The 140,612-nt window shown below is 55.3% G+C and overlaps 1 protein-coding gene and 1 long non-coding RNA gene across 13 annotated transcripts; one reads left to right on the plus strand and one right to left on the minus strand.

Moving 5' to 3' along the window:
- Window positions 1–636: 636 nt before the first annotated feature.
- PCDH1 (protocadherin 1) lies at window positions 637–52,328 on the plus strand. 12 transcript variants are annotated; one of them, XM_080555930.1, is made up of 6 exons: window positions 637–785; window positions 991–2,883; window positions 9,241–10,055; window positions 11,421–13,613; window positions 27,332–27,551; window positions 48,399–52,328. In XM_080555930.1, the coding sequence occupies exons 2-6, from the start codon at window positions 2,667–2,669 to the stop codon at window positions 48,782–48,784; spliced, it is 3,831 nt and encodes a 1,276-aa protein (XP_080412056.1). In that variant the 5' UTR covers window positions 637–785; window positions 991–2,666; the 3' UTR covers window positions 48,785–52,328. The 12 variants fall into 12 exon arrangements, with proteins under 12 accessions (XP_080412056.1, XP_080412057.1, XP_080412058.1 ...); XM_080555931.1 differs by lacking the exon at window positions 637–785 and adding an exon at window positions 4,451–4,541 and having other exon boundaries at window positions 2,850–2,883; XM_080555932.1 differs by lacking the exons at window positions 637–785; window positions 991–2,883; window positions 48,399–52,328 and adding exons at window positions 4,162–4,541; window positions 28,448–28,574; window positions 29,826–33,195.
- Window positions 49,031–53,414, minus strand: LOC308178023. The gene is made up of 2 exons (XR_013939531.1): window positions 53,272–53,414; window positions 49,031–53,181 (listed from the first exon to the last, which is right to left on the minus strand). It is a non-coding gene; the product is annotated as an uncharacterized lncRNA (long non-coding RNA).
- Window positions 53,415–140,612: the final 87,198 nt, after the last annotated feature.

The raw sequence follows: 140,612 nt of genomic DNA on the forward strand, positions 1-140,612 counted from the left end.
CAGGGCACTGCGGACAGCCTGCTGGCCACGGCCTGTGAGGGGCAGGGTGAGGTGGAGGCCCATCCCCACGCTGGCCTCGGAGGTGCCTCCAGAAGCTGGATTAAATGGTTCTTTTCTCTAAAAGAGACCTGATCTCTATACAAAAGCTGGAGCAATGCTGTGAGCCCATCGGCTCCCTAAGAAAAGCTCTTCTAATGTTCAGGTGCCTCCAGCTTTCAATTCAAGGTTGAACATGCCTCTCTTCAGCTCCTGGTCTCCTCACAGCCTTCTGCAGGAACCAGTGGGGCTTTTCCAGGTGGGAGGACATCCTCCGATCACCAGGCTTGCGCTGCTCCCCAGCCCTCCCCACGGCCATGGGCGCCCACAGCTGGCTGCTCCCGGCTCATTTTGGGGAAACTGCTCATGCTGGCCCCAAATTCCTCTTCTGTGAGCAAACCTGCCTGGCCAGGCACGGCAGATGGCCCTGGGAGGGCTTCAGGTGAGCTGCCTTGGTTAAAGCCCTCTCCACCCGGTGCAGGCACGCCCACGGTCCTGGCTTTCCAAAATCCAGCCCGCAGGCTTAATGCCCAGCCTTCGTATCCATATATATCCCTGTGTTTATCTGTATTCAAATGCACCCTGACCATTGAACCAGGTGATTCAGCAGGAAACCGTCCTCCTTCCTCTCTGTCTCATCACTCCTGGTGTCATTTTCAAGCTTTACCAGCAAAGATTTCATATCTTCATCTACATCATTGATAAAAATGTTTAATAGCGGTGGACAAAGAAGTGCTCCCTGGGGGGAGGTAGGTAAAATCGTGCTCCGCGCGGATATCTGCCCATTAACGACTACCTCCGAGATCTGCCGGGGAAGCAGTTTTAATCCATCTAATATGTGCCCTGTTAATTCCTTATAATGCAAGTTTTAATCAAAATGTCAGGTGGAAGTAAGTCAAATGCCTGGGAGAAATCCGGGCGTACTATATCAACACAATTGCCTTTCTCGAGCAGCCCGGTAATCCTGTCGGAAAGAGACAACAGGTCTGCGTGACAAGCCGTCGCCGCGCCGGCTGCGATGCCAGGACGTGGGGACCTCGCGTCACTGCCGCTTCCTGCACCCCGGGGTCCACGCGAGGAGCGGAAAAACCACCAGTGACCAGGCAAGCCCCTGGGCCAGCACCCTTCCTGCAGCTGGAGCCCTGTTTCTCCCAGTTTTCAGGGACGTTTTTGGGGGGAGGAGGCCCCCAGGAAGGGGGATGAGTTCTGGAGGCCGGACGAAGAGGTGTGCGGTGCTCAGCCCCAAGGACCTGGCCCGGCACGGTGACGGTGGAGGCCAGGATGAGGCCGGGGCCGAGCGCCGTGGGAGGCCGAGAGCTCGTGGGCTTCCCCGGCTTGCAGGATCCTTCGCCCTCCGTCACCGCAAAGCCGGGGCCAGCTCTGTCTGCATTTGCAGCAGCCCACAGAAGCTGCTTCTGTTGTCTTATTTTTGTTATTTTTCAGAGGATATTTTAGCGCTGAGCACATTCCCTCCTGTTGCCATGGCAGCCGTGACAGGGGTTATATACCGTGAGAAAAATACCAAAATTAATGAGTGAGCGAAAGTGCAGCCGAGAGAAAAACAAGGTTAAAAAAAGAGTTAAAACAGTAATAAAAACAATCTCGCAATAATTCGGCAGCAAGCGTCCCGCAGGCATGAGAGGCGCCGACCATCCGAGTTGCTCAGCCCCTGCGCTGTGCCCGGCCGCTCTGGCATCGCAGCTCAGTCCAGGGATGCTCCTCTCCGGCAGCATCCCACGTGTGCTCCGGGTCGGGCCGAAACCGAGCCCCTTCCTCCGCAAACCCGCAGCCCTTCATTACGCGGCAGGCACGCGGAGGAGAAGTTCTTTAATGTGCTCATTTCCGCGCTTTTGGCTTTGGAGGATCTTTTGTTTTTAATTGTAGAAACAAGCGAATTGTCAGAACATCTGTGTTATTAGCATTTGCTGCCCAAATCCGCGCTGCTGCTTCTCCTGCAGAGCCCTGCGCTGATGAGAGAGAGAACAGAGGAGCCTTTGAACTCCTTGCAGCAGACGGCAGCCAGGTTGCTGCGTGCATGTGTCGGGGAGGGGGATTTAGTCTCTTGTAAGGTTCATTTGCTCTCTGTGTTTCCCTTTCTTCTTGCTTTCCCGGAGATTTAGCTGGATGCTCTTCCCTCGCGGGCTTTGTTCTCCTGACGATGCCCACTGGCACCGCGAAGCAGCTGTCTCCGCGCGGCCAGGCTGGGTACCGTGGTGCAGCACCGCCGGGGGCGGTGGCACCGGCACCGCCGGGTGGGACCTGGCTGGTGTCACGAAATACCTCGGGACAAGGCTGCTGCGGCCAAAGCGGTGGTGGGATGCTTCCCCCTTGCTCAGGCAGGCTCTGCTTTTTGGGAAACAGGGAGGCCAAGGCCCAGGCCAGTGACGTGCATTAATGCACAGGGAACAGCGATGCTGGTGGCAGGACTCCTGGTATCCGGAGGGCATGGGACTGTCCGGGAGGATCCAGGTAGCGGGCCAGGCAGAGAGGTCGAGGCAGACAAACCCCATACTCCCACAACTCCTATGACACCCCCAAAGTGTGCCTGAGCAGATGATGCATCTTGCAAACCCCGTGTGTGCCCGGCCTCTGCAGTAAGGAGCGCACTGACTGCCTGCGTCTCGTGTGAAATGGAAGCCTCTGGTCACAAGCGCTCTCTGAAGTTTGCCTTCTCCCCCCCCGCTGCCCTGGGTGCACAGGGTCAGGGCTTGCTCGGCTCCTCCCGTTGCTCCAGCTCTCCTCCCTCCCCGGGGGACTGCCAGAGCCGAGAAGTCAAACCTCCTGTTGTCCCCAGGGAGTTTTGTTCCCACTCCCTATCCGGATCCTGGTTCACGCTGTCTCAGCAGGGTAAGCCCTGACAAACCCGCAGCTCCTTTCCCCACCCTTCCACGGTGGGCTTTGACCTTCCCTGGGCTCTCGCTTTGTATCCTCTGCTAAATTAGCTTCGGGAGAATTGCAGCCTGGAAAAAAACCCACGCGTACAGACGTGGCGAAGCCAACGGCACTGATTAGGAGCTGAGATGGCCCCGCTGCGGGGAAGCCTGGGTTTTCCACCCAGCAGGGTCACTCCCCAGCCCCTGCCCAGCTGGGAGAAGCCCTGCCGGGGGCTGAGCTGCCTTCTTGTGGGGGAGATTTGGGGCTGAGACGGAGCCAGGGCTGCTCGGAGCCAGCCGGCGCAGCCTCTAGATGGTGCAGTCATCGCAGCCGAGCTGAGCATGTGTGCAGCGAAGGGAGCTGCGCAACAGGTTGCCGTAGCTCAGCGGGAAGCTGCTCCCATCCCCACGCTGCGGAGGAGAGGAAAGGACTTCTCCAGCATCCCGGCTGCAGTCCCGCAGGGCCATCGGAGCAGGAGGGTGCCGCTGGGCGAGGGGCCCCGAGGGTGCCTGGCCGTGCTGGGTGCTGGCGGCCACCCCAGCAGCTCCGGCTGCGAGCAGCGAGGCCTTCAGCAGGGCCAGGCTGCACATCCCCTGCGGGGACACGGGGGCAGCGAGAGCGGGGACACCCCCGGACCACGCTGCCCCCAAGCCCCGGCCACGTTTGGGGCTCACACTCGCCCACCCCACATCCCATGGGGGGCAACGGGTGGGGTGGTATGGCTTCGTGCAGGCATTGCAAGGGCGGCAGGCAGGTGCTCGCTGCTCCCCAGCCCTGAGAGCCTGCAATAAAGGCGTGATTCACCCAGGTGGGGCGGGAGGGGATGGCTGATCCTGCAGGCCTCACCCAGGCAGGGCTGGAGGGGGGGGGATGCGAGGAGCCCTGCCCTTAGCACTGCTGGGTGCGCCCCCCGCACACCCCTTCCCTGAGAGGGCGCGAATGAAACGAATGAATGAAGAAATTCAGGAAGAAATGAATGGGTCTAGCAGGGACCGAGCGGGACGCTCCCCCTACACCTGAGACCCAGGGGCGAGAGGGGCCAAGCCGGGGGCGGGTAGGGGGTGCTCCGTGGGGGGATGCTGCGACCCCCGCGAGGGGTTGGGACCGGGATCGGGCCCGCTCGGCCCGGCCGGGCTCGGGCTCGGGATCAGATAAGGAGCCGGAGCTCCACCTCCCCGTGGCGGCGGCGGGAGGCGGAGGCAGCGGGGACGGAGAGCGGGGGGGGACGGGCGGGCAAGGAGGGGGGGAAAGGGGCCGTGCCTGCGCTGCGCTTCCCTTGCACATCCTCACACACACCGAGGGACGGAGGCGGGCACGGACGGAGCTGCCCACCGGGGCTGCCGCCAGCCCTGCCGCCGCCGCTCCGCCGGAGGAGCCGCAGCCCCGGCCCGGGGGAGAGGAGGGGGGGCGGTTCCCACGGGGAAACACACATAGAAATATATATATATATATTTTTTTTTTCCACCCCCCATTTCCTTTTTTTTTTTTTTTTTCCCCCTTTTTAAAATTTGATTTTTCATCCGTGGATAACGAACCGGAGGAGCCGGGGGGGTGGGGGGAGCCCGGTCCCGGCGGGGAGGAGGCGATGCAGACGCCGCTGGATCAGCGCTCCGGGGACCGGCCGCATCCAAGTAAGAGCTGCGGCAGGGCCGGGAGCCCCCACGCGCAACCGTGGGGCTGCCCCGGGGCCGTGGGAAAGGGGGGGAACGGGGGGGGGGACAGCGGGGGCGCGGGGCTGGGCGCTTCTCGCCCCGCTCCCGGTATTGCCGGGGCTGGCTGGGGCGGGCGCTGCCACTTGTTGTGCGGCACGGAGCCGTGCACCCGCGTGGGTGCGTGGCTGGGCGGGGGGGGCGCAGCGTGGGGGTGTTTTTTTCCCCGTCTGGGTGCGTATTTGGGTGCCGGGGGATCGGGGCGTGTGTCTCCCCCCCTCCCACGTCGGGGGTGGCTGTGGGTGTGGGCAGCGGGGGTGAGAGCGGTGCGTGGGAGAAGTTGCGGGTGGGCAGCGGGGCCGTGTCCGTGTGTCCGTGGGGGTCGCGGGGGGGGGGTGATGGCAGGTGTGTTTGGTGGCCGTGGGCACGCCTGTGGCACCCGCGGCGTGTCCCCGTCCGTGTGCGTGTCGCCGGGGTGCGCGGCTGGTGCGCGGAGGAGCGTGTCCGTGGGGCGGGTGCGTGTGAGCGCGCGTGGCAGCGGGCTGCGTGTGCGTGCGCCGTGGGAAAGCCGCGTTCGCTGCGTGGGCGCCGGGCTGAGCGTGAGAGCGGGGCCGGCGGAGCGGCTCCCGTGGGTTTCCCACGGGTGTCCGCGCAACGGGCACGCGTGTGCGCAGCGATGCGGGTGTGCGCGGAGCCGGCCCCCGGTCCTAGCGGAGAGCCGCTGCCACCAGCTCCTGCGGAGGAGGCTGCTCCGGGCCCGCCACGGCACCACCCGCCCCCGGAGCCGGTGGGATGGTGCTGGGGGGGCGCAGGAGCCCGCAGCATCCCGGAGAGGCTCGGGGGGGGCCGGGAGGGAGGACGGAGGCTGCCCCCCGGGAGGCTCTGACAGGTCTCTGTTTCATCGCCCGGCCGAGTTGCAGCGGCGGGGAGCAGGAGGAAGGAGAGCCCTGGGCTTCGCCCTCTTCTCTTTCTCCGTGTGGCTCCCGAAAGATGGTTTTGGGGTGAAGCTGTCGGAAGCGAGCGGTGCTGGGTGCTCGGCTTGGGGTGCCTGGGCCCAGCCCGCATCGATGCCGAGCAGCCGCAGTGGCTGGAGCCGAAGGAAGCGGCGCGTTGGGCATGGGACGTGCTGCAAAAAGCCGAGGGTTTGGCCCATCCGCGCCTCGGGTGTAAGAGTGAACATCGGTGGCTGTTTTTTGGGAAATATTGTCCTTAATCTCATCGCTGTGCTGCCGGCTGGGATGTCGCTCCAGCTCGGAGCACCGCAGCAGGGCTCGGGGAGGCCGGGGGGCTCGGTGCGTGCGTGCCCAGCGCAGCGTCTGGGTGGATTTGTGAGCAGGGCTCGGAGCGACGCCGCCAGCCTTCGGGAGCAGGGAGAGGGTGGACTTTGGTGCCCGTTCCCTTTTGGTGCTGCCGGCTGTGGAACGGGGCCAAGAGGCTGTGGGAATCACAGGCAGAGAAGGCTTGTTTGAGCAGTTGCTTGAATTCGCAGTGCTTTGTAACCTCTCCCTCATTAGGGCTTGGTATTTGGGGGGGAATGACTGAATTCTGTCAGATTTTGCATGCCACTGTCCTCTGAGAGCTTCCCAGTCATGCATTAAGCAGCGTGACTAACGCCTCTCTCATGTGGTTCGGGCTTTCTCGCGCTCTCCCCGTAGGGAGAATTGTGTGTGCAGAGGAATAGTTGTTTTGGGAGGGGTTTTTATTTTTAAGTGCTCTGTATTCTGCCAGCAGGTCGGAAAAAGGTGGCTGGCACCAGAGAAGAAAGTGTGGGATGGTCCTTAGATCCCATGGGAAAATAGCCCGCTGCTGTGCACTGGCCCCTGGGAAGCCTCCGTCTCCTGCACAGACGTGCTTTTCCCCGACGGTGGAGCTTCCACCTCCTCCTCACACCCTGCTCCGGGCTCTCTACGTCGGCGCTGTGTCATCCCCACCCCAAGCACCCGGCAGGATTTGTTCCCCCTGTGGATCTGAGCGCCCGGCTCCCCCCTGCCTCTGCTTGGGGTGACGGTCTCGCCCTGCCTCCAGCCTCCCCGCTTCAGAGGCTCCCTCCACCTGCGGGAACTTGGGCTTCGGGCTGCGGCCCCTTTCCCGGAGCAGATCGCGTGGCTGCCGGGCACCCTCGGTGACTCCCTCCCTGCCCCAGGCTCCTGGCACGGCCCCGCTGCTGGGTCCGTGGTGCTGGTGAGTCAGGGCCGTGTGACGGCAGAGCCGTGGCCCCACGCAGGGACTTTCACCTTTAGCTGAGATCCTCGCGCCCAGGCTTAGTCAGGAGGCTACGTCACCGGCAGCGGCCTCGTGCAAACAGTGCCGTGCCAGGTGCCTTTCCCGGACGGGGCACATTTCAGGTCCCCGTTCTCCTGCTCCCTTCTCCCCACCCCTCCTGCACGGCCGAAGCGATGAGGTGATGATGCTCAGCGTGGGTCCGGACCCACACCCACGGGTGCAGATCCCCCACGCAGGGTGACATCACACCAGCGCACAGCCCGCGGTGACGGGGGCACACGCACGCTGCTCCCCCCGCGCAGGCACACGCGGTGCTCCCTGCACGCACACGTGCGTGTGGTGCAGCAACGCGAGCCCCGATCCGCTGCGCACACTCAGCCGGTGCGGGCACGGATGTGCACACGTGTGCACACCCTGCTCGTGCACACGTGCTTTTTTCCTGCTTTGTGTGGGTGCGCGAATGGATGCATCACACTCTGTGCACACGCGTGTACATGTACACTCACTGCCGGGGCTTGCTTGGATCGATCCAAAGCTGTGTCGTGCTCCTGCTCAGCTTCCTACCTCCATCCCTGGCCCCGTGCAGGGTGGGGACGGCTGCTTTTTCTCCTCCCTTCCACCTGGGACATGCCTTCGGGCGGCTGTGCGTGCCCTCAGCAGGGTGGGAATGTCTGTTCCCTTGCAGGAAGGATGTTTGTAGGATGAGGGAGCAGAGCGGAGCTAGGCTTTGGGGCTATAGCTTTGTCTCCAGAAGCAGAGCTGCCTTCCCTCCTGCCGAGGGAGAGCTCCCCACTTCTTCATCCAGCAGACGCGTGTCCGTGGGTGAGCGCAGGGACAGAGGGGCTGTGAGCTGCTGGCTTGCAGGAGGCAGGCAGCAGGGTGGACAGTGCCGGATGCTCCACTTGTTGAGAGTCCACCCGATGCTGGGGCGAGCAGGAGCTTGGCACCAGCCGTGTGCACTGCACAGGGGTGATGCCAGAGGAGCACCCACCCATCCCACAGGCTGGGTGCAGCGTGCAGAGAGGAGCAATGGGAGTGGCGAGAGTGGGTCGCCGCCGCGGGGCCGTGGCAGATGTTGCAGATGCTGATTTTTGGGCACGCAGTGAGGCCAGTGTGTCCGTTCCCAGCCAGGGAAGCAGGGGGCAGGGAAGCTGGTGGCCACGCACAGCACCGAAGCGTGTGGCTCGGCACAGAAGGGGGCAGTCCTCGTGGGGCTGGTGCTGCCCCTGCAGCTTTGGCACACTGGGAGGAGGTTTCCAGTGGCCGGGCGCCTGCAGTGCAGCGTGCAGTGTGCGTCTGCAATGCAGGGGGGCAGCGCTTCGGGCGCCGTCTCTGCAGCGGGCAGCGTGGGCACTGGCACCCGAGGGCACCCCACTGCGTGCGGGCATCATCCCAGCCTGGAGCGGGCAGCACCGGGAAGGAGGAGCGCTCCTGCAGCGAGCGCAGGGGATGTTTTGGGGCTGGCGCAGGGTGCGGGGTTGCCTAGTGACCGCGCAGCAGCGGGGAGATGCTGTGCCGACCGGCGCGGTGTGCAGGGGCTGTGCGGTGCCGCTGCGCCGCGGGGAGGCTCAGGGGCTGCGTGCGGGGCGGGCAGCGGGGCTGCATCCCTCAGGCCCTGCGCTGGGCACTGCCCCTGATCCTGTGGGGCCGTGGGCAGGGGGCAGTGCCCCGCATGCAGTGTGGGGTGGGTGATGTGCGGGGCTCCTGCACCCCTGCAGCACCGGATGGGTGGTGCCTTTGTAGTGCGAAGCCTGTCCCGTGCCGCTCTGTCCCTGCTGTGGCAGTGCCCTGTGTCCCTGCAGTGCTAGGCTCGTGGTGTTTCTGCAGGGCAAGCAGTGCCCCGTGCCCCTACGGTGCCAGAGGGGTGGCATCCCTGCAGTGCAATCGGTGCCCCATGCACCTGCAGTACCCCACAGGTGTCATCCCTGCATCCCAGGCACAGCCCCTGTCCCTTTGCTGCTGCCACCACGCAGTGCTGGCAGGGCACACAGTGCCCTGTGCCCCCAGGGTGCGTGGCAGGCAGTGTCCCCGCAGCTTGTGGCACGCAGTGTCCCCATGTCTCTGCGGTGAGAGGCTGTGTCCCAGCCCAGCCAGCTCCCGTCGGGTCGCTGGCAGCAGGCTGCGTGCAGCCTGCCCCGTCAGCGTGCCTGGCTGGCTGTAATTACAGCTTGCATGCTGACGAAGAGGGTGGACGGTGGCAGGAGTGGCTTCCTGTCCCTTGCAGGAAGGGCCAGGGTTGCAATGACGGGGTTGCTCACTCGGGCAGGGTGGTGCAGGAACTTGGTAGACCGGGACCAGTCCTCCCGGGCACTCGTCTGTGGGGGCTGGGGCCGGGCGGTCCCCTGGCGCCCCTTCCCCTTGGGGACACAGCTTTGGGACCACGTCCAGTCCCACCGGCTGCACCCGAAGCTGCTGGGGCTCGCGCCGCTTAACCCACAGTGTCTGTGTCTCCTTGCAGCTCCCCTGCGGCGCAGGATGAGGCCCCTCGCCTCCTGCCTGGGCCTGTGGCTCCTCTGCCAGCTGCCTGCCCTGGTCTGCGGGACACGGGTGGTCTACAAAGTGCAGGAGGAGCAACCCCCCAACACGCTCATCGGCAGCCTGGCCTCTGACTACGGCTTCCCAGACGTGGGGCACCTCTACAAGCTGGAAGTGGGGGCCCCGTACCTGCGTGTGGACGGCAAGACTGGGGACATCTACACCACAGAGACCTCCATCGACCGGGAGAGCTTGCGTGAGTGCCAGCACCTCCTGCCCGGCGAGCCCTGCTACCTGGAGTTTGAGGTGTCCATCACTGACCTGATCATGAACAGCAGCCCACGCCTGCTGGAGGGGCAGATAGAGGTGCTCGATATCAATGACAACACGCCCAACTTCGCCTCGCCCGTTCTCACCCTGACCATCCCCGAGAACACCAACATCGGGGCTCTCTTCTCCATACCCCCGGCCATGGACCGCGACTCGGGTCCCAACGGCGTTGCCTCCTACGAGCTGATGGCTGGCCCCGAGGCGCAGGAGCTCTTTGGGCTGCAGGTGGCCGAGGACCAGGACGAGAAGCAGCCGCAGCTGATCGTCATGGGGAACCTGGACCGGGAGCAGTGGGACTCCTATGACCTGACCATCAAGGTGCAGGACGGGGGCAGCCCGCCGCGGGCGAGCAGTGCCCTGCTGCGCATCACCATCGTGGACATGAATGACAATGCGCCCAAGTTTGAGAAGGCCCTCTACGAGGCAGAGCTGTCCGAAAACAGCCCCGTGGGGCACTCTGTCCTCCAGGTGGGTTTGCGGGGGCTTTCTTCTCCTCCCCAGCTCTCCTTGCAGGGACAACCTGGGGGCTTCTCTATGGCCACGTGCTGCCTTGGGAGGGGGAGCTCAGAGGGCTGCATGCCGCAGGAGCCGGCAGCGTCACCCTGGGATGTCACCTCTGCTGAAAAACGTTGGGACAAGATGCTCGGGAAGCTGCAGCCGGGGCAGGGGCTGCAAGACCACAACTTAGAAGCAGCAGCAAGGCTGGCGGGTCTGCAGGAGCACAGCTGCAGGTTTCGGGGAGGGCTGGGACTCACGGTCCGTAGAAGAGCCTGGCTTCATGCCTGGCTGGTACAAATGCTGTCCGCAGACAGGACATTGACCCATTTGCAAGTCACATTCCCATGGCTGCTCCCTGGAAACTCAGGAGACTGGGGGTACCGTCTGCAGATCCGGGGGTGCTTTGCTGTGCGTGGGGCTCTGCCCCATCACGGGGGGGTCTGGGGGGGGTTGGCAATGAGATAGCAGCCGACATCTGTTTATCTGCAGCTGCCATCTTAATAAGCGGAGCGTGGCCAGCTCTCATCTGCTAATTCTGATGTGGATTTTTAAGAATTCATTTTTCACTGTTAAGAGAATGGAAGTTGGAAGCAGATAAGGGAGCCACGCGGCCGGGAGGAGAATGGGCTGAGCCGCTGCCGCTGCCATTGCTCAGCTTTTATCTTTCGGGGAAAATGACTTCCGCCTTTTTTTGTGAGTGGAGGTAAAAGGTGGAATTTACATTTAACAACTTTCGTTCTCCATCCAAATCTGCTGAGCAAGATAACGGCAGAGCAGCAAATGGTGCAGAGAAGAGGCTGCTCGGAGAGCCGATTAGGGAGGCAAATGTTAGACAAACCTCATCTTCTTTAGAAAGCAAATAATAGGCAGGTTTATGCGAACGCAGAGCTGCTGGCTGGTGGGCTGGTGCACCCCTGCAAGCAGGGAGGGAGCTGCGGTGGCTCTGTGCAGCATTGCCATCCTCAGCACCATCCTCACTGGGGCCAGGCGGCTGCTCAAGCCCCCCACTGTTGCTGCGGGGTGGTGGGAAGGGAGGGTCTGGGGGTGCAGGGGCAGCCAGGGCTGTACCTCCCCGATGCTGCCTGGGTCTGGCAGTGCTGCTTCCTGGAGGATTCCCTGCATGCTGGAGTGGGCTGGGAGGGGAGCTCTGCCCGACCGGCACAGCCGGTTTCTCTGGAAGAGCGAGGGACAGCCTCCGTGCCGGAGAGCCACTCCCAGCCGTCCTGCCGGTCTCAGGCTCTTTGCCCCATAGGTCTTGGCCCTAGAAGAGGAAATCCAGGTTTTTCCCCCCGGCCTGGCCTCTCCTGCTCACCATCTTCTCCCTCTGTCCCACAGGTGAAGGCCAACGACTCGGACCAGGGCGCTAACGCCGAGATCGACTACTCGTTCCACCAGGCCTCAGACATGGTGCGCCGGCTGCTGCGCCTCGACCGCGCCACGGGGCTCATCACCGTCCAGGGACCCATTGACCGCGAGGACGTCAGCATCCTCAAGTTCTCCGTCATGGCCAAGGACAAGGGGGCCAACCCCAAGAGTGCCCGCACCCAGGTGGTGGTCACCATCAAGGACATGAACGACAACGCGCCCTCCATTGAGATTCGGGGCATCGGGTTGGTCACGCACCAGGATGGCATGGCAAATATCTCGGAGGACGTGCCAGTAGAGACAGCAGTAGCTCTGGTGCAGGTGTCCGACCGAGATGAGGGCGAGAACGCCGTGGTGACATGCGTGGTGGCTGGTGATGTCCCATTCCAGCTGCGGCAGGCAAGTGAAACTGGGAGCGACAGCAAGAAGAAATACTTCCTGCAGACCACCACGCCACTGGACTACGAGTCGGTGAAGGACTACACGATTGAGATCGTTGCGGTGGACTCGGGGAACCCGCCCCTCTCCAGCACCAACTCGCTGAAGGTACAGGTGGTGGACGTGAATGACAACGCGCCTGTCTTCAGCCAGAGCTTCACCGAGGTGGCCTTCCCCGAGAACAACGAGCCCGATGACCTGGTGATGGAGGTAAGCGCCAGCGATGCGGACAGCGGCTCCAACGCCAAGCTGGTTTACTCGCTGGTGACAGACCCCTCGTCCAAGGGCTCCTTCACTATTGACCCCGACTCTGGGGAGATCCGAGTGAAGGCGGTGCTGGACCGCGAGCAGCGGGAGCGCTACGAGTTCTTGGTGGTGGCGGCAGACAAGGGCAGCCCCAGCCTCAAGGGCACAGCATCTGTGGCCATCAACGTCATGGACAGGAATGACAACGACCCCAAGTTCATGCTGAGCGGCTACAACTTCTCGGTGATGGAGAACATGCCGCCCCTCAGCCCTGTGGGCATGGTGACGGTGATCGATGCTGACAAAGGAGAAAACGCCCGCATTCAGCTGTCGGTGGAGCAAGACAATGGGGATTTTGTCATCCAGAATGGCACTGGCACCATCCTCTCCAGCATCTCTTTTGACCGGGAGCAGCAGAGTACGTACACTTTCCGGCTCAAGGCAGTGGATGGTGGGGATCCTCCCAGGTCTGCATACGTGGGGGTGACCATCAATGTCTTGGATGAGAATGACAATGCCCCCTTCATCACTTCGCCCTCCAATGCCACCTACAAGCACATCCTGCCCCACACGAGCCCTGGCCAGCAGGTGAGCAAGGTCAAGGCAGAAGACATTGACTCCGGCGTCAACGCGGAGCTGACCTACAGCATCACGGGAGGCAACCCCTTCGAGCTCTTCCAGATCTCCCCGCACAGCGGAGACATCACGCTGGAGAAGGAGATCCTGCGCAAGCACCACGGCCTGCACCGCTTGGTTGTGCGCGTCAACGACAAGGGCAAGCCCTCAAGGCACGGCACGGCGCTGGTGCACTTCTACGTCAACGAGACGTTGGCCAACCGCACGCTGCTGGACACACTGGTGGGGCACAGCCTGGACACGCCGCTCGACATAGACATCGCTGGAGACCCCGAATACGAGCGCAGCAAACAGCGAAGCAATATCCTCTTTGGAGTCATCGCTGGCATCGTGGCAGTCACCTTGGTCATAGTGCTGGTCGTGCTGGTGCGCTACTGCCGACAGCGGGAGGCCAAGAGTGGCTACCAGGCAGGCAAGAAGGAGACCAAGGACCTGTACGCACCCAAGCAGGCCAGCAAGAGCGGTAAGAGCAAGAACAAGGTGAAGAAGAGCAAGTCCCCAAAGCCGCCCAAGCCCACGGAGGACGAGGAGGAGACGGGGCTGCAGAAATCGCTCAAGTTCAACCTCATGAATGACTCCGTCAGCGACAGCCCTCGCATCCACCTGCCCCTCAACTACCCACCGGGCAGCCCAGACCTGGGGCGCCACTACCGCTCCAACTCGCCCCTGCCCTCCATCCAGCTGCAGCCTCAGTCGCCCTCTGCCTCCAAGAAGCACCAGGTGGTGCAGGACCTGCCGGCCACCAACACCTTTGTTGGCACCGGGGACAACAACTCGACGGGCTCCGAGCAGTACTCGGACTACAGCTACCGCACCAACCCCCAGAAATACACCAACAAGCAGGTAGGAGAGCTCATCCTGAGGCCGGCAGCGGCCCCCCCGCTGCACCGGGGAGCCATCTGGACCGAGGTGTGGGAGTGAGCCTGGACTGGCCCCCGGCGCACGTGGCCGGGGGAGGCTGGCGGAGGACGGCCACCATGGGGAGGGGACAGGGAAGGGGACAGAAAAATATCACAGCCCTCGTCACGGCGCCCGGGGCTGGGACCTGGGTGGCGGTGATATGAAGGGCGCTGCATGCCTGTGCCTCTGCATGGGGAGCACTGGGGGAGGGAAGCCCACCTGCCTAGGTCCCCTCTGGGGATCGGCACCCAGCAGGGCGATGCCACCCCAGGGAGCATGGAGCGAGGCGCTTGCTGTGGCCAGCTCCCTGTGCAAAGCATCCCGAAAAAGGGAGCTCCATGGCTGCCCGGGCAGGCGGGGCTGGGCTGGGGAGCAAAGCGCTGCCTTTTTCCCAGGCTCGGGTTCTGCCTTCCCCAGGGCTTGGGCCCTCTGCCATAAGCTGGCGCGGTGAAAATCCGCCTCGGTGCGAGCAGCAGAGCCTGGCGGCTTTTCTCCACGCAGGGCTCCTCGCTGGTGGCACGGGGCCGGCAGGGGAGGGTGGCCGAGGAGCGGGGCACCGGGGTCTCTGCTGCGTGCTGCGGTCGGGTCACTGCTCTCCGTCTGGCCAGGGACTTCTGCGGGGCAGGGCGGAGGAAGGACTTGGCTGCCGAGCGGGAAGGGCTGCTGGCTGGTGTGCTTGGAGGTCGCGGGAGGACCGCAGGGGTCCGGAGCTTGCGGGACCTTCTCTCCTTGGGCTGTCTGGCCAGTTGGCTTGCACCACGTTTCTGCTTTGGCGCCTGTCGGGTCTGTCCTTAGCGAGCTAGGGAGGGAGATCGGGGACGGGTGCCTCTGGCTTCACCTGTTCCCGGCCCCATGGGTGAGGACCGCCTGCTCCGCCCCACACCGTGCTGTACCCCGTGTGCCCCGTCGGCGGCAGGCTGGGCTCCTGCCGTGGGGCTGAGCTCTGCTGCCCTGTTGGATTTGACTTCAATAAAGTTTTCTATTTTTGACCACTTGTGCCTTATTTTCCGTGCTGCCCCTGAGGCTGCTCTGGCTCACGGCCATTTCCCAGGCAGCCTTCCCCTAGCCCCAGCACCCAGAAGAGATGCGAGTGTGGGCCAACCTTCCCCTCTGCCCCCAGCGTGGCCCCCACAGAGGTCTCAGTGTGACACCATCTGTGGGGGCCATCTGTGTAGGCCCCCTTGCTCTACATCTCCCATCTCCAGCCCTCTAAGAGGAGACGCCTTCCCCAGGACGCGGTGCACCATGCACACACCCCAACACCCCTTGGCTGTGCTCATCCCCACATCCACTTGAGACCCCCCATCTCCCCAGGCCAGCACGTGGAGGAGCGGAGCCCTGCCTGGGTAGCATGACCCAAATCCTGCCGCAGTGCCGCAATGAGGACGCGGATGCAGATGGAGCCTGGGTGCGTCAGCAGCGCCGGGGGGGCACCCGACGCAAGGCACTCCCCGCCCTGCCATGCAGCGGGCACCCTTGCAGTGGAGGAGATGTCCTCCCAAGCAGGCCTGCAATGGGGCAAGGTGACCAAGCTCCCCTAAGACCATAGTCCCTCCCTGGCCACCCCCTCCTCATTCTCAGGGTTTTTGGTTCAAATGCGGGCGTGGGGAGGTACCGGATTCACCTCTTCCCCAGGGGCTCCAACCGGCCCTACCAGCCCGCTGGAGGAGAGGAGGTCTGGTGCTTGGAGAGATTAGATCATCCGGGGAAACCAGTGCTTCTGGCTCTGGTGGTTTCAGCCCGGTGCCAGCCTTGGCTCTCCCAACCTCCTCGTTTGTTTTGCTAACAGTGTAAGGTTTTATCTCGAACCGCTCAGGAAGCGTCTGGGCCTCCTGGGCAGGCACGGCTGGGCCCCGCGGGGTGATGTGGTGGCTGCAGAAGAGGAAAAGAGACAGCAGCACCCACCTCCAGCCCAGCCCCTGCAGGGCTGGGCCGGGCAGGCTGGGGACCTGGCTCGGCGCTGCTATCTGCATCCCTTTGGGAACCGTCTGAAAGCCATTTCCCTTCCTTCCCTGCCCTCAGCAGCTCTTTGATGAACCTGGAGCGAGAACGCAACCTCTCAGGTGCTCAAGTTCTTCTGCCTATCTCCCAGGCTCCATCCTTTGGGGCATTTTTTGTACTTTTTTTTTTTCTCTCCTTTATCCTCTCACCGCTGCACAGAGCCGGGGCTGCCCCAGGTCACTGCAGCCCCCCACTGCTCCAGAAGCCGGCTGGAGTGATGTTGGCTTGGGCGTGCTGCTGCGAGCTCAGCAGAGGCACCTGCACCTGCCTGCAGGCTCAGGAGCACGGCGCAGCATTAATTACTCTCCGCGGGTGAGGGGGAATAGGAGGAATATTGTAGCTGTAATGGACAGAAATGAAATTGTCTTGTTGTAGAATTTCGCTTAGAGTCTCCATAAATTGCAGGTTTAGGTGTTGGCAGATGTTTGGGAAAGTCTCCTGCTGTCCTGGGTCAGTGGATTTTCTCAAGGTCGCTCACGTGGAATGAGCTGATAAATGGATCCAGCGCCGAGCTGCAGATGGAGCAGAGGGTTCAGGGGGGACCTGCCCTGTTTTCTTCTGCTCCGGAAAGATTTCCCAGTCTGCAGATCAGCTCCTGCTCCCCACATCATTTGGGACTGGTGCAGATTCAGCACACTTGTGGGCACTGGGGATGCAGTGCAGGGGACCCTGAGCATCCGTGGGGAGCATGAAAGGGGCGAGGAGCGGGGCAGGTTGGGGTGCTCGCAGCCTGTAGCTCCCGGCCACAGGCTGGGGTGCGAATGGGGTGCAGCCTGCATCCCCTGCAGGAGGAGGTGGCACGGGAATGGGAACCATGCTGTCCCAGGAGGAGGTGGCGGGGGGTTGCATGCAGGCCGTACGACACGGAGAGGTGACAGTGGAGCGTGCGGAGCACGGTGACTCCTCAGTGTGCATCCAAGGGGGCCGTGGTGCTGACCTGGTGCTGACTGTCCACATCCCGCTGGGGAGAGCATCGGGTTTCTCCTGACTGAGGCCCCTGGCCCCGTTGCCACTGGGGACCTCACCCTTTGCTCCTCTGATGGCTTGCAAGGAATAACTTTAATCTCTTCCTCTGCATGGAGCCCCTGTGCCCTGCGCTCTCCTCGCCGTTGCTGCATGACGGGCTGCCTGGGGGGCTCTCAGCTCCCCAGACCCTCCAGCTGCGGCCGGTTCCTCCTTCCCACCCTGCTGAGCCAGGTGCTGGCCTGCTCCCCCCTCTTCCCTTTGCTTCTCAGTCCCACCCCCCACCGGCTCTCACATTTACGCCTGCCCCTTCCTTCCCTCTCCCCTGCTCTCTCCCCCTTCCTCCTGCTCCACCCAGGCAGCGATCTCCCCCTTCCCGGTTGCTTTCCCCTCCCCAAACCCCGAGGGATGCTGAGCCCTGCTGAGTCCCTGCTGGCTCCAGCAGGTCCCCAGCGCGATGAAAGCACTGGCTGTGGCCAAGGCGCACTGATTGATATTCCCGGCACCGCTCTGCCCGCTCGGCCGGGCTCTCAGCTGCAGTGCTGCTCCCGGACCCGCCTGGAGCAGGGCCCAAGCCTGCAGCCTGTTTAATCAGGCACCCTGACTGGGGAGGGGGGGGAAGAGATTTCTGCAATTCCAGCATGTGTCCCTGGGCATTTTTTCATCCCTCTGCAAGGGGGGAGAGATGAGGATGCATCTTTGGGGTGGGATGCAGCAGCAGGAGCAGAAGGAAGGGTGTGGAGGGTGGGGTGAGGACAGGGCCGGGACATTTTGGGAGGGGACGGAGCGGAGGCTGGGGTAATGCGAGGGTTGGCGATGTAGGGCAGGATGGGGTGGGGTGGTTGGGGAAGGTGCGTGGAGCAAAGCAGGCAGCTGTGGGTGGGGAGGGCAGCCCCACGGCAGCACGGGGCAGCAGGGGCGAGGTGACCGCTGGGTGCTCGTGTCCGCCCCAAGGCACGGCGAGCAGGGGCTGCCCTTCATGGCTGGTGGGCTCCAGGGCACTCAGGGGCCCTGTGCGACCCCACCAAACCCCTCTTTTATGTTCTTTTGAAAGACAGCTCCGGACCTGAGCCCTAAGGCAAGCCCAAAGCGTTTCCTCCCTCCCCGCCTTCCATGCCCACACACACTGGCCATGCCCACGAATCCCAGGCTCAGCCCCTCTCCGGGCAGAGCCGCATTCCTGGCCGGTGCCCTGCCAGCTGGGCCCTCCCGGCTGCACTTGCACAACCCCGGTGCTGCTCCTGGGAGGCACCGAGGTGGTTGGCGATTGCTGCAGACAGGACTTCCCACGGCCCCCCTCTCCCAAGAAGCAGGTGCTGTCCTCGGCCGGGATGGTTTGACTTGGCTGGGGCAGGGCAGGGTTGAGCTCAGTGGCGTTTGTGCCCTCTGCTTCCCCCACAATGGGGCGAAAAGCCCTCGGCTTCTTGTCACCTCGAGCTCTGGTGTCCATCAGGTCTGCCTGGTGTCACCTCTGTGAGCCAGCGTCAGGCCCCTCAGCCCCCCCACAGCGGGTTTCCCATCGACCCCGTCTCCTCTCCAACTTTCTGGAGGATTTGGGAGGCCTCAGTCTTCACCCTGGAGGCCCTTGAGAAAGAAAACTCTCCAAGATCCCTTAAAAACTCATGGTTATTTTACACCGATGGCTTCCACGGTGGGAGCTGCCTCAGTCCTTCGGATGCTCGCAGGATACGGGGTGGGGGAGAGCAGCGACCTGCAGGAGGGCAGGGCAAAGCCCACACATCAGCCCCTAACTTACAGCCCGCTTCAGCGCTCATAGCCATGCCCCGAGGATCCTGCCTGGAGACCACAAAAGGTGCCCCCCATTAGCAAAACCCCCTTCTGAGCCCCTCCTCACCGGCACGGTGCCTGCTCTGCCATCGAGGCACAGCACCGCTGGGCAGCCGTGCACCTCGGCAGGATTCATCAAAGCCATCTTTAGGGCCGTCATTTTGGGAGGGCAGCAATTCGCCACCTCTCCCACAGGACCGATCCTGCTCCATCGCAACCAAGTCGGAGCAGAGTGCCCTGATTCGGCTCCTCTGAGAGATCTCTGAAGGCCCAAGCAACCTGAAAGCCTGGAGCTATTTTGCTCCCACATGGCCTGGTTTTTCACATGCTCCCAACTCCCCCATGCTCTTGAGCATCTGCAAAGCTGCTGCCAGGGAGGATCTGACAGATATCAGTCCCTGCTGCGGGGGTACGGCTTGTCTGAACTCAGACTGCAATCCTGCTTTAAACATCTTGCTAATATGATGTCTGATGTTCCCTTACACTAATCTGTTAATCTTTCTGCTTTTTCATCAAATGTGCTCAAGCCCACTAGAAGGGAAATCAGTATTTCAGATGTCTGAAGAGCCCTCCTTTGTTGTTCAAGGCTGGGTGAGACCTTTCAGGGTGTTGTAACACTGATTTAAGGTGCCTGGAGGGGCTCAGGCTGCTTTTCCCCAGGATTTCAAGAATATGACAGTTTATTAGGGAACATCTCTTGCACAGAGAGTGGAGCTCAAGAACCTTTATTGTCCAGGAATTTTTTCAAGAGCCACGGTCTGCAAGGTCTGGACCAGAACCTAACAGGATTTGAGAACTGGATCAGAGATTAAATTAAGGACAGCAGATCTGCAATACCATTAGGGTGTAGCTGGGATGTTTCTGACTCTCTCACTCACCTGGGAAGATTGTTGTGGGCTCTGCACAGGAAAGAAGTGAAGCAGAAGCTGGTCCTTTGAGATGTGCTCCACAGCCTGGATCCTTCCACTCACTGCTCTTTAGAACTGCGGTTTTACAGGGGAATGGAGAGGGGCAGGCACTTGGGACATCCTCAGGGAGCAAAAAGGACTCTGAAGTTGTGGCCTACAAGAGCCTCATGCTGAGAGATCCTGACACTGGGCAAGACACATTTATTTCACAAGTGTCCACACCCAGCTGGCTCCCTTTGGTGTGACTCCCCTTGCTCTTCTTGCCAGTCATGCCAGAGACAACACTGCAACAGGCTTTGCACCTTACACCTTCCCTCTTGAGTGGCCTCCTTCAAAATTCCTGCCTATAATGGGCAGTCAAACCTCTCTTGTCCAACCACACCTCCATCTCTCATGTTGGGAACCAGCTCAGGCATGAGACGCAATGCTGGGCAGGATCCTCATTGCCATCAGGCACACGTGGGTGCAGCACACAACCCAGGGCATGACAAGGGCGCTTCCCTTCTGCCCACACTTTTCGGGTGCAGCCTCCCTTCTGCCCCAGATCCCCCTGAGGCCCCTTCGGCTCCCTGCCCTGTAGCCCTCCTGACTTCCTCCACCATCCCCACTGCCCATCACCATGCGGGTGCTCCCCGAGGCAAAACAGCTCCCTGCTCACCCATACGTATCCCATGGTAGCAAGAGATGCCAGATATAAGGGGACCGAAGCCTGGCCATGTTGCTTGTCTCACCTTTTTGACCGCTCCAAATGAGGGCAATAGCTCATGTCCTACCCTGCATCATCACCAGGCGCAGCTGGCTGCAGAGCACCAACGTCAGGGCTCTGCTGAGGTCCAGAGCTGCAGGGCACAGGCTCGTGGATCAGACACGATTCCTCGAACAACCAGGAGAAGCTTCTGCCCTTTACCGGTGGAAACAGAGTTGGTTAGGAAACAGGCTTGCCATTGGGGAGAATTTTGCACTTAAAAACAAACCAGAAAGAATTGATAATCGTTTTGCTCATTTTAGCTCAAATCAGTCAACAGAAAATAGATAGGTAGGTAGATAGATAGATAGATACACAGAGAGGTAGGTAGAAAGATAGATAGTGAGATAGATAGTGAGATAGATAGTGAGATAGATAGTGAGATAGATAGATAGATAGATAGATAGATAGATAGATAGATAGATAGATAGATTTCCTCATAATTTATAGAGGCAAAATTTCTGGCTGACTTTTTAATTTAATTTTGTAACGAGTACTAGGCTTGAATTCCGAAGTGAAAATTACCTCTACAAGAGCATCATTTTTTTTCCTTTTTACACTCCCCCTGCCCCGGCTTTGAAACGAGAAGCCCATTTGCAAGATCTGATTTCAGCAAATTGACGTGTTCTCCAAGCAGAGTCTTCCGCTGAAGCATCCCTGGTTCTCTCTTTAAGAGGCCTGAGTCTACTGCTGGGGACCCCCTGCTCTCCTCAGAGCCCTCTGTGCTATCTGTCAGCTCCACTGGGTGCAACTGGGAGCCAGATTAGCTCATTATTTTCCCAGCATTATTTTCCCACTTGGCAGCTGTTGGACTCCTTGAGGGCTTTGTTCAAGTGTTTCTCCCAGTCCTGGAACCTTTTCCTCCCTGGGATCTTCAGATGGTTTTAATGCGATGATGAGACCTCCCTCTGTGTCCCAAGCGATTTCTGCTCTGTACCAACCATCTACAGCATGTCTTTATTATCAGCTTGAAGGTGATAGACATTTCAGGACACCATGGTCAGTACAATTTAGACATTATTCCATAAAGATTATGACCCCTTTAGATTTTACGATTCACCCTTCAGATGATTTATTTCCATATTTTCCTTTCCAGTTCTCATTTCAAACAAAGAAAAGCCAAATTGCACATCCTTGATGGGCTCGGAGCTCTGATAGGCTGAGAGGTTAGGCAATCTCTGTCCCGAGGCTGTCTAAATGGGTTTCTAATTGCGTTAGATCTTGCTATGAGTTAGATAAATTCGATCTGACCAGGCAGGTTGGCACCGGGCTTTGGCGGCTTCTTTGAGCAGCATGCAAATTTTGGGAGGCTTCAGGGCACCTATGCGGAGTCAGCCCACATTTTACCCAGACTTATTCATTAAACAGTGCCTCAGCCTCTGATGTCCATTTCAGGACGGCTGTTCTGCTATCATTATTTCAGCAGGAATGGTAACACCTCTCCCCTGAATGCAAGGTCAGCACTTGCTAATTGCCAGAAGTGGAAGCCATGCGAGCAGTCACGCAGAAGATCGAGCAGGTGCTTCTCAAATAATGCCTGCTTTTGGGAAGTGCGATCCGCGTGGATTCCTGTGTCTTCCTTGCAGTTGTGGGTTCCTTCTGTGGCCTCCTCTGTCCATGGCCAAGGAGTTAGAGGGTTGTTGGGAAAAACCTCACTTCAGACACAGGGAAACGGGTGGGCACGAGGAGCAGAGCAGAGCCACCAGCCAAAACCTCGTGGACCAGAGGGGGACCAGAGCTGGCGGCCCCATTGCTAACGCTCCTTGTGCAACCATGGTAGATATGGCAGAGGTGGCCCCAGCAAACCGCCCGCGGGGAGGCCAGACGGGTAGATCAGGAGCAGGGAAGGGCTGTCCGCCCCATGCAGAACACCAGCAGGCACACCCACAGCTGCTCGGACGAGCTGTAAAGCAGTCAGCTACTGATGGCCACGAGCTGAGCTTGGGTCCTGTTTCCTCACACTAGAGCCTAGCCCTGAACTGTTTTTGGCAGTTATGGTCCTGCTTTCCTAGAGCCTCTGGATTTGGTTTCCATATTCCCCTCAGCATCCTGCTCCGGAGCCTGCGTTGCATTACAGCGGAGCTTCCAGGCACAACACTAACAAATAAAATAATTCCTGCATGCAGCAAAGCCTCTGTATGCAAAAAGTTGGAGCTCTGTGGTTTTGCGCACAGTCCCTGTACTTATCTTCTTATTTTTTACTGTAACCAGGGACGTTGCAGAGCTCCAGGTTGCTTTTAAAGGCAAGAGGAGGTTCGTGAATTAATCTGAAGTTGGCTAACTCCTGGGCCACAATGGCTCCCTTGTCACTTATTTTTATATTCTGGGCATCGGGTCTGACATTGCCTTTCACTCGCAGCCCTGTGAGTTGCTGCATTGTGGCGGCGGCCGGGGAAGCAAGCTCCTTTGGCAGAGGGCTGAGAGGCTGGGGAGGCTGAGAGGCCGGGGAGGCGCGGGAGCGGGCGGAGGCTGCTGGACCAGCCCCAGTCCCGCTGGCGGGGCAGCAGCGAAGGGGTTAACAATTTTGACGTTTCCACGGCTCCAGCATTAATCCACGCCCGCACAGCTCCCGTCGGCAGGAAAAGGGCGCCTGGGGCGGGTTTTAAGGTTCCTTTTGTGCAAATTGGGATTTCTGGGATTTCTGGGTCCGTGCCGCAGCACGCGGGAGGCGCGGTGTGACGGGGCGATACATGCAGTTGGGGTGCAGCATGCCCCAACCCTGCTCCCTTGTATCCCATTGCCGCTGGTTTGCAAGCAGAATCTGCTTGGTGCATGCCCTGCTGCGAGCTGGAGATGTTTGCAATGAAGCCGAGAGGTGGGGGGGAGCAGAAAGGGTCTCCTGGGTACCCTCCAGCAGCGGTGGTCTGTCCTGGGGACCCTCATGATGGAGAACAGTATGAAGGAGCCCCTTGGTGGGGCTGTACGAGGGGGTTGTTGCTGCAGGATGCCGTGGGGGCTATTCTAGAGCTGTAGCAAAGTGGAGGCAGCAGTTAGAAACAGAAAAGCAATAAATACCAGCAAACAAAGGGGGGGGGGGGGGAAGCATATAACAATTAGTAGAAATGAGTAGTTTTGGAGTGTAAAAAATTGACAAGGAAAGCCAAAAAACATTGGGGGAAAATCAATTTTGACAAGCTGAACACAATAAGGAGCACTTTAAAAATGCACTAGGAGGAGGCAGCACCAGCAATTGTCATTTCCAAATGGAGACTGCAAAATTGTTAATTATGTAGAAAAATGCAAAAGTATTCAGTAAATAGTTCTAGTAATTTGGACCGAGACAGAACAAGGCAGGATGCGGTACCTGCCAATGCGCTGATAGCAGAGAAAGACATCCAAAATACCATTTCCTTGGAACAGCAATAGTTGGAATAATGCCATGGGCCGACTGGAGCAGCGAGGGGACGCTGGGTGCGACCGTGCCGCCTGGGAAGGGCTGGGTTAACAGCCCCGGCGGGGGACTCGGTGATGGAAACAGAGCTGACGCCAGTCAGTGCAGTGTGATGGGAAAGGATGCCGGGCAGCGTCCTTGCATGCTGGGTCCAGCTCCTGAGCCTCTCCTTAGGCATCTGCTCCTGGCCACCGTGAGGAGCAGGATCCGTGCCAGACGTGCTGGCGGGGCCACGGCGGCAGGGCTCCAGTAGGGAGCTTCGTGCTCATGCAAGATTACAGCGTGCAGCCGATCGCCCCGGAGTTTGATGAAGACGCTGAGTTGATAATGCTTTATGTTATTATTATTATTATTTTGAATTAACACTATTCATTAAATGTGAGGCATTGTCAGCTAGATGAAGATCTGGTTTATCAGCAGCTTTGGGGAGAAAAGCAGGCGCTGGCTGGGAGTCCTGGTGGAACCAGGTTCTCCTGGAGGAGCTCTTCGGCAGCACGATGGTGCCTGCTGCCATTCAATGTTGCAATCAACGATCTGGAAATAAATATAAAATCACCGCTGATAAAATTTGCAGCTGACATGGAGATTGGTGGAGTGGGAGATCATGATGAGGATAGAGCAGTCATGCAGAGCGATCCAGATTGCTTGGTAAACCGGGCCCATTTAAACAAAGTGCATTTTAACACAGCCAAATGCAAAGCTGTATGTTGAGAAACAGGGAATGCTGCTGCGTACCCTGGAAAGCACCAGCTCTAAAATGAATTAAGGGTCACACAGCACGAGGAGCTCTGCATGGACCAAAGGGCTAACGTTGCCCTCGGGGGAAGAAACCGAGAGGTGGGAGCTGAGGGAAAGCCCTGGTGAGGTGGGCTCCCCGTCACAGGGATCACCCCAATGAGGAATGGAGGGCAAGCCAGGATGAGGGCCACAAAATGGACTTACTGGCTCAAAAACTGCCTTGCAGGTTGAGGCTTATGGAAGCCGGTTTGTTTAACTTCACAGCAGAAGATCGAGGGGTGCCTTGGTTGCCCTGCACAAGCAGCTTCTTGTGTGGAGAGCACTGCTGGCTGAAAGGCTCTTTAACCTCGCAGAGAAGGGTCAGACAAAACCCAATTTCTGCAAGTCCGTGCCAGACAAATGGAGCCAGTGTCTTTCTGCGACTCCAGAACAAGGCTCTCCGGGCAGAGAGATTCAGCCAGACACAAGCTGCTATTATTGTGGCAGCGCACTGGTCACAGCATGGTGGGGCCCTGAGCCCGGCCGTGCCACGCTGGCTCGGCCCTGCAGCAAGGAGCAGAGCCCGTGCAGGGCCTCCAGGCAGGATCTGGCCTCCGCAAGAGGTGTCCTGCAGGTAGAAGCCATGCCCCTCGGAAGGAGGCCTACAGGGGCCAGGGCTCCACAAGGTGTTTGCTTTACTGCACACACCCCACGGAGCCCTCGTGGTTTGTCTGGGGCTTTATGGCACAGTGAGAGTGGAGGGTTCGGACTGGGGGGGAGGGGGGGGTCATGGTGCCAGCATGACTGGGGTTGGAGGAGGGAGCGGTGGGGCAGCACGGCCGGGCACGGCCTGGAAGGCTCCGGTGGGCCTTGAGAGCTGTGTGTGATGAGCTTGGCTCCTGAGTGGCACACGGAGACCTCCTCGGGGGAACTCAATCCCACTCGGGAAGGGTGACACCATCTGCTTGGGCAGCACTTGTCAACACCTCCCAGGGCAGTCCTGTCGTGGGGAGCCCTGGCCTCCCTCGCTGCAGGTGCAGGCCGCTCCACCTTGCTTACATGCAGCCGAAAGCAGCAGTCCACCCTGTGCAGAAGGCCGTATGAGCCCCACAGCTGCTGCCTTTGGGCCCCCTCAGCTTCCTCCTCCCCAGCCTCCTTCCCTCAGCCTTCCCTGGCTTATTGGGACTTTTCTCCTCGTTCCTGTCCCTGTGCCTCTTCACCTCACTGGCACACGCGGCCTTGAGCGCGGTGTCCCAAAGGCACTTCTGCTGCAGCCCCGCTGGAGCCCAGCAGCGCAGACAGGTCCCTGGGTGACCTCAAGACAAACATCCTGCTTGTGCATCCCGATATAGACACATTTTTTGTGAGGCTTTGATGCTGCTGATGGATCGTCGACCCATGATCTGCTGTAACCCCCAATCCTTCAGCTAGCCTGCTGCTTCTGTGGTGATTATTTTTCCCAAGTGTGCAAATGTGACAGATATATTCCACATCTGTCATCCGAGCAGTTAATGAAAATACAGGCTAGCAATGGACTCGGGACACAACCCGAAGAATTTCATTTGATACATCGTCCCAGCTGAAAGACCTGTCTTCAGTAATTACTTTCTGAATACGACTTTCTAAATGCTTTGCATCCACCCTGCAGCGAAATGCACTATATTACCGAAGCAGAGAAGTACTATGCTGCACCTACACTATTTTCCTGCATTACTTATGAGAATATCATCTAAAATAGTGTCAGAAAACTTCCTAAAGCCAAGACATAACATTTACTGCTCCTCCTCCATCCACGAGGCCTGATGTCTTTTCAAAGGAAGAAGTTCAATGCCTTGACATGTTTGTTTGTGACAAACCTACAGTGGCTGTTACTCATTTCCTTGTTATCTTGTAGGTACTTACAAAGAGTTCTTTTATCTGTTTCAGTATTTTTCCAGGAACTGAAATTAAGCTAACTGTTTTATAATTCTCCAGCTCTTCTTTTTTCTCATCTTTATAGACAGGCGCTATTTTAGCTCTCTTCCAGTCTTCTGGAGCCTCCCTCATTTTCTACAAATTCTTAGGAAAAAAAAAATTTAAAAAAAAAAAAAAGAGAGAAAAAAAAAGCCCTAACAGCTCTGAAGTTACTTAAATCAGGTCTCTAAGCACCTGGGGTGAATTTAATCAGGCCCAACCAACCTAAAAGCAGCTAGCTCATTTAAATGCTCCCTGTGTGTTCCTTCCCTTGGTTAGGTTTGATTCCTTTCCCTTCCTCGTTGGTGCTAGCTGTGTGGGATGCCTGATTGCCACTCGATCTTAGTAAAGGCTGCAGCAGAAAAGGTATTTAGCCTAAATCGTGCTGTCTTTCAGTGTGTTGGCTCCTCTGCCTCCCCACCACGTTCTGGTCCCGTCGAGCAGCTCCTTCCCATGTTGATTTTGTGTGTCATTCTCTCTCGGTGTTTGTGTTCTCATCATCCTGCTTTTGCCCTGTGAACTCGAGCTACCCTTTCTGCTCCTCGGTAATCATGACAAAGAGGGATTTTCTGGAAGGATTTGAGGAGGCTGATGATGCAGCTTAATGGCTGTTTGCAATGAGCTCCTCCCTAGCATGAGGCAAGGCTGGGGAGAGCAAGCGTGAAGTAGGGCTTTGAAATGTTTAACGAGCAGACAAAAGAAGCGATTGTGACCCTTGATGGGGAGTCTGTTGCAATGAGAGATGGCGGAGGCTGGGTCAGAGGCTGGAAGGTGAGGAGGGTGTCACCGGAGGCCTTGTGCTGAGCACTGATCCCATTAGAGAGGCTCTCGGCAGAGGTGGGTCTCCGAGAGCATCAAGGGTGTGTGGGAGGTCTGCAGGCAAGGTGAGGGCGCCTGATGAGGGTGGGGTGGGGGCCAGCCCAGCACCGGAGGCTCAGTGCCACCGGGGAGCCTGCCTGGGGTCTTTGTGTCCTCCGTGGGTGGCAATGGAGGCTGGGGCTGGAGGAGCCGCTGGGCTAAGGCGCGCAGGGGGTGCTCCCAGCCGGGATGGAGCCTGCAGCCCTGGCAGGGGGCTGGTGCTGCTCCCTGCTGCTGCCAGGAGCTCTGCCTCCATTTTGGGGTCAGAACTGCTGACCCCCTGCCCTGTATCACCGCCTGCTGCCTGGCTGACACGTGGGCTTATCTCTTCTTCCAGTTACCTCATCGCCGAGTGACGTTCTCTGCGGCCAGCCAGGCCCAGGACCTGCAGGACCCCTCCCAGCACAGCTACTATGACAGCGGGCTGGAGGAGTCGGAGACCCCGAGCAGCAAATCATCGTCGGGACCCCGCATCGGGCCGCTGGCCCTGCCCGAGGACCACTATGAGCGCACCACGCCCGACGGCAGCATTGGGGAGATGGAGCACCCCGAGAACGGTAGGTGCCGGCGGCATGCGGCTCTGCACCCTTCCTGGGGACCTCCTTCGGCCTTAACGCCTCGAGGCCCGGGTCAGGACAGGCTCACCCTGTGTAGTCTGGTGGGGCTGGGGGGCTGGAGCAGAGGCGAGGCTGAAAGCAAGGGAGCAGCAAGGATGTGGTGGGGTGGGGAGAGGGGTGAGGGCAAGGAGGTCTGGGAGGAGGCCAGGAGATGAAGGGGGAGCAAAGGCTTGGCACAACGTGGAGAGAGGGGTCCCAGAAAGCTGCTCTGAGATGGCAGCGAGGAGGCTGTAGCCCAGCCAGTGGTGAGGTTGCAGCCGGGGGTCCTGTGGGTGCCAGCTCCCACGGCAAAGCAGGGGGCAGGGGAAGCCCTGCAGCTCCAAGCCCCCAGGGAGCAGAGGGAGAGGAGGTTCAACGGTGTAGGGAATGCATGGAGTGAAGGATCCAAGAGCAGGGGTGGAAGAGCTGAGGGTGACAAGTCCTGTCTTTGAAAGCCTTCGGGTCCCCTCTGGCTCGGGTCCCTCTGCAGCTGAGAACCCCCCTGGCAGTGCCAGCAGCCTCAAGGTGGGACAGCCGGCTTTCCCCTGCTCTGGCACAGCTTTGCCCCCTGTTCTGCTCCTTGTGCTGCCTCTGTGCTGCCTGCCTGGCTACCCACAACCAGCCCACTCCCTGAGCTATCTTCTCTGGCCAGCTTAAGTTGCTTCCTTGGACTTGGCTCTGGCTGTGCACATAACATCTACTTTCCTGTACCTGCTGCCTTCTGTGCTCTTGTACTGAGGGGGAGCTTGCAGTGGAGCTGGCAATTTCAAAGGAACCTCTGGGAGGGGAAGGAGAGGTAGTGTGAAGGGTCTTCCCGATGTCTCCTACTTCTGGGAGTATCCTTGACTTTGGGACAGGGCTGGGAGTGTGTTCAGATGGTCTCAGAGCTGGAAATCTGCTGGGTCCCCTTCCTGAGGAATGTGATGTGCCCAGAGCAATTTGTGGTCTTGAAGGTCTAGCAGAGCATCTGCCCCTTCTCCCCAGGTGAGTTCCTAGGGGAATGCTGGAATTCCTGTGCTGTGATTGCTGAAGCAATGCAAGATGGTGCCAGGTCTGGCAGGACTCCCAAATCCATGCGTTGCTCTGGCAATATGAGGCACCCTCCTATCTAGGAGCGTGTTACAGACCCCTTTCTTCCCTAAAGTACCTGCCAGCCTGCTGGGAAGAGCAATGTGGAGACTTTCCTGGAACCCTGCTGCAGGACAGTGGTTGCGGGCTCCTCAGGTGTCCTTGGGTACCAGGCATGTGCATGCGGGAGGCTGAAGGCAGGCATGCAGAGAGCTGCAGGTGGCTGTCCTGATGGGTGTGGGAGGAGTGGTGGTGGCTGTGGGGCTGGGAGAGGAAGGCTGGAGCCTTTGAAGGGGAAGGGTGACCCGGAGAAGACAAGGGAGGTGCAAGGTGAGAGAGGAGAACCTGGAGGGGCTGTGGCAGAAAACAGAGGGTAGGCAGTCTGTAGTTACTGCAGTGTTCGGTGCCTCCCTGAGGGGATAGCATGGGGATAACGGACCTGTGGGTGTTCAGAGGACAGGAGTCACCACACCCCACCACGAACAAAGCCAGGCAGGACAGAGGTGTGCACAGGCTCCTAGGGACGTCCCTAACCTGTTCTGCTCCCTGCATGTGGCAGCCGTTGGCTGCTCTGGTGCTGCCAGCAGCCGTCCTGCCCTCCACAAACCCAGCTTCACGCAGAGGCCGTGGCAGGGCACGGCTCTGGGGATTAACCCTGTAGTCCTGGTGCACTGCAGATAATCTGGCAGAGGCAGCTCAATGACTGCAAGGGGGTGGGGTCAGGGCTTTGAGGGCAGCCTGGCGCTGGGCTGTGCAGTTTGGCCATCATGAGGTACCCGTTGTGTCGTGTTGGTTTGTTGGGGCTGTTTCCCATAGCCTGCCCCAGACCTTGCTGCAATGTGGGATGTGTCTCCTTTGCCAAGGGAAGGGTTAGGCCTTGCCCCCCAGCAGCAGTGGTGTGGGACCATCGTGGTCCCGTGGGGAGAATCTCGCTGTGCTCCTGGAGCCACTCGAGCAGCAGCAGCCCCACCGGGGGGGCCAGGCCCTGTTCTCGTGGCGCTGGGGAGACTAAGCTGCTCTTGACCTTATATTAAACCGAAGAGACTAATTGGATCCCACACACCCTATCTCGCGGCACGAGCTCAAGACTGACACGACTGTGCATTTTCTAGGCTTTCATCTAGTTATAAATATCCAACATAACAGGGCTTCCATTGCTTTCTCCAGGAGATTATCCCTGCAGCCGAACCAATCTGATAAGCAAGTATGCAAGGCTATTTATAGCTCTTCAACTGGAAGACAGATCCATGCCTCTTCTTTGTAGATGGTTCTTCACTTGATTAACACACAAATCAGTGTCCTCCTTTTTTGGACACCTTTTACTCTGCAGACTGCAGGAAAATGCTGTATTGCAGGGGCTGAGCCAGGTCCTTTTCAGGAGGAATTATGATGTTACTGATGGAGACTTCTCCAGTATCTTGGCACTGACATGCCAGCTCCCCAGTCATCACTGGCATTTGTCATCCCTGCTATTTTATCTAGCTGCCCACTGCTTCCTCCCCTGCATTTTGCCACTCTGTTGCCCACTCCTGTGAGGATGCTGGGCTTGGTCTCCCACTTGGCTACCAGCTGCCTTCCCTAAGGATGGCTGCTCCTGCTGCCTGGCTAAAAGGGAGCCTTCGGTAAGGAGCTTGGGAGCGATTCTGTGCCACAAAAAATCTGCCCCATCGTAGCACACGTGGAGACTGGATGATGCAGGTGTTGCACTCGTTCCTTTCTCCTGTGGTGTGCACTTGGTAAGACTGCAGGACCAAACTGCAATTTAGGAAGCATTACATGAAAGCTGCTAGATGTTACCTGAAGGCTGTTTCTCTCCATTGTGTGGTGCGGAGGTACCTGAGATGACAATATAGTGGTTGAAGCATTCCTGAGTCGTGTTCTCTAGCTCACAGAACAGGGGAAATGTTGAATTTGTTTTATCCCCGTTATTTAAAGTGGGGACCCCATGCCACTCTTAATGCATGCCATTACAACCCCGCACTGAATCTGTAATTATCAATCATCCCGTGAGCTTTTGCAATGCACTTAGTGCAGTAGTATCTGTACTTCACAGATGTTAACGAGCTGATCCTCACAGCTCCCCTTCTGGGGAGGAAATTCCACCATGGGTGGGGGGTGATGCACAAAATGATAATTTGCATTTCCTGGGAGGTTTGCTTGGGCTGCATGCTCGGCCCCGCTCTGAAGGCACCTCAGCTCAGCCCGAGTGAATCAAAACACCATTCCCAGGGCTTGGCTGCTGGGCTTAATAAGACCCTTTAGGTTTGGATTTCTTTCTTTTGAGAACGATTGGTGGGTTGATGGCAAAGGCAGGAGGAGCAGCTCGTCCAGCTTGCCTGTGATGCAGGTCATACAGTTTGACCCTGTGACTTTGGCAGCGTGCCGTGGCTGAGTGGGAGCGCTGCTTTGAACAGATCCGGCTGTGACAGCAGGCTGGTGGTGAACGTGTGAGAGCCCCGGTGAGCTATTCCAGCTGCGGGTCCTCTCTGCCCCCAATTTCACAAGCCTGTACTTAAAATTCCACTTGAGCAGCTCTAGCTTCCATTTCTTTCCATTGAACCTGACAGTATCAGAAGATGTCTCACTTCATGCATGCTTGTAGATCACGTGCAAGCAAGTCAACATCTAAAGTTCTTTTTGATACACTCGAGCTGAGTGAAGTCTCTTCCTGCGAGCAGAGCCAAGGCAAGACGTTTTGGCAGCTGGGTCCCTCTTCCTTTCCTCCCACCCTTCCTCTGGTTCTTCCCAGCCACGGCCATCTGCTCACGATGCCACCGTGGCCCTGCAGCCCCATTCCTGGGCAGCAGCAACATCTGGCAGGGCTTGGATGTACGTGCTGCTTGCTGGCAGCCCTTCCAGGCAGCCTGGGGAGATTTTTCCTCCTGCTCCCCTTTGCTACACGTCTGATTGTAGCTCATGTCTTCCTTTCCATCATATAATTTCTGTCTCTGCATGACCTCCCATTTGCCAACAACCTCTTATCGGTGTGGATGCAGCCAGATGATGGCCCACAGCTTCCCAGCACCACCTGTAGCACCACCGGGCGCAGACGTAACGTGGCGGCTGGCATTTATCCTCTTGCCTTTGAGCACAAACTGAGCTGCTTCTGGTGGTGCTGGGCTGCGTGTGCCCCATCTGCCCTGGGTGAGCACAGGTGGCTCAGGAGAGCCCTCCCCATGCTTGTGGTGCTGAGATGTTTTTTGCAGAATTGGGCAGCTGCTCTCCCCCATCTTCTGTTTAGTTTCAGCCTGGTCATGAGCTTCTCCTTAAGCGCCTTGCTATTATTGTTGTTCTGTTCCTTCCAGCCAGCAGATGGGACAAAAAAAAAATTACTTTGTCTCCTCCAACACAGATCTGCCAGAATGAAGCCTCTACATCTTAAAACCTATTCTTCTTTTTTGCATTATCTTTAAATGTCCCTTTTGTCTCGCAGAAAGTGTTCCAAGCACATGTTCAGTCTGCGGATTTTTTCAACCGTACCCTGCAGCATTTCTGCTTTGTTGCAGAGCGCTGAGGAATGCTTTTGACTGGGCTCCCTGCTTGGCTGTGGGATTCCAGCTGGCTCTGTGCTGCTCCCAGCCAAGCACCAGTGAGCCTGGCTAGGACATCTGGGGCACCGAGACCTTTCTGTAGCAGAAGTCTCACCTTGTTGGATGTGGGTGGGACCGGGTCAATGCTGCTGTCTGTAGAGCGAAGAAACGTGGTCTCTGGCTGGCACTGCATGCCTGTGTCCCCTCTGCTGGGGGCCACAAGGTCACCTCTGACCACTGGCTTGGGTCTGGCTGGTGCTTGGACTCTGTAGCTGAGATTTCTTGAGATTTATGTCTTACCAATCTGTAGCCTCCTGCTTTTTAGCACTCAGTGACATCAGGGTTGGAGCTGCCCATTGTAGGTGTTTCACTGTTACGAGTGGTTTCCAAGCCCTGCTCTTGTTTGTTTAGGGTATGTGTTACGAAGGGCTCCCTATGACCATCTTCCACATCTCATCTGCTTCTACAAATTATATCTGGGTTTCTCAGCGGTCCTCTGGTCTGCAGACATCTGCACTTCTTTATAAGAAATCATGAGCTTCTCTGCTTTCTTCACCTAATGTTGGTTCATCCCAAAAGATAGCGTCTGATTTTCCTAATAGCTCCTTAAGAGTGGTGTGGGAAAAGATTCTTATCGTGAGAGACAGTCTGAGAGATGGCTAATGGTCATGGATTACATCATCCTGGTTTCAACATGCCATTTCTGTCTGAGCTATTACTTCAAACTCGTTCTCACCCTATTTCTTCTTTTCCATATTTTCCAGCACCCTTGTCTGGGTAAAGCGGCTCTTACGAAAGAGTCATTCAGGTCAGAGCAGCCGTGGCATGCCACACCACCCGTGTCACCTTCCTTAATTGTACTGAGGATCCCAGGGGGAACAGTACAGCTGTTTTTTCTTCCCCCGACTCAATAACAAATACATCGCTACCAGCTACAGAGAATGCCTTTAATCCTCTCAAGACCTTCTGAGGAGGATGCCACTTGCTTCAGAGGCTGTCCAAAATAGCTTTAATAATTTATTTGACATTCTCTTTTTGTCTCACAGGATTATGTGGTAATGCACATGTAAGATTGTCCTGAAGTTCTCCAAAGATCCTTGGCAGATCCTGGACATCTCCAGAGGGGTTATTTGAAGGAGCCAAATTTCCCTGCTGGATTCTGATGACTTTTTTCACCCTTTCTGTCCCTGAACTGTGGCTGCAGCTTATGAGAAATCTGGGCAGGACAGTTGCTCTGAGTCAGTGCCCCAGAGACAAAAGCTTCATATTTCAGTAGGAAGGTGCCTTCTCTTGGAGAATATATCAGTCCCTGTGGCTGTGTGTGTGTCTCCTGCATTTAGAATGGGATTCCTGAGATTTCTGTTATTCTTTCCAGCCCTGTGCTGGGCTGTGGCATCTTCCATTCCCTCGTGCTCTCTGTGGGAGGACGATGGATAAATGTCATCTCCCTTCTCTTATGTCCTTTGCATTCTTCCTGCTCTGAACTTAACCAGGTGGAGCAAGTCCCATCATTTTTCTTACATCTATTCTTTCTTCCATTTGGAAGCATTTCAAAATTTTAGCTTATTAAACCAAAACAAATGAACAGGGAAGAGCAGTTTTGGAGCCACCAAGCTCAGTCAGCTCCACAGTGATTGCTGAGACTTTTCGGAGAGGAGCCTACTGCAAACGGATGGGAGGAGACAGTTGTTATCTAGGACCTATAAATGAGCTTATGCAGGGGAGAAGACTCCTGCTGTCCCAGACGAGGGAGGATTTCCCAGCCCACCAGGCGATGCCACGTCCCTGGTCTGGGGCAGGAATGCTTTCCTCCACCATGGCATCCCAGTGGGGCTGGCTCCCAGCTCTCACCTGTCTAGGCACATGCTCTGGCAGCTCTCTGGCATTAAAACGGGGAACTCTTCACCTGCACAGTGTCAGCTGCAAGGGGAGGTGTAGGTTACAGCCACTCAGCCCACGCAGGGGTTAGGTTCTTTGCTATTGCCTGGCAATGGCTGCAAATGCCAAAGTGTACCAGTCATCAGTAGCTATTCTTATCTGCACCATATCTAAGCACCCTTTCTTCAGTACCAAGTCTATTTGCCAAATAATAGGTTGTCATCCCCAAACTATTTGCGGATTTGGGGCCAGGGGCCAGGTCGTTTAGCTTTGTTATTGGAAGAAGCTTAGAATCAAGTCTACAGCAGGGACAAGAGCATGGGTCTTGTCCCTTCTTCCTTTTCCAGCGTGTTGCTCCTCCAGAGAGGACATTGCTCAGAATGAAAGGTTGGATGAAGCTCCTTCAGGCTCCTTGTTTGCGTTTTCTGTAATACTTTGAAATACGCATTTGAACAGGGCTTGAGACCCATTGTCCTGTATTTGTTCAGACAGGTGGTCCGGAGCAGTTGCAGATGGTCCATGTGACATCTACAGGAGATGGAGAGGCAGCCAGCACCTGAGTTAGGTGCGTTTTGGTTGCCAAACCTGCTCATCACAGCCAGAATCCTGTGTGTTTTGTTAGCAAGGGTGCCAGAACAGGCAGCTCCCTTCCTCTGTTGCATTTTGCCCATGCCTGTCCCTGAGCTGTGTTGCGCTGGCACGGCTGTCCGGCCGGCTGCCTGGCAAACTGGATGGGGGAGCGGAGCAGGTTGGTGTCCTGCTGGATTCCTTTCTGCTGTTTTGGCTACTGTGGGGCTCCTCTGGGAGCTGAACTTGCAGGAAGCAGGGCTTCTGCAGAAGAGCAATGAGCAGCCGGGTGAGGTCGGAGCTCAGATTTAGAATATGTCTAAACCAGAATAAGCAACGGAGAGTAAAAGCAATAGACAACTAGGATCCCTCAGCAGTCCCAGACTATTTGTTGTTTTCAAAGAGCTGCTCCCTTAGAAAGCTCCTTTTGAAGTAATTTGACATGCCATTTCCAGCTCCTCTATGATCTAACTCGGTTATTTCCCCTTTATCTTTCTCCGAATGCACCTGAGCATCTCTATAAGCCTGCCTGCCTGCCAGCGCCTCCTCCCATGTAAAGGGACCTGCATTAGTGTGGGATTTAAACTTAATGCCCGAGAAGCTTATGAACTCTCCTATTTGAGCTTCTTGAGGACTTCACACTGCATTTTTTTCTCATAAAAATAGCATGTGCCTGAGTTTGAAGGATCGGTCAGCTGTAGATCCCTCAAATGGAAAATCCCTCTTGTCGGCGTGAGATAGAGGATAAAGGATTCATTCCTGTCCCCAGTGAAATCAACGTGAGCTTTGCTATTGAGACAGGTCAAATGTCAGTCTCAGTTGTTCGCTCTTCCCCAGGATTTTATCCTTTGTGCTCTCACTATCAATGAATCTCTCTTCCTGTCTCCTTCCCACAAGCTCTCATCCATCCTGATTTGAAGTCACCTCCATTAAGTGGTTGTAACGCTAGCTCTTTGCTTTACTTGCAGAGAGGACACTCCATAAATCTAACATTAGTCATGGCATCTGGCGAGAGCTACCAAGGATAGGCTGCTTTGACTCAGAGGTTATCTAACCGTATCGGCCCCTGCGTTTGCCTTTCCTCTAAGGAAGCCGAGGCTCCCCGGCAGGATCTAGGGCTCATTTCATGTGAGCTGATGCAGCCCTGCAGCCTGCTCGGGGCCGGGGCCCACGTGGCCGCTGAGCGGTCAGCTCTGTGTCTGGGCTCCCTCTCCATCCCCTCTGCCTGCTCTGAGCAGCACAACGAGCTCCTACAAGCACCTGCAGCCCCTTGTGTGCTTTGCTTGTTTCGCTGCCTGTGCGTGTTTGCTGTGCCTGGGGATCGTGGGGCTGCGGGCATGGGGCTTCCCAGATAGCCTGCGGCGGGTGAGCCAGCAGAAGTGCTACAAGTCAGGAATAAAGCAGCTCAGCTGGCACGTATGTGTGCCTCTGGTTGAGGCTGGCTGCAGCCATTTACTTATTCAGGTTGTAAAAAGCAAAATGGTCTTTTGCGGATGGCCGTCGTCCCTCTGCAGGGGGGAGGCTAGGGAATGGGATGGGAGAGAAAAGCAGGATGCTGGAGCTGCATGGGCACGGGTGCACGACAGCAGCAGTTCTCCATCAGTTACGTGACCGTGTCTGTTTTAAAATGCCCTTGCTCGGAAGTGAACAAGCGAGGAGGCAGCGAGAGCAGGGAGAGGGTTAGGGTCTGATCTTTGCTCAGGGATGCGTCAGAACAGCATGTTGTGTTGTTTTATAGCTGCTGAGGAAAGAGAAGATGGAGTAGGGAATGTAAAATGACAGAGTGAGTAGACATGGTATTTGCCTGATGTATTTTGCTAGTAATTAGTATAACACCAATTAAACATAAGTCAACTTTTTTTTTCTTCAGCGATATAAGTTATTGCTTGAAAATATGCCAGCTAAAACCAAGATATTAAACTTTGAGGGATATGGAGATCTCTGTTCCTTGAGGATCTCTAGATGAAATTACCCAGCCAACAGGGATCTTGACAAAAGCAAGACTTATTATTATCTAGAAGGAAAATGAATAAAAGCAAAAGAAATTGTGTATTCCACGTCTAGCGTCTTGCTGCTCATTACACACTCAGGAAGGGGCACCCACAGAGATGCAGATACATCAGTGAGCGAAAGCAAATATCTCACTTTCCCGAAGACAAAGCTGCTTTGCCAGCATTGTTCCCCACATTGTTTCCCTCTGCTTGCCCGCCTTTGGGCTCTTCTCCACAGCACTTCTGCAGGCAAACCCTGCTGCCCGCATGCATTTTGCTTTTTTGTTCTCCCAGCCCTGTTTTCCCTCTCTGCTAACCCATGTCATGAGACTCGGGACGGCTTGCCTCTCGGTCACTTGGCACATAAACCTCCTTAATGATGATTAATAGCTTCTTCCTGAGGGTCAATTGCTGATCTTATACATCTCAAATTGCAGATGCTTTTGAGCTCTCTACCTGGCCAGGTCGGGGCTGCTCTTTCCAACAGGTTTGCTGCTGCTTCGCTCAGTGCTACACACTGATTTTTTTACTGAACTGTAAGAGCTGCTGCTATTATCGTCTCCTTTTTGAAAAATAACCTGAACAAATCTTGCCCTTGGACCCATTTGGGAAGTTCTCATCTATCTCTGGTGGACCATGAAATCAAAATCTCCTCCTGATAGTCCTGCTGTTCCCTCGTGCCGTGCATTGGGGGTGATGGAGCTGGCAAATCCCTTCGGCTAGCTTGCCTCAAGTGTGAGATGAGGATGTGTCCCTCACGCCTTGCTAGGTGTAATCCTTGCTCCTTCGTTAAGCATGTGGTATTCATTCAGTGCCTGGCAGCCCTCCTTACAAGGGTGCAGGCTTTGTGGTGTCCGACCCGCAGCCAGCAAGCTGCAGCACCCAGGGGTGGGAAGGCTGGCATTCCCCCTCAGAGGGGAGATTTCCCTTCCCATTCCCGCTCTCCTATGAGGCTGACTTTCTGCCATCCTAACAGCAAGCATAGGGCAGAGCAGTTTCCATCAGTGTCAGATGAAGGTTGATGAATTTTTTTTCTTTCCCTAAACAAACCGCAGTCTGCTCTTTTTCCCATTCCTAAACCTCCCTGTTTTCAGAGATGAGCTGATGTCCTCCTGTGCTTGCTCACCTTTAGCAAGCTGCAGTGGCGTTGACGCCTCCTATTTTTCCAGGAGATGAGATCTCCCCAGTCACGGCCATCAGCTGCAAAGTTCCCCGTGCCTCCGTGGGGAATCATGCCAGCACGATGGCAAGCCGTTTAATTCAGAATCGTTAACCACCTGGGCTGATTCCTTGGCAGGAATTTTGGCTGCACTGCGGGAGGATTTGGCCAGTGTGCTTGCTGCTTCTGCCGTGCGCCAGCCACAAAAATCTTTACCATTTACCATCCGCTGCGGACTTCCAACCTGTGAGCGTGTGGCTGTTGGGGAGCGAAGGACGTGCGTTTTCAGCCGGCCTCAGTGCCTGGTTCGCGCTCTCCCCCAGGGGCTGCTCCTCACCTTCCAGCAGCTGGCAGCCTGACACCCTCCTCTGGTGCCGGGGTGTTCCTCCTGGTTTCTTGGCTGTGTTTTCAGGGAGGGCTATCTGTTTGTGGTTGAGCACATCCTACCCCATCCTCTCCTCATTCCAAACCCTTTCTCATTTTCGCTGTGACAGCCCCCAGCTGAAGCCGTGTGCGGGGTCTCAGCTTCAGGGCCATGTCCCTGCCTTAATGCTCACCCAAACTGGTGCATGCTGCATTTCACCTGCGCTGGGCTCTCAGGCTGGACGTGGTGCTGGGTGCCCACACCCTGTGGTGCCCAAGAGCATCAGGCTGGGTCTAGTGCCCATCCCTTGGCCCTCCAAATGCCCGCTGCTCGCTGCTGGAGCCCTGCGGGGACCTGCTCTCTGCTTTTCTCCCTTCTCAGGGTCTGCGATACTGTGCAGGGAACCAGCAGGCTGTTACAGGCAGACTGCAAAAAAGGTGAAACAACAGGAGCCTGTGCTCTCTTTGCTCTTAAGCATCCCAGGAAAGATCCTGGAAAGGAAACAAAGCACCAGCACACAAATCTATACTGCTGATTCCTCTCCAAGCTTCCTTGGGGCTTAGGCTTGAGCCCCTTCCAGGGGCGGCTTCTCCTCCTCCCCCTGCTCCGCGTCTCCCCCTTGTGCTCTGGGGTTCCTTTGTCTGCAGCCCCCCCCCGGCTGAGGCCAGCCCTTTTCATAAAGTTGTGATTTCTTTTGTCACTTAAACACCTATGTGACTTCAAAGGCCTTGAGCAGTGCTTTGCTGCACGGCTCCTGGCCCCCCTGCAAGAACAATTTCCCCTGATTCATTGTCCTGCTAGTGAAAGATTATTAAATTGTTGATGGAGCTTAACAATGGTTTTGTTCAAAGGCAGACACACGTATGCCAGTTCTTTTCTCCTTGACACAAGAGCCGCAATACAAGCGTACAATGAAAGGCAGCCACCGAGGAGCAAGCGCGGAGCGCTCGTAAAGCCGGCGTGGTGTCCCACGTCCTGGTGCACCTCGCGGTCACCTCCTGGGCTGGCACGCGGCTGTCCAACGCCAGCCTCTAGGTGAGGTCCAAAACCCACTGCAAAAAGACTTTTTTTTTTTTTTCCCCTGTATTAATTCTCACTCATATGCTTAGGGGGCTGGGAGGGCCGAGGAGCCAGGAGGCGAGCAGCACTGGAAGGAGCACGGCACGGTCACCCCCTTCCTCCCCTCGGAGCGCGCTGGGTGTGCGCCCGCATCTCCCCTCACAACCTGCGGTGGGGATCATTATATAGACCGTGCAGCCCCGGGCTGCCTGACATTTTGCATTATACAGACTTATTTTCAATTGCTTATCACTTCAGCAGATTTCCAACACTAAAGCTTAAATTTTCCATGCTGGGTTTCCCTCAGGTTGATTTCTTTTTCTTTCTTTCTTAAGTTTTAGCTAAGGCATTCCAGCTGTTTTCTGAGAACAAGACATGCTGTCTCAGCCGTGCTAACAAACTGGTTATAAAAATTTCCTTTCAAGACACATTAGCTTAACTATGCTTTGGAAGAGAGGTGTGGAATTTGGCACAGAAGCTGTCAGCATCGGCTGGGGGTTGTTTACCCCAAAAGGCTGAGGTTTGCACCGAAGGGATGCCAGCACGCATCCCCCACGTAGCTGCGCCCACACGCCCTGGTGCAGCCTTCAAGCAGCACTTGGGGGGGGGGGGGTCACAGTTTTTTTCTGGGGGGCTGGTGCTGCATGGCATGGGCTGCTGCTTGCCTGGAGTGGGGCTGAGAGCAGCTTGCCCAAAGGGAGTGCCCTTCTGTCGGCTTCTCCCTTTTTTTGGCATTCCCAGGGCATGTTTCCTGCCCTTCTCCCGCTTCCCACCGAGGCTGCCGCAAGCTCCAGTGCCCTCCCTGATGAGCTGCTGCCAGGAAGGGAAGCACGGCTGCAGCTTTAATTAAATGATAAGGGCAGAGCCCCGGAAGTGGGGAGATAAGTGCAGCGGTGTCTGCCACCGCACTTGCCTGGGCTCTTTCTAATTAGCTCGCAGAAGCTCCGATGAGGAGAGTTAACCCTTAGAGGGAGGCTGGCTGCAGCGGCAGGAGGGTGCCAAGGCTGGCCCCAGGGGTAGGATGCTGCAGTTCCCATGGGAGCTGGGGGGGACCCCTGTGTGTCCCCCACCCTGTGCCACAGCAGCAGGATTAGACCTCCGCCTTTCACAGGCAAAGTAAAGCTCTGGGATTAGCCGGCCAGGTTCCTTCTGTTTGAATCATTTGCTGCTTTAACGCATCCTGTGCCTGGTGGGTGGCCTGGGGCTGCCATGCTGCTGCGTTCGTCCCCTCCTGGGGACAGTGGCAGGGGTGCGGGGCACGATCCTGCCCCAGGAGCCATGGGAGAGGTCTGTGGGAGCTCTGGGAGGGGAGGAAGGAGATGGGGTAAGAGGACTGCTGTATGTGGGGAGATGTCAGCAACCCATAATAATAAGGACCGGGAGCTTGCCAGGGCCTGGTGCTACAACAGCATGGCCGCTGCTCTGCTGCTGGTCACTCAGACGCGGGGCTGCAGAGTGCATTGCTTCAGAGGGCCAGTGGCTCCTTGGCTGTAGGGCAGCAGGTAGCTGGAGCTCTTGGTGGCCTGGCTCCTTCTGGTCACCTTGTCCCATCAGCTGGAGTCCCTGGACCATGCTTCCATGCGTCCCCAGAGAGCCCTGGTGGGACAGGGGGACAGGTCAGCCCCACGGACACAGGCTGGGGGGCGTCTGGGAAGAATCCTGTGCGCAGGAGGCGTTGGCAAAGGCGAGGTGGGAATGTGCACGCAGCATTTGTGTCAGTATTTGGGCAGCAGGAATGCGCATACGAGGCATGCATGAGCTGACAGCCCCTGGGGACGGCAGGTGTTGTTCCTCTGCGGATTTACATAACCATCATTAGCTCCAGCTAGAGAGGACGATGCAAAAGGCAGAAGGGGAAGAGTGGCTGAGGAACCAGCTGGAAGCTCCTTGTCCAGACCTCTGTGTGTTCCAAAAGGTGTCCCAGGGGTTGGTGCTCCCCTGGGTACTGCAGGGGCGAACCATGAGACCAGGAAGGTGATTTGGGTACGGCACGGTTTGGTTTGGTTACTGCGTGGCTGCCCGACCTTCCGGGTGGTCTTTTGTTGAAGGTCTGTCTTTTGTAGGAGTCATGAGGAGTTCTTGGCTGTCCAGAGGACAGTGTTTGGGTGTTATAGGCAGTGGGGTTTCATCTCAGAGGGAGACTTGTCACTCTGTTTTATAGAGCGTAGGTGAGGAGGGGTGCCCAGTAATGCCTATTATTGGGCTCTTTACGTTGTTTGGAGTTTTGGCAAACCTGAATGACAAGGAAATGGTTTTTCATGGTGGATGTCTGTGGCTTACCAAGTATTTTGAAAAGTGTTGTTGAAACCTGCCCAGATATCTTGCTTCCAAAAGGAGATAGGGAAGGAAATGGCTGGGCTTACTCCATAGTAAAAGAATCCCGCTGCCCCCCAGCCCCAAGCTTTGAAGATGCAATTTGCTGTGATTTCCTGACCCTTTCATTGTGCCGTCTCTGGTTTCCACAGCCTGTGGGGTGGAGTCTCACTGGCAAAGGCCCTTGCCCCTCCCCAAAAAGCCCCGTGCATCTCCCAGGTTTTCCTGTCCTCTCCCCTGCAGCCCCAAAAGACCCCAGGGGAAATATTTTCCACCAGACAGTGCCTCTGGTCTGCCTCACGAAGCAGACTTTCAAGAAGTGAATTAAGACTGCAGGGACAATCCTAATTTTGGCATTTCCTAACCTTTGAACCCCCTAATCCTATTAAGGTAGTTCTTAATGTAATTATTCTGTAATTTAATGTAATAATTCTGCTTTTTATAGCCCAGAGAAGGTTGAAGCCCCGTGGTGCCAGGGTAGGAGATCATCCAGGCAGCACCACAAGTGCAGAATCTGTTACAGGGGATGGGATTTGCTTCCCTGAGTACTGCAGGGATTGCGGTGAAGTCGGGGGGCAGGTGATTTTGGAGGTCTTCCTCTGAGCCTCAGGAGCATGATCAGGACCCAGAGCCTTCGGTCTGGATGCTTCCGGTGCCAGCGGTGCGACCCACATCCCTTTGCCGCGGCGATGGCTGCAGGATGCTGGTGTGTCACAGCCACCCGCGGGCTGCAGGCGCAGCGGCGGCGGGGACGTGGCCCCTGCAGCCCCAGCAGCAAGGGAAGGAGGTGGAAGATGTCCCCTGGGAGCCTGGGCTCGGGCCCTCACTGCCGAGGCCTGTGACAAAGCGTTTTAGCGTTACGCTACCTGTGCTGGTGATGCTGAGGCTGGTGGGTGCATCTGTCCCCATTAATTACACACTGGTTCTGCTGTGATACCCTTGGCAGGATCTGGGAAGTCGTTTGCTTCGGTGCTGCAGTTAGTATATGCTGCTGTAATATACTCCAGGGGCCATGGTTTGATCCGTGTGTGCATCTGGGGGCTGACAGGCCATTAACTTTGGAGCGAGCTGTCTGCACTGGTGTTTAGACACCATTGTTCAGCGTTAGGGGAGCGCTGCTCGCCGCTGCAGGGTCTGGGGGAGAAGGCTGCGTGCGCTGTATCTGTTGACTTTGGTGCCCAGGAGAGATCCACCTGTGTGCTGACATCAGAGCCGGATCTTTCTCAGTATTTATTGCGAGCGCTGGTGATGCTCACCATGGCCCAAGATCTGTAGGTGTGGCGTGGAGCTGCAGTAACCACCTTGATGGGCACTGTAGGGTCGCTCCCAGACACCGGCAGCCATCTGTCTGCGTGCTGTCACGACGGTGTTAAGTTTGGAAAGCCATCTGCCTGGGTGTTGTCGTGCTAGAATTGGTCCCCGAAGCCGTCTGTCTGGGTGTTGTAGTGCGAGGAGTGGTCCTGCAAACCGTCTGCCCGGGTGTTGTGGGGATGGCATGAGCTCATTCTAGGAAAAATAGGGACTGACGTGGATGGCGGGGAGCGCGCCGCTTGTGCGCTCAGCTTCTGATATTTCTCTGCTCATTGATCTCTGGAGCATCGCTGTGGAAATGGGCATCGGTCCAGCCGCCTCCCCCAAGGCCTGGAAAGAGAAATTGGTGTCACGCTGGTGCTGCTCTGGAGGCAGAGGGCTTGCGCTGGTGGCCACGTGCAGTGTGGGAACCAGGGACCAGAGGGGTTGGTGGGGGACTGCAGGAGGTGAGCTTGGTGCTCCGGTCCCCCCGTGTCCAGAAGGCGAGCATCCACTTGTCGTGCCCACCTCGTCTGGGGGCCTTGAAGGGGAGGGCCTGGTGTCGCGGCTCTGCAAAGCAGCACAGGGCTCTGCAGCCACCTGCAGCATGGCTCCCCCCTCCCAAAAGCTCTCTGAAGGGGAAGGGGCATTGGGGCAGAGCCCCTGCGCTCCTGTGCACCAAAGAAAGCTCACGCCAAGTCAGGGGACGAGCAGGGGACGGGCTGTTGAGCATCTCCTGCTGCCAGAGGTGCGGGAGAAAGGCACGGAGAAGGGTGCGTCGAGGGGAGGGATGGTACAGGGAACACATCCCTGCAGCACCGGGGTGTGAAGACATGGAGAGCACTGGGGCTGCAGCATACAAAACCAGGATTTTGGGGCGCTACCCAACCGGCTGCACTGTGAGGGAGCAGCCCATGCAGCAGTGGTGCCTGGAGCAAGCGGCACCGCAGGGGAGAGGTATCTGGAGGGAACAGCGCTGTGAAACATGGCACCTGGGGGACGTGGTGGCACCGCGGGGGACCGGTACCTGTAGGCATCAGCGCTGTGGGGGAACGGTGCTCGCCGGGAGCGGCGCGGAGAGGGGATGGCACCTGTAGGGGGGAACGCGGCAGGGGAGTGCTGCCTGGAGGTAGGCTCTTGTAGGGGAGTGGTGCCTGGGGAGAGCAGGAGAATGGTACCTGGCAGCGGGAGCATGCGGGGGAATGGGGCCCGCTGGGGGAAGCCTGCAGGTGCTGGTGCCTGTAGGTGCGAGAGCTTTGGGGGTGGGACATGGAGGGAGTGATGGTGCAGGAATGGCCCCAGTGAGCTAGGATGGAGCTGGGGAATGGCACCAATTTGAGGGAGGTGTGCTGTAGGGAGAGAGCAACACCAGGGAGGAGCTGTTCCCATGGCAGGGAGGACGGTCCTGCTGGGACAGGGTGCCGTGGAAGGTCACCACCGTAAGGGACGTCCCAGCAATGCTCTGCAGAGCCCCGAGGGCTTGGTGCAGGAGGAGTGGTGTTGCCAGGTGTCCACACCAGGGAGCAGAGTTGGTGAAGCAGCCCATGCTAGGAGCAGTGTCCTGCCTCGGCCAAAAGCCAGCAGTTTGGAGAGCAATTCCTGGCTTCCCCATCCCAGGTGGGATGGCCTGGGAGAGGAGCAGTGCTGTTGGGCTCTGAGCAGGAGGGGCTGGTTGAAGTCAGGGTCTGATGTTCTCCATGCCATCAGGTAGGGAAGACAAGTCTTTCCAATCTAACACGTCAGGAATGCATCCTGCTTTGCCTCCCAGCTGCTCTCCCAATCTCCCCGTAGCCCTGAGCCTCCCCACTCCCTCCTTGCATGCTCTGCTTCCCTCTTCCCCCTCCTGGGCTTCTCTGCATCCTCTGCTGTGCCCTGCTGTCTCACACCCCCAGCCCCATGTTCCTCCTTCCCAGAGCTGCTCCTCTGCATCCCCTCGCCCCTAAATACCTGTCCCCGTGTGCTGCAGCATCCCCCCTCCCCCAGCCCTGAGCACCATGCCTATGGTACTGATGACGTCTGACACGAGTGGAAGAACCAAACCAGAGCGTGCACGTTGGAGATGGTGGCAAAAAGCTGTGGTCCGGGCTGGCTGTCAGCCTGTGCTTGAAGATACCTGGCTTGTAGTGGGCGAGGGAGCCCCAGCCCATCTACTGCAGGAGATGGAAGTGCCTGCTGAGTGATGCTGCCTGCTTTTGTCTCCTGTCTAATGGCACTCAAGTGCACTGTTGAAATCTCCCACGAAGAGCAATAACGCTACTAGAGGAGCCCTTGCAAGTGGGATATAGAGAGATAATTAGCAGCGGCACCAATATATGCCTCTAAGGAGACCGCCCGGCACAAGACTCCTTCCCAAAGAGCAGAGGTGCCCTGGATGCCGGAAGAAAGGGGGGGAGAACAGGGCTGCTGCTCAGGGAGCTTCCCCTCTTCCAGCCAGGGCCGGACTCAGAGCATCTCTGAATGCATGTCCCATAAAAGCCCCCTTTTCATCTGAAAAGTTCAAAGGGATGCGACTTTTACTGCCCCGGCTCATTCCTATGCAATGAGGCCGAGCAGCCCCCAGGCAACCGGAGAGAGCCAAGCAATAGAATAGAAAGGGGGGAACCAGTGGGCTGCAGATGCCCAAACAAGCACGCATCCCTCCGGGCAGGGACGCTCAGCCTTCTGGCACGGAGATGCTGATAACAGGATGGGCTGACCCCTCCGGCGTGCAGTGAACAGGCAAAGCTCTGGGAAACGCAGCGTCTGCATGGACCTCGCACCCAGAATTGGCCCTTTGTGGGCAGGATTCCCACCGGCGCTTACCCCCAAAGATTTGTGCTTGTCTGTGGTGGCACATTGAACTCCAGCCCACCGGCATGTGCTGAGAATTAGGCCGTGGGGTCGTGTTTGCTGTAAATTGGGGCTATTCAGGAATTGCACCCTGCCCCGTTCCTGGGCTCTGGAAGCGGAGCTGGTTGTGCTCGCAGCACATAATGCGCTCCTTTAGCGGAGAGCGCGGGTGCCAGCATCTCACTGCAAGAGACAACGCTGGAAAACGGCTTTCGTGCCAGAAACAGACAATGGGAAAAGCAGAATAAAAGACCCTGAACACCGAGTTCCTGCTTGACCCTGCGATTTCTCAGCTGCTATTGGCGCAAGGAAATCTCCATAGCTTTGTTCCCTGGAGAGGTGGCTTTATTTCAGCCCTGCCGGCACCCTCGGCAGAGCACCTTCCCTTGGAGCAGGAAGTGGGGGCACCCAGGACTCCCTGTTGCATGAGTGAGCAGCACCCAGGCTTTCTGGATGCGGAAATGATGACAAGCTGTCCAAATTTTGCATTGGGAAAGGAGATGACAGGAGATGGAGACGTTGCTTCTTGAACAGAAGTGAAAGGCAACACAACATGGTCAGCAGCTACCAGAGCATCCTGTTAGTCCTGAGCGGTGAAAACTGAGGTGTCCCACCTCTGGCTTTGAGTATTTCTCTCTACCTGTGGCTCAGAAAAATAAATGAGGCAACTCTGCATGTGCTCAGGGTAGGACAGTTCATCCATGGCTCTGAGAATGATCCCAAAGCCCTGTGCAGTCAAGCTGAGCTCTCACGGTGGCATGTGGGGGCACCTTGGTCCCCGTGATGCTTGGTCCCCTGCTGTTGCACCCTGCAGCATGAGCATGGCTGTCCCCTGCGCGCGGGTTCCTCTGCGTGTGCCCACCTGAGCGCCCACGGAAACACGTCCAGTTGGGTCGTAGCAGTGTGCCTGTGCGCGCATCTGCCTGCAGGGCTTGGGCCACCACAAGCCGGGTGGCCACAGGCTCTGTGAGCCCTGCAAGGGCCAGCTGGGAGGCTAGGGTGAGGCTGGAGAAACCAGTGAGAGCTTGGCAGCGGTGGCCAAGCAGCCTGAAGGAGGCTGGAGCGGGGCCAGGAGAGGCCAAGGGACTCCTTGGAGGCAGTGGGTACCGCGAGGACATTTTGGGTTTTGGTGCAATGCAATGCGGGGGGCTGGTGGAGGCTGGGGCTGTGCACTGATGTGACCCTCTCGTCCTTTTTCTGCTCCTCATTAGAGTCCCCTGAGCGGAGCAGGCTGTGAAGGGGGTCTGCACGGAGGTATGTCCTTGTGGCGTCTGCCAGGATATCACAGCTAACATGTGCGCCAGCGGACGGGACAATTTGGGATGCAGTGGGGGTTGTTTTAGGGCAAGATACGTTCCCACACTGGTTCACTGCTAACCGTGCCCCCTCATCCACGCCTGTCACTTTAGCTCTCACTTTTGACCCTTTCCAACCGTTCCCAGCATTGTACAGAGCCTTCTCCTGCAGCGACCTCGTTGCAACCACGGTGGTGCCTGTGTGTGAAAGCTGTGCGGGGTGACTTGGGGACACACGTGTCCTCGAGCCCCAAGCTGGTGGCAGGAGGGACGTGCTGCAGGGACAGAGCCTCAGCACGCTACAAAGGGCTCTGGTTTGCTCCCTCCCAGGGCCAGGGGTCCTGAGCAGCCTGCCCTTCTGTCCTAGCATCGGCACCAGCCTTGAGCTGCCAGCAGGCGCCTGTGGCAGTGAAGTGTCCTGGCGGTGGCAGAGGGGGGGCTGTGTTGGTGCCCTGAGGGGGCTGATGGCAAGGGATGGCTTGTGTCTGGGACGGCTCCTGAAGGGTCGCTCACCTCCACCTGGAAATGCCACACTGGGGCCTCTGCAGACCTGTGAAGGGCACTCCCTGTGGCCAGGACATGTGGCCAGGGCACAACAAGGCCTCAAAATGTCTGGGACGGAGAGTGGCCGGTGCCTGAGGACACCAGCCCACGACGCGGTGCAGCTGGTGGCCACTTTCCAGCAAGCAGGGAGCTGTGATGCCCTCAGATATCCAGCGCTCTCACGGGCAGGTGTTTGGCACAGAGAAGTTTGGACACACCTGGGACAGGGATCCACGCGTATCAGAAATGTCCAGCCACTCTAGGGTGGCCGTGGGCTCGCCCAGGTGTGCTTCGCCATGTTCTCAGACTCTGGGAGACCAGGAGAGGTCCGAGGACCTCTGGCTGGTTTCGGGGAGGAACCTCCAATTGGTACTTAGGCTGGCCGGTGGCAAGCAGGGCAGGATGGCCCACGGCTGGTGCTCAGGAGACCTGGCTGTACCTCAGGGCAGTGAAAAGCCTGGCTTAGTTTGGGGCAGTTCCCTGAGGACTCCTGTCCACGCATGACGAAGCTTTTGGGGTGTCCAAGGGTGCGGGACCAGAGGGATTCCTGGGCCCTAGGGTGGGCGCAGGGAGCTCTGCCTCGCCATTGTCCCACCCGCACCCACTGCAGGGGTTTATTGTCCATGGGGCGCTGGGCTGAGCTTGGCAGGAGGCATCGGCTGCCAGGAGCCTTGGGCTCCCCGCCCAGCTCTGCCTCCATTCCCCGGGTGGCCGCGGGTCTGTCCGTCCCCGTCCCCCCGCTGCAGGAGGGCAGAGGCCTCCCAGCCCTGCTCCTCCTCCCAAGGAGTCGTGGGGTCCCCCTCTGGCCTGGGAGCCCGGCTCTCTTGGTCACCCCATGGGTGCTGGGGGGACCTCCAGCCTCACGCCACCGACCTGGCGGGTCCCGGCCGTGCCTAACAATGCTCTCCCTTGCTTCTTGCAGATCTCCGGCCTCTGCCCGATGTAGCCATGACTGGGACCTGTACCCGGGAGTGCACAGAGTTCGGCCACTCCGACACCTGCTGGATGCCCGGCCAATCCTCCCCCAGCCGCAGGCCCAAGAACGCCCTCAAACTCTCCACTTTTGTGCCTTACCAAGACAGAGGGAGTCAAGAGCAAGTCGGGAATGGCAGCCCCAGACTCTCAGAAGAGCGCAGCACCAAAATGGCCAACCTCCGCCTGCTCCCCACGTACAGTGCCTTCTCCAATAGTAGCCATGAGCCCTGCAAGGACTCTCCCATGGAGGAAATTCCTCTCACCCAGACCTCGGACTTCCAGCCAGCCACCACCCCCTCATCCCAGACCACCAAGAGGGAGATATACCTGTGAGGCTGGCCCGAGGGGCTGGGAGCAGACGTGCTTCTGAGGCCAGCGTCCAGAGGAACATTTGAAACTTCGATGCTTTACGGGCTCCTGTGGCCGGGTCTCCTCCGGGTGGTGGTTGAGGTGCCCAGGGGCTGTGAGGACAGCAGGGCAGGGCAAGGCAGGGATGGAAGGAGCGCCTTTATAACCCATTTTCCGGGGCGGGTGGGAGGGGTGAAGGCATTCAAAACCCGATTTCTGAGCACTTGCGGGTGCATGCCTCTGAACTGCGTGGTCGGGGAGGGCTGGGCAGGCTTCTGGTGCGGAGGGCACGGCCGGGGAGAAGGGCTGACGTACCAAAGGTCCGCGCAGAGCTGGTGGAGTTCCTGGGGCTTAGGACGAGGGGTGTCCCCGCGCACAGGGAGCGAGCTGCCCGGCTCTTTGCTGTAGACTCCTGTAAATACGAACCTTAGGAATGACATTCAAGTCCTGCCTGATCGAAACTTTTTATTGTCCTTGAAACAAAAGACATTTAAACGAACACACACACACACAATCCCAATCCACAGGGAGCAAGTTCCAGCTTTGAATGGTTTGCTGTGTGGAAGAGCCCGCGGGAGCGCAGCGTCCGGCCCACACTCGTGTTCTATATTGTAAATAGAGATGTGACCAGTCCCTGAAACAGCAGCTGGGGAGCTGGAGGAGAGGGGCAGCCCTAGCCGGACTGTAGGGACTTGACTATTTTTCAGCCTGGATCTCTTTCGGAACGTTGTCACTGTGCCCACAAGCTGCAGGGTCCCTAGGGACTGCCCGGTGCCATAGGCGGGGGCCGCGCTGGGGGTGTCCCTGGTGGCCCTGTGCCCCGTGGCCAGAGGAGGGACGGGGAAGTCCCCAGGCAAGGGACCGGCTGGGTCCGGAGAAGCCCTCAGTCCCACTCTGCTGGCAGGGAGGTCGGCATCGGCTGTGGCGTCTCAGCCCATTGCCTTGTGCCTCCTGCGGGGCCGGGGATGCCGGTGGGGCCGGCTGTGCCATGCCTTCGACCTCCGTCCTGTCCGCCTGTAAGCCACCATTGCCTTCGTCAGGAGGAGCGTTGTCTCAGGGTCACGCCGGGGGCCACCACGCCCCTGCCCGCTGGTGTCCCACCGCCCTTAGGCCACAGGGCCGCTCTCACGGGCTCCAGCTTTCTCTTCCATTGTCCGGTCCCCACTGCCCCCGGCTCCCCTGCAGGGTACCCAAGCGGGTGACACCGCGCAGGCGGCGGGGACGGCGCTCCCGGAGATGCGCACGCCGGAGTGGGGATGCCCAGGTGGTGCGTCCCTGAGCACCTCCGCCTGTTTTTTGGGTGACCCCAGCAGGAGGGCTCTGGGGGACTCATGCCTCATTCCTGGGTCACCCTTCCCCGGTCCCCCCCTCCCCGCTGGGACGTGGGGACGGGCTGTGCTGCACCCTTGTTCTTCCCGTACTTGCACGTCGGTCGTCTTCATCTCTGGGATCTTCCTTAGGGAGCAAGGCCAGTGGTAGCTGCAGGACGGTTTCCCCCGCTGCTCACCCTCGGTCCGTGCACGGGGAGAGGCTGGGGCTCTTCTCACCGATGGCTCGACCAGCACGGGGTGGGGACAGCGCAGGGACACAGCGCCCCGGCACCGCCCCACTGGCTGCTGCGGCCAGCGGGCTGCCCTGCCGGCGCTGCAGTGCCTGTCGGGGACCCACTGCCCACCTCCCACCTCCAGCAGCCCCTCTCTGAGCAGCTCCTCTCCCTTTGCTTGGGCAGCAGTGGCAGGATGCGGCCAGCTCCCAGTGACCTGCGGGGCTGCGCGGCCCCAGCCCTGCTCCTCACCTGCCCCGGGGACCTCGGGGTGCCACCCGGAGGGGGCAGGACCCTCCTCCCGGCCCCCCGCTGCTGCTCCCCACCCGCCGGCCGGCGGCCCCGTGGGGCAGGCGCCTCGCTCCGGGTGGCCGTCCGTCCAGGCGTCCCTGCTCTACCCGCGGCCACGCAGCGGGGCCACGCTCTCCTGGCCTGGCTGCCTGAGCAGGTCACGCTCCTGAACTTGTTTTTAATTGTAGCTCTGTAGTTTCAGGGCCTAACTGGGCAGAATGTGCAATTTGGCCGCGCTGGCCAGGATCTCTGACTCCACTGCCAACTCGACTGCTCACGCCTCCCCGCGGCTCCGGCGGTGGCAGTGTCCGGTGCCCCTCTTGGGGACCCCCCGGCAGACCCAGATCAGAGGGGTGCTTGTCCAAGACCAGCTTCCCCTGGCTGCTGCCTGCGGGTGGGCTCCCTACCTTCTGCTCGGGGTCACCAGCAGGACCCCGAAGCTCCAAGCCCTGTGGCTGGGGTTGCTGTCTTGTCTCCTGGAGCGCCTGGCGATGTTCTCAGTGCGAGCGTGTTGCAAAGGGGGGGGTGAGTGCAGAGGGGACAGGTCCCCGGGGAGCCATGGGGATGGGAGGGATGGGAGCCGTGGGGATGGGAGCCATGGGGATGGGAGGGATGGGAGCCATGGGGATGGATGTCGTGGGGATGGGAGGGATGGAAGCCATGGGGGTGGGTGACATGGGAATGGGAGCCATGGGATTGGAGGTATAAGGGGTGTCGAGTTTGGGTGGGCGCTCAGAGGGGTGTTGGGGCTGGGTCTTTGGAGGGGAGCACAGTGGGGAGAAGACATGGGTGGTGGAGAGGGGTTGGGCATCTTGGGGGGGGGTGAGGGCAGGTGTATGGGGAGGAACAGAGGGGGCAGAGGGAGCGGGTCCTCCATGGGTTGCCAAAGGGGGCAGCAGATCCATGGGGAGGAGAAAATACTGGGCAATGGTGCTGGGACGGGGCCATTGGGGAGGGTGAAGCTGATGGTGTCACTGGGGACCAGTGTTGGGGGGGTGAGGGGGTTGTACGAAGAAGAGGTGCTGTTGGAAAGAAGCTCATTTGCACAATTATAAGCCAGAAGGATAAAGCCTCCGTGCACGTGGGGGGATGCTCCCCACGGGCTCCAGCCTAGACAAGCACAGGGAAGAGGAGGGGGTTGGATGCCTCTGCGGGGGGGTTCACCGTATCTCACACTGCACTAGGACAAGCCAGGGGTAAAACCAAAGGTGGGAGCCAGGGAGCAGGCGGGCTGCGTGGGAAGGATCTAAGCGACCCCTTTGTAGCTCTTCAGTGTTGGTTCTATTTATACGAGATTTCATTTCCTTGCTTGTGATGCCTTGTTTTTTGTACAGTTTTATGTACATGCAGGTGTAGCTTTTCTAAAGGAGAAATCCTATGGCAGAGTAAAGTACCCAACTATTTTTCAGATGGTGACCTATGTCTAAGGCAACGCCTCTTGCTAAGGTTGTATTGCTCTCAATGTGTGATGCATTTCCCTGTGCGGGGAAGGCTTTCGGCCTTGGGCTTGGTTTTCCCCGGGCGCTGTGAGCACAATTGATTCCCTTGTAACTTTCTGTTCAGAGCAGTGAGCATGACACCGTCGTGATCCCCTTTCCGTTCTCTCCTGTTCTGTTTGTTTGCTGAGCTGTCAGATGACCAACTCCATTGTAATTAGCCCTTCCTAAAGCTTTACAATAAAAGTGTGAAAACCCGGGTGCCTGTGCCTGGCAGCTTCTTCCCACACCTCGCCTCCCCATGGGAGAGGGCACGTGCGGGCAGCGGGCAGCCTCTGTGGCTCCCACCTCCATCGCTGCTCCTTGGGGACCATTTCTCACCCTTTCACCACCTCCTTCACCAAGCAGGTGGTTTTTTAGGTCCTTTAGACCCGAACAAAACATCTGCACCACCCCAAACAGGGACAGTGCCAGGCTCCCACGGCTGGCATGGGGGCAGGCAGCACTGACGTGCCCCTGGGTTACCCGGGAAGGGGTACACCATCCCAGGTCCTCCCAGGCCCTCCTGGCTTTGTGTCCCCTCACTCCTCGTGCTCCTTCCTCCTCCCCACTCACCCCAGGCTCTGCAGCCCCCTTGCCCCCCCATTTACGCCTCCTTTTCTCCTCCTCCCACCATGCCACCTCCTCCAGTCCCTCCCACCTTCACCCTCCTGCACCCTGCTCCCCCCTGCGCCCCTGCCCTGCTCCCTGCACGCTCCCCTCGCAGCAACCCCCCCACGCCCCCTCCCAGCATCCAGCCCCCTGCACGCTGCTCTGGGAAATGTTGGGTTTCCATGACAGCGAATATCGATCGGGGAAGGGATGCTGCTGAGAGGATGCTGCGGCTGCCCTGCACCACTGGGTGCACGGGGCCCCCTGGTCAGTACTGTCTTTAGGGTGGGTTTTGGTGCCTGAGAACCCCACATCTGGACATGGAAGAGGTATGGTGGCACCAGGGTGCTCCCACAGGGCTGGGCATCATGAGGAGCCAAACTGGAGTCGAGTAACCCGGCCTCGGTGTCCCTGCTGGGTCTGTGGGCGCTCGGAGGTGTGCAGAGGGGTGGCTCCTCCTCCTCCTCCTCCTCCTCCTCCCCCTCCTCCCCCTCCTCCTCCTCCTCCTCCTCCTCCTCCTCCTCCTCCTCCTCCTTCTCTTCTTCCTCCACCTCCTCCTCCTCCTCTTCTTCTTTCTTCTCCTCCTCCTCCTTCTCTTTCTTCTCTTCATCCTTCTCCTCCTCCTCCTCCTCCTCCTCCTCCTCCTTCTCCTCCTCCTCCTCCTCTTTCTTCTCCTCTTCCTCTTCACTCTTCTCCTCCTCCTGCTTGGTGGCCTCCCATGGGCTGGGGACATGGGCTGGGGACATATACAAAAGGAACAGCAGGGGACCAGCTGCTGCATAAGCTTTGGTCTGACCTGGGTTCTGCAAGCACGTCTGCTTTGCAAGGGTCCTCACCTTACTGTAGGACCTGCATATGTTCTGGGAGGATGCCAGGCCAGGGCCACGCATTTGGGTGGAAACCTCAATTCTCATGGCTCCTGAGGGCCCCCCCATTCAGCTTCAGCTGTGCAGCTGCCTGTGCAGATTTGGCAGATTCATCTTCATTGCTCATGGGGCAAAGTGGAGGAGGGCTGGGATCTCTTTGGGCTTTGACCAGGTGCAGCAGCACTGTCTTCCTGATGGAGACTGCCTCTCCTGAGGCTTTGTCCCAGCAGGGCCTTGCTCAGTAAGAATGCCTGTGAAGTTTAAAGCTGTGCTGTCAGTAAGCAGAGAAGATTGCCTTTACTTGGTTCCCTGTCTCAGGTCCTCACTTCTGGAGCAACGAGCATTTCTGCAAGCCCGAAACAGGGAACTGGGTGGAAATCACAGAAACACCTGATCCATTTTCACTGAATCCTTAAAAAAATTAAATGTTGCTGAGGTGGCTCCCGGACCAGGCAGACCCGGCTGAGGTGGCCAGACGATGATTTCCCACCATGGTGGTTTCCTCGCACGGGTGAGTGATGGGATGGCACGGCTGCTGCTGCAGTGGGGGCTGCGGACGCACGGCTGGCCTGGGGGCAGGCAGTGGGCTGCTGCTGTGCCGGCCTGGTGCTCGGGGCACAGGTTCAACATGCACAGAATCGTGGAACGTCTCAGGTTGGAAGGGGCCTTAAAGATCACCCGGTTACAACACCCTGCCACAGGCAGGGATGCCACCCACTGGATCAGGTTGCCCAAAGCCCCATCCGGCCTGGCCTTGAATGCCTCCAGGGATGGGGCATCCACAGCCTCTCTGGGCAGCCTGTGCCAGTGCCTCACCACCCTCTGAGTGAGGAATTTCCTCCTAACCTCTCATCTAAATCTCCCCTCTTTTATTTTAAAGCCATTCCCCTTTGTCCTGTCATTATCTGACTGAGCAAAAGGTCACTCTCCATCTTTTTTATAAGCCCCCTTGAAATACTGAAAAGCCATAAGGAAGTCACCCCAGAGCCTTCTCTTCTCCAGGCTGAACAGCCCCAGCTCTCTCAGCCTTTCTTCATAGGAGAGGTGCACCAGCCTCTGATCATCTTTGTAACCCTCCTCTGGACCCACTCCAACAGATGAACAACTTTCTTGTGCTGGGGACCCCAGACCTGGACGCAGGACTCCAGGTGGGGCCTCATCAGGCCAGAGCAGAGGGGGACAATCATCTCCCTTCCCTGCTGCCCACCCCTCTGCTGATGCAGCCCAGGGTGCAGCTGGTCTTCTGGGCTGCAGGCATGCACTGCTGTCTTGTGTTGAGCCTTTTGTCCACCAGAACCCCCAGGTCCTTCTCCACAGGGCTGCTCTCAATGAGTTCTTCTCCCAGCCCTGTGCTCATGTCTGGGATTGCCCCGGCCCAGGTGCAGCACCTTGCGCTTGGATTTGTTGAACCTCATTAGGTTCATGTGGGCCCACTTCTCCAGCCTGTCCAGGTCCCTTTGGATGGCATCCCTTCCTTCTATCGTATCAACTGCACCTCCCAGCTTGGTGTCATCTGCAAACTTGCTGAGGGTGCGCTCGGTCCTACTTTCCGTGTCATTGATGAAGACATTAAACAGCACCAGTCCCAGGACAGACCTCTGAGGGACGCCACTCATCTCCAGCCTCCACCTGGACATGGAGCCATTGACCACCGCTCTTTGGGTGTGACCTTCAAGCCAACTCCTTATCGACTGAATGGTCCACCACCTGATACGGAGACCAGGATGTCATGAGGGACCCTGTCAAAGGCCTTACAGAAGTCCAGGTAGATTACACTGGTCGGTCTTCCCTTGTCAACTGATGCAGTCCCTCTATTACAGAAGGCCACCAGATCGGTCAGGCATGATTTACCCGTGGTGAAGCCATGCTAGCTGTCTTGGGTCACCTCCTTTGTGCTTTGATATTGCTTCCAGGAGGATCTGTTCCAGGATCTTCTCAGGCACAGAGGTGAGGCTCACCAGTCTGTATGTCACCACATCCTTCTTTCTACCCTTTTAAAAAATGTGAGTGATGTTCCCTTTTTCCAGTCACCATGGACTTCACCTGGATGCCAGGGCTTTTCAAATAGGATGGAGAGAGGCCATCAGCCGGTTCCCTCAGCACCCTGCGCTGCATGGCATTGGGCCCCATGGACTCGTGCCTGTTCGGTTCCATCGGTTGGTCTCCAACCTGCTCCTCGTTTACAGTGACAGGGACTTTGCTTCCCCAGCCCTCACCTGCAGGTTCAGGGGAATGAGAGCCATGGGGAGCCTGACCATCAGCAAAGACTGAGGAAAAGAAGTTGAGTCCCTCAGCCTTCTCCATGTCTGTCATTACCACTTCTCCTTTATCAGATGGGGAATGCACTCCTTGCCCTTTCTTTCCTGGCCAATGCACCTGTGGGATCCCTTCCTGTTATTCCTTGCATCCCTTGCCAAGCTCAGTTCCATCCGTGCCTTGGGTTTCCTGATCCCACTCCTGCACATCCAGGCACCGTCCCTGTGCTCTTCCCAGACCACGTGCCCCTGCTCCCACCTACCTGACATCACCTGCAGGCAGTTCAGGAGCTGCCCCAACCCTTCTGGCAGGGGAGCTGTTCCATGCCAGGATGCCCACAGGTTGCTGCGGGGCCACAGATATGGGCCGGACACGGAGAGGGCACGGGTGGGCTTCACCCCCCACAACCCATGGTGAGATCCCGCAGGAGGAGCAGGGCCACGGTGCTGGGGAACCTCAAAGCCCTCCCTCCCCAGGTGCATTCAGCTGCCCGCACTGCCGTTAGCAGGATGAGCAGGGCTGCCATGCTTGTGGTGGCTACAGATCGCATCCCTGTGTATGCTGGGGAGTTCTGGGGGAGATCTGGGGGATTCGGGGCTCTGTGCCACGGGACAGGCCCCTGTAATTGCCTGCAGGATGATTGGGATTTGTGGGGGCTGAGGCCGGGTTGGGGGGGGGGCAGCCCCAGGCAGCCTGCGGCCATGTCCCTGCCTGGCGGTGTGACAGGGGGGATTTAGGGGATTTACAGCCAGCCCGGCCCCCTCGGCGGGGGGCCCTCGAGCTGAAGGCCAGTAGAGCACACAGCTCCGCTCATTCCCCAAGGTGACTGACAGGCTGGGGTGCTGCTGGCCGTGGCCACTCGGAGGGCAGGGGATTTTACCCCTTTGCGAGCAGGAAACTGGCATCGCCCAAGCCAAGATCGGCTCCGCAGCCAGATCTCAGCCCCCGGCAGCTCCAGCTCAGCTTTCACCCCACATTGCCGGTCTCATCCCGACCTTGAGCCAGCCGCATCCCCTCCACCATGCTGCAATCCCTGGTGGGATCAGTGCATGCAGGACCCCCGCTCTGCTCCCCACCAGCCTCACCTCTGCATCCCCGCCTGCCCGCCGCCCCCAGCCGGTGCCCGACACCAGGCAGCTCAGCACCAACGCTGCTCACAGCAGGCAGCTTTCTCCCACTCGCTGCCCTCGGCTCCTCCAAAAACCAGGGTAAGAGAGATCTTAACTCCCCGAGCCTGCCTCTCCGCCCCGATCTCATTACGGGCAGCCGGCAGCTGTTGCAGAGCCCACTTTCACTTTGTGAAAGCCCCAGATTCATAAATCACCAGGTTTCCCCTGGAGAAAAGGTTTTTCATGAGGCTTCAAACCGACGGTTTGCAGTGTCAGGGTGGACTCTAAAGCCTTCCTCCAGCCTGTCGTGTTGTCACAGCTCCAGCGCTGCAGGGATGCTCCGGAGCCCTGAGATGCTCTGCCTGCCTTTCTAGCTGATTTTCACTTCTCCTGCCCTGTTAAATAATCCCAGATCAGAGGAAAGGGCTGCACAGGCTGCGTTCCTGGCAGAATGTTTTTTTCCAAGGCCACACAGAGCTGGGACAGTCCTTCATTCATTAGGAAATGGCTAATAAAGGTCATCTTGCCGTGCCCACACACTGAACACATCACCCTGACATGCATCCCATCCGACCACTTCCACTCGCCTCAGCTGCAGCAAAAATCGAAGCAAGCAGGAAAGCCTTGAAGGAAGCAAACGTCTGCGTGCCAGCAGTGCTGGGCTGCGAGCTGGGGAGGTGCAAAGAGCTGTGGCCAGGCTTGGGGGGCTGTGGGGCGAAGGACCAGAGGAAACCTTTCCCTACGGATGCTTGACCTTAGGCTAAGGCTCTCCATCCCATAACACATGGGTGGGCACTAGTTGCAGCATGTCCCCTGTGTTATCAGTGTAACTGCCTCCACTCAAGGCTGTGGTGCACAGTGATACTTCTCGAAGCTCACCAGAAAGGATGGCACCTTTCCTCTTTGGCTGCTGGGGGAAATCTGCCATGGGAATAAGGCAGGCAGGGAGGGCTGGCCATTTCCAAAGAGGAACATGGAAAGGAGAAGCTGCCTTCCCCTGCCTGGCTTGGCCTGAAACCAGCTGAATTGTGCTCATGACTCCATCCTGCAGGAGACAACGGGGAGATAAAGCCCAGCTTGGTGTTACTGAGCTCTGTCTCCATCCCAGTGCGATGCTGGAACCTGCTCCACCAGCACAGCCCCCAGCAAAGGCTGAGCTCAGCAGTGCACCGGAGCAGCGCTTGGACCCTTTGCAGATGTCACCTGCCAGCCCCTCTTTGGGACACGGTGACACCCGAAATTGGGATCAGCATCCCACCTCCCCAGGCAAAAATGGGAGAGGGCAGAGCTGTCACCAGGGCTTGGTGAATCCTCCCTTGCCCCATCCAGAGCTGGATGCAGGGGGTTTCCAGAGCCAGAGGTGGGTGGTGGCAGGGGGAAGGATGCAGGCGAGGCGCTGCTCTGGGAGCTTTCTCTGCTCACCCTGACAGCTCTCATGTAACCAAGCAGCCTGCAAGGCTCAGCGGAGACAGCAAAGGGCGTGGAGCCAGCACAGCATGCAGCCCTTTTGGGGCAGCTCGCCGCAGTGTGCACATCTCTTCCCCCAGGAAGGGGGTCCCAGCGAGGACAGGGCTGCTGTGCATGTGGACATGTGTCTGGGGGGCACAGGGCACGTCCCCATGTGTCCTGTCCAGCACATGCTGCCTGCGCTCACACACAGCCACGGGCAGGTGCGTGTGCTGCGTTTGGCCAGGGGCGCCTATTATTCTTTATTAGTTTTCCTGTCTGTCTGACATATTCTTTATCACTCTGTCTCAATCTTTCACTCGCCCTCCTTCCCTCCCTCAATCATCCTCGATTAGTTTTTCTGTCTGCCTCCCCTTCCCGTATTCTTCGCCAGGAGCTCCCTCTCCCCCCGTCCTCCTCTCCCCCCATCTCCCCCCCACCCCATCTCCCCTCCTTGCTCTCTGCAGCCAGCCGGTGGCTGCTCCTCCTCACGCTCCCGCTCCATCCCATCACTGCCCTGACTGCAGGGCACTGGGGATTCTCTGCTGCCAGCAACAGCCTGGGGATGCTGAGAGCCTCCGGCCCCCCTGCCGGCACGGATGCCGCTATGCTGCTGAATCGGTTGCAAATTAAGCCCCTGGCTGAAAGCAGCTCAGGAGCTGACATCTCCTTCGAGAAGGAGCAGATCCCCTTGGACACTTGTGCCTCGCCTCCCACTCCCCCTATCCTTCTGCTCCTCCTCCATCCACCCCTCCGCATCCTCACACAGGGAAAGCACTCGTCCTGTGTCCCAACCACCTCCTGTGCCCCATCCCCATCCTGCTTCCAGGCCAGCACTGGACATCCCAAACAGGGCTGTGGGCACGCAGGCAGCTCGCCTGTCACCAGAAGAGGCTCTGGCTGACAGCCCCAGGCCGATTCACAGCCTTGATTGCCTCTTATCCCACTCCGTGCTGCTCCTGGAGGGTGCCTCTGCCTTGGGGACAGCAGGGAGGGGTGCTCTGGAAAGCCCCTTTGGGTGAGGGAGGGATGGGTGAAGAGGCACCCTGCCTCCCCCAGCAGATATTTTGCGGATATTTTGCCTCATCTCCTTCCGTTTGGATGCCAGAAGGATAAAATCTGGCGTGTAGGAGTATTTGGGGAAGGACTCTGGCACACGGAGCCATCAATCCACCCAGCCTGCTGGCAGCCCTGCATGGATGGGGACAGAGACACGGACATGGACACGGAGAAGACCCCCATAAGCCTGCAGGAAGGGGGTGCCTGCAGCTTGTTCTGGCAGCAGCCAGCACCTCCCCGCAGCCGTGTCCCTGCCTGCCAGCACCAGGAACATCTCGGCCAGCTTTGCAGGCAGGACCCTCTGTGCCGCAGCAGCTCCCTTGCTCCTCTTGCAGGCTGAGAAGCCGTGCCACTGCCCAGCCCCGGAGCCGCTTTCCTCCTGCCCACAGCAGCCAAAGAGCCCGTTTCGGGGGGTGGTGGGGAGCTGATTTGCAGCCGGGAAGCCGCATCGACCGGGAGGCCTCGTTAGCGCTCATCAAAGCCCCGGGGCCCCCGCTGCAGCCTCTTGGCAGAGGGGTGCTGCAAGAGGCGATCGGCCCCGCTGCAGCCGATGCGGATGCTGATGGATGTGACAGGCGCGGGGGTTGCCAGGAGACAGCATCCTCCTCCTCGGGCGCTGCGCTGCGCGGCCAACGCGGCCTGCGCCGGTGACGTGATGCTCCTCCGGCACCGCTCATTGCCAGGCCGCCCTGTCTCTCCCAGCCAGGCCAGACGCGGTGGGGAAAAGGAAAAAAAGGCTTCGTGGGCATCATGCAGCCTTCCCCAGCCCGCCCTGTGCCCCTCGTCTTGCTCGCCCCTCTTTTGGGTGCAGTGAGCAAGCGCTTGCAGAAACCAGCTCCAAGGACGACACCAAAAATGTGCCCGTAGCCATCGTACGGCGGGTCCGGTCTGCTCCCTGCACGCAGGGTCCGTCACGGACCCCGTTCAGATTTTGTTGACCATCAAACAGATTAGAAAAGGTCTTCACCATTGCTCGGCTGCGGGGGGAGAGGGGGAGGCAGATGGCCCCTCACACGCACAGCGGCCGGTTGGATAAATATCTGGCTACAAATTATCTGCTGATCTAATAAAAAAGATATTACCTACCTCTACAAACCTAGTTTCAAATTATTCCTTCTCCTCTGTTCAGTAGCCTACTGGGAGATCACTGGCAGGTTAATTTGCTATTGAACGGGTCCCAACTGGAATTAGCACTTCAGCCTGCCTCTGGTTTCGCTTGACAGTTAATGAAAGCTGCTGTTATTCACTCCTGGCGCTGGACTTTATGTGCTGCACCGTGTTTCACGGGTGTGAAAGAGCTGACCAGGGTATTTTTCAATGGACTCGCAAGGTATTCAATGCTTGCAGGACCCAGAAGGTGCTGAGATAGAAAATAAACTGCCATTTGTATGCTTTCACATGAGAACTTGGTGTGTTCCTAACAAAAGTGGCCTTTATCTGGGGACTGTCATTTTGATTATTTTATATCTGTACAGTGCCCCAGAGGTGTGCATGGAAAATGAAAGCAGATAAAGAGCCTGAGCCAGGCAGCACTCTGCCGGGGGCACGAGCGGAGCCGCGCGCCGCAGAGGCCAGCACGGGTGGGCAGCCGAGCAGTCCCGTGCCCCCCCAGCCGGGCCAGCACCCGCTGTGTCCCGGGGCCGGGGGTGACCTCTGGCTGAAGGAGGGTGTCAAGGGACCACGTGCAGGGTGCTCAGCTGGAGGTGGCTTCCCCTGTGCTCACCCATCGCATCCCCTGTAAGCTCCGGCACCGACAGCCGGTTCAGGCACAATGCAGGTGCAATGGTGGCTTCCCACGGGGCTGTGTTGCACAGATCGGGGTCTGTCCCTGTGTGGCAGCAGGGACAGCAGTGTCCTTACCTGCTGGGGACAGCAGTGCCTGCAGATGTGCCTGGCCAAGAGCCCTGGGACCTGCTCTGTGCCCGGCTGAGTGCTGGGTGCCCACAGCTGCTGCTGCTTTGCCCAGGGCTCTGCTCTCATGGGGATTCACCACCTCAATGCTTTCTCTCTGCAAAATTTGGGCTGAAATCTGCACTCTGGGCTAAAGCCAGAGACTTTTCTGGTAATGGCAGAGAGAATCTCATGGCTGTGGGGAGGAGGATCTGATCCAGCCAGGTTTGCCTGGCCCTGCAGAGACGACAACTGAAGGTCATGGAGAGGGAAGCTGCCCTGCTTCCTCGGGTCAGGGCTTCGGGGGCTCCTCTTCCACTTCTCTGCAATAAGAAAACTGACCTAGAATTCAGTGTTTCCACCCTGGAATCATCCAACGGATGTGTCTGGCACCCATAATTACTGCTGCTGCCATTTGACCTGATTGGGACCTTCCTTTGGCTGCCCGTCGAGCTTCCCACGAGCAGCCGACGCATTTCCAGCACCAGAAACTGGCTGCTATGCAAGGAGAGCCCTAACATGGGGGAAAAAACACCTCCCCGCCACCGAGCATGAGCTCACCTACTGCTGGCATGCATGGAGAGAGGGCAGGGGTGCTAGGGATGAGCCCCGGGGGCTCACGGCGCTGCCGTGGTTTTGTTCCTTTCCAGAAGTCTCCCCGGCCATCGGCTCTATTGTTGGGTTGAAGATGGAGCCTTAAAGTTATCGCTGCTGGGATCGCTGTCTTTTCATGCAGGCTGGTGTACTTCCTTTTTCCAAATCCTCTGGTAATTTCCTGCTTCTCTGTAACTTAAACAACTCTATTGTCAGGCCCTGCTTTATTTCATAAGCTTGGTCCCACCCTGCTCCGTGCCGCGTGCCCCCAGCCCCGCTGATCTGTGCAGGTTCACCCTGCCTGTGCTCAGGAATTATATATGACAAGGTTTTCTTTGCTTCCTTATTGTCTGAGGATGTTCTTTAGCTCTTTTTTTTTTTTTTTTTGGTTAAAGGCAGATTTTAGAGCACTGTGCAGCAGTTCAGCCATTTGAGAGTCATCATTAATTTAATCTTCTTCCTAATTTATTAATGGCCCCTACTTTCTCTCCAGTATTTGAGACTCCCCTGGTATATTTGCTAAAACCATCCTATTCCCCTTAACCTCTCTGGCAGGTTAGCCCGTTCTGCCTCTCCTCTCCTCCCTCTGTCACCAGCCACCCCTCTCCCTGCCCGCAGGCTGCCCACGTCCCATCCCAGCATCGCTCCAAGGAGTTTCACCGCCCGCTCCCGGTGTGCTTGGAGAGCTGCGGGAAGTTGCCCTCCTTGGCGGAGTGGGTCGGACACCAAAGGCTCTGTCCTTCCCTGCTCACAAGCACATTTCACCCCCTCTTGCTGCCAGGCAGCCCTGGGCTCGGAGGGGAAGCCTCCAAGACCCATAGCTGCTGGCACGAGCCAGCCCCACGCCGCACACGGAGTAAACTGATGAGCAAAAAACTCCTTTAGAGCAGGAGTAAAGTGCCGAGACCAATCTGTGACAGCAAATATATTAGGATTAATCCATCCCTGGTTAAGTCCCCTTTGTGGCCCAAGGTCCCAGAGGCTGTAGATGCCTCCAAAGGGATCCAAAAGAAGGTCCCGGGAGGTCCCCTGCACTTGGAACGTGGCAATAACAGAGCCAGGTCATGGGAGGGGGGTCGTGGCTGGGGAAGGACGGGCAGCATCTGCCAGGGGTGGCTGCAGTGGGGACGCCACCGCCGGGACCTGGCCAACCCTTTGTCCGACCTCACCGAGCCTGGGTGCTGCCGGCACCCACCTCCCACCACGCTCCTCACCCCTCACAGGGCTCTGCACCAGCACCCCCAACCCCAAACACACCCCCAGCCCCAAACTCACCCCCACCCCAAACTCACCCCCAACCCCAAACACACCCCCAGTCCCAGCAAGCAGCCGTCACCCATGACACAGCATCTCCCACCTGTCCCACGCACCGTGGGAGAAGTAATGGAGCCGTGCTTTCACAAATGCTGAGAATGGGATTTTTTCCTTTTTTTCCTTCATTTGCAAATGAAACAGCCCCATCAGTCTGTGTTTTTTGTCCTTTTTTTTTTTTTTTTCCAAAGAAATGAAGTTCTGGAAGGATTTTTTCTGGATCAGACCAAATGTTCAGTGTCAATAAAGCCGAAATATTTCATCGCAATTTGGACTTTTTCAAACAGAAGTAGACAGAACACTGAAATTAAATTTGTTCCGAAATGTCATTTTGAACAAAGACAGAAATTCTTTAACTTGGAAATGTTGAAACAGACATTTTGATAGCACCAGAATAGTTAATCCCATTAAAATAAAATAAAATGGGAATAGACACATTTAATTCCTTTTTTTTTTATTATTTTTTAAAATTATTTTTATTTGGTCAAAACCACAGGAAAAATAAAAATTTTAGACAGCATCACTTTGCACCACATGCTTCAAGCAAGGGGATGTGGTCCCAGGACTGTGCTAGAGGCACCTGGGGCTGTGGACCTTGCTGGCTCGGGAGCAGAGAAGCAGCTATGGGGCTGCACCACTCCATCCGCCTGCTGCAGGGTGCCTGGGGGCCATCCAGGGCATCCCCCCATGGCTGCAGCAGCTCCACCTCCCTGCACGAGTGTCGCATGGTGTGCTGCTAAAGCGTCTCAGAAATAATCCAACAACAACAAAAAAATAATGTCTCTTTTCGGGGCAGTTCATTTTAGCACAAAATCAACTTAGGAGAAAAAAATATTACCATGGACTGGAACTGTCAGAGCACAAATTGTGTTCCCAGATTGCTGGAAATGGGCACAATGGAGCCTGGCCGGCAGCAGCTGGGGCTCCTCCACCCTGTTATTTGCTCGGGATTGTTTCAGACCTCTCCCCGCTGTGCAGCTGCCCTCCCTCCTGCTGCACACTCCTGTGTGCTCCTCGTCCTTGCAGTGCCCAGGGCCTTGGTGCAGTGGTGTCATGTCCCTGCCAGCCCCACCAGGACCAGGACCAGGACCAGGACCAGGACCAGGACCAGGACCAGGACCAAGACCAGAATCAGGACCACCAGCTCTCCTACCAGCTCACCCACCAGCTCTTCTTTGCCACCACAGACCCACTCCATCCTCCTGGGCACACCAGATCACCGTGTCTCCAGCTCTCAGCCTCCAGGCTGCCCGGGTTCTCTACCTGCTGACCAAAAGGTTACTTACAATACCTTTACTCTAAGTTGAATGGTACTTAGCAACATATTTTGACTACAAGGAGGAGATTTTTCCCCTAAATCACTAACAGCTGTTAAATGCTGACCAGGGAGCATGGTCATGAAGACAAAGAGCCACCAGCTCCCATCCCCGGAGTATCCCCTGGAAAGGGAAAAAAGGGCGAAGGACAAGCACAGATGCTGAGGCCAGGCCAGAGATCCACTCGAGGCTCAGCATCTCCATTTCCACCAGCAGCAGCAGCAGGGGCAGCTCGGGCAGCACGAGGACATCTTGGCTTCCTTCCCTCGGAGCCCTCCTCCCAAGCGCGGCGGAGCGGCAGGCTGCGGCGTGGAGCCGGGCCAGCGCTGGCGTGTCAGCGCACCCGTTCGTTTCTTCAGATGGGCAAAAGCAGAAATCAGCAGCGCTTGGACTGGAATGCCCTGTGGTTGCCTGACAGCAGAAGCCAAGCTCCGATACGGTCACACAAACACCGAGCAGACAATGAGAAGATCTAATTATAGAGAGGAGAAAAGCAGCCATCTAACCGAGAAGAAATTCATATTTCTACCGGCAGGCCCGGAGTGGAAGGCAGAAGGACAAAGGAAACAGGAAAACGCTGCTCTGGGCTGACTCACGGCTCACTTGACCCCAGGGGAAAAATGTCCCCGTCTGCTGGAGCAAGCACTCCCCGTGCTGGTGCCCGCCCGTGAGTCCACCTGGGCGCAGGCAGGTCCCACGGCCCCAGCCCTGCCCCACGCCAGGCAGCCTTGGAGGCAGCCTCCCCAGCCTAGGAGGGAGGCTCACAGCCTTGCAAACCATCATCCCAGGCAGCTCTCCATGGCAAGATGTTCATCTCGGCAGGACAGGCTCTGCAGGATTTACAGGACTCCCTTCCACCTCTTGCATTCTCCCAGGGCAGCACTTGCAGGCACGTCGAGGCAGCAGGGGCTGCTTGGCTGCAGGGACTGCCCTGCCTCTGCTCATGCATGGGGAACATAGAGCTGAAGGGGGACATACAGCTGAAGCAGGACTTACAGCTGAAGCTGATACACTGTGGGACTGGCCTCCCTGTGTCCCTGTGCTGCAGGGTTTGAGCTCCCAGGGACAGCCCAGGGCTGGGATCAACCTCAGCAAGGATCTGGGCCTCCCCTATCAGTGAGGTGCATCTCCTGGCACCAGCCTGGACCCCCACGGATCTCCCATGAGCAGGACCCAGGTGGTCGACAGTGATTTTTTTAACCAAGGATGATGGCAGTTTGGGTTCTTGCTCACTGCTCACAAGCGAATATGTTTCAGAGAGGGGTGAGAGACACTTCTGTGAGGAAATAAATGCGGCTCGTGGCTTGTCTCCAGGAGTTCTGCTGGACACAGCAGCACCAGCAACTGTCCTCTGCCCAGGGGAAGTAGAGTTCCTCTAAACTGCCTTGGGGCTCCCATTTTAGGTGGTGACACCCCCTGAGCACCTGCCTCCACCTCCTGTCCCACCCGGGCAGTCGCTTTGTGGCACCGCAGAGGTGCCACATCACCGTGGGATGCCTGGCAGCACCCATCACCAGCCTGACACGGGTGCTGGGGCTTTCTCCAAGAGCTGACGTCTGCGAGGTCTTGAGTCAAGGAGCTGCTGCTGCTGCCAGTGCCGAAGATCTGGTCCAAGAGGAGTGATGAAGTGGAAGCAGAAACAGCTGGCGCCGGCGCTCGGAGAGCAGCGTGTGCACCCTGCCAGCGTGTCTGAATGTCCTGAGCTGTCAGGTTGGATGGAGAAGTGTCACCTCAGCCTCATCAGTCCCATCATGCAGGCAGTGCAGCGTGTCGGCAGCAGCATGTGCAGCTCTCTGCAGAGCCCCGTGTGCTTTGGGGAGGCCAAAACAAGCGGCACCGTGGAGGTGGTGCCAGGCTCTCTGTGGGGAGGTTTGCAGCAGGGATGGGCTTTGCGCCTGCGTGGGTCCACCAGTGTTTTGGCACCCATCAGTACAAGCTGAGACATCAGCAAGCGGCCCTGGAGGAGATCTGGCTGCTACCAACACTGAGACCGGGCCACCATGCCACATAGACCTGCCTGTCTTGTGAGCTTTGGCACAGGCTCCCAGCGCGTGGCAGGTGCCGTATTTTGATGGATGGCTTTTTCACCCAGCTTGGTGCCAAACCTCCAGGCAGCAGGCAGGGGAAAGTGCAGTGATACACGAAGGCAGCAGCATCGCACCAGCTGGCTCACTCCTGCAGACCTGGAGAACCATCAGAGCGGGGCTGGAGGTCCCAGACCCTCTCCAGCATTTACAAAAACCATTGCACAACCGGTTCCATAAACTTTGCTCTCCACCGCCCTGCTCCAAGCAGGTTACATCCAGCTGCTCTCCAGAGATCTCATTTCCAGCCCCACGGGACTCGTGACTTGTTTGAACTCTTTTCCTTTGTGCCAGTGTCATCCATCAGCCCAAAGGACTCTCCTCCTGACCCTTCTGGTGCCTTTTTGGCCCCTCGCAGCCATCCTGGTGGGTGGGCAGGCAGCATAAACCCTTCCGCAGACGGGGAGGGTGTCTGCACCCACGAGCAGCACTGACGTGGTATGCTCCTGATGTGCCTCACTAATGGGAATTCTGCAGCACTGATGGGTTCCTCTCTCCAGGAAACCTTGCAGCTTGGCTCACGCGTGCCTTTTTCCCTGCTCAGCCGCATTGGCAGTTCATGGCCGTTCAGTGACTGACTCCCCCAGCAAGCTGCTCGTGATTTTCATTTACTTCCAGCTACGGCTGAAGTTCCTGCATTAATACCTAAGTACCTGACCCCACATTTGTGCTATTGAATTTCCTTCCAGGTCTCTTACTGCAGTCTTTAAGGTCACCCAATCTCTTCTTTTGATATTCCACTGCTGCCATGCATTGGATTCCTTCTTTGAATCATCAGCAGGTTTTATCAGCAGTCTCTTACCTTTTGTGCAAAGATCATTAATGGAAATATTAAGCAAAATCAGACCCCAAATGGATCCTTGAGAAATTCCATTAGTAGCCTGCCTGCAGCTTACTACTTGCTTTTTTAACACTATCCATTGCTGCTTCCCCTCCAGCCATTTCCCATCTCACCCCTGTTCCTTATCATTTCTCTATTAATCCCCATCTTCACCAGTGTAATTAATAATTTCTCATGTGCATTACATCAAATGCTTGACTGAGGTTCAAGGAGATGAGATCTACTTCAATTCTTTTGTCTGGGAAAGCAGCTACCTTCTTAAAGAAAGCTATCGAGCCAACCTGCCACAGTATGCCTTTGGTAAATCCATGTGGTACTTAATCCCATTTTCTATATATTCGATGTTTTTAATTACAGCTTCCTTTAAAATCTATTTTCAAGCCCCGAGTAATGCTCTGGTCAGCTCTCAGGTTGTGTTTTTTTCCAGATCACATTTTTCTTCTTTCTGCTCGGCCAGCTTTTCGGCCCAGGGAAGGATCCTGAGGGTGTGAGCGTTGATGCGGTGTCAGAGAAGAAAGTCCAGGCAAGGTGCGGACAGCTTGGAGAGGAGCGTGTCAGAGCCCCAGCCTGCTGCTGGCAGTGGCCTAGACATGACCTGGGCTGAACCAAGAGCTCTGCAATGGGAGCTGGAAGCTTCCCTGGGGAGGGGATGGCACTGGAAGGCGCAGACTGGCTGTCACAACGGGCTGCTCTGGTGCAGGAACCATGATATCCACAGCCCCACCGAAACCTGTCACCTAAACCTTCCCGGGATGGAGCCCCTCGCCCAGGGCTGGACACCCTCACATGCTGTGCAGGCAGCAGGGCCTCTGTGCAGGGAGCCGAGGGGCTCAGCAGAGGTGGGAGAGGGCTTGGGGCCAGCTCCCAGGGGGCTGCGCTTGGGACGGGGCGCTGCAGCGGTGGTGACGGGCGGGAAGGGAATGGGGTGCCCTGCATGGTGTGATGTGACCTTGTCTCTGAGGGACTCCACTCGAGTGGTGGCAGCTCTCACACCAGCCCTGTGACCAGACTGGGTGTTCCCACACATGGACATGAAGGGGACAGTGGACCTGGTCTCTTCCCAAGCACAAGACCCACGGTGACACCTGACAGCACGGGGCACTGTGCCGTAGGTACTGGGGGTCCAAAACCGTGTCCTTGAATGCTCCTGCCCCAGCCTTGCATGGAAAGAGTGTCCTCATCACTTGATAGGTCCTAGTGTTGAATAAGAGTTTCAGATGTTGCAGAAGCAACAACAAATGCTTTGCCCAGCAGATGGAAAGCAGACTGGGGACCCACAGGGTGCCCCCACCTTGCAGCCCATCCTTCCCCATTCCTGCGCTGAGCCTGCCCCTGTTCCTCCATGGCCCTCGCCCTTCTCCCTGCTAAATGCACTGGGAGGCTGGGACAGCAGTGGCTGTGCCAGGCCTGGCCCAAACTTCAGCTGATAAATCCCTGCAGAGGTACCACAGAGCCTGCACCCCGCGCCCAGGTTCATCTTGCTGAGGTTGCGACGCAGGATGCAACCAGCCGTGACCTGCTGGTCATCTCCAAGCTCCTGAGAAACCTACCCTGAAATGCTAGAAGTGCCTGTGAACCAGAAGAAACCTAAAAATGTGTTTGTATTTATGTTTTTTCCAACAGCATATGTTGAGCAGCAGATGCTTCCTATGGGAATGTGACCAAAGGAGGGATGCCTTCGCCTGACCCTCATTCCACAGTGTGCAGACCCAAGGGGAAACGGAGAGCAAACATTTGCTTTCAGAGGTTCAGGAAGCTGCATTTCCACCCCGACAGCCCCTTCTCTCTGTGTTTGCAAAGCTCTGTGCTCACCAGCCCCGGTGTATAAACAACTGTGTCCTCTTGCCAGCCAGCGTTTATCTCAGAGCAAAATTCACAAGCAGATTATATACAAATGAGTTCTGGCGCAGCAATTTTTGGTTAGTTCCCAGAGCAGCCTGATGTGCTGAAGACATTGTGCGTCTTTGAATGGGGAATGAAAGAGTCCGAGGAGTTCCTGGAGCTTCCCTGGAACATGAGGTTTGGTCGCGTAACACTTATATGTGCTCTCCAGATACAGATAACCCATTGGCCCTTCCTAATAAAAGCCCCAAAACACCTTGTACCTGGACCAGACCCTTGTCCTTGAAGCCTGTGATCACAGGGAGCTTCCAAGCAGAGGGTAGTCGTGGGGAGCGGCTGGCCCCCAGCCCAGAAGCACATCTCCGTCCTGCTCCCCATGCAGCAGCAGATCCTCTTCCACCTCTCCTCCTCCACAGGAGGTGGAGGCATGGCATGCACCAGTATGGACCAGTCTGGGTGACCAGAGGGGCAGGACGGGGGTGGAAGAGTCAGGTTCTGTGTCCAGAGCGCAAACAGCCTCTTGGTGGTCCCTGCAGTCTGGGGCCATGTGCTGAGGCCAAACCACATGCGCAGGGCTGTGGGCACCGACCTCCCCTGTGTCCTGGCTGCTGAAGGGCCTCAGAGCAGCACGTAGCCTCTTACAGCCTGGCTCTGCCCTTCCCCAGCAGCAGTGCCTGGGTCTCCAACCACACGCATGAGCTATGCATTAAATCTGCTGGAAGAAGAAAATGAATTAAATGTCCCTGATTCTGCTTGTGCCGCAGTGGCATCAGCTCGAGGGCAGGGCCTCCAGCAGTGAGGTGCAGCCCTGAGAAGTGCTGGGCAGCCTGTCGGTGCTACAAGCATCTCCTCTCTCGGCAAAAGGAGCCCAGCTTTTGTCACTTCCCGTTTCTCCGCTTCTGAAAACTGGCTGTTGAGCTTTGCGGGCTCCAGCCTTCTCCTGCCGATGCTGTCACACTCCCCGTTGCTGCTCACAGACACAAACCAGAACCAGCACACAGCTGGTGGCAGCAGGCCTTGTCCCACCACACAGGCGTCTCGCAGAGGTCTTGGCAGCTGGTGACACAGCCCAGCGTACGAGCAGACACCCGGAGCAGAGCCCCTGAAGCTGGGAGAGGCAGCAGCTGCAGTAGCTCTAGGTACACCAAAATACCTTGTCCAGAGAGGCTTCAGAGTCACCATCCTTGGAGATATCCATAACCCAGCTGGGAGCAGCTCTGAGCAACCTGCTGCTTTGAGCATGAGGTTGGACTAGAAGATCTTCATACATTCCTTCCAAACTCAGCTATTCTGGCTTTTACCCCATCATCAGCTGGTGTTAGGGCTCATCAGAATAAAAGTGCACTCCTGCAATCCTGCAGCTTGTCCCCTGAGCTGCCACAGAGCTCCTCCCTCAGGTAAACCCTGCGAGCATCATAGGGCTGGTGGAGAGGGGTGGTCTGGGGTCACAAAAATTCCTCCTGCAGAACCAGTTCCTGGGCAGAGGTGTGCTTCCTGTGGTCCAGATCTGTTTGCTTGCTTGGTTTTCCTGTGCTGGATACAAAATCCTACGGGATAGCTTCATCCATGAGAGGAATTTTGCCGGTAGAATGTGTTGGTGTTTGTGCACCAGCAAGGCACTCCGCCTGTAGACGGTCCCAGATGAGATTATTATAAAACTGGTAGCTTAACCATGATGCTAACCTCAGTCATGTGGCAACAGGCAGCTGCCTGCTCACATAACCTTTTCCATGTGCCTTTGTCTCCCTGCTTTTTGCTAATGAATTATGATCAACCAAAAATATAGCCTTGCAGCTTGATATTGCAGCTATTTGCTGTCTGTCCAAAGGGCACGGCTTCACTGAAGTTTCAGGGAGAGCAGGGAAAAATGGCTCTATCTGTGGGCTTGGGAAAGAAAAGAGCCTCCTTCTCAACACAAGCAAGCTCCTTGATCCCCAGTCCCCTGGTGCTCATTGGACTCAGCACCCCAGTTTGTAGGAAGGATCCCATGGCAGCAACCAGCTCCCAGGGGAGAGCACAGATTTCTCAGCTCAGGTCCCGAAGATAGATTTTGGAAAGAAAACTCCTCTGGGATGACTGTCAAAGCCTATCTGTGACATCTGAGTCCCCTGGCTCAGCAGCAGCAGCAGAGGAGCCTTGCAGCCCAGTGGCTGGAAATAGCAACCCTGCCAGGAGGCAACTGCCTCCAAGAGGTCCAGAGCAAAGGGCTCAGTGCCACTACCTGGTCCTACACCCCAGGAGCCTGCCAGCATGCTCTCACAAGGGCCAAAGGGTTTTGCTGGTTCTCCGTTGGCAGATTTTCCAAAAACCCACGTAAAGACTTGCAAAATATGGTCATTAGCAAGTACGGAGAGGAGTGCCTACAATCCTTGCTTCTGGTCTCATGATTGTAATTAGTGGAAATGTACTTCCATGAGCTATTTTAGGTAAAGTCTTCTCATGACAATCTGTCAAACTCTGAACATAAAGTCCTCCAAACCACTTAGTGGTGCCAGCTCAGGAACCCTACATCTGTAGAGATGTCTGTGATTTAGATTTGAGTTCTTAAGGAGCTCCAGAGTCACTTTTCTCTGTGCTTCCCATTAGCTTGTATCTCACAGAAAGCTTTGCCTGTTGTGCTCCATACAGCTCCACCTGCCCCTTCAGCAGAGTGCCTTGGTTTTGCTGGGATGCATCAGGTTCCAGAAGCAGCACAAATGTATTTGGGGTCTCGTACTTGGAAAAGATTTGGACGTAATCATCTCATCAACCTGAGCACTTGATATGTTAAATATAATCTGTCAGCAGCTGCAGCAGTGCTGGTGCAGGGGGCAGAGCCCCTCAGGCGGGCGCCAGCTCTGCGATGGCAGCAGCGAGCCTCGCGAGGTGACAAGTGTCCACGGTGACAAGTGGTGCAGGGCAGCATGCAGGGACGTGGTGCCTTGCACCCAGGTCGGCACGCTCCTGCACACCCACCTCCTGCTCCACTTCCCTGAGTCCCCAGAGCTGCCAGAAGCTCCCCTCCAGGCCAAGCAATTTTTCCATCTTGCTGCAGAAGCTGACAATCTCAAGACCAAAAGACATCCAAAGGGATGCAAACATTTAAAGGGACACCTAAAGGTCCCTTTCTGCCTTATTTCCCCCATAATTTGGAGGCCAGACTGCTTCCCTTCCGTTCAAATCTGTTATCTGCTTTACATCGCGGGCTGCAAATGCTCCGTGTCCAGCTCCAGCTGCTCTTCACAGAGGTCCACGTTTCCTGTGCTGTCCTCTCTGAGGAGCCAGCACTCACGTACGAAGCCATGCCCTCACCCATGGGCTGAAGCCACCCCCAGGCGTCCTGCAGACACCACAGAGGGCATAGTGCCCGGTCCTGCTGGGTCCTGCTGTGCTTCCTAAAGCAGGAGCTGCCAGCAGCGGGGCAGGTGCTGGTGGTGGGGGGGTGCTGAGGAGCTCCCTTGGTGTTTAGCAGCCACCTGTGGATGGAAATTCTGCGGCATCCCAGCGGCACACAGCTCTGTGCTCCCATCCCTGCACGGGGCAGAGCATCCCTGCAACGTCCTGCTGCTCCTGTGGGCCTCTGCTAGAGAGGGAGCCCATCAGGCACCCTGGGGAATGGCCGTCCCTGGTTTCCTGCTCATTTTCAAAATGCTGACAACTACGATTTGTCCCTGGATGTGTTTTGCTTTGGGCTTTTCTTTCACTTCTAGTGGAACTTAATCATTTTGTGACCAGACAGAAGCCTGGACCTGCCCTTAGCCTGTGAAAGCAGCAGCAGCTAATGCTGCATTTGCAGCGCGCTGCTCCCGGCCTGCCTCTGCTGTCCCCACGTGTCCCCAACGGGCATCTCAGCTGGGTGAGCTGGGACAGTGAGGGTGGGCACCTGCCCATACAGGGCATGTATCAACCACATCAAAATTCAGGGCAGTTCCCTGCTGGCCCCACCATGCTGCCCAAGCTCTGCATCCCAGGATGTGGTCCTGGACCTCAGATGCGTGCAGTGGCCAAGGTCCCATCGCTGCTGGGGATGCTATGGGGTCACTGCTGAGGCTGTGGGGCCGCTGCCAAGACTGCGGGGCTGCTGCTGAGGCTGTGGGGCTGCTGCTGAAGCTCTGGGTTGCTGCCAATGCTGTGGGGCTGCTGCCGAGGCTGTGGGGCTGCTGCTGAGGCTGTGGGGCCACTGCCAAGGCTGTAGGACCACTGCCCACTTTGCTGCTCTCTGCTCGCCCCACCTGGCACCTTCCCATTTCCCAAGCAGGGCAAGACCTGGCCCTGATGTTTGTGGCACTCTGGCCTGCCTGGCTTTGAATTAATAACATTCATTTCACAGTGCCAGGATTTCACTGAACCTTCCGCCTTATTTTTCACATGATTGCCAATCTCTGTTGTTTCCCTGGCCAAGTCTAACAATTTCTCCAACTGTCCAAAAAGGCCATTAATCAAATGAGCATCCATGACGTACACAGGAAGCGGCTGTGTGCGCAGCCCCGTGGAAATCATCCTCTGCCTCGCATGGCAAGGCTCAAGCTTGGAGCTCCCGCAGCCCTGCCGCAAGCCTGCTCTCCCCCCTGACTTTGGCTGCCGTCCTTGCTGAGGCCAAAGCTGCCGGGGGTCCTGCTGCACCTCCTGGCCTGGCCCTCTGCTGGGTGCTGGCCAACGCAGCCCAGCATCTGGTCCCAGAGCTGGATATGTTGGGTCAGAGCTTCTGCAGCACCACCAGGCCTTGGCTGCTCAGCCTAGAATATGCTTTCAAGGCTCGTCCCCCAGCCTGGCTCATCCCCTGCCTGCCCCTGCCCCGTTCAGGTCCCCGTGGGGTTCATCCCCCTGTCCGGACGGCGTTGCAGACTCAGCCACCATTTCATGGAGCAAGGTAGCAGCAGTGGGAGGAGAAGGGGGTGCCCTGCACCAACTGGGACAGCCCAAATTGATGCCCCTGTGGGATGCAGGGAGGGCAGAAAGAGCAGGGCTCTTCGTGCCCTGAGCAGGCTCTGTGTGCACGTTGTGCTGGATACTTGCCTTTTCTTTGCAAGCCCTTGGGGTTCTGCACGGGGCATTTCTCCAGGCCCCTCAGCTCTTAGCAAGCGCCGGGGAGGCCAGGGCATGCGGGCTGCTGTCTGTCTGCAGAAAGCCTTATGGCACCGGGGGGACAGGCTGGGGGCAGCCTCGGCCCCCCGCCAGCCACCGCCGGGCAGCTCAGGGCAGCAGTGGAAGCAGTGCCTGGATACCTGGGCAGCAGCAGAGCTGCCACTTCCAGGCAATTGGCTTTGACCTCCTTGTAGCTGGAGGGCATCTCCATGTCTCCTGGAGAGCCTTTAGACAGAGCTTCAATTCCTTCCAGCCCTCCTAGATGGTTTTTCATGTGCTTCAGCTGCTTGCTTCCTCGCCGTTTAGGAAGCAGAGCTCCCTCCCAGCTCCTCTCCTCGGACATTAACGCAGCCTCTCCTCTGCCTCCGGGCCTCCCTGGGGAGCGCTTCCCAGAAAGACAGGACAGGAATCAGCGCTTTATCTGACCAGAGGTGGGCATCATCACCCGCAGCAGTCACCCCAGCACCTCTCACAGGAGCTCTGGGGCACGTGCCAGGATGCATTTTGCCTAAGAGTGTTTTTTATGTATTTATTTATTTATTTTTGTTTTTATTCATGTATTCTTTTGCCTGCACGTTTATTAAGGAGGCAGAAGCAAGCAGCCCCATTGGCAAGGTGCACGCTGCAGCCCCCTGATGCCAGCAGAGACGGACTCGGCGCACCCCGCTCACACGCACACCACATCAGGCAGGGCAATATCTTTTTCCAGGAACCAGAGCACATCAGCACCTGCAGAGGGGAGCTCAGCAGTTGGGAATTGATTTTCCTGCAGGGCTTTTAGCTAATAGATGTCCTGCTCTCGCCCCCTCCCCTCCCACGCCTCGTGCTCCAGAGGCACTGCCTGCCTTCCGCAGCCTCACGGTTCTCTCACTTGCTAGGGGAGACCTGAAAGTCTGCGTCTAGTGGCACAGAGAAGCGGCTGTGGTGCATTGCACAGGAGAAGAGGGCAATGGTGACCTTGCCATGGTACAACATGAATCGTTAAAGCCATTCAGGACTGTAGAAGCATAAGGAGAACGAGCTGCGAGTTTGCATATGTGTGCCAGCAAGAGAAAGCATGCACCTGAGAAAGAAGGTGAGCATGGCTCTGAATTCATGGGTCATGGCCATGGTTCCCCATGGGCCTCCTTCTCCCCTCCCATCTCCTCTGGACAGGGTTCCACCAACCATGTCAGGATGCAGAAGAAATGGGCTGGGATGTGCTATGGGTCTGTCTTCATGTTGGAGGTTGGGCAAAAGGTGCCGCAGGCGGCATCCTTGGGTTGCAGCTGATCACAGTGTAGGGTAAATCTCACAGGTTTGCTTTCGTCCAGGCTAGTTGCAAGAAGCAACTAAATGTCCTTTTTTTTTTTTTTTTGCCATGTTTTTGCACACTAGGAAGCAGCCAACATCACAGCATTGGACATGTCACACTGCAGGACCTTGGCGTGCAGGGAGGCAGAAGGGCTGGGGTCGCTCTGGGGAAGAGGTGGGGATCAGGGCAGTGGTGCAGATACCAGGTGATGTCCCCCTGTTTGCCTGTCCCCCTGCTCATCTCAGAGGGAGAGGAAAGTGCCAGGCTGCTAAACCAGAAGGCAGCCTAATTACAACTGATAAAAGAAAACAGCTTCGTATGTACAGCAAGAGCTTAGCTGGAGGGACTCGTGGCCGTGAGGCATGCCTAAGGATGTGGATTTAGCAGGGATCAGAAGAGGGTTAGATCTGTAAATGGGTAAGATGAGGTCCCTGGTGGCCTCCCTCGTACAGGATCGCACATTTGGCTTAGGGAGGAGATAAGCCTGCTCGCTTTGGGCCATAGGCCGACCACTTGCTCACACCGTCAGGCATCTGCAAGGAAAGGCATCCCTGCCTGGGGGTATGGCAGAACTTTGTCTGGGGGCTGGGACAGCAGGCAGACAACAGCCTGAAGAGGAGGTGCGAGCTGTGACGGTGACAGTGCAGACACTGCCTGCCCAAACAGCCGGGCCAGCTGCGCAGCAGTGCTCAGCACCACACGTCTCCCTCCTCTCATGGTGTCTCTTGATAGGGCAGGGGCTCGGGACGGGATGAGCAAGCCCTTGTGCTGCGGAGGAAGGGAGGTTACCCCCCCTGGCTTTACTACCTTAAAGTGCTCAAGCCCCCAAAGAGGAGCCAAGTTCTGCTCTCCGTGCAGGAGAGCAGCGAGGCTGCTGTGTCCTGCTGGAGGCAGGATCTGGCCACTGCTCCCTCGGACCCAACACGTTCCCCATCCCTGCTGCAGGGGCTGCCAGCTCCCCTAGTTCTGGGGAAAAGTGGTCCTTGGCTGAGATCTGCAGAGAGGAAAATGGGGAATGCTTGCAGAGCGTGGTCACCAGCCCGGGGAGAAGCCCCCGCAGCCCCCCTGGCAGGACGCCTGCTGCAGGCAGAAGCAAAGGGCAGCATCTGCCCCAGCCCTCAGCCCGGCCCTGCACCGCCAGAGCTGCACCAGCGGCAAACCCACACAAAATCCTTCCTAAACACAAACAGACAAAACATTATATGAAAGAGCTTTAAAGAATAGAGAAAGGCACACTAATAACTCTTGGTAGGAGCCGTGACCCCGGCGATGAAAGCGTCGGTCTGGCTATTAGAGCTGCAGGGATTTTTCAAAGAGGCTCCAAGTGCGGCAGGGACCCACAGGCGTTTCAGGAAGGGGGAGATGTGAATGCGAAGTTTGGGCTGCTTTGACACGGCACGGATAAAGGATCTCTTTCTAATCAGCAGTACAGGGACCCAGCGGAGCACAGGCAGCGCGGGGGTTCCCAGGGTGCATTATGAACGTTGAATTCACACACCAAATAGCAACCAAAAGGGGGGAAATAAAGCAGTTCGTATAATTAAACTGCGACCGAAGGGAGAAGCAGCCTCGGCGCTGGGTGAGCTGGGGAGTGCTGGAGCCAGGCAGCTGGAAAGGGGGGAGCAATTGTGGCAAAACCTGGAAAATTCATTTTGAACAAACTCATTAGAAAGATTGCAGCCCTGTCCTCGGAGGGGCAGAGGAAGAGCTATTGTAGAGAGCTATTGTGCTGCTCAGGAAGGGCTCTGTGCTGCAGTGGCACCAGACTAAGGGAGGCGGATGGCAGGGCTCCAGGGCTCGCTGTGCTGGGAGTGCCGAGCCCTCGCCGGCCAGTGGCCCCCAGGAGCAGGTGGGTTGGGAATTTCCTCAGGCAAGGAGCAACAACACATGGGGGGCTCGTCTCCTCGAGTCGCTGGGCAGCGCCGAGCGTGCCAGCTGGCAGGAGCCGGGGCTGCCTTTCCCATCTTCCTTAAAGCTCCCCAGTGCCGTGGGTTTGCTTTTTCGTTGTGGGGTTTTCACCAGCACCCCAGGGGCAGGAGGCACTGGGGAAGAGCCGCGCAGGACCCTGAGAGCAGGCGGCTGTTGGGTTCAACCTGCACAACCCAGAGCGTCGCCCCAAGGCAGGCTGGTGCCTGCGTTGCTTCCTGGCCCCCGTTGCTCACAGCAGAGCTTCTGGCCACAGGGCTGGCAGCTGTCTGCACCAGCCCAGGGGACACCACCAGCAGGTCTGGGTAAAGGGAGAGTCTGCTGTGCCTGGACCACCACTGTGCGTGCTTGGGGTTGGCAAGCAGGACCCCAGGGACATCGCGGGACTTGTTGCTTCTTCCTACCTAGGGCTACAGGATTTTGTTCTCTTTTTTTGTGAGGGGTCCAGGCCACATGTGTTATATGTTCTACACTACTAGGGTGTTCAGGAAGGTTATCTGCAGTGGGCCAGATTCCCAGAGTATCTCATGCCAGGCACCAGAGTTGTGGGATGTCCCCTGGTCACCTGAAGGATGCTGAGCACCCAGGGTTGCACCCAAGGAGGAACAAAGGGGTGCTCCCAAAACCCCTTGAAGGTGGTGATGGGAGCACAGGGCATTTATCTCCCAACCCTAGTAGGGCTGTAGGGCTGTAGTGTGGTGGGAACCGCCCCCTTTATCTGTCAGGAGTGACGTGTACACAAACAAATCCCCACACCAAACACTTGCCACACCTTCAGCAGTGAAATAAAACCCAAAGCTGAGACCTGGCCCCCAGGAACCGATCCCATTGCCTCTGACTTCCCGCGGTTCCAGACAGCGTGCAGGTGGGGAGCGCAGCTGGCAGCACAGTGCGATCTGCCCCGTGTTGTCACAGCTCGGTTTATAGGGGGAACTCACCGGTGAGCTGGGCTGGTTTTACTGGCCCGATGATCTCTGCCACGAGGTTTCTCGCTGGGGGCAATTTAAGGCGTGCTTCACGTGACCACGTGTGCTGGCCCTTTTCTGCAGCAGCACAAGGAGATAGCACGAGAGCATCTGGGCTGGGAGCACATGGCACTGTCGCTGAGGTTCAGTGCAAAACGTTATTGCCAGGAGGAACTGCAGAACAGCTGCTGTTGCTCTGACAATAGCCGGAGCAGCCCAGCCCCTGGACGAGGGGACGAGCTCGGTGTGAGCTGTACGAGGGTGTCTCCTCCACTACCTGCTGGTGGGCCTGGTTCGAGGTCACAGGATGTGCTGGTCCTTGTCCCAGCAGGGATCAAACCATGCCTCGGGGTAGTAAAAAGCTCCAGTGTCTGAAATAAAGCCCTTGCTTTCCAAGGTGGTCTAGCTGCCAGCTTGGCCACACAGGGCTGCTTCAGCCTGAAGGTACCATGTGAAGGTCCACCTGGAGCCAGGGCAGATGACTGTCTGGGCACCCATATCTCCCAACCCAGAACCCCTTGCTGGAGACAGGCTGGTGAAAAGAAATATCCAAAATCTCATGATATGGATCCGTCATTCCTTAACCTCTACATCAGACAAAAGAACAGGTCTAGGTGGAAGCACCAGCATACATTGGTCTGGTGAGCATTGTGCCCAGGGCCTGACTCCATGGCCTCTTCTCCTTGCCAAGGCTGGGACATGCTCATTGCGGTGCCCACTTGTAGCACCACTTGTCCCCAGAGGAATCCCACGCATTTCACCTAGGGTTTGGTTTCCAAGGCACTCTGAGCGTGGTGGTGCCTAGATCCTGGATGTGGCTGTGCTGCCTTCAAACTGAAGACCCTGGGCACTGAAAAACCACCGTCCTTTTGGGACACTGGACTCCTTGTTCCCCTGTGTGCTGGGAAAATTGTCTCCAAACTCATTTACTGCACACTGGCATTCAGCTGGCATTCATTGTGCGCCAGCTGCTTGAAAGCTGGAGCCCTGTCTTTATGGCCTCCTTATTTTTCCGGAGATCTGCTGTCAGATGTCTTGGCCTGCAAATGCTGGAGCACTCAGGAACACCAGAATGGCCAGACTGGGTCAGCTCCAGGACCCTGACTTTGGAGTCCTTCTTCCCAGAGCAAGCACTGGCCAGCATTTCTCCAGCACCTAGATTTTCCCCAGGACCGTTCCCAGCACCAGGGACATTCCCATGTCCCGCTCCTGGGCAGTGCATGGTGAGAGAAAGCAGGTGGAGGCTGAGCAAAGGGCTGCAGCATCAGCAACATTTGAGCAAAAGCTTTCCTAGTGGAAAAAGAACCAAGAGCAATCAGCCTACGACCACAGGGTGTCAAGCTGGATGAGTGTAGCAAATGTTAGATCTCAAATGTCCCTCCAGATGACCACATCAGAAATGGCAACTCATGGCCAACCTCAGGAGGACAACAGGAGCTCTTGGTCAAAAAAAAAAAAAATCTTTTTGTCTTATAAAGGACTTGCCAGGTCCATCCAAGACCTCCAGCCAGGCCAGGTGCCTCCAGTGGTCCAGACTAGAAAAGCTTAGGACCATGGTATGTGACCTCAGCCTGCTGGTGGCAATGGGGACAAATCCCCAGAAAACGTGGGGAGAGACTGCCTCAAAATGGAGGAAAACAGGGCAGGCACAGGAAGGGACCCAGCTTTTGTGGGGACAAGGTCTGATGTGGGGAAGTGACTTGCTGGTGCTGATTATTCTGCACCGACACGGAGAGCGGGGAGTCCCTGGGCTGGGGCACCCAAGGCAGGCTGCTCGCCCCGGGTATTTCCATTCATTTTTCCTTCCCTGCTGAGCTTGATGCTTCAGCATGAGCAGGGCCTGACACATAAAGATGGGGAAGCAAATCCCAGCCTGCTTGCTTTCAGCCACATTATGAATGGCTACAGGGATTAGTCCTCTCTGGAGCGAGGATGCACTGCCGGGAATGTCATTAAGAACACGCTCATCTGCCTTCAGCGCTCAAGTGGTCATTGCACATGCGGGGGACAGGAGGCAGGAGGGCCTGATATTAACCGCCTGGGTTACAATAATGTCATTTACTTTTCCCAGAGGACAGGAGGCAGCTCGGATGACAAATGTGTCAGCGCTTAGTCAGAGCATTGCTGGGTAAGTTACACGCTAAGTGAGCGTGCTGCTGGTTTTCTGGCATCTCTCGGGTCTGGGTCATGGGACCCCCTCAGAAAGCTCAGCTCTGGGGTAACTCTGAGACAGCAATGCCAGGATGTTTTGAAAACGTGATGGCATGCAGCTGGCAGGAGGTTCTGCCAAAGCCAGAAAGAGAGGGGAAGGTGATGGAGAGATCAAAGATGAGCGTAACGAATCATCCCGAACTTGGTCACAAGGTTGGAGGAGAAAAAAACACCCTGATATGGGGTCAAGGGATTCATTGGACTAAATTTCAGCCCAGATATGGCTCCAATGGAGACCTGCTCAGCCTCGCAGAGTGTGCAGTCCCCTTCTCCTTGGACAAGAGGCTGAGGAGCCCGTGGTCTGTCTGTCTGCTCCCCACCACCTTGGTTGCTTGCCACTGGCCCCAGGGCCCTTTAGGGCAGGGCCTGGCCCCATAGCACATGGTAACATGGAGACCCATGGGCCCTCCCTGTGCCCATCTGACAGGGCCATGCCCAAGAATCTCCACCACCAGGCTCTTCCCTTTTCCTGCGAGAAGCTCCTGGCCCTGCTGCGGTGCTTGGCCTTGCTGGGGCTGAGCACCACCCCGCAAACTGGTGCTGGGCCTGGCCAGCTTGCCTGGCACTGCAGCTCCCAGAAGGTTTCTTGGTCCTTTCAGCACCATCCATGCTGCTCAACATCCGAATATCCATGGAGACCAGGCACCACCTTTGCCAAGCCGTTCCTGCACACAAGACAGTGCCCTCTACACTCTGGCAACAACGAGCAGCACATTTTTGACCTGCGGGCTCAATTACTGCAGCTCATTATATCTGGGAATGGAGCCAAGCAGGCTGAGAAAGCTTCCACTGGTGCAAAACGTAGCAGCCTGCGTGTTCAGACGCCTGGGGGCTGTGATCCATCAGCCTGCAGCTCCTGCTGCTTCACCAGGACTCCCCATCAGTCCAGCACCCCCCCAGGACCAGGACCCCTTGTTGACACCAGCTTTCTCCAGCAGCGGGCTTCTCAGCTGGCCACCTCTGGGGAAGAGGCTGTGGCTGGAAGAGGAGCCGTGGCAGAAGACATGAAGGCAAGAGGCGTGATGTCCACCTCTCCTGGTGGGCTCTGTGGGCTCTCGGCCCTAGGCCTGGAGACCTTTCCCCTGGAGACGTGTCCCCCCCTGTCTCAGCCTGGGGTCAGGCTCCCTGGCAGAAGAAGGGAAGTGGAATGGGAAGGGGATGGAGCTGCTGTGGCCACAGAGGAGGAGGTAGATGGGACATCCTTGGCCCTCGTGTACCACTGCAGAGCCACGAATCCTCACAGCCTAACCAGTTGGGTCCCTGTCTCCTGGGTGCCTGTCGTCTTGGGAGAGGAGGAACCAGCACTCACCACCCGGCCTGCCCTTGGGGATGGGGTAGACCTACAAGGGAATCCAGAGGAGGGCTTTGTCAGGAAGAGCTGGGTGCCTCCCACCGTGGTCTCATCCATCCAGCCCTCCTGCTGCCCTCGTGGGCAGAGCCACATGCATGGGGACGTGCAGTGGTGCAGCCAGGGCCTCCCTCTTGCCCCTCTCCCAGCCTCTCCCCCCACCCCCTGGGTCCAGTCCCCCCACCCCAGCCTCACTAACTCACTCTCCTGCTAGTTTACGGCCAGAACATTTTGTTTGCAAAGTGCTGTCAGATGCGACATTAAGAGGCGCAGTAAATCAGAGCACAGGGGCCTCTCCAAGCCTCCGCAGATGAAAACCTTTTATCACAATTTGGATCTGTTTGCACTGGTATGAAAATTATGGCTCCAGTTTAGCATCAACTTCCCATTATTCATGTCCCTGTGAGCTGCGCCTGCTAAATTGGATTGTTTCAAGCCTCCCCGCCCTGGTGGCCCCGAGAGCCCGGCAGAGCCCGGCCGGCTTCCCACCCACACCTCCACGTCCCTTTCCCGTGGGATGTGAGCAGGAGGGAGGTTGCAGGAGGGAGGAGATGGATGATGGAGGGGATTCCTTCCGCCTGGGTGTGCTGAAGCAGGCACGGTCCCTGCTGCCACCTTTAATCCTTCCTAGAGCGTAAGCGGTGAGGATGCATCTCCTCTCCACCCTGCCAAGGAGGCCGTCGGGGGGATTCCTGGTGGTGGAGAGGGGCAGCGACCATGTGTGGGGACCACGAGTGGGGCAGGATGGGGGGCAGGCCTTGCTCCTACGTGTGCTGCCCCGGTGAGAGGTGGAAGCAGCACCGAGCCCTGCGGGCAGCTCCCCATGCTCCAGGAGATGCCTGCTTTGGCCAGGGGAGGCTGTGGCTCCCCCCACAGCACAACTCTGCTCCAGGCCAGGGGCTCTGCTCCCCTCGGTCCAACTGTTACGTGCTGGTTCCCACTGAAAACGCTGCGGTCCATGCTAATGAAGCATAAATTTATTCTTTGCAACAAATTAATCTGGAAACCTCCCGTGAAAGGTAGTAGGAGGCACCATCAAACCCTGGTTGGAATTGTTGGGTGTTCCTGGCAAACTCTGTGGAAAGGAAAACCAAACTTTCCCCTGGGCAGGAGCAGCACGAAGCCATCATCCACAGGGACGATGCTCACAAGGAAGCCACACGTGAGCGGTGTTTATGGCCGGGGGGACACAGGCCAGAGGGGGACGACTGCTTTCACCTCCATGCACGTGGGATGAGGGAGAGACGGAGCAGAAGCAAAGCTTCACCACACAAGCCCACAATGGCACCAACAATCTGCTCAGATGAGGCCCTGGAAGCATGAAAAAAAGACAAATCTTGTAGCTAGCCCCTGCCATGAGCAGCGCTGTGCCCAGCTCAGCTTTCACTTTCCTCCGCCGTGCCGTGGAGTTCAGGCAGCAGCTGCCAAGACCTGGGCTTCGGGAAACAGGAGAAAATAGAGCTTCCACATAAGCAGACTTTCTGACTCAGCTGGTAACACTTATTTTCTTTTTTGCACCTTGCTGCAGAGATCTTGCTGCAATTGTAATTGTGTGCTTTTAAAAAATAAAATCTGGCAGATGCTCTCCAAACAAACCTTGAAGTCTATTTCTGCCAGCTTCTGTGCACACACATTCCACCTTCACATGTGTTGTGCTTCGTGATTGGGATCGAGTACTGCATCCTGCCTCTGCCTGTTTCATTTATTTTTTTAAGGCAATCAGCTGCTTTGCCTGCATAAAATATGCAGCCTGTCATGCAAAAGAGACACCCATTGAGCAGCACCTGCCGTACCTAAATCACTGCACTTCAGCGGCGATAACGAGGCAATAGGTATTTTAATTTGAACCTAACACTGGTGTGACTGCAGGGAATGAGACGATGCCACCGTCCAGCAGATCCCTCGGGGTTTATCTGCCACAGACAGGTTGGGAGTGAGTTCTGCTAAGCAGGTGACCATCCCAATAAATCTGGGTATTTCTTGTGTGTGGTTCTTTTTTTTTTTTTTTATTAAGGCTCAGCCAGTGCTTGGCCCCCAGGCTATCATCTCGCTCCAGTCAAGTCCATGCTAAAGATCCCCATCTCCTGTCAATCTCAGGAGAAGTGAGATGACACTAATAAATATGCTTGCAATGCTGCGAGTCTCTGGTGCTCTCTGTATCCTCTCTTGCGTTGCAGGCTGTTCAGCTTTACTTCTTCTCATACATCACTGATTTGCTACACTGTCAGAGTTCAACAATAGCAGTAATAATTAACCATTTAATCTGAATCAGATGCTGGGTCTTGTTTGCTCTTTCTGTGTATAAGAGGGAAAATGCTTTCAAAGATCAGATTCTGATGTTCCTCAGCTCAGTGTTAAGTGTCTTGACTCTGCAAAATTGCTCCGAGTCTTTCATTTTGCTCTTTAAGCTCGTTAGTCCAAATTAAAAACAGCATTCATTCTAATTTCAGCTTCTTGAAATCCCTCCAAGATCAGTGCTATTATTCTTTCGAATGCCTTGGGAGCAGAGCTAACACCAAAAGACATTTGCTTACATTCCCGATGTCCAAATGGTTTCGTAAAGGCTGCTAGCTTCAGCCTGGTGACGCTGTCATCTGCCTTGCCAGCGTGCACATCGTGTCTAAGGCTCCTGCTCCTCGTGAAAGCTCAAACACCACCCCCCCATGTCCTCCCTGCCCGCCGCTCGCTCCCAAGGCTTTCTGTGCGCCACGCAGGTGAACGCACCTCTGAGCTTATTTACAGCCCTGGGATTAATCAGGTGCAAAAGTGGCTTTGTCTTCTCAATTTCTCACAATCCGGAAATTTTGTCATGGTTGGCTTTCAGCTGAGCTTGTGGGGAGCAGGGATGTCTCCTGTTCACTGGACTGCTGGAGCCACCCATCCGCAGCCCAGAGCATGCTGGCTCAGGCAGGCCTGGCAGCCTTCTCCTGGGGGACGCTCGGCTCCAGTTCATGAACCAACAAAGCTGGACAGCAAGAGAAGGAGACAAAGCAGGAGAAAGGCTGCACCCATTGCTCCAGGACTTGTCCTACCAGCTCAGCAGGTGGCTGCTGTGTCTCCATTCACAAACCAATTCCTCGTCCCCTCCTGCTCTTCTTATAAAGGTGCCCCCAAAAACCCATTGCTTGGCTTCTACCTTATCTAGTGGGGTTGTTCTGGGGAGCAGGGAAGATCTGAGCAGGGCCTTGCAGCCCTGCATGGCTCCTGAGGACCTAAGAAGGAGGCAAGCAGCAGAGAAGGTGCTGGAATGGCGGCTGTGCTCATTTCCAGCTTGGGAGGAAGGGGAGCAAAGACGGGGGGTGAATGGCAGGAGGGTCTTTTGTTAACCAACACGCACCAGGGAAGGTAATTTAGCAAGTGCTGTCTGGAGTCACGTCTGCCTCCAAGTCTTGTGTAGTCTTTGGAGAGCTCAAGAGAAGATGGAAATTATGAGCCTAGGAAGATATAGATGCAGTTAATACCTGTTTTACATGTACAGTCTATAATATGTTGCCATAGTCTTGAAAATGTTGTGACTTGGAAGCCATAAAAGCTGGAAGGAACATGCTAATTGAGAACACAGTCAGGCTATAAATCTGGAGGAGATACCAGGGCTGGCAGGAGAGAAACCCAGTCCCAGGGAGGAAGGGAGGGGGAGGAACTCAGCTTTAAGCCAGGAAGGAAATTACAGAGAATGAGGAAAGAGGGAGAAAAGGGTGTGCCCTCAAGTGCCTCAGTGCCCCAAGGCTGGTGTCGCCTCAGGTAGCACTCCAGGTTGATATTAGACAATCAAAGGAATTGATTCAAATGGAAGGGCCATTAGAAGAGAGAATTTAGAACAAATCAGCAGCATGGGTAGGAACTAATTGCCAGAACCAGAGATACTCACCCAAAAATCGTACAGCAGGAAGAAATGACATTTCACATCCACTAGCTGTGTAATACATAATCTATTGCTTAAAATGGTCTATGAAGCAAAGGAAGGTATCGAAAGTGACAATAGGTCTTATGTGTTTTTCTTTTTTTAAGTATTTAATGGTACATAGAGTCTTACAGAACAGTACATCAGACTTGTGTGTCAAGAAAATAGGTAGAAATCGTAACAAAGAATAGAGCTCTTCAGTAAATGAATAAATACGGCGTAATAGGGGAGAGTTGCTTCAGTTTCAGTGGAAGGAAATCATGCATTAGAAATCCATTAATGTTCACTGAAGGAATCAATGTGTGTGCAGGGGTGATCTGGTCAATATAATCTGTTAGGATTTTCAAAATGCTTTTGGCAATATCCCTTGTCAGAGACTCATGGGGGAATAAGGTTGCTGTGGGCCGGAATGGAAATTCTTCTCTTGAGTACATTTCATGGTTGAAGAATAGGAAAGATGGGGTACAAAAATTAGTGGTTGTCAGAGTTGGGGGGGATTTGGTCCAGGAAGTCCCATGGGGAGCGGGGCTGTGGTGCTCATCACAGGCTTGGGAAGGTCTGGGAAGGTGCAGAGGTCATCAGTGGCATAGAATAGTTTAGGCAGGCAAACGAGCTCTGAGGACAAGGATCTGCCAAGGCTTTTCGTGGGATGGGGTGTCTGCACCAGGAGGTGATGTGGGGACATTCAGCCCTAATGGAAATGGACACGCATGGCAGCAAAACCCGTCCAGCTGTCCCGCAGGGAAGGGAGCACAGGGCTGCTCCACCTGCAGGGACGAGGGTCGCTATGAAAGAAACGCACAGCGAGGTGCACAGCCTTTAGTGGCCACTTTGCAAACTGAAAGCGGAGCCAGCTTTAATGGTTGAACTGGGACGGGGTGGGGAACTCACACATGGGAAAGCGAGTAGCAGGGATTATCTAGAGACAGGGTCTCAGAGCAACAGTTTCAATGGTAGGCAGCTGTCTGGACCTGCCTTGTGCTGCCGCACGACAGCATGAAGCAGCTGGCTGCCTCCAAGAGTGACACCATCTCCCAGCTTTCATGGGCTTTAGACTCTAATTTGAGTCAGAAAAATACAATCTCATGCATCAGCGTTGCAAAAACTCATCTGTCTTCATCGCTTAGGAAACGTTGCCAGCTCTGGCATCCTGCGTGGTGTCTGGCTGGCTCTTGGGAAGGCTTGCAGGTGAAAAAGGCTGAACCCCCAGATCACACCTGGGGTACCACGGGAGGTGCAAGCCTACCTCCTGCCTTGAGCAGTCAGCTTGTGCTGGCTGATGGGGAGAGCTCCCATGAGAACATGGCTCCGTCCATAGCAGGCAGTGTATGAAGGTCACAGGAGCACCATGTGGCAGCACAGGGTCTGGCCAAAGGTTCGTGCAGCCCAGTGGCCAGCTCCAGGTGGACACTAGGAGATGTGGAGGGGGAAGGTATAAGGCACAACGGAGATCTGGAGAGGTTCTCCTCTGCTCAGCATCCCACAGACAGTGTTTCAAGAGACGGAAGTTGCTCCTGGATAATCATGATCAGCACTGTGCCTTTGCCTAAACCCTTTTCAGATCTGTTCATGTTTTTGACCTTCACCACGTCCCAGGACAACAGCTTCCAGGATTTAATTATGCACCGAGTGAATTGGTAGGCTTAGGCTGCTGCCCTCCCAGCATGGAGAGCAGCGTGCCGAATAGCTGCTCCTGGTGCCTTTCTCACACTCATGTCCTCCTGTGTCCTCACTCCCCACAGTCTGTTTTGGTGCCTTTGCTGGGATGAAGCCATCACAGGTCTCCTTTCCATGGGATGGGGAAGGAGGGCAGGAAAGGACCGACAGCTCCTGGTCTGGTGCAAGGGCAGGGAGGTTCCCCACTCCTTTCCTCCCCAGCAGCAGCTTTGCCCTCTCCAAGGCTGATATTTTGGGAGCACCACCCTTGTCCTGATGTCTGGGGAGCACCATCCACCTTGTTTCCTGGGTCTCCCTCCCTACAACCACATGCAGGCTGTGCACTGGAGGACTGATCTTCCCCCCATTCTTGGTTCATCAGGGAATTTTTACGACCGCTTATAGTTTGCTTATCCTCAGCAAACTTCAGCTCAGCACACTGAGTCAGACCCATTTCCAGACCGTGAAGACCCTCAGTACCTGCTGTGAGCCCACTTGGATTCTGTTTCCAAAGCCTTGTGCAGTCATTTTGCAGTGCTGGCTACTTGGCTCTCAGACCCTTTGCTTGCACCATGTGCAAGCATCGTGCTGACTGTTTTATCGAGGTGAGTGAATATTTCATGCAGCTCTGCAGCCACACAGAAACCCCCCAGGGGTTCCCCAGAGCTGTCCCCTCCCCAGGGACAGGGTGACACCATGGTACACACCACGGGACGGAGCCTGCACCCTTCTGCTGAAAGGGGCCGGACCATGGCAGATCAGCTGGGGACTGTGCTCTCTCCACCCTGCCTCGGATTCTGGAAGAGCTTTGGCAGCCCTGCTGCCTGCCTGCCTCTCATTTCTGCATGCTGCTCTCACCAGGGACTGGCTGCAGACCCTCTCCCAGGCTGTCGGGGTGACCCTCGGCTGCTTTTGGCCCCCCTGTGCCCCTCACTGCCTGGGCAGCCCTGGCTGTCCTGCTGGTCCCTGCTCTCCATGCTGCTGGCAGCTCTGCTGTGGCTAAAAGTGAGGAGCTTGAGAAATGCCCGGTCCCTATAGCTGCGGGGCATTTGTGTTGCAAGAGCGTTTCCTTCATGCTAAATTAATCTGCCTGGGAGTTCGGCGCGGCTGGTTTGGGAAAAGCCATGCTCCTGGTCCTCGCCACGCTGCCCCGAGCCTGGGCGCAGCGGGACAGCGGGTGGCAGGGGGGGCTGCGGTCAGGGGGGACCCAGCAGCAGGGTGCAGGGACAGGCTGCACGGTGGGGTACAGGGGCTCCACACTGGGCATTAACTCCTGGAGGGCAGAAATGCTGCCAGCCCTCGGCTGCCGCTCTCCGAGCCCCGGTCCCTCGAGCGCGCGCAGCTGAACGCTTGCCAGAGGTCCGCAGGGAGGCTGCTGCTCACGTGGTTTCTTCCCCGTTTCCAGCCACCAAATTGCATTTACAAGAAGCAAAACATACATTAAATAACTCTCGAATGTCAGAGCGAGCGGCTGCTGTGGGGGATGTTCTGGGAGAGGGAAGGAGAAACAGCTGCTCCATCCAGGAGCAGAGAGAGGTTGCGATGGGTGGGGTGGAAGGGGGCTGGGTGGGATGCTGTGGGGGGACAGGGCTGGGGCTGGGGCAGATCTCCTGGGATGAACATACAAGCTTCCTCTCCCACTTGTCTGCTGTGGCTCTGACTGACGGAGAGCAGCCCGTAGCGTGGGGGGCTGTGTTGCAAGGACTGGACACAAAGGTTCAGCATCCCCAAAGACAAACCCAGCGAGGCGTGGTGGCTGCAGGAGGGCAGCTGGCACCGCTGCCAGCCCCGCCGGGGATGGGCGGCTGGGAACGTGCAGCATGTGCCCCCCCGACCTCCGCTCCGGCTCCAAGCAGGAAACGGCAGCCGTGCCAGAACTGTCCCCAGGGAAAGCGAGCCTGACGGGGCCGAACGCATGGACAAATCCCAGCAAAGATCTGCTAGCTCTCTGCAGTGGGTAATGACACGTCCTCCGAGTCCTCCAGCGGCGATCCCAGGAAAGCCAAGCCTTGGAGAGCCAGGCTGAGCTTGTCCTCAAGTTCCTGCTGCGAATTCCCACGGTGCCATTTAGCCGAGCATGCTTCAGGAAAAAATTGGAGATTCCCACAGGCAGCAGCACGGCTCCTCCGCAGCCTGCATCTGTGTCCCGGGGCAGGGTCCTGCTCACAGGGGAGGACACCTCCTCCTCCTCCTCCTCCTCCCTTCCTGCCACCCACTTGTATAGACGTGGAGCAGGTGAATCCTTTTTGCTTCCCCATTCCTTCCCCACCACGTTCAGGCAGGCAGAGTTTCCATCCCAGCCCTCCCAAAAACACATTGGGAGCTTTTATTTTTCCCTAGGCAGCTTTTGTATTTCATTCCTGTTTGATGTTCTTTAGTGGGAGCTATGGGGGCAAGCACACAGTCTGAATTTCCACCTCTGTGGCACCTAGGGGGTGTGGTACAAGGCAGGGTAGAAACCTGCGCGGAGGTGAGGGGGCTCCCCAGCTGCATTTGCTCGGAAGGGTTTGCCATTGTTGAAGCGAAAATTTGAAAAGTAATAATCTGAGCAAAGCAGAGGGAGAGGCCCCTGGAGGCAGCTCGGCAGCAGAGCCTCGCAGATCTGCGTGAATGAGAGCCTGCAAGGGGAGAAACAAGGAGCGAAGGTGAGATGGAGACGTGCACGTGGAGGGGGCTGCTGGGGATGGGACCACAACAGGGGCTGAGGGCTGAGCTCGGGGTCTCTGGGAAGGCAGCAGCCTGGCACATCCCAGCGGGGGAACATGTCCTCCTTGGTTTTCCTTCACGAGTGGGCAGGACAGGTGGGTGCCAGCCCCGTCCGGGGCTCCAGCAGCAGCTCTTGCTGCCTGCATTTGCTCCTGACCACAGCAAAGTCCTTGCTGCGTGGGAAGAGCATCAGCCCGGGGTGGGGAGGGAGAACTGCTCCCTGCTCCCCAGGGGCTCTGTGCCTGCGGACCCCTGGCCGTGGGGAAGCGGACACGAGGCCGGGACACGTCCCTTCCTTGTCCCTTCCTCGAGCACAGCCGGGGGCGTCCCAAGACACAAGGCGAGGGGTAGGAAGGAGGGAGGGGAGTGTTCCTGTGCCGAGCCTTCCTCCGGCCCTCGGCTATTGTGCAGCTTCCTTCCTGCTCCCCGCGGGCTGGGAAGGAGCGGGGTATTATCAGGGCGCTCCATCGGACCAGGTAATGCAGGCCCCAGCTGCTTCCTGCCTGGCCCGGCCACTGCTCCCTGCACAGGAGGGAAGGAGATGAATAAGAAGCTCGGCGAGAAATTCGACTCTCCCATGGCAGCCAGAGAACAAACCCTCATTTCTGGGCTTCCTGCTGCCTCTCTCCCATCCTGTGCACATCACTTATCCCAAACAGGGAGAGCTTGGCTAAAACCATGCTAACAGACCCCAGTGGCAGCACGGTGCTGGGGCTAATTAACCGCCTGATGGCTCCTCAGTGCTGGACGCACACGGGTGTCTCATGCACAGTGTGCGAGCTGCTCTCCCTGCATGCCTCAGAGCCTCCTCTGCAATTTTGGGGGCTGGGGAGCCCCATGCACTGGCATCAGCATCATTTGATTGGGGACCCCAGGAGATCAAAGCAGGTTGGAGGTTTAGGGCAGGCTGCAGCATCGCTCCTGTGTCTCCTCTCATCCAGGGTCTTCAGGCAGAGTGGCTGAGTGCCTGACAGGGGCTGGGACAGGAGATCTGTGTGGTGACTGCACTGCTCCAGCCCCACCAGAGCTCCCCTTGCTAGGCTATTGCCTTCTGGTGGGCTTGTGGAAGAGTCAGGTCCACCCAGGGCTGCGAAGGCTGGCTGGGAATTGCAATCCCTTTGCACAAAAACACATTCACCTTCCAGAACAGATCGGTCATCGGCCTGCATCAGAATGAAAATGGAGCCTTTCAAAGTGTTTCCGAAAAGAAGCGAGGGACTGCAAATAGCCCAGAAGTCAGGTCATTGCTCCAGGCCGTGGGAGAGTCGAGCTCGTGGCCTGTCCAACCCTGCACCCCGGTCATCGGGCAGCGCGGTCCCTCTTGGAGACCCTTGTGCTGCCGTGCTTCTGCTCTGTGTAGCTGAAAAAGACCTCGGAGAGGGACAGAGAGAGTCCCAGCAGGGGCTGAATGTCCATCTCTGCTTGTCGGCTGGCAGCCTGGGCCACCAACATGCAGCTCGTCTGGGGTCCTCCTTCCCAACCATGGGCTCCTCCCTCAGTAATCAGAAGAATGACTCTTGGAGCTAAAAGCCAGTGCAAAAAATGTTCTTGGGAGAGAAATCTGCAAAGTTGGGCTGAGCACAAAACGCAACATCTTGGGAATTGTGTGCAACAAGTGGCTGGAACTGGGAGGGTCAGCGGGAAATGGTGTCGATTTGGGGTTTATGCCCTCCGCGGCACCTAGGTGAGGGGGAGCTTTGGTCTGAGCTGCTGCAACCACTCCTGCGTCCTCCCGTGAAACTTTCCCAACCAGAATCCCCATGTGTGTCCACCTAAGGGCTCAGTTTCGGTGAACTGGACTTTTCCTCATGTGAAACCACTTGTGGCCAGCTTCACACAGCTCTCCCGCATGGGCTTTTGCTCCGGTGCCTTCATGCCACACAGGTTCCTGTGGTTTTCCCCGCACAGCACCACCTATGGGTTTTTTCCCCAGCACCCTCTGCAAGTTACCCTGGCCACACACACAGCTCGTACTGCCTCTCTGGCACACGGGGCCCTGTTTATTTTTATCCTGGATCAGTGCACAGGTTCAGAGCCGTCAGATGATTTGCCACCATTTCCTTCATGCAGCAGTTTAAGGTTAGTCCTGGCTGCCAGCATGAATCGAGAGTTTTTTTCTTATTTTTTATTTTTATTTTTGCAGCCTTTGAAGCAGGTGAACACCTCCCTCTGCTTTTACGCGAGCATCCGCAGGCTACGGATGTGGTTGGTTCCTGGAGAGGGACCCGAGCGGACCCGAATGCAGCGCGGTGACCAGCACCATGCTGCTGCTCCAGGCTGTGTGGGGACGAGCTGCTGGTGCTGTGCGGGGCAGCAGGCAGCATCTCAGCCCCGCCTGAACCAGTGCTCACGCCCAGTGCTAGACCCTCTTAGGGCTTCCCCTCCGCTCCCGCATCATGTCAGGGGTCCCAGGAGCAACTGGTGCTGATTTCAGCATCGTTGCTCTTCCAAGGATGCTGTTCTGTTCAGGGCCAGCTTTACAGGTCAGATTCCTTCCAGCTGTGGGTCGCTGATCCAGGATGGCTTCGCATCCCTTTGTCTGGTTACCTCCTTCCTAGAAGGATTCGGGAGCTGGTGCAGTGCATTTTTCTTTTTTTTTTTCTTTTTTTTTTTTTTTTCCATTCCTTGCTCTCTGATTCTGTTTTTCTACAGGACTATTGATCTGCAACCCTGCGGGGTGTTGGGGTAGCATATGGGAGTCCCTGTGCTGTGTGTTGGAAAGAGCACTTGTTTTTTCCCCAGCTGTGGCTGTATCAAAGCAATTGTTTTCCATTCTCGCTCTCATTTTGGGATCCTTCCCACCCCATCGCCATGGGCTAACGAATTGCTTTGCTGCCCTTGTGAAACTTTTGTGGCCGTGTTAATACCGTTTGAAGTATTGCCATAGCGTTTGTTTAAAAACATATTAATTAGGTTTTCAGTAATTGGGGTTTTCAGGGCTCCCTCGCATTGTTCTGCCGCTATAATTTGTTCTATTGATCTTCCTGGAGATATAACTGGGAGCCAATCTGCAGCGAGGCTGCGGTGCGCAGCTCGCTGCTGCTGTTCCGTCTGATTTGTTTACGCGGCGGGCTGGTGGCCTCTGCTCCGATAGCGGGGCTGCGTGCCGGCCCCCAGCACTTCCCCGTCGCCGGGAGCCGCCTCCATCCAGCGGCCGAGACCTTTCTCCACCCGGCCCCGGTGAGGCGCGCGGCCACGTCCCGGCGCGGCGCCCACCGCCGAGGCTCAGCGCCGTGGGCTCGGGCTCCTGCCGGCACCGCTGCCGCAGACCCGGGGACGCCGTGGCTGTGCCTCCTGCTGCGGCGCGGCTCTGCGATGGGTTTCCATGGTAACCCCCAGGCTCGTTCCCTGACTCCAGTTTTTTTTTATTTATTTTTTTTCCAGAAGCGAAAATTTCTCGTTTCCGTCAAAAGAGCCTTTCTGCCGGGAGACCCAGCGCCGCCTCCCCCAGGCAGCACCACGAGCCCAGCCTGGGGAGATGGGCGCCCAAAGCCTGTCCCCCAGCACGCCATCTCTGCCCTCATCCTGCAATGGATATCCTCGCCCCCCCGTGCCATGCTGCATGGATGGGTTTGAGGAGCACACATGTCACCAGGATGCCCCTTGCTCCACCGCAGGCACCCCCAGCACCTCCCACCCACTGAGTCCCACCCACGCTGCCGTTGACACTGCCAGTCCATCAGACTGGGTCCCCAAGCACACCCAAGTGTCCGTCACCAGCAGGACCAGGGTGGGAGGACACAGCCCCCAACGGCTGCTGGCAGCAGCTTCTGGCTCCCCGCATCCCTCCCTGGGCATCCTCCCCGCTGCCCCAGCGCACCTGGCAGCAGCGTGACTTCGGGTAGGGACGTGGCCATTTTTCTGCCAGCAGACACAATACATTCCCAAACAATAGTCATTGCACAACTCATCTCTGCATTTAACAGAATTTTACAGGCAGAATAAATCTCAGGGCCTCTATAAATCTTGTCGATGAGATAAGGAATGTGCAACCAGAGCCTCTTGTTGAGTAAATCCTGCCTGGCTCCAGGACGCATGAGGAGCATCCTGTATTTCACACCTGCTTTGGAGCCCGCCGGGAGATTTATGAGATTCAGAAATGAAACCACTGCACTTCACAAAAACTCCACATTTCCCACCCCGCACTGGGGCACTCCCGACTGTCAGCAGGATGGAGGATGAGATTTCCCAGAGCAGCTGACAAGACCCACAGGGCTTTGCAGGCATTCAGGGTCGAGCTGGGGGAAAGCTCCCCAGCTTGCACAATTTCTGGGATAATTCTGCCACACTTTGCATTCTGCAGGAAGAGTTCAAAGTGGATGGGTCTGCTTCATCTGGTCCCACATCCTCATGTCCCCTTAGGGATTCTCTTCGTGGTGCCCAGACTCCCCATGGCAATTGCCCTGGGTCCAAGGGTTTCTGGCAGCTGATGGGGACCACCAGGACTTTGGTATGGGAGCTGCTGTGGGAAGCAGTTAGTTTATCTTTCTGGTTTTCTCAGCAGTGAAACACCCATGAGTGCCCTCTCCTAGATGGGCACCAAGTGCACGGTGGAGTTAACTGTGGAGAGGGAGATGTCTGGAAAAGAAAACTCTCCTTCCCACAGATAACATTGGCCTTGCGCAAAGAAGAGCAGAGGAGCTGCAGTTCGAGGAGAGAGGCGTGGACATGCTTTGGGCTCCCCACCTCTCCCCTGAAGCTGTGGGGCTGAGCCCGCAGTCCTGTGGGAGCAGTAAAATGGGCAGACCAAGAATGACTGCGTGGGACAATCCTGGGAGCTGCCACCCCCTGCCTAGGGAAATGCACTGCAGGCAGGCCCATCTATCGGTTTGCAATTCCAGCAATGCTGTGGCTTGTTCTGTGGTGGGGAAGGCAGTCTGATTTCTTAATTTTCCAGCCCAATATCTCCCTTTTGGATAGATGTTTGGATAGAGCAATCGCCTGGAGCGAGTTCCATAAATTGTCCTGTATCAGAGGCTGACCCATACAGTGGGTTTGCCTCTAGGTGCTGGAGGGCTCCTCCTGTGTGCAAGCCCTGGGGGAAGGGAGGGTGCTTCCACACAGTCACCCACGTGGAAAAAGCCTGTCTGTGGGTGCGAAGAGCCATGGGAAGGGTGGGGATGCCTGGCGTGTTGGGTGGGAAGGCAGCGTGAGAAAAGTCCCTCTCTGCCGAGGGACACAGGATTCAGAGCGGTTTTTGAAATTGGATTACAACCAAGCGATATGACTTTCTAATCCATTTTCTCCCTAACAAAAATAAGACTCGGTGAGCTGCTCATGTCGGGAGGAAGCACTAATCTCTGTGGCATCCCAGAGCTTTGGTCCAGCAGACCTGGGCTGTGCAGGAGCAGCTGGAAGTGCTGGGGAACCCTTCTGCTCCCACGGGGTGTGAAGGGGTGATGCCCTGCTGCTCCGTGTGCTGATGCGGTGGTTGGGGTTGATGGAAACACCCCAAAATCAAACACAAGAAGCACAACCCCCCAGCAGCATTGCCCTGTGGAGCTGTGGCAGGGTGTGGGCACTGGAGCTTTCAGCATCCTCCTGTTGGGGCTGGGGCTGGGGCAGGGGCAGGGTGTTTTTTTTTTCCTCCCCACAGGAGCTTCAGTTCCTCCTGAAGGGGCCACAATAATAATTTTATCTGCTTCTTACTGCAGAAACATGACCCTGGTGAAAAACTAAATCCAGGAGAGAGGCTCTAGGGTCTTATTTCAAGGCTCCTTTTCCACACTCTGCCCCCTGCACTATCCGATGCCATGTAAATGTTCCCAGGCTCCACGAAGGCTTCGCCTTTCTCAGTCCCATCTCTGATTTCCCCGGCGCATCAGAACAGAAGAGGACAACTTCCCTGATGCCCCTGCTGTGCGTTCATTTCGATGTGCGAAGGGGAAGTGCAAAGTGTCTGGAGAGCATAGGGAGATTAAAAATCTCCACGGGCTGAAGGGCAGATGGGATGGAAGAGAAGTCCACAGAGGGTTACTGAAAGCACAGCGATGATGTTTGGCCCAGGAAGACCCTGAGCTGCAGATTGTGGGAGGCTGGGAGATTGTTACAGAGCGCTGTGCATGCTTGTCTGGTCTTTGTTCCCTTCCTCAGCATCTCTCTGGGCTCTGCTGGGGAGAGGGACTGTTCCACCCAGCCTACCTGCCCCTGCGCCCCACTAAGTGGCACCAGGGACGGAATTTCCCCAAAATGATGTCCCCAAACCCTGTCCTTAAAGTGCCCAGTGGTGTTGCACAGGCCTGAGCTCCCAAGTCTGCTCACATCTCCAGCAGTCCCTCACCTCCTGCCCCTTTCCCTGTGCCTCAGCTGCCAGTGCAACTTCAGGGAACTCATCCGTGCTCACACAACCCGCTGCCAAACAGCTTTATTTAACCCCAGATCAATGCAGGATGATGATCAGCCCATCTAGAAATGGCCCGAGGGCACACGTTGCTGCCCACTCTGCCTTTGTGCTCTCCAAGGGCTGAAGGCCAGAGATGGCATCCTGGTGTTACCACTTCCCTCGGTCAGATTGTGTTTGAACCAAACGGGGTATTTTTCTGGGGAAAAAAAGTAATAATAAGATGCCAGCCATTGGAAACCACCACAGCCCTGGAGCACCGTGATTAATTGTCCTCTGGTCTGAATTTGCCAGCTTACTACTTCAACCCTGCATCTCTTTCTGCTTTGGTTCTTAGACCAAGATGACTGACAGAGGTCTAGCCCCCAGAAGGCCCCTACGGACTGCTCAAGTCTCCCTTTCCCCTCCTTTTTCATCCAAACGCAGCATTTACCTGCACGCCCACCACCTGTACTCGCTCTGAGGGCTGAAGCTGTGCCGTGGGGGTATGGAGCTGGTTTCCCATTCTGGTGCCGGGGCTGGATGGGGACAGCACCCCGGGGCCAGGAGCCCAGGACACGGTGGGCAGGAGCTCCCCGGTGGCCAGGCAGGCTGGATGTGGCCGTGGGTCCAGGGTAAGGGGCTCCTGGTGGCACGGATCACCCCAGAGCCGCGTTTCACCACGGAGAAGCACAGGATTTGGCTGTGGTGCTGCGGGCTCCGTTCCCAGAGCGTTTTGTAAGGGCAGATGGCTCGGAGGCAGGAGGCACAAGTGTCAGCAGAGCTCAGTGGAGGGACGGGCGGGAGGAGGCAAAGCTGGAGGAGGTTTCAGGGCAGGGATGAGCTCCCATTGCATCTGCTGCTGGAATCCCCTCCTGCCTCCCACACACCCCGCAGCGCTGACCTTTTCTCGCTCTCAGACTTGTCAACACGACCCGTTAGCTGATCTAGGAACGGTTTCCCGCTGATACATGAAAGGTTCTTGGGAATGTCAATTTTTTTCCTCCCGTTTATTTTTTATTTTTCACCCAGCAATTAACTGAATTTCAGTGACTCCTTCTGTGCGGCAGGAGCTGTGCACGACTGGCTCACCTGCCGCTGCCAATTCGACCTGGATTATGTTTGAATACGCGATCACATTTCTGTCAAATTTGCAGCAGCAAACAACACGCTATTTATTCCGGCCCCATCCTGGCTGCGCACCGGCTGCAAAAGGGCAGCAAGACGAGATGTGGCAGGAAGTTTGCTGGGGAAAAGCAAATTCCACGGCGTGCTTTGAACAGCTGAAGCACCAGGGTGGGTTTGTGCTGGATCAGGGCTCTGGGAGCAGAGGTGCTCTCAGCCCGTTGCCATCAGATGTGCCATCCTAAAAGCTGTCTCATGTCAGTAGCAAACCCTGAGCTGCACGGCTGCGGAGATGCTGTTACGCTGCACCATGTGCACCACCATACGGTCTCCTCCATGAACCAGGTGCGGTGAAATTACATTTTATTGGCTTATTGTAGAGCCTAGGCATGAACAAATTTGTCAAACAGGGTTGGAAAAGGCCAGGAAAGCAAAAGCATCCAACCCTGCTTTCCCAGAGGGGTCTCCAACCTCTGACCCATTCAGAGGGTGTCCGCCTTCCAGCATAGCTCCCAGGACAGCAAGCATGTCTTGGGGAGTCATCCCTCATTGCCTGAGGTATCTATCCTAAATAACATTCTGTGAAATCTGGCTTGCTGTGGGCATCCCAGGAACAGCACAAACCTCTTGAAATTCCCATATCTCACTGCCCTGCAGACCTTAGCACATCCCACACTCATTTTTGGTGTGAATTCCCCCAAAGTGGGTGCTGGGCTGTCCCTGGAGGATAAGGTTTGAGTCCTCCATCTCATCCTCTGTCTCCAGTTCTCTCAGACAGAGAGGGACCCAGCCCACCCCCCAGCTGCAGGGGTGGCCGCAGGACAGAGAGGGCTTCCTGGGCTTTCCAAAGGGTGATGCCAGGCCAAGGGCTGTGAGCCAGCAGGCCAGGGACCTGATGCACAGCCCAGTCAGGCCAGAGACAGCAAGAAGAGACCCAGGGGACACCACTGATGCTTTCTGGAAAGCTGCTAGTCTGAGAACAAGGCTGGAAGAATGCATGAACCCCCCTGGACAGTGGGCAGGGCAAGGTTTCTTTACAATCTCTTTTATTCTTCTTATCCCAGCAACCAGAATTATTTCATTTTTTTATCTACACTTCTCTTGTACAGGTTGGTGTTGTGTTGCAAGCTGCCATTTAATGCTCCAGGCAGTCCCCTTCAGAGCCGTGTCCAGCATGGGCGCTGCTTGCTGCACGTGTGCGTGCCAAGGCAGGGTGCAGGGCGTGCAGCCCAGCCCGGGGCACGGGCGGCACGGGTCGAGCCCGTGGGATTTTCTTTCCAGACAGGTCTGTCAGCCGGCAATGATACATCATTCCTCCTTACTTTCTAATTCCTCCTCTGATGGATGCAGCCAGCCCTTCTCCAAACCTGACATTTATAGCACCAGTTTTCTCTGGGTATAAATATAACCTGAATGCGTTGGAGTAGCAGGAAAATCGTTTAAATGTTCCCTTTGACAGCAAGTTTGAAGATTGCTGACACTAAAACCACTTACTTATATTGTTCTGTATCATCCTGCACTCAGCCCTCAATCATCCTCATTACAGGTGCGTCAGGCACTTTGCACGGGGCTGCGGGCATCAGCTCGGCCTCTCCCAGCCCGAGCACGTCGCAGAGCCTCCCACTCCCCCTGAAACCAGCTGCAGGGCACACAAAGGGATGAGCATGCCCAAGCTACAGGGTGAGCAGGTGTGTAAATGCATGAGTAGCTGTGGTGCCCCAAGTCCTCAGCTATGCCCAGACTCCATCACTCAGGTAGCGGCACTAATGGCACCTGTGTGGGACAGAGGTTCACTTTTGGACTGCATGTGGATAGAGGATTTCCAGACCCCAGCGTGGGTCAGCATCCCATGGTGGCCAGCTGGATGCCAACCTTACCTTCTGGCCTTGAAGATTCAGAAAGGTGGAAGGTCCCTGCCACAAGAGCACCTGGGAATGGCCAAAAACAGTCCCAGGTGCATTTGTGCCCTGCTGGAGGTGACTGCCAACACCAGCAGCACTGCAGAGGGGCAGCGTGGACACATGCAGACCCATGGCAGGATGCCAGCACACCCCTGCCACCAAAATTACTGGAGATAGCCCCATGTGAAACACCTCATCCTCACCGTGGCAGGAGGGAGAGTGGAACGGCTCGTCCCGACAGGACCCTAAAGCAGTGCCAGGTCTCTGCCAGGGGGTTCCTCTGCTGCTCCGCCACCCAGAGCCTGCCCTGGCACGAGGCTGGGGGCACTGGGATGCTGAGGAAGGAGCAGGTAACTGGCAGGCACCGTGGCAGGCAGCGGCACATCGCGCTGACGCACTGGCTCCTGCAGACATGAGCTGGTGATGAGACAAGTACAACGCTTTAAAAGCCGGGTAGAGAGATGAGCCCTCAGGTGCTGTGTATTCTGGTGGCTGAGACAAAAGGCAGTCAGGGCATGATATGCGACGGGAACCTGAAGATCTTACAAAAGATGAGGATAAATGCATTTCCTAGCACATCCACAATGGCTTTCTGGGCCAAATGAATGGGATCGTGGCTCTCCCTGGGCTCATGAAGGAGTGATGCTGAAGGCTCTCAACCCGAGCTGTCCAGAGGTGTGAAATACAAGAGCAAAAACACTGCGGGGGAAAGAGTTCTAAAAGATACAGACATTAAAGAAAGGGATTGTGATGAAAAGGAGTGCCAAACACACAGTGACACAGCAAAGGAGATGAGCATTTCATGGAAAGTTTGTAGCAAACTGCTCTGCAATTAAGTCTCCTTAGGACCAGATAGATCAGGCTGGGCTTTGCTTTCACAGGTTTTTATGCCAGCAATGCCCTGAAGAAATGCATTTTTCCCTTCTGAGTCCCAAGATGGTGCAAATGGATGGAAACTACCCCAACACGAGGCTCGGGCCATGTGGTGAGCTCCCAGGTACAGGTGCAGGAACCTCCATTTCGGGGGTGCTGAGGTGACCCCCTTGGGCGCACTGGAGCTGCAGCACCATCAGGAGCTGGCTCCCCAGGAGGAGATCACTCACCACGTGCCCTTGTCTCCGGTGATGCCAGGTGATGTTCTCCCCTGTAAACATAAGGAGAGATGACATATGCTTTGCTTTCTGCTTGGCTGGCTCTCGAGCTCTCCGTGGCTCATCCTCCGCCGAGGTGACACACGGCGCCTTGTGGGCCAGGATCGGAGGTGACATGGATGGTGGTGTAAGTGACACGTCGGCGAGTCGCGCAAAGCGAGGGGAAGGTGGTGCAAGACTCGGCGGTGCTGAGATGCCAGCGGGCAGGGCGAGGCTGGCAGCAGGACTGCCTGGAGAGCTGGAGAAGGAAAGGCAAAGCGTATGGAGCCTCCAGCCCAGCAAAAGCCCACCAAGACCCAGCACTGGTGTTTTGAGGGGGGGGTGCAAAGCAAGCAGGGTACCAGCCTGCACTCCTGAGGAGGACAGGCAGGGAAACCTGTTGGCCCACACTTCTAAAACGCCAAGGAGAACCCCCAGGCTGCTCTCACACTGCAGGGTCCTCAAGGGAGGAATGAAGGGGACAGGCACAGCCACCCCCTGCTGCTGGCACCCCTCTGCCCTGTCCCCACCTACCAGGTCCTGCCACCACGCTGACCCAGGCCGTGCCCATCCAGCACAGCATGGCACCCTCCATCAGCTGGCCCCACAGAGGTCTCTCGGTTATTGACCCTGGCTTCAGCGGTTTCTCCTTACACCCAGCCTCTCAGACAGATCTGTCAGATTGGTTTAAAACCAGCCAGGCTTCGTGCTGTGGTTTTCTCAGACTAAAAAAACTCATAGCCTGTATAACCTTATGGAGGAGGCTGCTCACAGCCCCTCGTTAGCAGTCCAGGACTATTCTGCATGAAAGCAATATTATCTCCAAGAACAATTGCTTACTGATTTCTAACCATGCTGCTGCTGGGCATTGCCTTTTACCCTCTTTTCCTTTCTATATGGCAGCTCACACTAAACCTCCGTATTCCATCTCCCCATGCATACTTCCCCATCGACAACCAGAAAGAAACCCATCCTCCTTCATCACAGACACGCTTCCTCCACTCAGGCATCACGCATGGTGCTGTCCCTCCTCCACCGAGCCGTGGCACCACGCAGGGAGGATTCAGATATTGCTCAGCGCTCTCGGCGGGAGGCAGAGCCGTGCCTCCTCCGCCCCGCGCACCCCGCACCAGCCTGGGCTCCCTCTTGCTCTGCTTCCCTCAAACAGGGCAGGTCATGACAAACCGCTTGCTGCCATCTCTGGAGGAGCAGCTCCACTTTCTCTGCTGTTTCTGTGCTCGGGTTGGCCCTGTGATGCTCAGAGGGTACCTCTGTGATGACCAGGTGCAAGGATACAGGGAGGAGAATCTGAGAGTGGATTGGGAGACCTGGATCCTTCCAAGTATCAGCCTAGGCTTTCAGGATATCTTGTTGCCCAGAAAACAGAGAGATAGCACTTGTGCTAGAAAGAGGAGCCTCGGGACTGAGAGCCCCCCACAAAGTCACCAGGTCAGGAGCGGGGCTGTGACTTGGCACCATGAGGCTCTGCAGCTGCTGGAGGAGCTGCCGCATCCCCAGGGCACTTGGGAAGCTGCACAACACCGGCCTCATGTCTCCCAGGGAGATCTGCCCCAGCTTGCCCTGGGATGAAGGAGGAAAGCCCCAGGCTGTCTGGAGGCACCTGCAAACCCAGGGCTCTGCGAGCTCCTGTGGGACCATCTCGTCACCCCGCCCCCTGCCTGCATCCTCGGTGATGCTGCTGGAGACAAAAGCTGGAGACTCCAGCCGGGGCTTGGAGGCATGGGGAAGGGGGGCAAGTTTATTGCTGGGTTAATAATTGAAGAGGACAAAATGAAATTCACGGCACTGAGAATCTGAGAGATTCACACAGAGCTGCGTTTGCCCACTGCCAGCCCAACAAACGGCTGCAGCCAAATCCTATTGCTCTCCCCACCTTGCTCCTCCAAGCCCCCATGTTTCTGCTTCACCCCCTCCTCTCTGAGGCCAAGAAACGGGCTTTTTCCAGCTGTGATATCCTGGCTGAGCAGATTTAACACTGAGAAGGGAACGATTTGCAGCCCGGATGACTTCCCTGGGTTGAATGAATCAAATCCAGCAGCAGCGATGCTCTCGGCTCGCTGCTGCTGCGCGTCCACGGCTGTGTGCAGCGGTGGGTGAACACACGTACACCAACACAGGACACACGCAGGAGCTTGGCACAACTCTCTGATAATAAATTGTGCAGAGAACAGCAAGAAAGGGAAAAAAATCCTCGCTTTGATGTGCGGGAGTGCATGCTATCTTCCATCTCCATCGCAGCATGCATCCTGGAGCAGTCCTCGTTCTGCAGAGATGTGGACGGATGCTGCAAATGCAGAGAAAATGGATTGAGCTGGAGATCAGTGCAAGGTACATTTGGGGTGGAAAACTGGGGGGAATCAGGAATTCCTTGATTCATCACAAAAGGACGGGTGCCACTGCCAGCATGGACTGAAAATTCAGCTTGAGCAGAGGTGGAGAAACAAGGGACTTCAGAGGAAGTGCAGAGGGGTCCCAGCTCCTCACCATGTCAGAGTAAGGCAACTCACTTAGAAAGGAAAAAATGGAAATACTTTGCTAATTAGCTGCTAACTTGTTAATTAGCAGTGTTTGGCCAAGGAACTCACTGCCACTGGTAGCTACCTGAAGCAGATCTGACCCAGCTAGGGCTGCAGTTTTGGCTCCCAGCAGTGTCAGCCCATTCCTTTCATGGATGAACGACGATTTATCACAGGAGAAAGTTGGTTTCCAAATCCCTCACCGCTTAAGAGGAGGCACTTTGGGCGCTCACTGCTCCAGTGCTAGAAAGATGGCACCAATTTCCAGGCAGAATTTCACGGTCTCCTCTTCTCCACTTGGTGCCCACCAGTGTCCTTAAACGGCGCCGGGGTTTATCCTCCCTGCGCTACAAGCAGTGGCTGGATTCCCGCTTAGCAGCTCTGAAATATTGCTGTGAAAATCAAGGCTATGAGCTGACTTATCAGGAGAGAAAAACACTGGGAGGACTGATGCCTGCGCGGCACAGCCCTTGAATAACAGAATTTCTCCTGCAAGGCAGGAGCCTGCAGCACCGACCAACTATAGGAGACTGTGGCATTACCAGGAAAGCACAACTGCTGTCCAAGCAAGGAAAAGCCACATGAGGCTCTTCCGAGAGCAGTTTGTGTTTTTTTTTTCCAGCCCTGAGCAAGGTGTCTGTGCTTAGGGCTCCATGCTGCTGAGCTCCCATCACACTCGAGCTGCATCCACGGGGGTTTGCTTTCAGCAACTGCACGCTCAGCTCCTTCAGTCCGAGGACGATATCTGTTGCCTTGAGCAATACATAGGTGGGAAAGCCCAGGCAGTGAGCTCAGTGAAACCCCTTTTTGGGGCACAAACCCAGCGGGCTGCTCCTGATGCATCATTCCTCACAGCGGCAGCTCTCGTGCTTTTTTTAGCCGGAGGAGGTCGCAGCGGAAAATTTTATGGTATGCTTGTATGCATACACACATAATGCAACAGAGATTTAAGAAAGCAGTATCACACAAAGCAAGAACAGTATGCATTATTCATCATCAAGGTAACACTAACAAGATGAGAACATTTAGTTGTTAAATGTTGGAAAACAGGAAAAAAAAAGGCCATTGCCTTGTAAAGAGCTTGGTAACTGTGTCCTACAAACCCTTTTTGCACTCAGACCGAGATGCCACATGGTTGCATGATGCTAGTAAGACGAAGCCAAAGGAGGGTCTGAGCAGACCTGGGGGACAGAAGGCTGTCCCATGGGAGGAGCCAGGGGCCGGGGAGGAAGGGTGAGATTTGCATAGCCGTGGATGTGTCCAAGCCCAGGTGAGTGGCTCCAAGATCCTGTCCTGGAGCCCTGCCCAGGGGGTTCCTCCCCATGCCAACCACCAGCTCCATGCCTCAGTTTCCCCACCGCGTGGTGCAGATAACCACGGAAGCATCTCATGGGTGTTTCCTCCTTCAGCACAATTTCAGCATGAGGCATTAGCTGGAACCAGGCCAGAAGGCATTTTTGAGCCTGATGCCAAGTCACTGCTTTGCTTCTTCTGACACTGGGGTTTCCAGCCAGAGCATCCTTAGCCAGGGCCCTCAGTGTCCATGGGACCAGAGCAGTGCGACAAGCACAACGCCACGGGGACAGCCAAGGGAGGGCTGTCAAGGTCTGTGGCTACACAACAGTCAACAAGACATATGCCCTCAGGCAGACCTCAAATATTAAATTCCCCAGTGTAGCGGAGTTCCCAGCTTTAATTATACTTATCCAGTTCAGCAAAGGCCCTTGAAATCTTTTGATGGAAAGTGCATAATTTAAGTGCAAGGTACTTGTATTGTTGTTAGTGGTTAGTGGTTAGATCTGTGCCAGGTCTGCTCTCCTTTAACATCTTCATTTGATCTGAAAGAGGGAGGGTAAAGAGCATGTTAATTAAATTTGCAGAGGATATGAAATGGGAAGGTGCTGCAAATCCTGGTGAGGACAAAGAGCTAAAAGATAATGCCCTGGGAAAGAAGGGTCAGGCATAGGAAGGAAATAGCCAAATGAAATTCATTCTGAACAAATGCAAAGTAATCCAGCTGGGGAAATATAATTTAACACCATGGAGACTGGGAGAGAGACATTTGGAAAGCAGTAATACTGAGAGCGGCCTAAGGGACAGCAAATTACATTGGGATTTGCGATACATGATGGTGGGCTGCAGAACAGGCTACAGGCAGCTCTCGGGCTCTGCAGAACAGGCAGACGGGGAGGTTTTCTGTTTTCCTGCATGCTGCTACATGTTATGCTACCACGGTATTTTGAGATGCTTTGGGGCCAAAAGGTCCTGTCACTTAAATTTCGATGTTCGAGCTTGAGGCAACCCAGGGCAAGTTTGGGGCCACAGCAGAGCATGGGATGCAGGAGCACCTGGAGTTCCCATTGTCCCCTTTTCTGCATCTCATGCTTGGACCAGGCTGTGGGGAATAGCAATGCCTCCAGGCATGCCAGCTCCGAGCTGGGCACATCTCAGCATCAGCATCCCCGGAGCTCTGAGATGGCCCTAACCCAGGGCCAGCTGCTCCCAGGGAACTACCGTGATAGGACCATGGCACTGTGCTGTGGTGGTGAATCCACCACGAGGGCTTGTTCCCTGTCTGTCTGGGACACGTTTTGACTCTGGGGTTACTTCTGTTTTTTTTTTTGTTTGTTTTGGTTTGTTTGTTTGTTTTCTTCTCTGCCCGTCTTGTTTGGCTCTGCTCCCCTGATAGCACAGTCCCCTGGTGTTGCATCTCCCATGGGTTCTGCCCTGCCTTTGCAGTGCATGGGATGTGCTCCACAGCCTCCTCCAGGTGGTGAGCATCAGGCACCCAGCGGGGGCTCCAGTACGTGTCTCCCAGATCGCAGTGTGCAGTGGTGCTGGCAGGGCTGGGGAGCTGCAGGTGTGACGGGGTCCGTGCGGATGCTGCTCCTGTTGCTGGCACTGCCAGCCCCGCCGGACACCGCTTGCTCCCATCACGCCCAGGCAGCCGTGCAGAGCAGACAGCTCCATTTAAGACGCGCAGCAAGTTTCCAAGAAATCATGCCGTCTTCAAAGCGAGCTTGGCATGAATATTTCAGTGCAGCTGCTTGGCCCTGGGTACCGCACCGTGTCTCCAGGAGCGCTCATTACAGGGGGATTTGTGCGCAGGGTCCCCGCCTCGGCTCAGCCCCGTGGCCGATGCCAGCCTGGGGGCACTGTGGCTGTGCCAGCAGTGCTGTGACCCCGATGCTGCCCATCCCAGGCTTTTGCCTTGGGGTGATGGGGCAACCCAAGGGGCCTTGCTCCATCTCCCCTCCCTGCACACAGCAGCACCCGGGAGCTCCTGCTCCCAGCCCCGGGGCTGCGCACGGGCTGTCACGCTCATTCTCTAGACAAGTCCCCATGCCAAAGCCGCAGCTTGGCAGCTCAGCTGCATCCCTCTGCGTGCGGCTCCCGTTCATCACCCTTGGCTCGGTGCGTGGCTCCGTCTCCAGCCCCTGCCACCGGGGGGGCCGCGCCGCTGCCAGCTCCTGCCCGCGCTACAAGAGGCAGCTCGGCAGCAGAGCCACACGTCTGCGGGGACGAGGGGACGCGGGAGCGCGTGGAGGGGCAGGACCGCGGGGGACCCGTGCACCGTTCATTAGCCTTGCTCTGCCTGTCCTAATTGCCAGTTCAGGCTGAAACAATTGTGTTAGAGGCTGCTCTGCCTAATTATTATTGTTCTTCTAAAAATAATGGGGGAGGGAGAGGAGGCGAAAAGGGAAGAGAGAAGCGGGGGGCAGAGGAAAGGGGAGAGCAGGAGGAGAATGGATGCGGCAGCTCGCAGACTAAGTGACTTGTTTAATGGCTGTGAGCTCTGAGGCTGGTAGGGAATAAACAGGTCTGAAATTGGTCAGCCCCCACCCCTCCTCCTGCCTCTCCCTCTCCCGCTCGCTCGCACTGTGTTTATTTCCGAGTGATCAGAGGGAGAATAAAAGCCCATCTCGTGTAATAGAGGGAGAGGATTTAATCTGTGTGCCTGGGACTTCAGTAAACTGCAAGCATCGATCCAAGCCAGTGGGGAAAGAAAAGAAATTTACAGCCCAATAAAAGTATATTAAAAAACTTCCCCTGCCCTTTCGCCCAGGTGTGGGCGATGCCACAGGGCTGCTGGGGGCGATGGCACCAGCCCCAGGGGAGGAAGCCCACACGTGCAGCCAGGGGGGCTGCGGGGCCCCGGGGGACAGGGCTGGCCCCGGGGATGCTCGGGGCCAGGGGGCTGCGAAGCGGAGGGGCTGGCAGCCAGTCTGACACTTAAGGAATTAGCTCTGCATCATTTGGAGTTTTCTGCTCTACTAATTTTTGTCCGGCTCCTTATTTGTGTCTTTTATTTTTTTCTCTTCTTCTTCTTTTTTTTTTTTTTTTTTTTCCCCATGCTTTAAAGGGGAAGCATCCCGGATTGTGGGCACCTCATGGGACCAATGCTGCATCAACCGCCCCGAGCACGCTGGCAGCAGAGCATCCGCTTCCCTCCCCATGGGCTGTGCATCCTCCAGCAGCCTCCTCCCTCCCCATGGGCTGTGCATCGCCTTTCCTTCCCTGTGCACAGCACCCAGACCCTTCCGCAGGTGCCACCCCAACTGCTGCACACCCAAATTCTGGGGAGACTGCCATTGCCAGGCTCAGCAAACCAGTCCACCCAGCTCTGACTTTGCCCTTTGGTGTTTGCTTTGGACTAACATTTGAGGTCTCGGGTTGTGCTGGCCTGTCGGTTGATGAAAACGAAATTTCAGCTGTCTGTTGACTGAGGGTGCACTTTAGACTTTGGCAGGGGGAAGGAGGGAATGTTTGATCAGAGGTTTGCACTCACCGTGTGCGAGAGCTCGCTGCCCCTGCCCGAATCCCAGTTGCCCGCCCCTGCTCACGCCTGCAGGGCGGTTCCCAGTCCCCTCAGGGCTCAGCCACATCACCCCACACTGTCCATCCTTTATATTTTTGCCTTCCTACCATGAGAACAAGCTGAGGACACAGAGTTCCAACAACCCCAATCATTTCCCACCCCTTACCCACCAGATCCCAACACTGCTCAGACCATTAACCAGCCCAGCTAACAAATGAAATCAATGAGATTTAAAACAAACAAACAACTCCTAGGCAGAGATGTTGTCCCACATGAGGACAAGTACCAGGAATTCCCTGCGGTTGGCTTGCAGCGCCCTGTTGATTCTCTACGGCTAGCCTCCAGCTATGACTGTGATGGACAGGTAGATAAATAATCCCTGTTCTGCCTGTCTTCCCGGGTACCCCAGCACTGCAGTCAGAGCACCCAACCCACACAAGAGAAGCTGCTGTGGATCCTCACAGCAAACTTTCTTTGCTGTGAAAGTTGGGATTTTTGCATGCACAGACTGGGTCTCTTGTGCAGGCTGGACTGTGCTTCACCATCCCTTCATAGGATGCCATCCCTCCTTAGGCAAATTTTTGCCCTGAAGGAAAGGAAAAGGCAATTTCCCTATATAAAGCTACAGTTTTAGTGGTGCAAATGCTCTTTTATTAACCACTTAAGGTTTGTTTCCATACGCTCTGCCTGCCTGTAGCAGATCTCCACTGCTGCTGGAGCAGCAGGCAGCTGGCTCCAGGCTCCCCACTGCCTCTGTGTGCAGGGCTCACAGCCTGTGTGGTGGAGGGGTCCCCCCTCTTTGCTGGGTTTGGAGAGCCAAGCGGGGCCAGAGAGATGCCTCCTCTACTAGCTGCAGGTTCTGCTGGCATCTGAGCGTGATTGTCCCAGCAGAAGGGGTTGTAGGGGCAGTGCTGACAGGCAGGTCCTTGCTGATGGTGTCTGGGGACCTTCCTCACACTCCTCCTGAGCTTCACGGGGTCAAACTCCACACACTGAAGGTGCAGCAGCTGTGGGAGCATCAGGAAACAAGGAAAGCATCATCCCCTGCTGGATAAATAGATGGTTTCTCGTAAGGAGACTAAATAGATAAGAGCTCTTTGGCCTTGAACAGTGATGACTAAAGGGGGATGTGATTAGAGTTTTGTAAAGCCATGAATAGCACAGGGAAAGTGATTAGTGAGTGATTATTCATGGCTTCTCATTATATACGAACAAAATGAAACTATCCTGCCTGGCGTTTAAGACAAACAAAAGGAAGTACCTTCTTTTATGGCACATTACTGCACGGAGGAGCTCGCTGCCATAGGATGCATCCAGAAAGGCATTGGTACACCCACGGAGGGCAGCTCCGCCCGCAGCTATTAAACACCAATCTGTTATAACCTGCAGTGTGGGAAGCCGGGGACAGCTGGAGAAATCACCCCAATGTGCCCAATTTCTCCCATTCTTCCCTAATTACCCACTCCTGGCAGCAGAAACCTTTGCTCCGAGTCCGTGGGGCCATTCCTGTGCTCTTCGATGTGATTATCTCTGCATGTGCAAGTCATGAAGCAGGCAACAGAAACCAGACGGAGGGGGCTGTGGCTATGAGCATCACCTGAGATGGCAGAAGGGACAGTAATCAAGATGTTAAGTGACAAATGCCTGAGTGTGCAAGTCGTCAGCTTGCGTGCGGAAGGTCAGCACAGGTGGAAGCAGCTGCTTGGCAGGGGATGGTGGCCCCGACACTCCCAGGTATCCGGAGGAGCTGGGGATGGAGGAGCTTCCAGCAGGGGAAAGGAAAGGAGCTGCTGGGAAAAATGGGCGGACAGAAAGTGTTCCTTCTTCAGTCGTTTGCTCTGGTGGCACTCAGCAAAGAGCCAAGGCTGGGGAGCTGGAGAGCCAGGAGCCAAGGAGCAATGCGTTTGTAGCAGGAGCTGCAAGTGGTTCCCAGCACCACAGACTTGGTGGCCAAAGTTAAATGGCGTAGGAGATGAGGACAGGTCTAAAAGGGGGATGAGAAGACAGCAAGGAGGGAACAGGAAGGAAGCTGAGGAGGCTGGAAGGGGTGGAGGCAGAGGTGCCTTCATCTGCAGCAGCCATAGGGCTGGTCAAATAAGGAGCTGCAAACAAATGGGGTCTCTTCCCTTGTGCCCTAACCATGCATGCTAAGGAGTATAGGAGTCTATATTCCAGGACTATAAGCATCACCTGGGCTTCGCAGCAAGCTGTGGAAACTGCTCTGCAGACTGAGGTGCAACCGAAAGAGTGGGTCTGCATCCTGCAGGAAAGAAGTGGAATCTTCGGGTCCTTCTCCCAGGGACAATACTTATGTTGTGGCAACATAATCCAGAGACAGACTGGTCCAAAAGGATGTGAAAATGGGCCAGAAAACTGCTTTTTGTTTGAAGCTGGCCTGGAGCATGCTGTGGTGCTTGTGCCCTCCAAGGCAGAACCGGCAAAGGGACACCTGTGAGACCTCTTAGTGGGTTTGACAGCAACCTCCCTGCTGGTTTTGTGAGGGCTTTGCTGGGGGCTACAGACCATTGCAATGCTCTGACTCCAAAACCCCTGAAAGTAGAGCTTTGAATTTCCTCAGTCTCATTTAAAGGTTTAGCACTTTCAAAATTATTTTACCTTTCCTGGTCATTTTTTGGCATAGAGAACTGCACAGGACATCTAGTGTTGGCCAGCTTCGTCGGTTCCTTGAGCCGAGGTGATTTTGCAAGGATTCAATCCAGCTTATTTCACTCAGGATTTGAAGAGACACTTGGCCCTTAGCTGTGTGTTTGAGACCTTTGAATTGACTGATGGATTGACTCAGGGAAATCTTTGACCAAGCTGGGCGCTCTCATTGATGCTCACCCTGCTGGGGTGCTAAGTGCCCGTTGGAGGAGCAGGTCCTGACCTCCCCAGGGCCACCCAGCACAGCCCAGCCCACTGGGGCTGAAGGACCACAGAGTTGCTGGTGTTTCACCAGCGGGATCAGGCACAAGGGTGGGGGGCTCACCAGGTCCATGAAAAAGATGGCAAGCCAGCATCAGCCATCCCTAAGAAACGAGTTCATCAAAGAGGAAGAAGAAACACGAGATTTGTTCTCCAAGAGCTGACATCACAGAGATTTAGTTCACTTCAGAAAGTGATGCTTTAGCAAAGTGACACTGCAGATATTTAGATGCTTTCACGAAGTGATAGGCTTCCCTGCTCATTTAACCACCCAGCTTCATGTCCTTAACGGTGTCAGAGAAAGCACTCTGGTAGGGCTACAAATTGAAATTTTTGTCTTGTGGGCTGGCTTTCATAAAAGGAGCTGTGATCCCAGAGAGGTTAACTGATTAATTTGTCATGGAGAAACGGTGGGCTGGTAGTGCAGGCCAGAGAGAGACGAGGGAGCTGCTGGCACTGTGACTCGTGAGAGCAGTCAGAGGTGGGATGACACAGGGCATTCGCATGCACCACCTCCACGCACACCCAGCTTGGTGCAGCCTCTGAGAGGGCTAGAGGGGCTTTAAAGGAATGAACCTCCGATACTGAGGTTATGGAGCACGCAAATGAGAAGACGGATGCTTGATGCAATGCTAGGTAATAGGGAAAAGGATCTTCAGCGGAGTGTGTTCAGCTCAGCAGAAATCCTGGAGATGAGCCTACCACAGAGCTGGTGGCCCAGGAGGATCCATGCAGATCACCCCCGAGGAGCCGTGCAGGACACAAGGGCCCCAAGGACAGGCAAGGACAAACACCAGCCTCACCTGGCAGCAAAGCCAACAGTTTAACATGTAACACCAGCTCCCGACAGCACAGAAATCACTGCAGCAATTAATAGCCCTGGTGCCTGGCAGCACACGCTGCAGATGATAAGTGTCGCTCAACAGGAAGGGTTCAGCAATCGATGCCCAAGCTAGCTTCATTCACTTCTCATTTGAAATAATCTGACAAATAATCCAAATAATGAGCAATAACAAAAGAATTGCTTTCATCCTGGAGGAGCCATTCGTAGACTGGCATGGGGCAGAGCACAGCAACTCTCTGCAGGGGCTCTGCAACAACCTTTGGGAGAAAAGGGGCTGCCACAGCCAGCAAAACTGGGGAATTTCAGGGAGCAGGAGGGAATCAACTGCCCCGACCTCTGGCCACAACACAGTGGCTAATAACCCTACTCAGGCCCTGCATACACTTGCGGAAAAATAACACAATCAGAGATGCCACAGCTTGAGACCGGATACATCCTAGTTGCAGACCGCTGTCTGCTCCAGGATCTGCGTCCCTCGGGGATGCTCTCCTGTCATTTAAAACCTGCTCGTGCCCTGCTGCTTAACCTGCAAAATTTGACAATGGTAATAAGGATGCAAATAAATTTGGCAGTGTGTACAGGATTTGGTGTCCACATGCACTTTGAATTTGAGTTCCTGCAGGTGTAGGCCAGGGTCTGAGGAAGACCTCTTGGACATTTCCCTGCAACACTCCCCCAGAGAATAAAAGGAGGTGGTGGTGGAGATGAAGCTCTCCTAAAACTACAGCAGCAGGGCTGCATGAACTCCAGCATCGGCCACAGCTCGGGAAGAGCATCCCCAGCAGCATGCTTCCCCTGGGCTCTCTGCAGAGCAGAAGCAACATCCCACTGATGGAGCAAGCAGGCGCCGGAGGGGCTTACAGCATCCCCTTCCCTCCCGGCCACCTCTGTCCCCATCAGACCCTGCAGCATCACGGAACTTCATGGAGCATCCTGCTCCTGCACAGAGCAGCAAAGCCCCTGAATGTGTCTGAGGCCATAGGGCAGATGCTGGACAAGGTGTTTTGGTCTGCAATGGGCTCATCCAGCAATCGGTGCACAGGAGCCCAGCCCCTGCCTGGGGAGTGCAGGCAGTGTGTACCTATCTCAGGGATGCTCCATGGTTCAGCGCTTTTGGAGACATCCCTAACAGTATTGCTGCAATTATCCTACTGTTTAGGTGTCCCCGAGGAATGGAGAGCCTCTCATTATATGGAGGACTGAGAGTTTGGATGTGCAGGGGATGTCAAAGAGGATTTTGAATGCAGAGCCCTAGGAATAGATAGCCACCTGTCCATCCCCCTATCTATCCCGCTTCCCGCTGCCGCTAATGAAGGCAGCAGTAACGAACCAGTCCGAGCCAGTGGAAAGGAGAGGAAAATGCACTAAGCCCATGAGGGGTTAACCCGCTCTCAAGCATGGTTCAGTGAAATTGTCAAAAAATCCCTTCTGACAAATTGCCTGAGAAGAGAGAAAAATATAAAGAGCCGAGCGCATGGTAATGATTTCTGAAAAGTTCCCCAGCACCAAAACGGCAAAAAACCATTAGCAAAGCAAATTGTATTTTGTGCGCATAATTCACACCAGAACACAGAATCCGGGCAGCCTCGCTTTCTATTATTAACGGGACAGCATGCCAAGTCATCTAGAAAGCTCTCCCCGCGTTGCGGTGACGCAGGCTGGGGATCGGCTCCGCTCCCCGCTCCCGAACCTGGTGCCTGTCCCCGCTCTGCGTCCCCACAAAGCACGGGGAGGGAGATGCTGGGGGATTCACCATGGGAACCTCAGCCCCCATCAAAGCGCTTTGGTGCTTCCCCAAGCTGCCGTGCCCTCTGCGGAGGCTTCCCTGTGCAGACTGGCTTTCATCAGCCTGGGGAGTGGCCCTTCAAAGCAGGACAGTGGCTTTGACAAATCTCATTTTCCTTCTCTTTTTGAGTCGCGGGACGAGTCGTCTACTCCTTGCCCACGCTGCTGGGGAGCCCGGGGCTTGCTCTTTGCTTGTCCTGAGCCTCGCTGGTGCCTCCCAGCCAGCCAAGCCGGCCCGCACTGCTCCACCCCAGCTACCGAAGCTCCTTTTCCATCGCTCCCCGGGTGACTAAGTGCCCTGCTGAGTGGCGACCAGACAGATCAGCTCCAGATGCTTACGGACAAACATCACCCAGCGAGCTGGGAGGCCAGGCTCTGACACATTCCTGGCATGCCCAACGCCCCCAGGAAAAACAATATTTGGATGAGGCCGGTGCACACTGCTCACAGGGAGCTTGCTTTTAGGATGCTGATTGAAAATATCACCTGGGCTTGTGCTAGAGTCTCTGGGGGATTCTCTGTTCACTGCTGCTTGCTGTGCACATGGCCGGGTCTGCTTTGGTGCACATGGCAGAGCACTCAGCGCTGCTGCCATGCAGTTGTATGGAAACCCCTGCCCCTCTGGCAGCTGCACAGCATGCAAATCCCACTTTTGCAGCAAAGTTCCAGCAACAAATCAACCTCCCAGCCCCAGAAGCTCATGGCACAGCTATAGCCTGGCACTGCCCAGAAAAAGCCTCCAGGCTGCAGGTCAGGGCAGGCTCCTGCCCCTCCCCAAGCCTGTCCTGGGGCCAGTTCTGCTCCTGCTCTCCCAGTCCCATTACTGGTGCCCCAACCTGCTGGGGCAGCACAGGACGGAGTGGCGCCATGCCACCCCATGGTGCCAGGATGCCAGCCCCAAGGCTTGGGTGGCTGTGCCCTCCTCAGGTTTGATGATCTTCAAGTTCTTTTCCACTCTAGGTGATTCTCTGGTTCTACACACCAAGCTCACCATCACTGGGCAGGATGGAGGTCAGGGCAGTGGGAACAGGGATGGACAAAACAAAGAGGCTTGTCCTGGATGGACAAAACAAAGCATTAGGACTCGGTGGAGAGAGCGTGCAAGGGTGGGATGTCAGCTACATGCTCACCTGCCAGTCCTTGTACTGCTCTATTTTTCTCCTGGTTCATTATTTCATAAATCCCCTCTCTAGCTAGGTCTTTGCCAAACTTTCTTCTCTTCCCCTCCACCCAAAGCTCTTGAGAAAGCCCCTACTCTGGATCCCAACAGCTTTGGAGGCATCACCCCATGGGTGAACACAGGGCCTGGGGCAGGCAGCAGGGCCTTTCCCTGCCAGCACTCCACAATCCAGATGTGCACGGATGTTGGGGGTGCAGCTGTGGTGCACAAGCTGGGATGGGGTCTTCCTGCCTGCTGACAGCTCAGGGGCTCACGGGGAGGGTCCTGGGGACAAGTGGGGAGGTGGGAGCTGCACCTGCTACCTCCCCGGTCATGCACTGCCCAAACCTCGGCCATCCCTGCTCCTTCTGAGGCTGGGAACAGCTTCAGTGCAGAGCAGCCAGGCAGGATTTTGGTCAGGGAAAGGCTCTGTAATTCATTACCTATGCCCCAGGACAGGCAGGATCTTAATAAACACCTTCTTTGAGTCCTGTAGATAGAAGTTACATGAAAATTACCTACTTTAAAAGAACATTAGCATTTCAAAGTCAAACATTAGGAGACAGCGGAATACAATGCTTGCACACACTGGCAGGTTTGTGCTTTGCCTCCTTCTATATACTGCGATGTTTTTCATCTCGCTATTGCATGTTGTTGTGTTGTTCCCGACGGGATGGGCCATGGGGCTGGGTACAGGACCTCCCGAACCACTGCTGGATCTGGAAGAACGAGTGACTAACTGCAGGTCGTGCTGCTGTTTATTATGTGGCGTCAAAAGAGCAGTGGAGCAGGCTCCTCCAGCAGGTCAGGCAGCAGCAGAGGACGAACCAAGGTTGTGTTCCTAGGGCTGGATGATCAAAAAAGCATTTCTCTGGCCAAGCATAAACCCATGCTGCACTCACGTCCCAAGCAGTCCTTGCAGCCTTGGAGTTTTCATCTCCAAAGCACTTGGCACAAGTAGAAGTGGTACAGAGGAGAAAGATGGAAGCAATCAGGGACATGAAATGGCATTTGTTAGGAAGAAGCTGAACAGATGAGGTCTAAAAATGAGATGGAAGAGGGCTTGGGAATGAGTTTTCCCTATTATTAAGCATGGAGGAAGAGCTAAGTATGTCAAATACAGCAATGGAGCAGCAGGACTGACACATGCAAAAAGAGGTACGAGGGATAACAAGACCTTGTGTCCCGGACAGGCGAGCCCAGAACGTGGTTACATAAACCACCAGCACAAAGATCCACCGAGGAATCACAAACCAAGGTACAGATACAATCTCTGGTTTGGGAAGCCCTTTACCAGCAGTTTGCTTGTCACTGCTGGAGGCTGCAATCGGGGCAGCCAGAGCTGTTGGCTTGCCCTGTTCACAAACCCTTCCTCAGCACTTTCCAGCAGCCTGTGCCAAAGCCAAGACACAAGATGCTCCCTGGTGCTATTCTTGCCTTCCCCAGAGCGTGCTTCCCAAGCAGAGATGTGGGTGTAGATAGGAGCATGCCCTAACCCTAACACGGGCAGGGCGTGGTACCTTAGATAGCAGAACACAAAGCCAGGAATATCTCTGATCAACACAGCTGGAAGCTTAGAAACACACAAGTAAGATTTAAAGGCAATGGGCAAGCCCTCCTGGCCTTGGTCTTGGGGAAGGAGATGGCCAGAAACTGGTGGTGAGAAGACCACGAAATGCAAATCCACGCCCCGCTGAGGAAGCCAGCTTTGTCTGCAGGTTACCACCTGGTACATGTTGGCCTCCTGTAGTCTCAGAGAGGTTGTGCCAATAACACTGCCTTGCTCCACCCAGAGTAAGGCTGTTTTACATTTGTAATTAAAGAGAAGACAGTCTTCACAGCACAACAGCATTCGCAATACAGAAAATCCCTTTTTGTGCAGAGATCCCCATTTGCAGGTGACCCGAAGTTTCTTTGCAACCCAGCACTGAAACCAAGGCAGGCAAAGTGTGATTCATCTCCAGATAGGCTAATTGCTTCTTGTTTTTCAAGATAATTCTCCAAGTGTTTGAATACGGCTATTTTTTCCTGTTCATCTACTACAGATATGAAGATCGTGTTGTTGTCATATACGAGTTCTCATCTCTTATCTCTGTTCTTTTATCTTTTCCACTCGTTTAACTGTGTCTAAGTTTTTTTTTTTTTTTTTGTAGAGCCTTGTCTGCTCCAGAGAGCCTGGTTCCTGTGCACAATGCCCTCGAGCATTCTTGGCTCGTGGCAGGGGCTCAGCAGCCTCTCCAAGGTGCGATCTCTCTGGCATGCTGTGTTGCCCACCTGGAGCATGCTCTGAGCACTCCAGTACCTTTCTTTCTTTACAAACTGGGTGATATTCTCAGTTCTTCCCTCCAGGACTCTTCCTAAGCTGTTTGCTCTCCAGGCTCTGGCAGGCTGAGGTTTGCACTGAGCAGCACTCCTGGACCCATGAACGGTGCGTGTGCTTGGGCACAGACCTCTCGCAGCAGCTGGAGGTCCCAGCAGCTGGGAAATGATATTTGGAGGGGGAGAGGGGCTCAACTCAAGGCACCTGCAGGGCCAAGATGCTGGAGCAGTGCCCCAGCCCCACAACATCCAGCTCAGTCCACCTCCATGCACATCAAAACCTCTGGTTGCAATCTGTGCTCACAGTTTCCCTGCTCCTGCTCTCTTCTCCTGCTGTCCAGGGGTCGGAAGGCGGGTGCCACAGAGCTGTTCCCCATCCCATCAGGATGCTCATGAGCCATGCACGGTGACAGGCTGCAGAGCCCCCAGGAGGGCAGCCCAGCTCTCGGGGGGCTGGCTCCCCATGTCAGGTCGGATCTCTCCACGGGGAGCCAGCAGGCAGCTATTGGTGCAGGGGATCGCTCCCTGCGCTGTAACACTAACACAGAAACCAGGCAGGTTTCCCTGGGCTCACTGCTTCAGCAGAGCTGGGGGCCAGAGGTGGAGCGGGGAACAAATCTGAGGATGCTTTGGGGTTGTTTTTTTCCCCTCCTTCAAATTAAAAAAATATCCTGTGCATCCATCTAATCAGCCAAGGGAGGCATTTTCCAGCCGCCATAACAGATTTAGAGCGAGGAACCAGAAGATAAAATAATTTACTAATTAGAAGTGGCACCAAACATTTTGCCTCTTGCCCCTTCTGTGATCTCTGTGGCAAGTGGCTGGCGGCTGGCCAGGAGAAGGAGCAAAGGGGCAGCAAGACCGGAGAGGTGGCCGGGGTGCGACGCCAGGAGACCCACCCGATCGCTTCCCCGGCACCCTGTCGCCTTAAATTAATGCGAGAGATGCCCATCAAAGGCAGAGCTGGGTGCAAGGCTGAGGAGGAGTGACAGCACTGGTGCAGAGGAATTTCACACAACAGCCCAGGCATTTTCTAGCTCACTGAGTCGTTTTCCCTTTTTTTTTTCAGATGGCTTTGCACTTGGCAGACCTCAGCAGCCTGGCGCATGGGGAGAGCGCGGCTTTCTGCACTGCCAGGAGAAGCCAGAAGTCTTCATTCGCTCATGCTGCTGCTCCACAATGTGAATTTATTTTTGTGCTGGAGACTGCATAGCAAAGGATGCTATCCTGCTCAGCTCAGAAAAGCCACGCAGGAGCCACCACCCAGCACCAGCCATGGCGGTCACAGCAGCTGGTGGCACGGCTACCAAGTCCCCCACATGGAGGTGGCCTCTCAGGGCCAGTGTGGCAAGCTCTGGGCATCTGGGGAGTGAGATCTTTGAAGTTAGGACTGCTCTTTGGGTCTGTAGAAGACCTGGTAAGACACCACGATGCTGTCACCACCCTGCTGTCCGTGCATCCCCCCAGAGGTGGCTGCCCATTGTCTGGCACCTTCTCCTGCTGCTCAGCAGTCATCCAGATCCCTGGGGGTTTCTTGTGAAGACCCATGTCAACGAGTGGCCCAAACACCTCCTGCTGCCTGTAGGACACAGACCAGGTCCTGGGCACCTCTCCGTGGTGTGGAGAAGGAGCATGGTGGACTCCTGAGCTTCTGAGCTCCCGGGCTGGAACTCATCCCCCGTCCCCATTTAGACACAACAGAGACTAAGAGGGTTTGTGGCTCGGTGACATTTCCAGCAAAGCAAAACGGGCAGAGCCCACCCTTCCCATCTGAGAGGGAAGCGATGAGACACCCTCACAGGAGGCTCACCAGCAACGCAACCCAAGCTGGCATTTGTCTGGTTCGCAACAGAATCGTATTGCATTAATCAAAATTCAGTCCATCATCTGCTCCGACGCCCACGCCTCCCTGCCCAGCTCGTGTTCCCTGAGCCTCGCTGCTCTCGGCTGGAGGAACGCTTGTCTTAAGTTGCCATCTAGGGGAGCAGGAGAAGGCAGTGGCTTGGAGGTGGGTTATGAAAGAAAACACACCAGGAGCCTTCAGGTGCTTTACAAAGGGAAGCTGCAACCACAAAAATAGAAACGGAGTGAAAATGGAGGCAGATAAAATGCCTGAAATACAGCCGGGTAGTGTAATTGCAAACACAAGTCTTTGCCTTGAAAGCCTGAGAAAAGAAAAGGGAAATTTCTTGGTAGCGAGAGGAAGATGCTCAGCCTGTGCAGGGCTGTCCCTTCAGAGTGAATTCAGGGTCCAGCCCCGGTAAATACGCAGGTGCAGGAATAGCAAACCCGAGCTCTGCTCTCGCCTCCCTGGCCAAGCAATTGCAGCAGCCACTCTGGCACTGCCGTGTTTGCTGGGGAAGGGGCTGGGGCTCCCTGCACCACCCACCCACAGCGTGCTCAGGGGAGGTGTGCTGCACCCAGCCCCCTGCTTTGCTGAAAGGGGGAGATCATAGCAGTGAGACATTCCCAGCGAGGCTAAATCCAAGCTAAATCCACATAGGCATGCAGGTGGAAAATTATTCCATGGGCCTCAAGAGCAGAGGAAAAAAATACAGGGAGGGGGATGATTTAAAGGAGGAAGAAAAGCGGGTGCACCAGGGGCAGCACAGTGCTGGAGCCCTGCATGCGCACCCCCCAGCCGCAGCCCTTCCCCGGAGCAGAGCCGCGCTCCTGCGGTGGAAGCGGCTCCCAGCTCCTCAGACAAAAGGTTCCCTCTATCTGCATTTATAAAGTGCTTATCACAGCGGTGCCTCGCTGCTCCGAGCCCTTTCCTGGAGAAGGGCAGAGCGCTTCTATTGTTGTTATACAAATAGCTTCCCCTGCCAGTTCCTTTCCTTCCAGGCTACTGAGTGGAGCTTGGCTTGGCTCCCTCTGGACTAATTTGATGAGAGATAATTATCTTGTTAATATCATCTTATTTTCATAAGTCCCAGCCTCTCTTTTATTAATTCTGTCAGTTCCTGGTTGTGTTGCTCTTAGGTCCGTGTCTTTTCAAAACAGTATAACAGGCACTTATGGGAGAAAGTCGGAAAGAGAACAACTCAACTTACAGAATGTAAATATTGACATTTTTCACAATGGAGATTTTTTTTTAGGCTGCTCCTCACAGAGCTGGCCCCCGTGGGAACCCCTGGACACTGCCTGCATGGGGGTGGGATGCAGCCACTGCAGGATCTGAGCTTCGTGGGGGGATGATGAGGGTCTGGGCCCACCCCCATGATGGGTGGCACAGGAGCAAGGGCAAGAAAGCTGAGTGCTCCCTGGGGAAACCAGGACATGCAACAGGGTGCACCTTTGCAAGGGGCCCTTCTGCGCCCCATCTTTGGGCTGAACCAGTGGAACACACAGGCAGGGGATGGAAGATGGGAAGGGAAAAGAGACATGGTTAATTTAAATGGAAAGGCTCAGGTTCAGCTAGCCCAAAAGCAACCCGTGAGCACGAGGATGTGGCCGATGTGACTGCCTCACAAGGCAGCCAGCCCCGAGAAGATGAAGTCTATGCACGGAGACAGCATGGGCAGCAGAGGATTCCACCCTGGGGTGCCCACAAAATGCTTCAAAGTCTTTCAGACTTCATTATCCTTCGCGAGAACATTTATGGTTATTCTTAACATTATTAACAGTACAATTGTATTATCTCACGATCATATGACATGACTCATTATTAAGCCACAACCTGGAACAGCAGTGGATGCCCCGGGGCTCTGTCCCTCCGTCCTTGTCCTTGTCTCAGCAGCAGGCGTGCTGAGGAGCACCCAGCTCCCCCGGCAGCCCTTCCCACACCTGCCTGCACCCCTCACCACCAAGCCATGCGCAGCGCTCTCGATGCCCTGGGCAGGCCCTGCAGGGGACCCAGAGGATGCTCTGCTGCCTGGATGTCCCAGCACCGCCCTGGTGCTCATCTCCACCAAGACTGAGGAGCTCTGGGAGGTTGCTGGTGCATAAAGAAAAATGTGAGCATCAAAGAAATGGGGAGAGGCATTGCCTCTCAGCTTACCCAGCTGGGACAACTGGGATAGGAGTTTGAGAAAGGCCGTATTTTGCATTAGATATGCAAGCACAGGCCCACCTCAGGTACCCAAGACTTTCTTTGGACCCGGGCCACAGCCCCTGTAAAACAAAGCACTCGCATAGACGCTCAGCTCTAACGACAGGCTTGAAGCTAAGTACGTTCTCAAGCGCTTTTCTGAATCAGGACATAAACGCAAACCTCTTCTCTTTGACTTGACTTTTCTTCAATAACATAGATATCAAACTCATTCAACAGAGAGGGAGGGAAAATGAGTGGGTCGGGCAGACTTCCTCTGCTAGAAACTGAATTACATTAAGCCTGCTCATGACTGCTTGCAGGAAGAAGCTTTTTTTTATGCTAGTTCGTACAAGTGCTCACACTGTGCTTGTCGCTGTAGCATCCAAGAGCTTTCCAGCATTGCATTAGACAATGTGACTAATATCTGTAGCATGCTCATAAGCTGTGGATTTCAAGTCCAGAGCTTAGGCTCATTTATTCAAGGGACCAAGCTCATTCTGTGACAGACTAAGGAAGTGTGTTTTCAGGAGCGGCAGAGGTACTTACAGCATTTAATCATGCAGACAAGAAGAATCCCGTTCTTTAACTGATATGTCACACCCCAAGGTAGAGTGTCCTTTCACTCAGTCCTTTGCCATTCCTCATGGTTGAGGTCACTCTGCAGGCTCCATTGTGTGGAAGGAAAGCGATGAATAAGCCATTAGAAATAATAAGCACAAAAATGTTTCAACACTTCAAGTCACATTGTGAGAAGACTCAGGGGGCTGAAATATTCAGATAAACAGCCTTGAGTCAATAATTTGACCATCTCCACTGTGAGAGAGGAAGGTAAAGAGGAGGAAGATGAAAGGAGATACAGTACAATGCCATGAGCTGGCCTCGATGATGTGGGTCCCTTCCAGCTCAGGATATTTAGTGATTCTGTGACAGGCAGGGCAAAACAGCAGGGTAAAGAGGGTAAGAAAGGAAATAAGAAAATCAGATTGTTTCTCCAATTCCCTTGTGGATGAAGGCATGGAGGGAATCAGAGCTTGGCAACTCCTTGCTCTCCGGGAAGCTTGCTCTGTTTGCATGCTAACTGTTGTCCTCCTGGGACACCAGGTCTGCTGCTTGGCTCCAGCAGCTTGAAGAGAAGGAGAAGCAGATGTCAGCCTTGCCAGCGATCTGCCCTGTAAAGGACCTGGTAGAAAGAATACATCTAGCTGTTATCACAGCATAACATAAGTTTATTGCATATACTTATTCATTAAAACAGGCCACGGGATGTGAGAAAAGAGGAGAGCAGGACTCGGACTCGTGGCTAAGCCCCTGCAGCTCACTGGGGCAGTGCAGCACACACCCGTTGGTCCTACACCCCTGGGGACAGCGCCCATATGAAGTGGGTGCAACATCCCACCCCCTGCCACTGCCCTTTAGCACTGCACAGGCGTGACACTTGTCCACTCCGTCCCCCTGTCAGGGGCCCGAGCTTCTCCAAAGATGAGCCCTGGCACCGGCAGCACCTCCTGCCTCAGAAGGGGAGGTGCTGCGGAGCAGCTCTGGCTTGCTGAGGGCCAGGTGCGATGCTGCAGACACAACATTTTGTGTCTGCAAGCTGAGATCCTTAGAGCTGAAGCTGCCTCTTTACCCTGCAAATTCCACCCACAGCTGGGGAGCAGTTTCATGAGCTTCCCTGGCCCAAGGCTAGTGCTGTGCCATCTCCCTGCCACAGAGCAACAGCTGCTTGGCTGCTGGCCACCAAGGCAAGTAAACACCCCAAAAACAGACCAAAACCCACATGGAAACAGCAGCAAGGTTACTGAGCAATCGGCTCAATGTGAGGCGGCCCCTGCATGAACAGAGTCTCCCGCTTTATATTTCATTCTCATTTTTTATTAGTGCCTTATTTACTGGCCACTGCCCTAATCCTGCAAACACAGAAATATTAATGTCCTCATCTGCTTTCCTATGAAACTCATTGTTCTGTACCCGAGTGCTTCACGGATGCTCATGAATTCATTTGCACAAAACTCCGTAATGCGAACTCAGGTTTATGAAGATTAAATAGATCCATTAGTTTTAGATGCCTGGTCTGAGACACCTAGTCCCTGAATCCGTTTTTTTTTTTTTTTCTCCAGCAAGCTTATCAGAAGGATAGCTTGTATCTTCAGAGCCAGGTTCCCACTGACTTCAGTTGTAGCCCAACCTTAAGCAATTGAAGCAGTAGGGTCTCTAGCCAGATGCGAGGAAATGAGGAACACAAGTCACAGGTGAAATATCTGTTGTACATGACTTGCCAGCTATCAAATGGGAGCACTGTAGCGAAGGGAAAAATAATGTGTGGTTCTCCAGGACAGCATACCATCACTTGAATCTTTCCCTTCCCACAGGGGCTTGCCATCCTCCCTAACACCTTCATATTTCTGCAACTGATGAAGGGTCTCAGAGACCCCAGGAGGAGCCCCGACCTACCTCTGCACCTGGATCTAGCAAAGAGGGAGTCACACCTGTGCAAGGGAGAGTTTTCCATGGTGCTCATCCAGAACACATGAGTTCTGGTGACGCAGGTGACCTTCGTTTTTGTGTTCACCAATGTTCAAAGCCTTATTCTGAATTCTTCACCATTGTTATTGACATTTTCTGCGGCCTTACACAAGATAGCACAGGAGAACGTAGCCACACATCACAAACCAATTCCCCCCACTCACCCGGGGACTCCTGGATGTGCCGCACAGTGCTGGCTGCTCCGGCCAGGCATCGCCTCTCCCAGAGCCCCATGTGCTTGGTCATTTCAAGGCCAGCCAGTGCTGACACCAGTGTTTTCCAGAGCCTGCTTCCTGCAAACAGGTTGGGGCTGAACTGATTCCAAGCAATTTATCACACAGGCAGCACAGCAGGTGGCAAGCACAATGTTGGAGACAGGGCCCAAAGAGCACCCTGCGGGTCTGCACACGCCGGTACCTGAGGAGCCCCTGCATCTCCCCTAATAACACACACCGACTGCTCCAGCTCCCTGCGCAGGGCATCAATCATTTTCCTGTTGGTTATCATTTTCAATCATGTGTCTCTTGTGCATTTTTAATTGGTTAATTACTTTATTCATACACTGAGCACACCCTCAAGCTCCAATTATTATCAGCATTAAGTGCTCAGTTCATCCTATACATCTTTTAAATGCTATATTCGGCTGTTTCCTGGTCCGCACTTCCTTCTCCTACAATACCATAGGGGTCCTGCAGATGCCTTAGCTAGTCCTTTGACAGACCATAGCCATCCTGCTCATTAGTCTGTTATCTAGCTGCTTATCAGCCCCACTCCCAAGCTCCTCATTACCGCAGATGCAATTACAATAGCTAACATTCCTCTTTCAGGCCCGCATAGTACCACTTCACTTACAACAGGCCATAGCTATTCAAGTTAACAGCTCCCCACAGCAGCAGTAGGTTGACTTTCCCCTACAAGCCAATACCTACATTGCGTTAATGAACAGCAGAGCTGTTCATTTTGTTTGTTCACACTTCTCTATGGGTATTGTCTGTTATATCTTCTGTTAAAGGCTCCGGAAAGGAAACCTGACTCTTCCTTCATCATTGCTGCTGCTCTCTGCTCTGTTAGCAGTAATTTCCCTTTCCTCCAGAGATCGGTTCTCCAGAGGAACCGAGCTCCTTCACGTGGAGGAAGCACCTGGAAGGTGGGGTGGGCTGGCCAGGAGCAAGGACCCTGCGATGAGGGCACACTGGGAGGCAGAGGGGAGAGGCTGCCTGCACTGTGTGCCAAGGCTGATTTGTTTTCGTCTCTTTCGTGCTACCTTCCCCCCCAGGTATTTCTCCCCCTGGAAGAACTGCCTTGCTCCAGGGGAGGGTGGGGAAATCTCAATTCCACCGTCTCTTGGCACACTCGCTGCTGCTGTGCCAGTAGGTGTGCTCTCGCTGGGCATTTGTTCCAGTGCAGCACCGCACATTTGAGAAAAACAGCTGTCAGGCCTGACTGAAGATGCCTTTTTATTTCTGCAGGACTCTTTTCACCGAGCTTGTGGCCGCAGAGGTGGGAGACCCAGCACTGACCTGCAGGAGGTACCCAGGGCAGGTTTGCTGTGACCGCCGGCTCTCCTCCAGCCATGGCTCCTTTCCGAAGGGCCCAGGGACTGCGGTCACAAGCCAAGCCTTGGGCCAGAAATAGGGGCAGCTGGAGCACTGGATTTAGGTCCTTTGTCCTTTCCCATGGCTCTGCTGATCCTGGAGCACAGCTGGGACAGCAGGCTCGTGCAGGGGAGCGAGTGTATGTATTTGAAGCACTGTCTCCAATGCCTGCACTGTAATCCTGAGTGCAGTATTAATTATCCAGCTACCACTGTTGCCATGGCACTCCTTAAAGCCATCAAAGCCAACGTAAGCATCTCAGACCTCCACCCCACCCTTCCCATTCACTCCTGGACTCCAAACCAAGTCCCAGTGCCAAGCATTCGTGGCAGTGGGACAGGCACCGACCGCCCCACAGGTTACCTAGCCCTCTGCACAGCACAAGAAAAGTCCAGATTTGGGCTTTTGAGGTTGTGCCTAAACTACATTCCAAGAATTGACTGAATCCAAACATGCCCATTTTTAGGTCAAGCTGCAAAATTACTTTTTCCTTATCACAACATTGCCCTATCTTTAGAAGCTAAAAGGGATTATTAGAGTTATAAGGAGAAAGGAAGGGGGTGGGGTGCATAAACAGATCCAGAGCCCTGAAAAAGACACAAATATGAGATCAAAAGAGGATGAGCCAAATTCTGAATACCCTGATGTGTACAGCATTTACATCCCGGAGTAGCTGACACGTATAAGCCCCACAGGCAGTGACAGAACAGATCTGGGTCCTTCCCCCTCCCACCCAGGGCACAGCCCAAACGATGAAGGTAACAGCCATACCTCTAAGAACTGTGAGGAATTCAATTATATTTAACCTGAATGGAAGACTGATGCAAAAGAAGTACCTTTTGGTTAAGGATTTGTGCTAGGGAAAGCTTTCCCCCCACACCAGAACCCTTTCCCTGTGAAATCCCTCGTGAGAGCCCCACAGTGCTTTGGCCCTCCTCTTGCAGGGTCTGCCATCAGCATGTGGGGGATGCAAAGTGAGCCCAGGAGATGCCCTCACCCAGCACCACGTTCCAGCTGCAGGCTTACACTCGAACAGAAAGCCAGAAGGAAAAGAGGGGCTTGGAATATGGGCAGGAAGGATGTATTGCAGGTGGTGAGCAGCTTCTCCTGGCAAGCCACCCCTGTCTTGGGCAGCACAGACCCTAGGTGCTCAGAGAGCAGAAAACCCACTACATCCATAAGCTGTAGACAGCCCACGGGTGGTGTTTTATTTATTTTATTTATTTATTTATTTTTGTCTCACACATCCATCCTGCATGCCTGGGGACTGCGGCACAGACAAACCAGTAGCTAAAGGCTGGGAGGGTGGGAAGAAGACAAGCTGAGAAGGCACAGCTCTGCTTCCCCTACCTTTCACTTTGGGGAATGGGTTTTTTCCCTTTGGGATATGGCCTACCCTCCTCCTGAAGGAGCTGGAAGGCTCTCCAGTGCTCCGCTCAGGCTCTCCATGTGAAGCAGGAGCTCCCCTGACAGCCTACAGCACGGAGGAGCAGCAAGAACAAGCCAAAATGCAACGCCAGAGTCACGGCAGTGCCCTGGGATGGCCACATCCTGTATTAACTGAGCAGGACCCGGCTGGTGACAAGGTCCATCTGAGTCCTACAGAATGTGAAGTGGCCCAGGGCCCCACCAGAGAGACCCCTCAGGACTGGGAACAGGAGCACCTAGCACACTGTGGGGTCTGAGAGGGCAGCTCTGCCTGCAGAGGGGTGGCAGGACACTGCTGACGGGTGGCACCGTGTCCCCAAGCATCCCATCCCATGCCAGCCCATGCAAGAGCATAGCGGTGGGGTTGTGCCTCAGGGCTGGCCCTGCATGAGGCCACCCTGTGACATCTCCTGCACAGGGGCAGGCTGGGGACGAGGCCAGGGACCTGCTGCCTGTGCTGACATGGCACTAGGTGGTTTTCCTGCACTCACTGTAGGCACTTCCTTGTGCAGATCCCTTCCAGCCATCCCGGGCAGGGAGGGGAATGTGGCTGAGAGAGCAGCGGTACCATGTTTTGATCCACCCATATTTTATTTTAAGACTCTTTTAAAGTTATTTCCCTGACTCATTCCCCAGTGCCCTGTGTTCTTTATCATGCCGAGATTAGACACACATTGTCCCACTGCAGGATGGCAGTGGGTCAATACAACAGCAGAAGGCTTATTCTCTGTGAACTCATGGGAGGTGTTGTCCCTGTGGGGTAAACCTTTCCTTTTTTCCCCCAGAAGCTTGCCACAGCTCCCCTGCATGTATCCAGGCTCACGCTCCCAGCTGGGGAAGGGGAGCAAGGAGCTGCAAAGCAAGGAGCTGTTTCATTTACTCTAGAAGGAAATACGAGTGGATCTTTTACTTCTGCTTATGAAATCCCATTTATGACAATATTCACACCTACAAGCAGCTGGCACCCTTCTTCGTATGCCAGGGGCTCTACTGGTGATGAGTTTCTGGCTGGAAGCATTACCGCTCACAACTGATATGTTAATGCAATTAGAGACAGTGCCAAGTGCAAAGCAGTATTTGTCCTGATATTATTGGTGATAAAGGAGACTCCTGTGTGAGAATCAAGTCCATTTCCAATCCATCTGTATCTATATCTAAAAAAGCTTTCATTTTCTCAAGCACTGCAGCAGATTCTCCTGATAAATTGCTGCCATATCTTAGCTCCCAACTACATTACATCCTATTCAAATCCCCTTCATTATAACAAGAAGCAATATGACACCAAAAGCTTGTCTCGGGAATTTATGACACAGTGGAGACTCTTAGATCCACTAAACCCCATTAAAACCGTCTCCCTTATAAAACATACACCTTATTATGCACTTCTGTAGCGGGCAGCAGGTTGCCTTCTGCCAGGGTTCTTATTACCCCCGCCAGGGAGGTGCGAGCAGCGCGGGCAAAGCATCAAGTCCCAGCTGAAAGCTTCTCTGCCTCCTGTCTGGCACCTGTCAGGAGCTTCACCTGTGGGGAGGGTTTTGTACGGTGATTTTTCTTCAGTTTGCTTACTAAGCCAAGACAAAAGAAAACGCATCCCATTGGCTGAAACCAGTCCTTTTTTCCAAGTCTCTTTCTGACACAAAGCTTCAAAAAATTGATTTAGGGTGGAATGAAACGTTGCATTAAACCCCGAATGAAACACTGTGTTTTGCTTCCTTTAAAGCCATTTAATTAAAATGAATTTACTCTCAAAATCTCTCTTAAAAAAAAAAAAAAAAAAAAAGTAGCCTGGCATTTCAACAGTAGAGCGACAGTGCTTGTTGGTTTCCTGATCTCTTTGCTCAGACATGACCCCTGCTTGCGAACGTCGCATTGTTTCAGACAGCCAGCTCTGTTCCCAGCATTTTCACCTGGATGTGCTCATGGCACCTTCTTGAGCCAGGGAAGCAGGGAAAGAAGGGAGAGGTTTGGGGGAACTGGGGAAGTCCCCGGTCTGGTGGCTTTGCAGGTCCAAGCCTCTCTGAGCATCCCAACCCCATTGCTCCTGCTGGAGAAGGGAGTGCTGCAGGCGGTGCTGGAGTTGTGTTCCTCACCCTGCTGTGACCACAGGCATGAGCAGACCAGAGGCACTGTGTGGGACCCTTCAGAGATGTGGCACCCCTCGCCCTGCTTTTACCCCCACTCACTGACGCTCTGCCCCACTTCTAATCTCCAGGCTGTGCCCTTCAGGTGTCAGCTCGTCACCGATCAGATGCTGCTCATTAGCCTAGGTAAACAAATATGTTTGCGTTTTTCTCTATTTCCCCCTTGTTTGGTCTCATCTCACCGAATTGTTTACTGTACTGGATTATGCAAATCTAAAGACAACCAACATCAAAAACCAGCAGATAAGCAAAGCCTGCGCCCACTCTTCTGGACCATGCCCAGGACAGGAGCACGGCCCCCGCAGCGTGTCACCTCGGGCTGTCCCACCCTGTCTGAGGACTCATGCAGCCTCCTCCCAGCACAGCACTGACTCCACGTCCCACATCGGTCCCCAGCCCCAGCACCCCATAGTAGGGTCAGGGCGCTCATTGCCGGCCTGCTGCTGCTTCCCAAGGCCTGACGTGGCCCTGTGGCCTAGCGGGCACCGAACACAGCCGCCCTCAGTGCGGGGACAGAGCAGGCCAGCAGGCCCTCACCGGGCTGGGCCTCCCTGTGCAGGGGGTGTCTGACCCGGGAGCCAGATTAGCTCTGCTTTGAGGTGTGGGGATTTTGTGGCACAGGTGTCGGGAAGTGAAATCCTGGCAAGGTGAAGAGCGAGGAGTGGGGATCTGTCCGATCACACTGACGCGCATGGGATTGCAGACGCACTTGGTGCAGAGCTCTCGCATGCAGTGGAACAAACTGTAAATAACTCAGTGTGACTCGAGTGCAACTGGACATGTCCATGTGGCTTTTAAAGTCATGTAGATCAAGATGAGCAAATGTCTCCATGACAGGATGCCATGGATTATTGATGCTAAGGCCAGCAAGGCTGCTCTGTCCTCCTTCATCACCAAGGCCAGATAGTTTTACCAAGTGATTCCCATGTCAGGCCTACAATTTCTGGCTGAGCTAGTGCAGCTTTTAGAAAGACATCCAATTTCAAGGAAGAGAACCCCAGGTGACGAAGAATCAGCCGTCTCCTCCGTACATTGCTTAATGGCTAATTCCCTTCACTGTAGGAATGTGCCTTCTTTTCAGGTCAAATTTGTCTAATTTCAGCTTCCAGCCACCAGATCTTGTTACACCTTTGATCGCCAGATTAAAGCGTTCTCTGGTCTCAGATACATTCTCTTCTGCTGGGTACTTCCAGACTTGTGTCAAGTAACTATTTAAAGTGCTTTTCATTAAACCTTTCATTATAAAACAAGGTGGTTTTCTTTTTTTTTTTTTTTTCAAAGTTTTGCTAACTTTTGTGCCTCTTTCTTGGAGCCTTTCCAAGCTGTCAGTATGTGTGACCCTGGAACTGGACACTGAGCACCATGTTGGTTTTACTAAAGCCATGCACAGTTCTGCATGAGTGTGATTCCAGTGGGTGCTGCTCTTTGTTGTTCTCCTCTTTAGGGACTTTGAGTTCAGATGTCTTCTACCTAATCCCGCAATGCTTTTCTAATCCATGCTCTGTACAACAGTCCTATCCTGCATGTAAACCTTTGTTCCTAGATACATGGATCTCTGTTCCGCTGTACCAAAATTCAGACTCTTGGAATGAATTCAGCCTAGCGAGTAATTCATGCTGCCTCGGTGACATTTACCATCCTGATGGGTTTTATACCCTTCTTAATTCTTATCATTAAAGACTGTACACTTTTCCAGGTCATTGATAAATGCAGGGATGTTGGCTGTCTTCAGGAAGTCCTAGCCCCGATCTGATGACCTGCCCTGGAAACCACTGAGGGTGGTCTCCAGAGTCGCCTTGTGATGGTGCCTCCTCTACCACCAGGATTTATGTTTGGGCTTATGGTTCACCCTTCATAAGTACTCTCACCTGCCAGAACAAGACACAGCTTCTATGTGGATGGTTGATTGAATGGAAATCAGCATTTGGACAGAAGGGTGTGTGCACACATGTCTTGCACTAGCAGGAATCCAAAATGTGGCTGCAGTTTGTGTTGGACCTGGAAATTGCTCCCAGGGTCTGCAGGACAGCTGCAGGATTTTAATTACAATTCAGGAAAGCAAAAGGTAGAGGCTCTGAAGAAGAACAAGGGAGGCATACAAATAAGCTCTGACAAGTTTGTCTGGAAAAGAAACAGCTCAATCTGAATGAGCTGTTCTGAAGTTATATCCGAACGCAAGGCAAGGGAAGGTGGCTGAGCGTGTGCATGGCAGGAGGAAGGGGATGGCAACGAGTGGAGTGACAGCCTCATGCCATGCTGTGCGCCCAAAATCTCCACACAGGCTCCATCTGCAGCCAGCACTGAGGCAGGATGCTCCAGGGTGGATCTGAAGGTGGAGCTGCGGTGGGAAATCCCAGTGGTGGAGAATTAAATCTGTAGAGATAATCTCTCTTCATTAAGGAGAGAGGCGACCATGAAACCCATGTGGTTTCTGGAGGGAGCAATTCTCCCATTCTTTTGGTGTTACATTTTGGGATTCCTCCAGTGTGGTAAAGGAAGATGGAAGATGATTTATTTGGAAAGCTCCTCTTTAATTACCTCTGCCATTCCACAGCTAAAACAGCAACCCCAACAGACCTTGCTATGATGCAAGAAGCAGAAACAAGAAGCGGTCCTACAGCATCAATGAAAACTCCTGGCTGCAAAGAAGATGGAGGCAGATTCTTCTTGGATGTATGCACCAAAAGGTCAAGAGGCAACAGGCGCATGTAGGAAAACCCAGCTGAACAGAGGAGAGGGTCATTTTCCATGAGGCAGGTCAAGCCCTGAGCAACCTGACTTGGTTTTGAAGCTGGTCCTGTTTCAAGCAGAAAGTTTTTCAGCACTCTTTATAATTGAAGCAGTATGCAGACCAACAGGGTGTTGAAGGGGAGGCTGGATTGCTCACACATTACTTTGGATATTCGTTAGATATTCTGTTAGGCTTATCAAGATCATGTGCTGCCATCAAAAACAGACTCGACACTGGACTCTGAAGCATCCTGGCACCACTCAATTCTCCAGTCCTGCAGCTGTTATTCCAAGCTGGGCACTCTGCAACCCAGCCAGCTTCCTCAGTGCAAACCCAGCTGCACTAAAAATTGCAAACATCCATGGGATTTGATGCAGAAATGTTGTATTTTCAGATACAAATATCAAGAATCAAAATGCAAAATTCATCTTCAAAAACAAATCTCTAAGCCAAAGATCGCTGGATCACTATGGCATTGTCTGAAATGGCTGGAGCAGCTCAGCTCCCCCGAGGAAGTACAGGAAGCATTTTGCAACAAGAAAATAAATAAATAAGTAAACAAAACCAGAGGCTGATGATTTTCCTGAAATGGCTGCTAGCAGTGAAAGTTAATTTGTCATTGTTATACTTCAGAGTCTACATCCCCGTAGGTGAATACGAGCTTTTCAAGGCAACCCCCTAGACAAGCCTGGTTCCCAATTCTAAAATGTTCTTGCTATGTAAAGATTAAAACAATAACATTTTAAGCCTGCAAGCTTAAATTCTGAAGCAGTGGTGGGGGAAGACTCTGCAGCAGTGCAGGAAGTCCTGCTAATGATGTCAGTAAATTGTATCAGAAGGATTCTCTCATTTTGCGAAGAGAGATGTAATAGCGCGGGCTATTCTCACTGGCACTAAACTCATTAGTTTGTTTACAGTGTGCCTGCACCGCTCTCTGGTACGCTGAGAATCTTATTTTGCCTTTGATATTTCCAGTCTGAAAGAACAGGAAGAAGTCAAAGATTTCCAGCAATATTCTATCCCTTCCATGCCTTGCTACAGGGTGCTGCAAGCTACGGTGTGAGTGCAGGTGCTGAGGGACAGGGTGCAGGGGACAACTTGGGGCAAACAGGGACAGGCGCTGGTGGCAAGGAGGAGGAGAAGGCAGCTGCAATGGGCATGGGGTGGCCGGATGGGAACGGGGACATGCTAGGACAGTAGCTTGGGAGGACACCAGGGCTGAGCTACGGCTGGACCTGGGACTGTGGTAGAACCTCCCAGGATCTCAGCTAGATGAGCCACCCAAGCAGAGGCACCCTGAGCTCAGTCTGTCAATCCTTCTGTCCCACTGGCACGTCCTGTGACGCTCCTCCTGTTGGCAGCATGTGCCTGCACCTGCTGCTTTTCATGTTTCCATGGTCTAGAACCATGTCTTGCTTTGAGAGCTGCCCTCAGGGCTGTGCTCGGAGGGAAGACTTGCTCCCTGCCGCCACTGTGGTTATATGTGGCTGTATAACACAATCAGCTTGCAAGGTTACTTACTCATCTCATTATACAAGCATAAACTCTAGGCAGACAAATATAAAGCAAAATAAGGTTTATGCCTCATGGAGAAAGCTTATTGCATCTCCTAAATTGGAATAAAATATGTTCAGGTGAAACGCTTTGCTACCATTACAGCAGGGCTCCCAGTGCTATTGGAAAGGTTCCCACTGCAGTGCTGCCAGCAGGGCCAGAGACCAGTCATGCCCAGTGCTGGCCCCAGGAGAGCCAGAGGTGGAAACACTGCACTGGGGAGGCTGAGGCGGTGTGCGGGATGTTGGCAGTGATGCAGTCACGGCAGAAGGGTGACATCTGCATGGGTCCTGTTCCTGCCTCAGTTTCCCAGCATCTGGCTTTAAATGACAGCACTTGCTCCCATGCTGGCAGTTAATGAGATCATGTTTGTACATGGCTCTGAACATGAATGTCTGTGCGATGTGTAAGTGCTAAATACTATTAGCAAGTAACAGCAGTTCTCCTTTGGTACAGGGCTCTGCTGACTTTGCCTGAGGCCATTCAAATCCAGTGAAGCATCACCCTCAGCAGCGCTACCTGCGCTGTGCCAGACCTCCACAGCCCGCGCTGTGCTGGAAACCAGACCAGCCCCACAGAGATGGAGCTGTGTGTCCAGAACCAGCTGGGGGTGTTGGTGTGGGAGCCAGGTGAATGGGAGATCGGAGAGACACTGGCATCAGGCAGGAGGGTGTAGGAAGGTGTCCCACCAGCCCGGTGGGACTGCTAGAGGCTGTCATATGCAGACCCCAGGCTCTCAGCCCATGCTACCTGATTCCGCTGGAGAGGACATGGTCAATGCACTTGTCTGCTGTTTCTGGGCTGTTTCTGTAGCCTGCAGAAATCTGTGCTGTAAGGTGGGAGTTGGAGCCATCCCCAGAGCAGCGCCAATCCACTATCAATGTCCCTGCCTGGGTGCTGCTTTCCCTGCAGTGGCAGGGCACACAACCTGCTTAACACCCATCTCCATCTCAGCATCTTCTGTGCTCACCCTTACGATCATTCTCTTCCCATCCTTCCTCTTCAGGCTACCTGATCATCTCTGTGCTGGATCCTGCCTGGAGACAGATGATGTGCTGGGCAGGAATGGCAAAGTTTATTAAGTTGGGGTGGGAAGCTCTAGCAGGCTGGGTTCACAATTAGGCTCCCAAAGGCAAGATCATAAAGCATTCAGACACTTGGGATACAGGGCTGATTACCAGCATCTTTCATCATTAAATATTAACACCAAGGCTGCTTAAAGGCCAGTGAAAGAATTATAGAATTTAATACCCATCACGCTCTATCAATAGGCCGGGAGAAATATGGTCCTTTCGACTATGTTTTTTTTTTAATGCTTCAATGTAAACTAGAAGACTGGCAAAATTAAACAGCACAATTCTTGGTTAGGAGCCACTGGGAATTACAAACAGGGAGCACCAGGGATCAGACTTGCTTGATATGCTAGGGGAGCGAGCTCATTAAAACATAGGCATTGGTACCAGGAGAGGAAATTAAAGCATAAGTTAAGCAAAGAAATCCATCTACAGAGTGTGGCTCTAGTCCCCAGCACTCCCCAGTGTGGCTGTCAACTCCCTGGGACCCTGAGCCAGTCCCAGCCTGGTGGCCTGGGCCAAAGGAGCATCTGCACCCAGCTCCGTGCACCTAGTATGCTGGGGAGCAGGACATGGTGTGAAACCCTCCCTGGTGTCCACATCCCCCTTTGCCTTTGTTCACATGGCGGGGGCAATGGTGAGGACAGACAGCTGAAGTTCCCCAGCATCACTGGTGGCATCCTAGCCCACATCAGAAGGTGGGGAAAATCCCAGCAGCCTGGAGGAGATGGTGATCTGGGTGTGACAGATGCAATGTTTTGGCTTCCTTCTTCTGTGTTATCCTGCTGGGACATCCAGCGGTGGATATCAGTACAGGGGCAGCTCACCCTGCCGCTGCTGTCCCCACCACACTCTTCTCCGCTGGGCTCGGTACCTTTCGATCTCTTGGCACAGGCACGGTGGCAGAGCTGATCAATGGAGTAATCAGGTGGCCCCAACTAGCTCTCTGTTAGCAAACATGGGGCACACAAGGCTTCTCCGGTCTCCATCCAGGCTGAGATGTCCCTGGGCTGTCCTGTCCCTCTGCTTCTCCTCCACAGGCCCTGCTGGTGGCCACGCAAACCAAATCGAGCGGCGGGGCTGCAGTCGAGCCGCAAAGCCGCAGCCAGAGCTGGAGCCACCTCACTTCAGGTCCGTGAGCCAGCACCTCCTGATGGCTGCCTGTTGTCAGCCAGGCTTCGCCCTGCAGGAAGCCACTCTTGGCTCTTGGATGGGGCCATGCACACATGGTGGCTGCAGCTGGCCGCGTGGCACCTTCCTGGTGGGATGCTCAGAGGTGGGATGCTACCACCCTGCTCAAATCTCCCTCTTGTCCCCTGACTCCCTTGCCATAAGGATAAAGACGGCCCAGAAGATTTTGCTTCACAAAACCAATGCATTTTTCCCCCTTGCATTTTCTACAGAACCACGAGGACTGGTCTGACTCACAGAAACCACGTCAGCACCCACCCAGCCTGGAGCTGGAGGTGGAAAGCCATTAGCAGAGCTGCCACCCTACCAAGTGCTTTCCAAGCTTCCCTTATAGCCACACTTCAATAGCGACTCCAGATCTATAGCTCAAACTATAGGACCAAAATAGCCACGTTCACACATTGGGAAGCACCATGTCAGCATAAACTCAGCATGCTGCTTGATACCAGCCCCAAAGCACTGACGTGCAGTCTTCATACCACCAGGCTGCATGCACATGAATACATCGGCACAGTCAAGCCGTGATTTTCCGGCTTGCCTCCCCTCCTTCCTGCCTGTGCTGTGCACGTGCAGGCAGACGGCTGCGATAGGAGCGTGCGAGCTGCCCGAGCCCACCAGCGACCGGCGGGAACGCCGGCACCAGCGTGGGTCACCAAAGAGGCTGGCTGCAGCATCAGGAAGGCAAATCCAGACATGACTGACTCCAGGGAGCCTGATTGAAATAACTAATTAGTTTCTCGCAGCCGCTCGCTTTTGCAAGAATAAGACCGTGTCCCACTCCGTATTTCCTAATGAATCCCACTCTATGTTTTCTAATGATTTGTTTAACCGGGTTCTCCGCGTCCCAGGCTGCCGCGCCAGCGTGGCCCTGCTCAGCCTACCCCAGGTGCTGGGGGGAGCTTTTGATGTTCTCTGAAGTTTACCTTTCCCTGTTGGTATGCATTATTTTTATTATTTTTCCCATCGCAGTAGTGCAAATTCCACCTCTCGGTGCCATTCAAAATAATTCCCCCCTTCCCATGTTTATGCATGCGGATGCATGCAGATGGTTATCATTTTTGTTCTACTCTTTTGAGCACCCCTTAGGGCATCCAAATAGGTGAGTTCTTCCCTTGTCCTGCTGGCACAGACCATCCTGGCCCCACAAAGTGGTGCCGGGGATCCAGGCTCACGTTTTACATCCCGGGAGCTGCATTCTCATTACTCACAAGTACTCTGATCCTGCACACATTTATAGATTCAAACATCTTTCCAGCTTCAGAAACTTACACTGAACTCAGGAGGGCTGCCTGTGAACAACATTATTCCTGTGTAGAAATATTAGGCATATTTTGATCAAACCATTTATTTTAATTGTTATTTTCAAAGGCAGTCACTCTGCAGTGATTTTTCTTTTTAAATTATATTGTATATTGCTTACTGCTCCATTATCTCCTGGTTGTGTGGAGACACAGGCTTTTTTTTTTCCATTTGTGCTGTTATTTTACTAGTGGCTAAGGTCATACTAACTTATGAGAGTTGCCAAAATCATGTTTCTTCCTCCATATACATTTTAATACCAACACTTGACTTTTTTTCCAGTGTTTTATTCTTCTCCATTACACAAATCTTTCCCCAGGGAATTGCCAGTGTGGCAATAAATCACTGCTAATTCTCTTCCCTGCTTCTCACACCCCTTCTTTACACAAATTTAATTTATCACACATTCATTTGTATACTGCTTATGAAGAATGCTCTTTAAAGAATTTAGCTTTTTGCTGGTCACCCAAATTCAACGTCTTTGAGCTGACATCGATTTCACACCCTCCTTGTTTACTGCAAGGCTTCTCTTTTCTCTGTGACGCATTTGCAGAAGGTCCCTTTGTTGTGCTGCCGTACCCTTGGCCATGCCATTAGCTAGCACAGCTTGTTAGCCTGTTCTTTTTTTCCTCCAAGCCTTAAGAAATCCCGAATTGCCTCCTGCTATTGTATTTTCCATAGCAGTTTTGTGAACCTTGGCTCCTTGCGAGCCCGTACCGAAGTCGTCCTGCCTGCATCTTTTCTTCTCGCGTCTCTCCTTCGCAGCAGGTCCGTACTCTGTTGTGACTTAATTATCGTGCCTTTTAAGATTCCTCTGGGAGCTGTGGCACTAGTGGATTTTAATATCCCACCCATGACAACATTGTCATTAGTATTATTACCGCTGTTACCAGGATTGGTATACTACGGGCAGAACGAGTGGCTCCATACAGGTCAAGCATATCCCTGATTCACGCAGCTTAATATAAGAAATCAAATGCAGGCAATAATTGAAGACAGAGACGCTGTGCACGCATGCTGGAACAGCAAACATGTTTGTCATTAATAAATTGCAGGACGGTTCGAAGCAGGGCTCCTGCAGACCGGAGGAAGCCGGGCAGGAGCGGGTCTGGGAGGGGAGCGGGGAGCTGGGGATGCTGCAGGAGGACACAGCAGCCTTGTGTGAACAGGGCCTGGGAATTTGCTTGGATTTTAACAGCTGGGATTGAAAGAGTGTGTTTCAACCAGTGTGACTTTCCCCTGTGCCTGTCATCCATCTCTTGCCCCCTCCAAGCTGTGGAATATCAAGAAAACCAGGGAAAGTGGCCAGATTTCCTCTTTACTGGACAATAGTTCTGTTTAGCTAGAGATATCCAAGGAAATCCTCCCAGGAGATAAGTTACGGGCAGTGAAGCAGGGCAGACTTGTGCTGGTGGAGGTTGTCACCCTGCTACAGAAACCACTGCAGAGCAGGCGGGGGGGATTTTCAGCAGCAGAAAGAAGAAATTGGGGAAAATCCTGCTCTGAACTGTACAGATGGTGCTGCCATATCTCCCAGCAACATCCACCACAAACCAGGGACCAAGGTGGAGAGATGACAAAGAATAAGAAATTCTATAAAGAGCCCCTCCCTTTCCACAATTAAGAAAAAATATATGCAGTCAAAGATTAAATGCCAGTTTGAAGAGGCATTCATATGTACTTCAAGGAACAGCTCCAATATAGAAAACAAGAAAAGAACATTTCTGAGAACTTCAATTAAGTACAAGGTAACTTGGAGTCATTCCCATCCGTTCCTCAAATTTTCCAGACTATCTTCTCTCTTTTATTTTATGTATGGCTCTCAGAAAGGCTTTGCTACATCAAAGATACTTTTTGTCTCCTTTGTTCAAATGTATAAATTTGCCTACAAAAATTAGAAATATCATCAACAGCGAAAAATAATTTATTTGTAAAAGGACTAACTTTTGTTTGAACTAGAGCTGGGAATTGAGATAATGTCTATGAATATGTGGAATGAATAGATGGAAGTATCTGAATTTATGGAAATATATGAATTCTCCTTTGCTGATAGAAAATTACAGTCAGGGCCCATTGCAGGCCAAATTAATATTCTACGTAATCTCATTCCCACACTGGAACCCAAAGAGACAATTGATCTTGTTTCTTCTCAAATCAATGGAAAGAACTCTGTGTGCAGGTCTGTTAGCAGAGCAGCCTGCGCCACACCTGAGCACCCGCAGGTCCCCATCTCCTTCTTGCCTCCAAGAAGCTTTGATACTTTGATAGTTTGAATTTATGATCCCATGCCAGGTCCTTATTTTTCTGTTTTAAGTCACATAAAAAAGCTCCGTGTAAGCGCCAGTAATTATGCTTATCACCCAGAGGTCACCTTTTTAGATGTATCTTGTGGATCTTCAATCCCCCCCTAAAGTAAGATGTTTCTCTTAATCAAGGTTGCCATGAGAAGCTCAGTACTTGCAGTCTCGCATGGAGGAATATTAGTGTTAGCAGACATTATTTTTTATTTCTCTTTCAAATGCATTGATTTTTTATCTATTTGATTCCAAGAAGCAGCCGTGGCACCTATTTTACATTCCGAGTCTGCCTTGGGAGCTGTAATAACCCGAAGCAATGCACGCTCAAGCCAGCGCGTCGCCGGTGTGGAGTGCGACTCGGTCCTGCCAGCTGCGTGTCCCTGGCACCTGGAGAGGTCCAGGGCACAGCGACAGCCAGCCAGCGACACTCAGGAGAAGTCCAGAAGTCCACATCTTCGGGCATGTGTTGGCAGTGACCAGCACCCGTCCCCTGCAGCTGGCTGCAGCGGCTGTAGGGGTGCAGCACCCAAAGGCGAAGCGGCACAAGAGAGGACCCCTGTCTAAAGACAGGCAGTGCTTTCTAGGGGAGTATGGACAATCTCCGCTTCTCAAATCAGATCCCAAGCTGTGTAACCCGAAGGAAAAAGAGGCTCAGCAAGGATGAGGCAGTTGGATTTCTGAGTGACAGTGCTACGCGTGTGCAAGAGGCTCAGAGGAGGATCCGGCTTTTCTGAATTGGTCAGTGCTGCTCGCGGGGGGACAAATCGATTTAGATGACCCAGGATTACAAAACAAACAAGGACAGTCACTTGCAAGCTCACAACAGCCTCTCATCCCCTGCCTCTCATCCCGGCTGCTGAACATGCTGTGCTTTGTCACAGGAGGAGCGCACTGCTGGCGAAGCTTTATTCTCATATCTGAGGTGCTCGGTGTGGGGGCGGCAGCTGGGCAGAAATCTCAATACAAGTATAATAAAATAAAACAGTAACAGGAAAAAAAAAAAGTATCTAAAGCACCAGCCTAATTCTTTAGGGAAAAGCAGTCTGAAATAGGACACCAAAATAATAGCTGCTTCTTTTTGCAGTCTTTCCTACTAGGAACAGCTTGCCCATGGCTCTCTGAGTAAGCAATGTCCACCTGGGTTCAGGAGCCTCTTGCTGGAGCTGGGAACCCACAGGGCGTTGCAGGCAGTGACCCACAGGACATTGCAGGTGGGGACACACAGGATTTTGCAGGTGGGGACTCACAGGACATTGCAGGTGGTGACCACATAGGACATTGCAAGTGGGGACACATAGGACATTGCAGGCAGGTCCTGTGGCCACCACAGTAAAGAGGGGATAACTCCAGGGAAAGCGTCTGAGCCTAAGTATAAAGAAAGAATGGAAAACATTGGTTCCCTTAGAGCCTGAGAGAAGGGAAAAGAGCAGGAGCTGTGAAAAGGCAGCCAGGAGAAAAACAAATCTGAAATGAGAATGG

The sequence above is a fragment of the Anser brachyrhynchus genome (genome assembly GCF_964034855.1).
Source record: "Anser brachyrhynchus genome assembly, chromosome: 14".
Classification (NCBI taxonomy): domain Eukaryota; kingdom Metazoa; phylum Chordata; class Aves; order Anseriformes; family Anatidae; genus Anser; species Anser brachyrhynchus.

Bases quoted from the DNA above. Each gene is read 5' to 3' on its own strand.
- PCDH1 (XM_080555930.1), top strand. From the start codon at position 2,667: ATGGAAGCCTCTGGTCACAAGCGCTCTCTGAAGTTTGCCTTCTCCCCC. The intron at 13,614-27,331 runs GTAGGAGAGCTC...CTCTTCTTCCAG, and splicing joins AGAAATACACCAACAAGCAG to TTACCTCATCGCCGAGTGAC. The intron at 27,552-48,398 runs GTAGGTGCCGGC...TGCTTCTTGCAG, and splicing joins GATGGAGCACCCCGAGAACG to ATCTCCGGCCTCTGCCCGAT.